The sequence below is a fragment of the Telopea speciosissima genome, chromosome 2, assembly GCF_018873765.1.
Source record: "Telopea speciosissima isolate NSW1024214 ecotype Mountain lineage chromosome 2, Tspe_v1, whole genome shotgun sequence".
In the NCBI taxonomy this organism is placed as follows: domain Eukaryota; kingdom Viridiplantae; phylum Streptophyta; class Magnoliopsida; order Proteales; family Proteaceae; genus Telopea; species Telopea speciosissima.
The window spans coordinates 79907391-80016313 of NC_057917.1; the positions used below are offsets into that span (position 1 = coordinate 79907391).

At 38.6% G+C, this 108923-nt stretch overlaps 6 protein-coding genes, 2 long non-coding RNA genes, 1 other non-coding gene and 1 pseudogene across 14 annotated transcripts; 4 read left to right on the forward strand and 6 right to left on the reverse strand.

The window, feature by feature from the left end:
* The first annotated feature begins 17771 nt into the window (after positions 1 to 17771).
* Positions 17772 to 23610, forward strand: LOC122649477 (protein JASON). Of its 4 annotated transcripts, none has more exons than XM_043842650.1 (9): positions 17772 to 17880; positions 18030 to 18157; positions 18296 to 18344; positions 18570 to 18664; positions 20226 to 20476; positions 20890 to 21694; positions 21842 to 21924; positions 23067 to 23212; positions 23291 to 23610. In XM_043842650.1, exons 1-8 carry the CDS (start codon positions 17817 to 17819, stop codon positions 23173 to 23175), a joined length of 1584 nt encoding a protein of 527 aa, XP_043698585.1. In that variant the 5' UTR covers positions 17772 to 17816; the 3' UTR covers positions 23176 to 23212; positions 23291 to 23610. The 4 variants fall into 4 exon arrangements, with proteins under 4 accessions (XP_043698585.1, XP_043698586.1, XP_043698584.1 ...); XM_043842651.1 differs by having other exon boundaries at positions 23071 to 23212; XM_043842649.1 differs by having other exon boundaries at positions 23067 to 23610.
* An 8661-nt stretch (positions 23611 to 32271) lies between these two features.
* On the reverse strand, positions 32272 to 32730 carry LOC122651192. The gene has a single exon (XM_043844505.1). The coding sequence runs from the start codon at positions 32728 to 32730 to the stop codon at positions 32272 to 32274; it is 459 nt and encodes a 152-aa protein (XP_043700440.1).
* A 2406-nt stretch (positions 32731 to 35136) lies between these two features.
* On the forward strand, positions 35137 to 39682 carry LOC122651193 (annotated as a pseudogene).
* Positions 39683 to 41665: 1983 nt separating this feature from the next.
* LOC122651194 (pentatricopeptide repeat-containing protein At1g62930, chloroplastic-like) lies at positions 41666 to 43357 on the reverse strand. The gene has a single exon (XM_043844506.1). The coding sequence runs from the start codon at positions 43355 to 43357 to the stop codon at positions 41666 to 41668; it is 1692 nt and encodes a 563-aa protein (XP_043700441.1).
* A 2837-nt stretch (positions 43358 to 46194) lies between these two features.
* Positions 46195 to 71938, reverse strand: LOC122649461 (tRNA (guanine(9)-N1)-methyltransferase). 2 transcript variants are annotated; one of them, XM_043842635.1, is made up of 4 exons: positions 71933 to 71938; positions 52826 to 53289; positions 47339 to 47698; positions 46195 to 46477 (listed from the first exon to the last, which is right to left on the reverse strand). In XM_043842635.1, the coding sequence occupies exons 2-4, from the start codon at positions 53231 to 53233 to the stop codon at positions 46265 to 46267; spliced, it is 981 nt and encodes a 326-aa protein (XP_043698570.1). In that variant the 5' UTR covers positions 53234 to 53289; positions 71933 to 71938; the 3' UTR covers positions 46195 to 46264. The 2 variants fall into 2 exon arrangements, with proteins under 2 accessions (XP_043698570.1, XP_043698568.1); XM_043842633.1 differs by lacking the exon at positions 71933 to 71938 and adding an exon at positions 54726 to 54743.
* On the reverse strand, positions 48582 to 48911 carry LOC122649463. The gene is made up of 2 exons (XR_006331293.1): positions 48806 to 48911; positions 48582 to 48639 (listed from the first exon to the last, which is right to left on the reverse strand). It is a non-coding gene; the product is annotated as an uncharacterized LOC122649463 (long non-coding RNA).
* On the forward strand, positions 55525 to 55596 carry TRNAH-GUG. Its single transcript has one exon. It is a non-coding gene; the product is annotated as a tRNA-His (tRNA).
* On the reverse strand, positions 56982 to 89211 carry LOC122649460 (CBBY-like protein). 2 transcript variants are annotated; one of them, XM_043842631.1, is made up of 11 exons: positions 88940 to 89211; positions 75961 to 76010; positions 75759 to 75822; positions 75417 to 75465; positions 75026 to 75094; positions 74225 to 74286; positions 62163 to 62243; positions 59750 to 59904; positions 59562 to 59646; positions 57775 to 57918; positions 56982 to 57162 (listed from the first exon to the last, which is right to left on the reverse strand). In XM_043842631.1, the coding sequence occupies exons 1-11, from the start codon at positions 89173 to 89175 to the stop codon at positions 57060 to 57062; spliced, it is 1098 nt and encodes a 365-aa protein (XP_043698566.1). In that variant the 5' UTR covers positions 89176 to 89211; the 3' UTR covers positions 56982 to 57059. The 2 variants fall into 2 exon arrangements, with proteins under 2 accessions (XP_043698566.1, XP_043698567.1); XM_043842632.1 differs by having other exon boundaries at positions 57027 to 57162; positions 57775 to 57838.
* On the forward strand, positions 58508 to 72867 carry LOC122649464. Its single transcript, XR_006331294.1, has 3 exons — positions 58508 to 58520; positions 69651 to 69656; positions 72751 to 72867. It is a non-coding gene; the product is annotated as an uncharacterized LOC122649464 (long non-coding RNA).
* A 2367-nt stretch (positions 89212 to 91578) lies between the features above and the next one.
* Positions 91579 to 97498, reverse strand: LOC122649462 (phosducin-like protein 3). The gene is made up of 4 exons (XM_043842636.1): positions 97110 to 97498; positions 96825 to 96968; positions 96139 to 96344; positions 91579 to 91927 (listed from the first exon to the last, which is right to left on the reverse strand). The coding sequence occupies exons 1-4, from the start codon at positions 97355 to 97357 to the stop codon at positions 91767 to 91769; spliced, it is 759 nt and encodes a 252-aa protein (XP_043698571.1). The 5' UTR covers positions 97358 to 97498; the 3' UTR covers positions 91579 to 91766.
* Between the last annotated feature and the right edge of the window lie 11425 nt (positions 97499 to 108923).

Sequence of the window (108923 nt, forward strand, 5' to 3'; positions counted from 1 at the left end):
CTTGTGCAACCTAGGTCATCTAAGTACATGATTTCACTTCAGCATGGCGATTTGCATTCCAAGTTTGCACAATTAGCCTAGAACAAAGGATTGGAGATAAAGCATTCCCAGAATTGAAAACACTACAGCCATGGAAGAAGATCCCTTTTTTTTCAAGTTTCTTAGACACATACCAAATTTACCTTTTCCTTGGGTATAAAATCCATCATTCATGTACAAACCACTCATAAGTAATCTATTCATCACTAATTGACATTGTTGAAAGCTGAACGCACAAAATTATATTTCTCCCACAACCCTCAAAACAATGATATTTAAGGCTTTAAAAGTAACAAAATTACAAATGCGCACATATTTAAATAAATCTAAGAAGAAATATCATGTACATGAAGCCTTAATAGTTAATACTCTACTTTCTATATCATATATAAAATGCCTTCTAGAAATTAAACTAGGTAATGCACGTAATAGCAGATTCAGAGGAAAACTAGAGGTAATCCTTATGACCAAACCTTTCAACTTAGGTAAGTATCATTGTAGAGCAAATTACAACATGGGCATCTAGAATGATTTGCATGAAATGAGACTGTTGAAGTGCGGTATAGAATGATCTCTGTTAGCCTTGACAAATGGTGTCTTCACTATCCGTTGCAGTTCGATATCAGCTACATAACAGCAATCAAAGTCCTTAAACTCGTTTACGAATAATATTACTTTTCCATTTCCAAGGCTACCAATTGGTGCAGTCAACTCTAAGTACTTCTTATGACCGAAGATTTTAACTTCAAGGCTGATGCAGTGTCGTCTAACCCATTGGTTCTTATACAAGTCCTCCAGAACCCACACTTCAGCTTGATCATCAAACCCTATCACAAGCAATAAAACCCTCCTAGATCCATTAGGTACTGACTTATGCTTAACGTTAAATCCGGAAGTGTCATCTTATGAGAAGTTTCATTAGAAGTGTCTACGGAAAATAAGAAGTATTGATCATCAACATTAACTATTGAATAAACGAAACTGTTAATAGATATGGGTTCTTCATTATAGTTCAAAAGCAACTGAGGCCCATTGACTCGTCTCCATTCATTAGAACCTAGAGTGATATCATATAAACACAAGACCCAATACTTTCATCGAACATCTGGCACACAATCTTGTATTCTGTTGTTTGATGATTATATGTGAACCCATAAGCATCGGGTAGCCACAAATTACAAGTAGGTAGAGGAATTTTTATCCCTTTTCTAGTGAGAAGGTTTCCTACTGATAAATCTCCAAGTTTTGGCAAGTCTTTCACCAAGACAAGGCCATTGCAGGAAGCACGTACTGGCTTCTGAAAACACACATTCAAATCCCGAAACTTGACCTCTCCTTCTTTCATCTCTATAAAACCCAATCTATAACAATTATAGACTAGGGTTTGGACATGATACCAGGTTCCAAATAAGAGAGGTTGGAATTGGCAAATTGAGAATCAAATATTAGGTTATACCATTGCTTGCATACCACTCTCAAATTGTACAATGTATCAGCTTCTAGTTTCTTGAGGATGTTGGAGAAGATATTATCATCAAAATTTTTAAAATCCAGAGCAGCAGATATCTTTTTCCCACTCTTCCTCTTATTCTTAGTCATCGCAAATGGGTTGAAATCACAAAGTAAGCAGAGATTCTGTCCAGCAAAGCACGTATCGATTACGAACAACGGTTCCAGAATGTCATCCCAAACCAAAAAAAAAAAAAAAAAAAAGACAGAGAGAGAGAGAGAGAGAAAGAAATCTAAAAACAATGCTCCACTTAGAATTCTGAAGTAGAAAATTCTTACCTAGATTTTGGGCTCAACTACTCAAATCGATTGATTAAGCTGAGAGTGAAGACGAAAGCTCCGATCAATCTCTTTCCATGAACTCTGAAATTGCTGGGAAAATCCTAAAGTCGACTTTATAACCTATACATGAACGGGAATCCGCCGCTAGTCCTCAACCGCTGCTCAACGCTTGAGTTACTTTAAAATTTAATGGGTAATTTATACATACCACCCGAAAGGTTTAACGAAAATATAATTATACCCCGTATAATAAATTGACGGAATAAATACATGTGTTGAGCGTTGTACGCAGAATTATCCAAAAAGGGGGGCAAAAGTGTCATATTTGACACGAGTTTGAGCGATCCCAATCCGATTCAACCGATCCGATCCTGATAGTGAGATTACTAACCATGCCTACCAAGAGAGGATCTTAGACACAAGAAGGAACCAAGGATGTGCAAAATCATTTCCCTGATTTAAGTAGTGGACATTTAGACCACATCTTAAGTTTAAAGCTTCTTTGTATGTTATGGAAATGAACATCCTAAAATTGTTTGGCACCTTTTTATATAATTTCATTTCTCAAAAAGAATTTGGGTTGCAGGTTTTTGTCTTTAAGGCTAGTAATAAGAGAATAAATTAATTAAGATTATGACCTTAAAATTATGCTTTTATTTCATTTTACAAAAAATAGCTTGTTATTTGACTAGTATGGTCAAAGCAAATATTAGACTCAACAAGATTAACAAAAAATGAAGAACAATATTTTTGGCACAAAAATGCAACAGCTACTTGTTCATAGAACTATAAGAGGATTAAACATCTAATAATCTCAAAGCTTGAAAAAGACCAATGATCCCTCCAATCGAACGATTAAACATCTAATAATCTTGTTCGTAGCTCCCAAGTATTTATAGAATCAAAAGTAGATAATAATCCAACGATGTCAGTCAAGTCAGAAAAAATCTCTCCCATATCCAACCTTTCCCTTCCACCTCATTGAGAAAGCCACTCCACCATGAGACCATCCCAAAAGGATCTTGTCCAGCACCCTGCCCGGGCTGCATGTGCAGCGCTGGACATTATGAGGCATGAAAAGACCATCTCACCCAGGCTCGGGCAAGGAGCTCGGGCAGGGGTGAGATGGTCTTTTCATGTCTCACTGTGTCCGACGCTGCACGTGCAGCTCGAGAAGAGTGCTGGACAGGAGCCAAGTCCCTGAGCGTCAGCAATCTAAATCTCTATTCGAGTAGATCACTGCTCCCTCATCCTTTTAAGCCTTGCATATTTCCCTTGCTAAGTATCTCTTGGTGGCAATTTGCCTTGTAATTAAGCTTTTTTTTCCCTTTTTTTGGGATTTAATATATTTTTTTAGTCACAAAAAAAAATTGAAAAAAATGAATCATTTCTAAACCTTCATATCAAATAACAAGTTACATTCCGCAATAACAAGCAAGGAATAGTATTTTTTCGGTCCTAGGGATATGTGAAGAAATAACAAAGATTCAGCTTTAGCTACCCAAAAGACTGACCAAATTCAATCAGGATCCTCTACAATACCGGCGGGGTGGCCACATGGCCTCTGCTATACTGTCGGATGTGCACTGCCGCCCCATCGATATTGTAGAGGATTTTTATCCATTCAATACGCAACTCCAATGGTCCTGCTATCCAACGACACGTAACAACTCATATGATAAAAAAGAAGATGTCGTAGAGTTTGTTGTTCCTTATGACACAACACACAAGTGAAACTAATTGATACGACTTTATAATAAAACTTAACAAAAGTCAACAAAACTTTCCAAAAGAAATTTCCAAAAGAAAACTTTTGAACTTTAGATGAAACTTTAGTTTACACAAGGATTTTCATACATTTTTTATTACCATCAACCAAAATAACGCTAAGAAGGTATAACATATATAGGAAGCCTTAGTATCTCTAATTTCAAGTGAAAACCTATCAAATGTCAAGCTAAAGGGTATCCATTCCAAAAATTAAATTAAAACTAGTAAATGTACTTTGTAGTAGATCTTGATCGAGAAAAACTGGTAGCAATCCTTACATGACCAAACCTTATTTCAAACCTTGGTTAAGTATCATCGCAGAGGAAATTACAAAGTGGTACAGTCGTCTTCTTCTTCTTCTTCTTCTACGACAATCTGCTTGAAATGAGGCTTTTTAAGTGCGGTATACAATGACGTCTATCAGTCTTATAAAATGGTAACCTCTTTATTCCCTGCGGTAGATCGACATCAACTACATGACAGGAATAGAAGTCCTCATATTTGTATAGGAACAATAGTACTTTACCATTTCCAAAGCTACCAATTGGTGTATGTAGTTCACCGAAACATTGTGATTCAAAATTGATGCGGTGTCGTCTAATCCACTCTTTGTTACAAAAGTCCTCCAGAACCCATACATCAGTAAGATTAGAATAACAGCCCAAACCAGACAAGGCCCCTCCTAAATCCATTGTGTGATCAACATAGGAAAAAGGTAGTGGAGTCTTGTGAGAAGTTTCATCACTAGTGTCTATGCAAAACAAGAATTCTTCATCATCGGTATTTAGTGAATGTCCGAAACTGTTAATAGATATGGAATCTTCATTATAAAAAAAGGGGAATCGATGAGAAGGCCCCTTAACTTGTCTCCATTCATTAGAACCAAGAGTGAGTATCTTATAGACAATAGAATCAAAATTTTCTTCGAACATCTGGCACACGATCTTATATTCTCCTATTTCCTTAATATATGTGAACCCAAAAACATTGCGTAGAGGTAAATTACAAGTTTCCAAAGGCAATTTTTAACCTTTTCTAGTGAGAAGGTTCCCTATCGATAAATCTCTAAGTTTTGGGAAGTCTTGCATCGAGACAAGACCATTGCAAGAAGCACGTATTGGCATCGGGAAACCCATATTCAAATCCTGAACGTTGACCTTTCCCTCTATCATCTCTATGAAACCCAATCTATAAGAACCATAGAGTAGGGTTTGGAGCAAGATACCAGGTACCGCATAAGAGAGGATGGAATTAGCAAAATGAGGATCATCAAGTATAAGGTTATACCATTGCTTGCATACCACTCTTAAATTGTACAGAGTATCAGCTTCTAATCTCATGAGGATGTGAAGAAGATATTATCATGAGTAAATTACTCCCCCCTCCCCTCGATTGTGCTCAAATGATAAACCCCTCCCCTGGGTATTGCGTAATGACTCTCCCTTCCCCTGCATTAACAAGATTCTATCAACCGTACGTTAAAAATGGCTATTAAGTGATGACATCACCTTAAATATATTCATTTAAACCCACAAATACCCTTATGAATGTGATATCCCAAGATTACCCTCCCTAATGCCCTTCTTCTTCTTCTTCTTCTACCTGCAACGCCATTTGCCCCCAACCCAGATGAACTATATGAATAAGAAACCAGAAAACAAAATGATTTGAACAATCAAACACCAACTGGTTTCCACCCAAGTTTTTGTTTTTTACATCCACACCATACTTGATCGCCACGCCTGTAAGGGTATCAAATTTAGAAACATAATGTTCAATATAATTAACGCCACCGTCGAAGAAGAAGATGACATAGGGAACAAAAGCAAATTATTGGACATTGTGGTCTGATTGTTCTCCCTGCTATCACACATTCGATTTAATGCAAACTGGTGATTTCCATTTTCACTGCCCCCACTTTTATCTAACTACATCACTAATAATTTTCCTCAATCCAAGAAAACCCTAAATCCTTCCAATCCTAAAGAACTCTCATCATACCCTCACCTGTAACCCTTTGAAAACCAAGGATTCTCAAAAGACCCAGAAAATTTTCTCTCGTTTTGCACAGATCAGGAAATGCCGCACCAAAATCTTAACAGAATTCACCAAAAAAAAAAAAAAAACCACTGGTAAAATCATAGGAAATGAAGAATTCACAGTTATTCGTAACCTTTTGGTACGACAAATCATGAGGAAAGGGATTAAAAGAACGAAAACCCATAAAAGAGATGGAGCGAAATGGGTTTCTTAGAACTCGGCACACCGTTATCAGATTTGGATTTAGTCTTGTGTTCCAGTGTAGAATTCTGCTTTGACGATTCTTCCTCTGTTCCAGCCTTTAGGATGCTATTAGGAGGGTCGTTGGCATTTTCTGCATCCAGTAGTAGCCAATTTTGCCGCTATTCATGGTGGTTTTGGGTTTTGAAATCGGGTTGACAAAGGGACAAAGGGATTATTCAGGTTGTTTTTACCGACAACGATGGCTTGCATTTGGATCACCGTCAATAGGCCGTCTTTTGCCAGGGCTGCTTTGATTCATCAAGGGCAATACCGGTCCAAGCCTAGATGAGAGCTGTAGATCCAAGCCGATATGAGTTGCAGGCGGTTTCAACTTCTCATCTTCGAGTTTCTCTTTTCCAATGGTTGAAGACGATAGGGAAAGGAGAAAGAAATAAAATGTTTTAAGATATTAGGGCAATATGGTCTTTTTGTAAGACTTAACTCTCAAAAGGTAATATGGTCTCTTTCTAACACTTAACTTTCAAAGGGTAATATGATCTTTTTATAACATGTAACAGCCATTTTTAACGGAATGGATACGATTGATAGAATCTTATTAATACAAAGGATGAGAGAGTTATTATCCAATACCCAAGGGAGGGATTTGTCATTCGAGCATAATCAAGGGGAGGGAGAGTACTTTATTATCTTTAAAATTGTTCAAATCAAGGGCATGAGAGATATCTTTTCCTCTATCGTACTCTTATTCTCAGTCATCTCAAATGAGTTGAAATCACAAAGTAGGAAGAGATTCTGTCAATCAAAGTAAGAAAAGCCGAACAAGTGTTCCAGAATATCCGTAATTTAATAACACAAAAAAAAAAAAAAAAAAAAAAGTTCCACCGAGATTTCTGAAGTAGAAATTTCTCACCTAGAGAGAATATGGGGACAACTGCTCAACCGATTGATGAAGCTGAGAGTAAAAACGAAAATCCTGAAGTAGAAAGCTTCGATCAGAGAAAAGTCAGAAAACCCTAAAGTCAGCTTTATATGTATATAAGAATGGGAATACGCCACAAACGCTTCCCAAATCCCAACGCTTGAGTTCCAAAATATAGAAAGTCAGAAAGGGTAAATAACTCCTTTGTGTCTATTGTTTTTATTTCTTAAAACAAAGGAGCAAAACTGTCATTTCATACGAGGAGAAGGATTCATGCAAATGCTAGCGTAGGCTATACTCACAAAGTTTTTTTACTCAAAACGGATTACCTTAAAAACAGTTTTGTTTATTTTTTAACGGTAACTCCTTGAAAAAAGGTTTCCGTTTACCAAACTACGCACCAAATCCTTGATTTAATCTAAAGATATGTATTAAAAAAACTATAACAAAAGTCTCCCACGTAGATGTGAGTATGTTACACTGCTTCTATAAAAGGCAACAATTATCATCGCATTAGAAAATAGATTTTGGTTTGCAGAAATTTGAGAGGTTTACGTGGATATAAAACATTGTGTTCTCGTTATAATTAAGAAAATGGAAAAAAAACCGTTATCTGGTTGTGTACGGGTCTTGCGCCTAGACACAAGTCCATGTGAAAATGACCATAACAATAAGTTTGCTAGCCACACTATCGTTTTCAAGGACACAAATATCTGATCACCGCAAGGACATGATGTGAAGAGGGAGGTTTATAAACCCAAATGATCTCTACTACAAATTTATCCATACAAATCTTCTTTTTTTTTTTTTTGGTAAACAATTGATGCATACCCGTCATGAATTATAATTAAGAAAAGAGAAAGAGAATGCTATTTGGTAGCGTGCGATGCACAGCCCTGGTAGAGTTCTTTCTCCCTTGAGAAAATATAAAGAATCTGATTAAGGATCTCATTTTAGACCCCTTAATTACCTGTTTAGGTAAGATATGAGCTCTAAAACAAGATAGTATAATTTAATCGGGCTTGAGTTGAGAGTGGGGGTGTCAATTCCAGGCCCAACCCAGTAGGCCTGACCGATCCTACCCAGTTAAAGCCCAGCCCGACACGATTATAAATGTGTCGAGCTTAAGCCCGACACGTTTAATAATCGGGGGGGGGGGGTTCCGGTGTGGGGTCCTAACTTGTCGGGCACCGTACCAGACCGACCGACTCTAGGCCCGACCTAGCCCGACCCTTTAAACATGTAGTTTTGAATTTGCACTCTATAGTCGGTAACTACCATTCGATTTATGCTTTTGCATGAGGAATTAATAGAAGATAAAATCCTCCAAAAAAAAACATCTTAACCTTAACAACCACTCAGCCTCTCTCACTAATTCAAATTAGATAAATGAAATAAGCCTATAACCGGGCTGCACTGTTTAGAGCCCATTTAAGGCCATTTAGAGTCACACATATCCACAACCCAGTTAAGCTCGGTTAAAGCCCAATTAAAGTACCCGATTATAGCCTGAGACCGACCGAGTCCATCCAGGCCCGGCCCAATTAACTAAACCCAAACTAAACCAAGGGTTAAGGTTTTAGCAAATGGATACCTTAGTGTTTCTAATGACTAAGAGAAATTGTTTGTTAAAATTTGGATATAGTGCTTCTATGCGAATCTTCAATGCTTTTAAGGCCTTACTCTAACATCTTTAGCTTGTTATATTTATGAGTATACCACTGAAAGTAAGATTTGACATAATCACATGTAGACAGAATCTATGCATGATAATTATGGATATTTTAGTGAATCCGAAAAATATGTGGTGCTTAATAATAACATATTTCGACAAACTTGCTTGCATCCATGGAATATTAGATGAGAGATGGTCATGTAATAATTGTTGAGATGACTATAATTAAGAGGATTAAACATCCAATCTCATACCTTAGAAAAAGACCCATGATCCCTCTCATCATTGTTGTGTCAAACCTAATCCGGACCGGTAAAACTGATTTTAAAAAAATGAATCAAACCGGTAAAATTAACCGGAAAAAAATCTGAATCAAACCGAACCAATCCTTATCGGATTAGTTTTCAACTGAGATATGATAGAACTGACTGAAAACCAAACTACCGATATCCAAATAAAAAATCAAACCGAATAAAATCAATAAAAAAAATCGTTGGTATAAGGTTAAGAATAAGTTGTAAGGGGAATTACTACAAATAAAAATTAAGTGGAAACCTCCTGATAAATCAATCAAATTAACTTTGATGGGTTTGCTTTGGGTGCCTTAAGTCCGGATGGTATTGGAGTGGTCTTTAGAAATCATATGGGAGGTTTTTTGCTGGGTTTTTTGATTATGTGGGTTCTAACTTTGAATCCGTGGCAGAGTCCCTTGCTGTTCGTCAAGCCCGGAGAATTACTATTGACATAAGTTATCAAACAAAGAGTGCTTTTTGAAGGAGACAATCTTCTCACCATTGACATCCTCTCCAAGAAGACTACTGTAATTCCTAGGCATATTAAGCATATAATTGCTGACTGCTTCAATCTCCTTGATCAAATTCAAAATATTTATATCCTTCATACTTTAGAAGAAGGAAATTTTGTGTCAAATAGCCTCCCTTCTTTTACTGTAAATATTAAATTTTTTGTTATTTGGAGCATCCCATCGGCTCATCCCCCCGTTTTTTACCAACGTTCTAAATCATGATTGTAGTGGGGTTTTCTTTCCCATTCTGCAAATTCTCCTTAATAAATTGCAATTTATCAAAACCCCCCCCCCCCCTACTGAAACTAATTTTGTAGGAGACTATAGACTTTATAAGTTACATGCTACAAGTACCCTTTTAAGGTAGATTTATCTTCACAGAATCAAAAACATTTTTTTTTTGGTATTTAAGTTTGCACAATTAGCATAAAACAAAACTAAACACATAATAAAAAACATTAGAGCAATGGAAGAAGATCATTTGTTCTTTTTTTCTATGATACATATACACATTTACCTTTTACTTGGGCATAAAATCAAACATTAATAGAAAAAACCATTCATGAGTCATTAGTTCATCACATAATGACATAATTGAAAGCTGAAGTCATAAAATCATATTTCTTGCGCAACCTGCAAAACAATTGATATGTAAGGCTTCAAAAGTGTCAAAATAACAAATCCAAGCCCATTTAAATAAAGCTAAGAGAGTATATCATATATAGGAAGCCTCATTACTCTAATTTCAAGTGAAAAGTGATAACCATCAAATGTAGCTAGCTCTCTCATACGGCTTATCATGCCTTCCAAAATGTACTTTTTAGTAGATCCTGAGAAAAAGTGGTAGCAATCCTTATAACCAAACCATTCAAACCCTGGCTAAGTATCATCACAGAGGAAATTACAAAAATGGTCTTCTCCAACTATGTGCTTGAAACGAGGCTGTTTAAGTGTTGTATACAATGACGTGTATGAAACGTGAAAAATGGTAACTCCTTTATTACTTGTTGCAGATCGACATCAACTATATAACAGGAATCGGTGTCCAGATATACGTCTTCGAATAATACTATTTTACCATTTCCAAGGCTACCAATTGGTACAGGGACCATTGGTATATCGAAACTTCCAAATTTGATGCAATGTCGTCTAATCCACTCTTTTCTTATAAAAGTCCTCCAAGACCCATACAACAACATCACCAACAAAGTACGAAACAGATAAGACCCCTCCTAAATCCATTATGTGAATATATTCTACATTAGAAAACGGTAATGCAGTCTTGTGAGAAGTTTCATCACTAGTGTCTATGGAAAACAAGAATGCTTCATTGAGATAATCAGTAATACATGAATGCACAAAACTGTTAATAGATATTGTTTCTACATCAGATATGGAATCTTCATCTTCATCATAACTCAAACGCAACTGAGGAGGCCCCTTCACTTGTCTCCATTCATTAGAACCAAGAGTGAGTATCTTATAGACAATAGAACCATTATTTTCATCAAACATCTGACACACGATCTTGTATTCTCTTGTTTCCTTAATATATATATGTGAACCCAAAGACATTGCGTAGAGGTAAATTACAAGTAACTAGAGGCAATTTTTTACCTTTTCTAGTGAGAAGGTTCCCTACCGATAAATCTCCAAGTTTTGGGAAGTCTTGCAACAAGACAAGGCCATTGCACGAAACACGTATTGGCTTCGGAAAACCAATATTTAAATCCTGAATCACGATCTCTCCTTCTTTCATCTCCACAAAACCCAATTTATAAGAACCATAGACTTAGGGTTTGGAGCATGATACCAGATACCGCATAAGAAATGTTGGAATTAGCAAAATGAGAATCATCAAGTATAAGGTTATACCATTGCTTGGATACCACCCTTAAATTGTATAGAGTATCAGCTTCTAGTCTCTTAAGGATGTCGAAGAAGATATTATCATTAAAATTGTTCAAGTCAAGACCAGCGGATATTCTTTCCTCTATCGTAATCTTATTCTCAGTCATCTCAAATGGGTTGAAATCACAAAGTAAACCGAGATTCTGTCAATCAAAGTAAGTATCGATTATGTCAAGCCGGACAATGGTTCCAGAATGACCACAATTAAAAAAAAACAAAAAAAAGTAGAGTTCCACCGACAATTCTGAAGTAGAAATTTCTCACCTACACAGAGTTTGGGCAAAGCCGCTCAATCGATTGATGAAGCTGAGAATAAAGACGAAGGCTCTCACAGAGAATCCTGAAGTAGAAAGCTCCGATCATCTCTTTTCGTAAACTCTGGACTGGTGATAAAAATCAGAAAACCCTAAAGTCGGCTTTATATGTATAGAAGAACGGGAATCCGCCTCTACCGCTTCCCAACGCTTGAGTTATGAAATATCCAATATAGAAACCCAAAATGGGTAAATAACGAGGGGTAGATCTCTCTCCTCCTTAAATTAAGGGGGGCAAAACTGTCTTTTTACTCATAATGGATTACCTTAAAAACAAGTTTGTTTTTCTTTTCTTCCAAGTAACTCCTTAAAAAAAGGTTTCCGTTTACCAAACTACGCACCAAATCTTTGATTTAATCTAAAGATATGCATTAAAAAACCTATCCAAAACAGTCTCCCACATAGATGTGAGTATGTATGTGACACTGCTTCTATAAAAGGTCGGGATTATCATCCCATTAGAAAGTAGATTTTGTTTGGGTAATTTACACATACCACCCCTAAGGTTTGATGAAAGGATAATTTTACTCCCCAGTTTCAGAAAATTCTGTGTATCCCCTAAGGTTTGCAAAAGGTAACAAATAAGTCCATTCCGTCAGTGTATGACTAACACCGTTAAAAATATGATGTGACTTGTCAAAATTGCCTTTGCAAGAAACAAAAAAATAAAATAAATACCTACAACTCATCGATTGGGGAAGATGAGTTGCAAGTATCCAAATACTCACAAAGCATACAGTGATCACATTCCCATCTTCAGAAACAATTTGGTTCATCCCAATCAAGGCCATTCGATACACAAGAACTCCATTAAAGTAAAAAATAAAAATAAATTGGAAAACAGCAGGAGAAACAAACAATAAGTATGGTCGATTCAATCTAGAATTCATATTCCAGAGTCTCAAATGGGCTCATTCAAAGAAAGAGCAAAAACCCATATGTCGTTCAATAATCAATTAATTTAGGTCTCATTCTCCAGTTCTTCGTCTCTTCTATAACAAACTCTTTCCAATCTCGAAAGAAAGAAAAGCGTCAAGGCAAGCGTATTGAACTTGATCGTATGTGAGCCACTCTTCTACTCATCGTTACCTTCTTGGGCTTCCCTATTTCTTTTCCAAGTACCTCTCTTGTTAGCTCTTTCAACCCATAACTCCTAAGCTCCGGCATACCCAACCTCTTTGCAGCCAAGAAACGAAGATCCAGATTGTTCAAGACATTCAATTCGTGATCCTCCAATAGCCTCTTGACATCCCCCTCGATTCCTACTCCAACAAACCTCAAATTTGGGTTTTTCAGGAAATCGATGAGAGAATTGGGTATGTGATCCGCGTAAAGGAGTTGAAATACTAGACAAGTGTGTTCCACGCAAAGCTTTAAAATGGCAACCTTGTACTCAACGCTGCGGCTGAAACTTGGACGCCATTCGACATCAAGACCCACGACGAGCTGCTTGTGATCGTTCCAATGTTGAAGTATTCAGTTTGAGTAGCTATTATTCTCCTCGTGATTCCCAAGAAGAAAGCCCAACTCATCTTCCCCTTTTTCAAACCCTAAAAGATTTGGGGAAGATGAGGGGAAATCGAGTTGCAGCCTCTGGAACCGTCTCAAACAGCTTGAAATCTCCGGATTTGGTGTCGCCTAGGTTTGTTGGAACGATCCAAAACACCGCAGCTCTAGAAATCAAGTGGTCTTTGGACTACATATTTTTGAAATTGAAATCAGCGGTAACTGCAAGCTTAGCTTCGGTTCTGGTAGGTTGCAGATGTCGCTAGAAATTGGGTTTCGATTTGGGATTTTTTCCCAATTTGAAACCCTAAATTCCTTAAGGGTTGAAAGGGTTTTGACACCTGCAACTCATGAATTGCAGGTTTTTTTTTTTTCCCCTTTTTTTGCAAGGGTAATTTTGTCAGTTCACTTCTTATTTTTAACACTATTAGTCATGAACTGACGGAATGGGCTTATTTGTTACTGTTTGCAAACCTCAGGGGGGGTACGTAGAATTTTTCAAAACTGGGGGGGGGGTAAAATTATCTTTTCGTCAAACCTCAAGGGTGAAATGTGTAAATTACCCATTTTGTTTTGCAGAAATTTAAGAGGTTTGCGTGGATATAAAAGTATAAAACATTATGTTCTAGTTATAATTAAGAAAATGAAAAGAGAAGGCTACGTGGTCGTGTGTGGATCCTGCATCTAGACACATGTCCATGTGAAATGACCATAACAATAAGTTTACTAGCCACAATATCATTTTCAGGGACATGAACTTCTCATCACCACAAGGACATAATGGGAGGAGGGAGGTTCATAAACTCAAATGATCTCTACCACATTGATACATGCAAATCTTTTTTTTTTGGCAAATAACTGATGCATACCCTTCATGAATTATAATTAAGAACAGGGAAAGAGAATGCAACCTGGTAGCGTACGGTGCACGATCCTAGTATACTTCTTTCCCCCTTGAGAAAATAAAACGGATTTGATTAGGGATCTCATTTTAGACCCCTTAATTACCGGTTTAAGTAAGATATGAGCTCTAGAACAACATAGTATAATTTAATCGGGCTTAGGTTGAGAGTAGGGGTGTCAATTCCAGGCCTGGCCCAGTAGGCCTAATTGAGCCCGCCCCGATTATAAATGTGTCGGGCTTAAGCCTGACACGTTTAATAATCGGGCGGTCCCAGTGTGGGGTCCTAGCTCGTCTGGCACCCGATTGGACCGATCGATTCTAGGCCCAACCTAGCCCGACCCTTTAAACATATGGTTCTGAATTTGCACTCTATAGTTTGTAATTACCATTTGGTTTATGCTTTTGTAGGAGGAATTAATGGAAGATAAAGTCCTAAAAAACATCTTAACAACCACAAAGCCTCTCTCACTAATTCAAATTAGATAAATAAAATAAGCTTATAACCAGACTGCGCCGTTTAGAGCCCAGTTAAGGCCCATTTAGAGTTAAACATGCCCACAACCAAGTTAAGGCCCGATTAAAGTTCTTGATTATAGCCCGAGACTGACTGAGCCCGTCCAGGCCCTGCCCGAATAGCTAAACGGGCGATCACAGTGCAAGGCTTGAGCTTGGTTAAGCTCGATTAGGCCTGATTGAGACCGACCGAGCCCGATCAGTTGACACCCCTAGGTGAGAGTAGTACCATAATGGTAAAAACACCCCTAGATGTTGTTGTGTTGCATCTAGAGGTGTCAAAACCTAGCCCGAACTGGAAAAATTGATCGAAAAATATTTGAATCGAACTAATCCTTATCAGACTAGAGTATGATGGGATTGGCCGAAAATCGGACCGCATCGAACCGACAGATATCCAAACCAAAAATCGAACCCAATGAAACGTTAAAAAAAAAAAAAAAAAGTTAGTATGAGGTATATGAATGAGTGAATTAATTATCCATTTCTAATTGTAAAAGGAATTATTGCTAATCAATGAGCATATGGCTTTAAATAGGGAACGCAATTGATTTGTAACAATGCCTCCACTCCTTGTTTATTATACAAAATTAGTTAGAAGAGTAATTGTTTGTTAAAACTTGGATATAGTGCTTGTATGTGACTCTTCAATGCTTTAAGGCCTTACTCTAACATCTTTAGCTTGTTATATTTATGAGTATACCACTGAAAGTATGATTTGACATAATCACATGTAGACAGAATCTATACATGATATTTAGTAGGGGTGCCAATACCCAACTTGAACCGATGAAACCGGTCTGGACCATATTGGATCGAACTCTTAATGGTTCAAGTTCGATTTGTGGATCCAGAGAGGTAAACGGTTTGGTTTGGTTTAGACTAGCCCGACGGTGCACCGGTAGTCCAAACCGTTAGGCCCGAATCCAAACCGAACCAACCCAACCCGATAAATGTGTAAATCAGTAAATGCCTAATGCCCCATTGCCTCCTAGATGTGTTGTGATAGTTTATCACTTTATCTCATATCATTTGTTAGTGATTACCCAACCAATTGTATTCATAGGCCCTAGGACATAGGACACAAAGATGCATTGTATTTGAAATATTTTATGTATTTAAAAGAGAAAGAAAAGAAAAATTAGCATTAACCGGACCTTACTAGTTATATAAAACCTATACCAAACCGAATCCAAACCGATATCAATCCATTATCATAAACTGAAATCAACACGAAACCAAACCGCACCAAAACCAAACATTTCTTAATGGTTTGGTTTCGATTTCTATAAAAGTCACACCGAAACCAAAAAGCCCAAACCGAAACCCACCCAAACAGGCCCGTTGACACCCCCTAATATTTAGGGATATTTTAATGAATCCGAAAAATATGTGGTGCTTAATGATAACATATTTCGACAAACTTGCTTGCATCCATGGAATATTAGATGAGAGATGGTCATGAAATAATTGTTGAGATGACTATAAGAGGATTAAACATCCAATCTCATACCTTAAAAAAAGACCCATGATCCCTCTCATCATTGTTGTTGATTCATTTTCCTTTATATCAATCCCCACTAATACCGATTTCCCTCTCATAAGCCTCAAATGATTGCATAGAGATAGACATGTGGTGCTTTCATAAAAGCCACAAAAAGAAATCTTCTATAAAACCGAAAGACCCAAATGATGTCATTAAATCCGAAAACCCGAGCTTTAGGGTAAAAAGACAATAAACTCAGTAATCACACGTTACTTGATCCATGGCAAACTAAAACTCTATCCTGATCATGGAACTATACTCAATGTATTGATTCCTCCTAATTTTGGGTCATGAATGATTCATAGACAATCCATTCTGATACTATTTGACGACGTCCAATCCAAAAATCCGAGCTTCATAATGGTAAGACTACTCTTAGGGTAATAACCTAGTAGTCACATACTACCCGCTCAATGTAGGACTAAATCCTCCATTTTTTGCCATATAGCTGCACTCATTACATCACCAACTTAATAGGCTATGTATATCAAGGCGAACAAGCGTCAACCAAGTTAAACGAAGACAAAAATACATATGAAACTGATCATTATCAGCATTATATGGCACAATTTAGTTAATTTTATGTATATATAAAAATTGGACCAAACCTTGGAGATAAGAGTTAAGCTGAGCTCTTCATTAATCAGGTTGAGAAGAGAAAATCTACCCCCCCCCCCCCCCACCAACACACATACACAAAAAAGGAATGAAGAAGAGAAGATCCATATTGTGATATTCATTTTCAAGTTGGTGGATGGTCACTATTTGCTTTTTAGACAAGCTTTTAAAACGTTTCAACCCCAAGATTTAATATGCTCCTTCATTAGGTTTGTCTGTGGTGCAAAGGACATCTACAAGAGTTATTATCCCATGGGGAAGCTTTTGTAATAGGAACACCCTTACATCATAGTTGAATTGGCATAACTGTAAAGACCATTTTCTACAAAGTTTAAGTATTGGGATTAATTTTGTAAAAGTAGAGGGCAAAATTATAAAAATATGGTATGGTATCAATATCTTTGAGGGAAAAACCATTTGATTGGTCGATATGGACCAATATTGATATACCAATGTTTATACTGATACAATATCTATCGGTCTGATACCGATGCCTAAATCATGGACAAGTTTGTGTGGTCAAATGGGTGGATTCTGTGTAGAGTTAGTGGGGCATACCTCTACGGTTCTATTTGGAAAATTTTCACCTCAATTTGCCTGCCCATTAATTTCCTCAATTTCTTCTAATAAAGGGAGGTGGACCTCACCTTAGAAGTGTGTTTGGACAAGGAGTAGGATATGAGAAACTTTTCCATCAACTAAACCAATAATAGACGATCAAACGGTCCAGGATTCTCTTACGTGGACGACTAGTTTATGGCCAGTCCTGTATAGGCTGCCATATGTACTTAAGGACCTACTCAGAAATTCGCCAATTTGGAGTTTTTTCTCATAAAGGGAGATCCATAAATGCTATTTGATCAGTTTCGCCAAAAAGGATTCCAAACACTGGTATTTGATTGGGGATTGCAGAAATGCGTATGGAACCATTTTACCTTAGATACCCGTTAAGATTCTCGTTATGAATCGTTAAGATTTAGGAAGTAGGGATCCGTTCCATCAATTAGGGTCCCACATGAGGTGATATCTTACCTCACGAAAACTGACTACAGAACATCATTATTTACTAAATCAACGTTCAAGATAACTCTATCTGTATGGGTCCTACCGGTCCTATTATTTGTTAAATTACTAGTATCATACCCCAAACAAACTTTCTATATATATATTTAATGGCGTTATTATTTTCCCTCGTTTTTAAAACCAAATTTAAATTTCAAAAACGAAGTAGCAAAAACAAACCCCACACACACATTACACGATGGAAGAAAGAGAAGACTCCGGTCCAACTCGCCCCGTTTCTCTTTCTTGGCCTCGTTCTCCTTGTCCGTACAACACATAAACCCTCTTTCTTTCAGCTCTGCAAGAGAAAAAGGGTTTTTGAACTCTTTAGTTTTTGGATCGAGTTAGGGTTTTTTGATAAAAAGATATAATGTCGTTTCTGTTCTGATTCATGGTAATGTGCTCTAAACAGGGAGTGATTTTGGGTTCGTCCTCGGATTACTGAGGAGGATGGGGTGTTTCTTTGGATGTTTTCGCGTAAAATATGATAACCAGCCTCATGCTCATGTTGTCTCCGACGCAGTTGCATCGAAGAAGAGGGTATGGTTGATTTTTTTTTTCCCTCTCGTTTTCTTGTGATGGATTTTCTTTCATTTTGAATTTTCTGTAATAGGCTTGAACTTTTGGTTTATTTGATTGATGAAGAGAACACTGAATGGATTTCGTCTAATTCAGCAGGATGCTTTGCTATCAGGAAATAAACTAGGATCATTATTTCTGTCTGAAGGTAAATTCAATTGGTTTGACCTTTTAATTTGTTAGGAAATGTGGAGTTGGAGTTGGCTCTTTAGTTTGATGCAATAGTTGCTTTTGAATTTTGGCGGTTTATTGTTATCAGGGTTTTTATTTGAAGTATTTGATCATGTAGAAATTAGTAATCTTTGAGTATTTCACTTTTTCCCATTAGAAATTTACTCAATTGCTGACTATATTTGTGATTTTTTCCCTAAAGAGAGAGAATCGTCTCCTTGCAAAGGCACAGGATGTCATACTCTGGGTTCTGCTCTGCTTGAAAGAGATGGTGAAGTGAGGGAGCTCAGGGACGAGGTGTGTGTTCCATTTTTTTCCCCCCATTTATGTATGTGTATTAATTTTGCATTTCAAGATTGAATTGATGGTTTTTTGACCATATACAAGCTGTGAGAAAATGACAGTTTGTAAATTTTGTTCTTTTTGATTATATTTTGAGTCTATGCTGTATCTTCATTTGCTTCCCTAAATGAGGGCCCTTCTTCTGTTCAAAAAGCTACATTTGGATTTTCAAAGAGGATTATTATTATTATTATTTTTTAATGAAACTCGAATTCTGATGGATTTCCACTCTAATCATGATAATATAGTGCTTATTTTCATAATTTCTATTAATATGCCTTTTGGTGATAGTTATTAGATTTTGAGGAGCAGATCGTGAAGTCTTAATTTATTTAGTATCATGCTGCTTAGTGGATCAAGTTGACAGATTAGTTTGCTTCCATTATTTTTTCTGGATATTCTCTTGTTCCCTAATTTTTGATCTATGGAACAGAAACTAAAAGTTCGTGCACAAACCACATCAATTTATTATCCATGATGTTACAGTGTGTTGACATTTCATGTGGTTTTTTGACAACTTTGGGGTTCTTGATTTCTGTTCTCCATTAGTGTCAGCCAGGTTGTGGAGGCTCACATACATCTGCATTTTCAATTCCCACTAAACCAGTGTATTAACAGAATTTGGTAATATAACTCATCAGAAAAAGAAATAAACGAAATTTGCTAATATTGTTACACATACATCTGCATTTTCAATTCCCACTAAAACAGTGTATTAACAGAATTTGGTAATATAACTCATCAAAAAGAAATAAACGAAATTTGCTAATATTGTTTTTAGTCAGCCATAAAATAGTAGTGAGAGATGCTGATGTCATTAACTATAAAATGAAAGACAAAAGACGCACAGAAAATTGTATTGGAACCAGCATTTGTGGAGTTACATTACCAATGTGAATACATATTATACACTCAATTTCACCAATTGAGTGTGAAGTGTTTGACACTCAGCATCCACATAAGTAGATTCTCATTTTCCGAGTTGCTGCATAGCTTCTGAATACTCTTCAACTCCTATAATTTCCAAGTGAACTTGTATGGTTGAATCATCATCTTGGTTCTGCTTTGATTGTTAATGTGGACAACTTGATCTCCACTCCTGTAACTGAAGTAGAGAGGCTAGAAATGCAAAAACCAAGCCGTTTGAAGGGGTCCTTTTATAACTTAAAACATGCGGTGTATTACCTTTTCTTATAGTAGTTTAAGTTAATATTGATACCATGAGTGGTATAAACCTTCAGATGGATGATGATGGTATATGCCTTATGTTATGGCTGATGATCCCTTTTTTTAACTCTTCTTTTTCCCATGCAAATATAGTTTCATTCACTTTCATGATCATGGATAATCCTCAGATAAGAAGTTGATAAAAGCTTCTGGAACTTCAGTATGCTGTTCCTTAGCCAAAGTTTTCCATACTAGAAGTTTGGCTATTCTTTTGTTTATGCCTTTGCCATTCTTTACTATCGTGCCCCCACATAATGAATTCATGCTTCAATTATAATTCCTTTGACAGGCGAAATTCCTTAAAGCCTGCGGTACACTCCTGGAAACTCCCGCAGAAATTCGAAAAGCATTGGAGAAAGTGAAAGATTCACCAACCAGTGATGGAGACTCACAACCTTCCAGGTTGCATTCATGGCTTTCCAGTTCTTCTGTCAAGAAACTCCACTGGGAGGAGCAACCTGATCAGGTTTCTATTTCCCCTGGTAAACTTCGTGAAGAACTGGGAGGGGAATTGGGTTCTCCTGAGCACGAGCCTAGCAGGTTGAATTTCTCTCTTTTGTAAACTACTGTCTTGTCTTATTTCGCAACTAGTTGCATTGAGGAAATTGTTTGGTAAGCATGGAACTGGCCTATCATAAGGGGTATTTACGATAATGTGAGCATTGCCATCATATGTGTAGGTTGATTTATTTGATTGACTGCTACCATCCAACATCTTTTCTTCCTTTTGAGTGTTCAGGATAGGTAGAGGAAAAATAAAAGAGAAACATAAACCTCTTGGAAAAGATCTGTGAAGTATGGGGTAATGCTTATAGGATGTCTCTAATATGAGATTATCCTTCTGGCAGATTAATCATAGGATGATTTTGTATCATGAGTATAGCTATTTACTGATTTATTTCTCAATTTTGTATAGCTGACTGATATTTGACTTACTCCATTACTTCCCAAAGCTGTATGTCCAAAGGAGACATGGTAGAGCAGAACTTTATCAAAGAAGATAGCAAGGTTTCGGGCCCTGACACAGAAATTACAAATCCTGTTTGCACAATTAATAATGATAAACTCTCCTCAGTTACTCCTGAGCCTTTGACAGAAAATATCCAATCCAGGAACAAGAGTGTACGGTTTGAATGTGAGTATCCATCAGATGGTAAATGTTTTAAGCAATCTGATGTCCCAGGTAGTCATAATGGATCTAATTGTTCTCCTTATCCAACACCATTGAGGCTAACTGATGAGATGCAAACTCCTGGAACCATTTTTCCAGTAAGCCTAGAGAATCATGCAAATGGAAAGAATGCTCGAATCAGGTCCCAGTATGTCTATCCAGTTCTCAATCCTGTTGAGAACTTCTCTCAGTGGAAGGTTCTGACAGAAGAAGACGGTACTTACCAACAAATTGGTCATCAAAGAGAATCTTTTGAGCAGAGTGGACATGCAACTCCTCAGCGTACCTCTATTTCTTTGTCCAGTAGGTCAGAAATGTTTCATGATGGAGCAGCTACAGTTGGCAAAGACGTGAAGCTAGATGCAAGCTTGGCTCAGTGGCTAAAGCCATCTTTGCCAAAGAATGACAAGAATCAAAACAGTGGTGGTGGGTCTTTATCTATTGGGAAATCTCCTAAAATGTCAGACGAGGATAGGCCTATTATTGGGATGGTTGCTGCACACTGGAGCGCTGATGAGATTTCTCATGTCTCACCAAAGTGGTGGGATGGTAATGGAATCCCAAATTCAACTAACAAATACAAGGAGGTAATCTTATAATCTATTATTATGTATATTCATGTTCTTTTTTGTAACATCCATTTCTGGTTACTATTTATTTTTATTTTTGGGTTTTGAGAGTTTTATTGGGAAGGGGGGAATTCTGGTTACTAATATTTGAAATCCTCTATATAGGATCAAAGAGTAAGCTGGCATGCAACCCCATTTGAGGAGAGGTTAGAGAAGGCATTATCAGAAGAGAGTAATGTCTATCAAAGGTTAGTCATCTTTGTTTGCAGTCCAGTTTGATTTTGTGGTTTGGATTTTGTGACCAGGGTGCCCCATAGGATGTCAGTCTTGGTGTTGAGCTATCCTGCTACTAAATCTTTGGGGGTTTTTGATTCCACATTTTATATACATGAAAGTCATATGTTGATGCACTTTTGGGAAATTGATATACGGCGACTCCCTGAACTTATTTTGATAGTTATGAATGTAATGATATTGAATGTAATGATAAATTTTGGGGAAAAGATTTCTAGTTTGACCAACCGTGATTTCTTCCTATTTGTGCCGTGTGGAAGGATGATGTGGCAATTCCTACTTTGGATCTTTAGGGTGGATTGACCACGTGTCAGAATTCAGACCCTAATTCAGTCAGTTACCATCCCATATATGTCCATGCATCCCCTCATTAATCCGTGAACCCTCTTGGCAGTTGAGAACTTTTTAATGCTTTATTTTGCCATGTGGAAACTCTGTCTAGGCTTAAAATTAACAAGTGAACAGGAAACTGTGAGCTCTCCCTGTCCACCAAATTTCAGCCTCATATGACTTGTACATAGTGATTCCCATATAACTCAGGGCCCTGTTGGGTCCAACAATGCACTTTTTTTTTTTTTTTGGACAATGTCAACTATGATATTAGCTGAGAGAACATTTTTTTTTTAAAAAAAAAAAAATTTGACAATATCAACTATGATATTAGGTGAGAGAACATTTTCTTTTAAAAATTGCTTCATCGTTTCAATGAATGCATTTGTTTAAATTTTACAAAAATGTACCCAAAAGGAATTTGTATTAATTCACGATTGAAGATTGCAGGGATTTGGATATGGACAACACAGCTACCTCATGGATTGTGTAGCTTTCATGTTTAGATTCAACTGAAGCAACATGAAATTGAGAAAGATCAATAGAAGGTGTAAAAGAACAAAATATTGACCTGAATAGATTATGAAAACATAAATTTTAATGTAGTTGAAAGTATGAAAACTTGAAGCTGCTATGAATGGAGCCAGTGGTGTTTGGTCTTCCAAACTTGAAGTTTTAATATCTTGTGCCTTTTCGTGTATTTATTTTGACATTGAATTTGATTTAGACCACTCCTTAGTCCTTACAAATGTCTTTTCGATGATAGGAAGCATATCAGTGGGAGGCCTATCATTTTTGAAGAGAATGAAGAGACTGACACTGCTGTATCTCGACTACATACTTCAGCACAACCAGAATCAGTAGTTTCGTTTTGATGATTGTGGCAATTTCAATACTGTTAATAGAATCAGGGTGATTGGTTTATTTTGCATTGCATGTGATGTGAAGGTGGGCAGAGATTTATCTCATGATGTTGCATTTGATCTTTAGGTTACTTGTTTGACTGGAGCTTATCCTGTGGACTGCTCCAGCTGATGTAAAAGATTACATTGACTTTTCTGCATCTGGACGAACAGGTTGGGTTCTCTGGTGTTAATCTCCTTGGTTGACTTCTGCTTGAGAACTCCTTGGGTCATAAGAAAATTTCCTGTTCAATGATGCATAAGAGGGGTGTATTGATTGAATATTGAAGAGTATTATTGAGCTCAATAATACAGCCTTGCAAATGTATTGTATTGATATTTGTGTGAAGTGCTGCTTCAGGCTATCTATATCTCTGGCAATCGCAATACTGCATGTTCAAGGTGGTTTTGCAGAATCTTCTATCAATCTACCTCATAGCCCTCCTGACCCATCTTGTGTTTGAAAAATGGTAATCTATGATCATGATTGCCTGGATTACAAGACAAAACCAATCTCTGCCACAATTCATCTATTTTCTAATGCAATGGTAAATCATATACTACACTTAAAACTAGAGAGCAAGGGTTGTAATTCTTTTCTTTTAATGGAAAGGTTCTTAAATTTTGGAGGGGGATGGGGTAGTTTTTTGGATGGCCTGTGCATTATGGAACCTTGCATAGTGTTAGCTGTTTAAAATTTATATGGAGTTAAAATTTGTGAACAGTGGTAGGCCCTTGGATCTCGTAGGGAGAAAGAATGCTACCTGGGTGTGTGCGGTGTGCTGTCCCTGGTGACCAGACATAGAAGCAGGTGAAATGATAGACGAGCCCCCAAGAATGTAGAAGACTACCATTTTGATATTGCACCATTGAAAATATGCCTACCATTATCAAAATGGTAGTTTTCTCTTTCCCTTATTTAAATGTCAAGTTTAAGATTGAAAGAAATTGATCAAATGGGGAAAAAAGCATTGAAAAAACCAGGAGTATTGATATTGTGTCGGTTAATAAATTTTTACCTAGATAGCTCACCCGGGTTCTAGCATCACTAATATCCAAGTTTCCAACTACTATCTGTTTTCAAATACAATACCATATATGATTTTAAGAATCGGGAAATGGGTCGATGAATCGGCCTATTTGTATCGGAAACAGCAGACTGTTCTCAATTTCCATTGAGCCTAATCGTTAAATTGGAATTGAATCGGGTGATTTGATCTGGATCAGCCCAATTCCATGTCATTTTTGCATATTCCAACTTGAATCGGAGCGATTCTTGAGCCAGTTCCTGTTTCTAAAGCTGATCGTATTTTCACCTCCAAATAGCTTAGAATCGGCATGATGGGACCGTTGCAGACTGATTCCAATCTGATCCAGATCGAAATCGAATTTCAATTTTTAAAATCCTGATCGTATAGGAAAGCTATCAACAATCAACCCGAGCTGGATATCCACAGTTATCAGGTCTGGGCTGCCTGTCTGTGGACAACTCAGTCGGAGATTGGGCTTTATTCCTTTACCTTAAAGCCCAATCTTCTCCAGTTTTGTAGAAAGGAAGGAGGAGACAAGGAATGAATAAGTAAAGGGTTTAAGAACGGCTTACGGTCGCACAGCGGAAGTGGCCTCTGCACGCCGAAGTGATTGTCGGCTGCACCTGTGGTCATTTCCATCTTTATGGGGGTTATGGCGATCATTTCGTGCGCCTGACCTACGCATCCTGTGTCTAGGCGCAGAGGTGGCATGTCCTGCGCGACCGAATGACCTTCTTTCCCCCCATAAGTAAATTAGTGAAAATTGAAGGGGTATCTCAGGGAAATAAAATGGTATACCGTTTTATAAATAGGTAAGAAAGTCACAGTGTGAAATAGGAGAGAAGAGCGAGGGGGCGAAAGAGCAAGAGGGATGGGAAAGGGGAGGGACTCGAAGCGGCAACCCGAAGAGCATGTGGAGAAGAAAACAAAAAGATTCCTGAGTGGATTGTGATGGCAATATTGTAGTTTTCAATCTGAATCGTAAAGCGTCGAATTGCTGCTCGTCTCTTCTTTCTCCCTTTTCTTCCTTCCATTGTTCAACCCTGCCACTTCGCTCTTCTCCGGCCTAGTGATGATTTACTCTTCTGAAGGCTATTCTATCTCTGTGTTCGTATGCGTGTTTAGTTTCATTTATTTATGTTGTGTTTTAGTATCTTGATGAGTCTGTCAAAACCCTAATTGAAATTCCTGTTAGCTGACAAGGGACATCAAGCATTAATCGATATTAGTTTGACCTTTTTTTTTTGTGTAAATTGAATAGTCTTGGAGCCATTAAAGGATTATTTGGATAATAATACCGATCAACGATGGATTGATGGTGTAGAGAATGATATCATTCATATGGGATTTACTTTGTCAGACTAGGGAAGAGAAAATTTTCGCTATCTCTGTCTCATTTGGGTTATTTTTTTTTATCCATGTTAATAATCCTTGCTAAAGAGAATAGATTTTTATGATTATTTTCCCCAATTTTTGCTATCTCTGTCTCATTTGGGATATTTTTTTGTTTTATCCATGTTAATTGTTTAATCTCTGCAGCCATTCGAAGTTATACCTGTTGTACAAGATGAAGATTACCCGATTGATGGGTCATGTTTGATTGCATCTAGAGTCGTGAGCAATCATAAAAGGTAACTAAACCAAGGAGTATAAATCACAAAGGACTGTTTGTTGGGAAGGGCTATGTAAGAGAAAGGAAGTTCCTTTAGAACAATGGCTAGAGGTTGAAGGGCAGACCTAACTACTCAGACATTAGACTAAACTTTATCAAAGAGAAATGTTCCTTTATTTGGAGGACCCCTAACCCCTAGCATTTGAATGGATGCCCTAAGTAAATTTAGTCAACAACTAGACTAGTTTTTTCAAAACAAAAAACCCGGGACTTCCAATTGTGGTAGAGGATCCCACTTAGACTGTACGTTTATAAAACACCTTATTTCTATAGTAAAAAAGAAGAGTTACAAGAGGTTTTTCAAACCAGAAATTATTTTTTTCTTCTTTAAGTATTTCTAACTACGAATTTGCTGGATTTTCATAGATGCATTGCTCATCGCGTCAAAATAAATGAATTCTAGTTGCAATTTCAATTTAATATTGGTTTCTTTCCTTAGGACCTAACCCCAAGTTCCTAACAGTCTGCAATGTAATCAAGTTCAAACTGAAGAAAAGGGGGAAATGTTGTTTGTATTTTGTTGTTGGGTGGACTTAAATAATCTCTAATACCTGCTGGGAAAGCTTCAAAATGGTGGACTGCCCAGCTGGATTACTTTACACAATTTGGTCAAGTTATTCTTTGTCAAAATCAGTGTAAAATTTTAGGTCTCATGTTTTCTGTGCCGCAGCGTAGGCTGCATCTAGACACATGGGCCTGCCACTCAGGGGGGGTAGGGTAGTCATTGCACCCACCCCCATGTGTCTGGGCGCAGCCTACGCCCCCGGCACAGAGAACATTCTCCCAAAATTTTATTGAAGAGGGAAAAGGAGATACATGTGCTTGACATATTGATATCTCTACCATCAAGCATCCTTCACAACTAAAAGGGGAAGGTCATTAGGGAGCTCCTCTAGCAAAATTAGCTAGGGTTTACTTCCTTTGGCATGATCAACTTCAACTATTTGAAGAATTATAGTAACAACCTTAAAGGAAAATCAATGAAACCCAAAAAGATTTTATTAGAACAGGGAAGAAGCAATCGATCGATGATTCTGTTTGTTTTTTTTTTTTTTTTTTTTTTTTGACCCCTATCAAATGTAGGTGAAGTGGCAAACCCAGGTATGGTTCTTATTTTGGAGCTCCAAACATTTATGGAATCACAAAAGTAGTAGTCAACTAAGAGCAGAGTCAATAGGTGAATAACAAAGCCATGTACAGTTCTGGTTATGGGTCAACAACATTTACGAATCCACTTGACCCAAATAACCACAGTATTTTTCTGGTTGAGGCCAGCAGTTTCAACTATAGTTTCAGAAATCAGATTGGAAACATTGAAGCATCAAATACAACTTATATTCTGTCCTTATTTTACTGGTGTGCCTCTAAGAAGAAAATGAGGGTAGATTTAAGTTGGATTTCAACTAGTTAACATGAAAATTGACTCTTTTTTAGTTACCACTTTTTATTAAGGGATGCAACTTCCTACCATCCATCCTCTAATTCTGGAAGTCCAACAAAGTGCAACCCCATCCTCAGGCCACTGAAACCTATTAAATTTCTGAACTTTTGGGAAGCGAAAGCAAGAAAACCTTCCAAGGCTTTCATTCACCAATTAAGTAGACTTTAGGAGTATGACATGTTTCTCCAAGAATGTTTGAGGACCAGAAGACGCCTGTTCTACAATTACACAGTTGACACACACACACAGAACAGGACATACATAACAATGACAACCTTTAAATCTCAAAAGCACACATCTATTGAAAAAAAAAAAGAACCCTCAAAAATTTAGAAAGCCATGAAAGTTCCTTCCTACTCTGAAGAAGAAACTTTTCCCTTGGACAACTAAGTTCACTATCCAAGTGAGACACCATATCCATCAGCACCAAATGTCGAGTCAAAAAGTACCTTCCATTCTACCTATGAAGCCAAATGACCATTCTCAATCATTTCATTTAAGTCCTCCCACACACACTTAGGGATGTAAACGGATTAGATTTGGCTTAGATAGTGCCATATCCGCATCCGCATCTTATTAGTTTTCGGACGAATTTGAATAGTGTGAAACGGATACAGACACGGATATGGTCGGATATTCTATCCTTCCATTTATATGTAAATATAGCTTTTCGGATAGCTATATCCGTATCCGTATCTGTTTAACTTTCGGACAGATTGAGATAATGCTAAACGGATACAAAAATGGATTTTGACTATTCATTTACATCCCTACTCACACTCAGTCCTCTAATAATAACCTCATACAATATCCCATGAGAGAGAGAGGTTAGCAGATGATTCTTGGGTGGGTTTGGGTTGTACTCGGGTTAGGTTACCTTGGATTAAATCTGAATTTCAAACTGTAATCGGCCTAGTTGTATATTGGTTAGGGGCGGCAGCTTTTAACCCAGGTTAAGACTTCACCTCATAGCAAAGGATAGAGTTTTCACTTTTTAACTGAACCGTTGGATGAAGAGCAGGACACGTGTCATCCAGTAGAGGTAGAACTTGATGGGAAATTGAGGTGATAAAAATCAGTTAGGACTTAGGAGTCCAAGAGGGAAATTCACAAGATTCAGTTATTGAAAGATAATTTTCCGCACTTGAAACCGCAATTAAAGAGACCGGGTGGAGTTGGAGTTGGATTTGGATACTGCGGAACTAATGGAACTCCTTGAGTATAAATACACCTAGAGAACTAACCCAAAAGAGAAAACAAAAGCGAGCGCACGACTTAGGGTTTTGAGGTTTTGCCTCTCTCTCTCTCTTTCTTTCTTTCTTTCTTTCATTAGTTCTCTATGTTTCTTTTGTTCTGTGAATGTGTGAGTATCTCAATTCCGTTTCTATTTTTTTAATCCTTTGAATGCATGATCCCCTCTCTCTATTTCTTCTTCTTTGGTTTTATGAATATAGGATGAACATGACTGACCCCAATCCCATTCATCTTACCTTTGACCCAAAGTAAAAAAAAAAAAACCCTTGGCTTTGTGAATGCTTTTTTGGTGAAAGAAATTTATTATCTAAGGAACAAAGTTCCCGTACGGTCAGCATACAAGAGGAGGAGTAAGGTTGGGGGGGGGGGGGGGGGTTGAAAACCAAGAAGAAGCAAGTTGAGAGTCTGCTGCAAGGGAAGCTAAACTATCTACAGGCGCATTAGCCTCTCGTAGAGTATGTACGAAGAGTACTCTTTGGAAAGAAAGAATGAGAACCCCGCAGTCATTAATTATGGTAGCTATTCTCCAAGGAATGATTTGTGTGATGCCAATAAGGATATTTACCAGTCAGATTATCACTTTCGATCACCAGCCTTTGAATTCCTAAAGAGATAGCCATCTTCAATGCTTGTAGAATTGCTGTAGCCTCCACAACCAACGCATACGTTGAGCCTATTCCAATTGAAAAGCCACAGATAAATGAAGCAGCATGATTCCGACATAAACCTCCTATACCTGCTCGTCCTGGGTTACCACTGCTTGCACCATCTGTAATGAATTTGACCCACTGAATGTCGGGAGGATTCCATCTGATCAACCTGTGGGTCTTGACTGATGTGCTTGTGAAGTTGCTGAGCTGATCCTTTGCCTTCGCGATTGCTTTTAGAAGTATACTGCTTGGGGTGAATCTAGAATGCCTGAAAACGCTGTCCCAATAACCCACCCAGATAAACCACATAATAGCACAGAAAAAAGAAATCTTCAGGTTGGTGTCTCTATCATTGGACTTGTTCAGATTGACAGCGTTGATGATGGCAGAGAAAATGTCACGATTTGAGAAGAATTGAATCAAGCCCGCCTGATTCCAGATGTGTTGTACAATCGGACAAGCATAAAGTAGATGGTGGGAGGATTGAAAATGATTGGAACAAAGATAGCAAATGGGATTAAGATTGAATCCCCTCCGGTTAAGAAGGTCAGGGAGGGGGAGTCTGTCATGAACTGTTTCCCAGATAAGGTGTTGTATTTTCGGAGAGGTAGGGAGGTGCCAAATGCGTAGCCAAGGGGTGGAAGGGTGAGGCTGATAACCTGAGATGGCAATGTGGTAGGCTGAGGCTACAGTGAAATGTCCTGATGCAGTTCCTAGCCAAACTAACTTATCTTGGACAGGAAAAATTGGTGGGGGAATTGACAAAATTGCATATGCAGTATCAGGTGGCCACCAATGACAAACTAGGTCTCTATTCCAAGTATTCGTGGAGAGATGAATAAAATCAGCAACTCTATCAGGAGCATGAAGGGGAAGAGGGTATGGGGCGGACAATGGAGGGAAATTAGGAATGCAGTAATCCAGCCAGGGATTGGTGGACATTCCATCTCCAATTTGGGTGAACGCTCCTCTTTGAAGGAGGTCATGTGATGAACAGATGGACTTCCATCCCCAAGAAGAAGTGGATGGGCATTTGGCTAGAAAGAAGGATGTATTGGGGAAATACTTGGATTTCATCAATCTTGCCCACAGAGAAGAAGAGGGTGTTAGTAACTCCCAGCCTTTCTTAGCCAACAATGCTTGATTCATAATGGCAGATTGCTTAATATTCAAACCCCCTAACCTATTGGGTAAACAGATTGTTTTCCAAGAGATAGTAGGAACAAGAGAGTTGGGTCCATTGGACCAGAAGAACTGTCTACTGATGGAATCCAGGGAGTGATGGACAGCTGAAGGGATTCTGAAACAGGACATTGTGTAGAGTGGCATTGCAGATAGAGCGGATTGTATAAGTACTTGCTTACCTGCAGGGCTTAGGAACTGGGTTTTCCAATGTGAAAGCTTCCTTGTCACCCTGGTTATTAGCTCAGTACAGTGATGTTTGGAGAGTCTTCCACTAATAAAAGGGATGCCGAGGTATGTGTCCAGAGATGTAGTTGGGGATATTTGAAAGTGCTCTCTCATATGCCTTTTAACTGCAGAGTCCACATTAGTACTGAATTGTGCTCTGGTTGTGGTGATGTTGAGAGCCTGACTTGAGAGTGTACAATAAGTCGACAAGACCTCCTGCATTGCTCTAGCTTCCCTCATGGATGCTTCCCCAAAGAGGATAAGATCGTCCGCGAAGGCCATGTGAGAAATCCTCTCACCCCCTCTACTAATCTGTGCTCCTTTAATTTTGTGATCTCACTGCGCCTCTGCCAGGTGTGTGGATAGTACCTCAGAACATAGAACGAACAGGTAAGAAGATAGAGGATCGCCCTGCCTTAAACCCCTGGTGGGTTTGATGTGGGGGAGGGGGGAACCATTGAGCAGCACATTGAGCCTGGTGGTCTCCACACAAAACATTACTTTCTTTATCCACTCTGCATCAAAACCCATATTAGTGAGGGTTGCTCTGAGGAATTTCCATCCCACCCGATCATAAGCTTTGCTCATATCAATCTTGAGTGAGAAATGCCCTTTCCTTCCTCTCCTTGTTTTCTTGATTTTATGTAGGAGTTCGTGACAAATGAGAACATTGTCCTGTATATGTCTCCCCTTAATAAACCCATTTTGATTGAAGGAGATGATTTTATTGAGTATGGGTCTAAGTCTGTTTACTAAGATCCTGGAAATGGCTTTGTACAAGAAATTGCATAAACTGATAGGTCTAAACTCAGGAATGGAAGTGGGATGCTCTACCTTGGGGATCAGTGCAATATTGGTAAAGTTGCGAGAAAGGTTAAATTCACTATTGGTGAAGAACCTCTTGATGGTGGAGATTACCTCATCCTTTATGATGGGCCACGCTTTATGATAAAACATTCTGGAGAATCCATCTGGGCCCGGGGCCCTATCAGTAGGCATTGAACGGATAGCTTTGAAGATCTCTTCTTCCTCAACTGGTTTTAAGAGAGCTTGATTGTCGGCCTGAGTCACCCTTCCCCTTATGCAGCCAAAATAATTATCATCCAAAGGGGGATTAGAAGAGGTATAAATATTCTGAAAGTAATTTCTGAAAGCCATTCCCAAATTATTGTTTTCAGTGATTGTGAGCCCATCAACATTTATTGCTCTGACTTTGTTCTTTGGCCTCCTCTTCAGAGTTGTCATGTGAAAAAACTTCGTATTTCGATCCCCATTTTGTAGCCAATTAATTCCTTGATTTCTGTAACCACAAAATTTCTTCCTGGTGTGCTAATTTCTTTAGACAAGCTAATTGATGCTTTTCATATAAAAACCAACTGTCATCCCTTGAACTCAGTGGTGTGCTGTAGAGTATGCTCAGTGTGTCATTGACCCTAGTCGATCATGTTCTGAAAGATATTACCCACATAATTCCGATTCCAATGTTTGAGTGCATGTTGGAGTTTGACCAATTTCCGAGTGATTATGAAGGAGAGAGATCCTTCCAAATTCTGTGAAGACCATGATTGAGCCACAACATCCATAAAACTCGGCTCCACTAACCAAAGTGCCTCAAAAACGAAAAGGCTGAGGTGGTTTGGACCCCATTCTGTCGGTGTTTAGAATGATTGCCCTATGATCCGATGAAGCAACTACCTCTGTAGTAACCATTGCATCCAGGAAGAGATTGAACCATGCTACATTGGAGAAGAACCGATCCAACTTTCCTTCAATTCTACGATGTCCAAATTGGCCATTAGTCCAAGTGAATTGATACCCTGATTGATGAATGGGTGAGATGCAAACTGAATTTGCAAACTCCTTCAAGGGGGTCACGGATGAGTTGGATAAAGGGCGTCCACCATTCTTTTCTTCAGGGTGCAAATATGCATTCCAATCACCCGCTAAGATCCATGGTTTATCGATGAACGAAGCCAAAGATTTGAGAGTCTCTAATTGAGAAGATCTAACTTGTTCCCGACAGCTCATGTAAACAAAGGTGCAAGACCAAATTTGATTAACATCATTCATGTGCAGATCTACATGGAAACACCAATCGCTTCTCCAAATTACATGACATTCTACACTGTCTAGCCACATTAAGATGATACCCCCTGCACCATTACTACCTGGACTGCATACATAATTAGGGAAATTAAGAGAACGACAGAAACCAAGAAGATTGATTAGGATTGGACTGCCTCGATTCAGAAAGAAAACAGACTGACGGTCTATGCTTGTTCAAAATGTTGCGGATTTCCCGCTTTGTCGAGGGGGGACCAATACCTTCATTTCCCTCCTGGTGGCTGTTTCCGGCCAGCCACCGAAGCTTCAGAATCAAAAAACTTCATGGGCGTATCAAACACATCACCTCAGCCTCAAATTCAGGTGGTTCAAAATGAACCAAGTCACACAAGAAAGATACTTCATTTCCACTGATGAACAAATGGATAGCTTGCTGGATGAAAAAAATAGGAGCGGCCATTGAAGGAGAAATCATCTCAGGCAGGCCAAACTTGAGAGAGCACTCAGCCACTAAACGCTCAGGGGTAACCGAAGAGATGAGACCCACCTCAAAGGGGAGGGGAGAGAAGGGGGAGATGTTCGGTAGAGAATCAAATGGGACGGGAGAAGTTTCACACAACTTTGCCACAAGTACAATCGCAGGGAAAGGACTGACACAGGGGTTGAAGAGGGATAGACTACCCTATCTCCAAAACCGAACAAACAAAGCATTAAAAAGAAAGAACAAGATCTATCCCAAAGGCATACCACGAGCAGAAAACAGAGAGTACAGAAAGAAGAGATTAAGTAAAGAGATGTAGATGTACTGGCATGCAAGAGATGATGGATATGAATGGAATCCAACAGCAAGGCTCATTAACTCCAGGTGGAAAAGTTCTTGAAAACTCAAGCATAATAAAGGAAAGCAACAAATAGAGAGTACAAAAAAAGAAGAGAAACAAAGTGAAGAGAAGTAAAGATGATGACATGCAAGAGGTGAACAAGAACTGCACTTACAGTAGCTTAGACATAGAAATATCAACGACAATACCAGATCTTGAAAGAAGGTAAGCGCCAAGGATCCGATGAAAACAATTGCAGACTGATGCTCCCAGGTGAAAGAGGAAATGAAGGAACGAGCATCACTTGGCTTTGTGAATGCATGAGCACGATCCTCATCCCCAAATCATTTTTCTTGATGTTCTTTAAATTTTCATGGTAGCTGAAATATCTGTTGAATCATGATTGATTCAACCCAACCCAATCAAGGTTTTCCATTATAAAATGATGTTATCTCGAGTGGTTGTGGTCCAATCATGGACGAATCAGACTGGGTTCAGTCATGGCCCAGGTTTAGAACGGCTTCGAATCTGGTATTGTGCCGCATGGGAATAGCCAAGCCTAGTGGTCCCAATACAAGTTAAAAGCAATTGGGAAAACTCTAGGGCCATACATTCAGATCCTCTACTGTCGAGACACAGCAAGGCGGGCCTTGCTGTGTCTCAGCAGTAGGGTTCTGCCGGGCAGCTTGGTAGTAGAGGATCCAAATTGATACAGCCCCTTATTGTCGAGAACAATTGGGGTTTCCCTTTTTTGCTAATTCTTTTGAAATTTTTTTTTTCTTTTTGATTTTGCCTAATTAAGGTTGTGTGATGAATGTAAACTATTTGTCCTTAGTTTCCTCCCTTGTATAATTTGGACTGAGCTTAAATTTTGTAGGTAGATAAAGGGCTGGTGTGTCTATGGCTGCCAAGTGTATTTCCACGTAGCAGATATAAAGCAGGCAAAACAGTTATTCTACTACCCCTATACAAAATTTAATTACTAAATTATAAAAATCTGTGTCTTGGTTACGTAGTCATAAAATTTCTATTTTGTTAGTGTTTTATTTTCCCTTCCCTTCCCTTCCAACCAAATGAAGTCTCCTCAATAAAAATAAAACCAAAGAAACATCATATTAAATACCTCTTACTCAATTAGTATAGTATTGATTTGATTCATGCTCTACCCCAATCTTACTGCCGATGTATCTAGGGCATTTAACAATTTTTTGCAGATAAATGATTTGGATTTGGGAGTGTATATTAGAATCTAATCCCTCAAATCCATTTATCAAAATGCAGCCTAAAACAAAAAGTGGAATACTAATACTTTCACAATCATTCTAGTATATCTTTCAGTAACATATTCTGTTCGATTTTTGCAGCTCATCAACTAAAGCTAAGATGTTATTTATTGGTTAAGCCATGTGAGCTATATCTGCAGTTTCCTTAATCCTTAATGTCATCAAACTAGATGAACATAATGTAGAGATAATGGTATAAGCTCCTTCTAGCTTGGACTTATTGATGTGAGAAAATTTTAATTGCTTTTATTTGAGTCTAATAGATAAACTTTATTTGCTTTTCTTTTATCAGAGGGTAGAGACTAATGATGAGGCTACTCCAAGCACACACATCGGAATTGATATTCTTAGATCAAAATTCTGTTACTTCTAGTCCATTCGAGGTGAACCCTAAGGTAATGGATTATAAGCAATTGTTTTGTATGGGTTCTTTGAAAATTATCTATGTTTGTTTTTCTGGGTCTATTGGGAGTATGAGGAATTCATAAAAAAAAAAATATGGAATTAATCTTTTGTAGGAACAGGTGCAGATCCATGAAAACTTAGCACACAAATGTTGTGCCCAATCAAATGCTTTCTTCAATTGTTTTGTAGCATGAGTTGAAATAGAGGACTTGGACTGGAACTTAGTTTCAAGATTGTAGGTTATCCTAGACCCTGCCCAACTCGGTCTAATCCATGCATCTCTACCTTCACTCACTCCATGATTAGGGCCAATCAGGATCAGCCCGGCCGACTCTGAGGGCAGGTCAGGATTGGATTTTCCAGGCCCTGAGCCAGGGTCAGGTTGGGCCTGGGCCCAACTAAGGGGATTCAGGGTTGCGCTAGGGTTTTGAAAAGCTCGGCCCAACCCGACCCTATTGCAGCCCTACTTCTTAGTATCAAATTAGAGTGTATGGAACCAAATTAGCAGATAAAAACACAACCGACAGTATTGTGGGGAATATTAATCCCAAGAATGTACCAATTCAAAGCAGAGAAAGTGACACTGCCGAGTGTTGTTCTAGGAGAAGAAAAATAAAATCCAAAAACTCACCAGAGAAATTGGATCGATTGGGGGGGAGAAAAGCTCACCAAACTTTGACCAAAAAATAGAGTAATCTTCAAGAAGTAATTGCAGACTTTCAATCTTCAATATAATCCACTGACTGGATAAAAAATCTGACGGAAGGAATCGCAGGGATATGTGGTCTTCAAAGAGTACCGTAGCTTGAGAAGGAAATCTGGAATCGTCAATAGGAAAACATAAAAGAAATTAGAGATAGAACTAGAACTAGAACTAGAACTAAAGACTCAAACTAGGACTAGGAAATTGAAACATAAACATAAAAATAGGAGAGATACATGAGGAGAGGAATCTCAATTAGAATTTGGGAATATTCTAATTGAGATATCCTCTTCCACCTTTGCACTCGATATACTTCAACAAAGTTTGAGTCTTCAACAATATACTAATATTGTCTTTCAATTAAGCTTTTTGTATTTTAATATCACCTAACAAGTCATCAAACTTTGGAGTTCATGCGAATCCAAATTATAGTATTCAACTTTATGGCAAGTTGTATAAAAGCATGTGATTTTGGGATTGGTTACACCACAACTTAGTATAGAAAAAAGCTGATTAAAGCATGGAAAATCACAAATGAACACAAAAGCATGTCAGTCAACCACCAAGGCAATATCAAGCAAGATTTTTAACTTAGAATTGGGCGGATCAGTCTCCATCGATTCCAATACAATTCTGATTTGAATTGGTCAGAATCAATTGGATTGGAAGATAATGGAATCAAAGAGGAGTATATTGCATAAGAAGCAGATCCATGCAAAGAACCTTAAGGAAGAAAAGCCTCATGTGACCCTCAAAAGATGAAAATTTTTGTTCTCACGTTTGAAGCCAAAAGGTATCCACTATTTCTCTGGCAACTCAAATGGAAGCGCCAAACATATAGACATAATTTCTATTTATAACCTCACAAGAACCCTAATTTCTTTTTGACCCCAAAAAAAAAAAAAAAAAAAAAGGGGAACTCCTTACGAGAACCCGCAAGTATGTGTTCCATTGTAAAGTTTGATTTAGTTGTCCTAACAGAATAAATCTAGTGTAGATCCTTAAGATTCTAGAACTTAACCGGGGAACTACTAAAGCTTATAAGGATTGGTAGAAAACCAAAAACCACTAAAAATGTGTTGGCATAAAATACACAGAACAATCCAACATTAAAATTACACTTTCTGGAATTCTCCAAAGTATGGGGAAAAATAAGAAAAATTTCTTCTAGTTTTTAATCAATAAGTATTGTATCCACATGATTCTTTGTATTCCTTTATATATTCTGTTATTTGTTCTTTAACAAGTAGTTAACTAATTCAGAGAAGAGTTTGTCATATTTTTTTCAATGTTCAATGTTCTTTGTCATTGAATTTGAAGCTTTAATTCTACTGTGGAGTAGCACTGTTATGGTTGTTCTGGTTATAGTTGCTCCTATACGAGAATTTGGAGTGATAATTATTCTTACTGTCTTCCAACACTACGAATTGGAGTAGATACACTTTTGGTTTGGCCAGAGAAAGGAAGGAGTAGAAGAAGTATATGACTCCTTCATGCATGTTCTATTTTTATCGGGAGGATATAGCTCAGTTGAAGCACTTCTCTTGCAACCAAATTGTAATAATGGGTTGGATAGAAACTTCTGTGAAGAATAGAATCTTCAATTATTGATTGAAATAATTAACGAAGTAGTTTACAGTCCTTGCATAATATCAATTTTTTTCCTCTATCTCAAGTGTTGACTGTTGGACATGAAATGGATGTTCATCAATTTTAAAGACATATAACCATATAGGGCAGGCAGAGCACCTAAAAAGAAAGAGAAAAACTACTTTTGTGCTTTATTGGTAGTTTTCAAATAATCCATTTTCTCTTTACTTAAAGATCACCAACCAAATTATAAAATGATGGAAGTTAGTTTGGGTTTTGGAAAAAAAGTTCATAGGAGTTTCTTTCACTTTATTGTAAACCAAATACAAACCCGAGGTATAAAAAATTTCCAATTTTTAAATGGTTCAAGGAATTGGTACTGGATTGCCTGAATCAGGCGATTTTTGGATTGGAATCCAATCTGGACCGATACAGGCTGATCCAGATCAATATCGACTGTGATAGATCCCATTAATACGGATCTATATCGTCCAAGATCGATTCTGCTACTAATTACTATAAACGTGTTCCTAACTATAATAGTTACCAACAAATTTGCGGATATCTTCAAAAATGTTAAATTTCACAGAATTTTTTTTTAGCATAACAGTCTTATTGCATATCTGAAGAATGGTATCTATTATTTTAGGAGCCATCAGTGGTAGTAAATTTTCCTACACGCCTACTGTAAATGTCAATGACTGTCATGTGAAGATCAATTTTGTCCAAATTTTGTTACATGTGCTCCCTAGGTTTCTTTCTTACATGTCAAGTTTCAATCCTTTCCCTATCTTCAAAAAGAAGCTCTTAGTATTAATAGTCTACAGTCCCCACAGGTTAACAGCATTTCTGTGGGGCTCACGTCCAAGAAATTTCTTCTCCAATGTATGCATGTGTCCAACAAGTTATCCCATTTTACTCTTGTTTCCATTTGGAAATTGAGAGTGACGAAAACCACATTACAAGGATCCAATCAGCCTCAAAAGATTTCCCTCCACTCCCAAGTCCTCTACCCTTAACTCATTTAAGCTTTTGATTCTTTCCAAATGTTCTCCATTCACTTTCAATTTCATCTCACAAAGAAGACAACAGTTGTGAAAATGATTGGCCTTCCCTATGTTTCTTGCTCTCTTCTAGATTCCTAATTGTGGTATCAAACTTGTAATTGACTTAGATTAATTGTTTAATCTCTGCAGCCATTCGAAGTTATACCTGTTGTACAAGATGAAGAGAACAGTTTATATGGTAATCCAATTGACAATTGATATTTCTTGATAATAATTGATGGGGTCATGTTTGATTGGATCTAGAGTCGTGAGCAATCATAAAAGGTAACTAAACCAAGAAGTACAAATCACAAAGGACTGTTTGTCGAGAAAAGTCTCTGTAAGAGATAGTACCTGTAGAACAATGGCTAGAGGTTGAAGGGCAGAACTACTTCCCACCCATTTACAATCTAACACTGCATCTTCTGTTCCATCCCAAGTTTGCCCAGTGGGCGGCAAGAGCAGCGGGCAAGTGCTTGGTAGGTCAACGGCCCAGTGAACCAGGTGGGGCACATAGCAATTGCGCAAGGATGCAAGTGTGAAGGTCCCTTGATCAGAGAAGTAATGAATGGTAAACCTCATATTTCTTAAAAAAGGAAGAAAGAAGAGCCCTATTCAACTCTCTCTCTCTCATGCCTTTCTTCAGCTTGTTACTGTTTGTGCCCCTGTTGATGAGAAGCTTGTAAAAGAGAATGAAGAAAAGCTTGGGAAGGTGTTGGATATCTATGAGGAGAGTCTCCCGAAGAGCAAGCACTTGGCTGGGGACTTCCTTAGCCTTGCTGACATTTCACACCTCTCTTTCACACACTACTTGGTGAATGATATTGGGAAGGACTATATAATGGACAGGAAACATTGAGTACATGGTGGGATGATATTACTACTGGGCAAGTTGGAAGAAGGTCATCCAGATCAAGAGCTCTAGGGTCGCCCTTGTTTCTGTGGGCACTTATAATTTTATTTATTTAATTTTTTGTTGCTGTTGTTGTTTGGTTATCATTTGTAAATTGGGAGAGGGGATTTAGGCATTGTGTTAGTAAGATTGTCAAATCAGTTACTGGTGAACAGGGAATATCCTTAGAAGGTTATATAGGTGCTTTGGAAATTTGATTTACTTAATTCTTAAAACCTGTAAACTGTGAAGCATTGACAATGAGTTATTTAGTTGTATAAATAAAATCAAAATGCCAATTGGATTAGTAGGATTGAGAATGTCATCTTCTTAGTGAAATCTATTGAAAAAACTCTTCAAGCACAGTAGGTCATATGAAACTGGCAATTTTGCCATGTTTCACGAAGCTTTCAAAGTACAGGTTTCGTCACTTTATCAAAAGGGATGCCAGTCAATACAAACATTATACCAAATTTTATCAAAGAGAAATGTTCCTTTATTTGGAGGACCCCTAGCATTTGAATGGATGCCCCAAGTGAATTTAGTCAACAACTAGACTAGATTTCACAGGATTAATTTTTTCAAAAACAAAAAACCCAGGACTTCCAATTGTGGTAGAGGATCCCACTAGACTTTTACGTGTATAAAACACTTTATTTCTGTAGTAAAAAAGAAGAGTAACAAGAGGTTTTTCAAACCAGAAATTGTCTTTATCTTTTAAAAGTATTTCTAACTTCGAATTTTCTGGATTTGCATAGATCATTGCTCTTCTCATCAAAATAAAGGAATTCTAGTTGCAACTTCAATTTAATATTTGTTTCTTTCCTTGGGACCTAACACCCAAGTTCCTAACAGTCTGCAGTGTAATCAAGTTCAAACTGAAGAAAAGAGGGAAATGGTTGTCTGTATTTTGTTGTTAGATGGACTTAAATAATCTCTAATACCTGGGAAAACTTCAAAACTGGTGGACTGCTCAGCTGGATTACTTTACACAACTTGGTCAAGTTATTCTTCGTCGAAATCGGTGTCAAATTGTATTAACTAGGGAAAAGGATATACATGTGCTGGAAATATTGATATCTCTACCCTCAAGCCTCCTCAACTAAAAGGGGAAGGCCACTAGGGAGCTCCTCTTGCAAAAATAGCTAGATTTTACTTCCGTTGGCATGATCAACTTCAACTATTTGAAGAATTATAGTAGCAATCTTAAAGGAAAATCATAGAAAACCAAAAAATTTGAATGGAAGTGGGAAGAAGCACTCGATAGATGATTCTGTTGGTTTTTTTCTGACCCCTATCAAATGTAGGTGAAGTGGCAAACACAGGTATGGTTCTTATTATGAAGCTTCAAGGGAACATAGCTCCAAACATTTATGGTATCACAATGGAAATAGTCAACTAAGAGCAGAGTCAATAGTTGAATAACAAAGCCATGGACAGTTTTGGTTATGGGCCAACATTTACCAATGCACCTGATCCAAATCAACACAGAATTTTCCTGGTTTAGGGCAGCAGTTTCAACCATACTTTCAGAATTCAGATTGGAGGCACTGAAGCATCAAATACAACTTATATTCTGTCCTAATTTTACTGGCGTGCCTCTAAGAAGTAGATGAAGGTAGAACAAGACGGATTAAATTAGATTCCAACCAGTTTATATGAAAATTGACTCTTTTTTCAGTTTCCACTAATTAGGGATGTAACTTCCTATGATTCATCCACTCAATCTGGTTCAACAAAATTTGATCATCGGCTTGGTCTCATCAGGTTTAACAAATTATGCCTCAAACCTCATTTCAAAACATAGGTGTATGAGATTAAGATTGAAGTCCAACAAAGTGCAACCCCCATCCAGAGGCCACTGAAACCTATTGAGTTTCTGAACTTTTGGGAAGGGAAAGCAAGAAAACCTTCCAAGGCTTTCATTTACCAATTAAGTACTGTTGGAGTATGACATTGACATGTATATCCAAGAATGTTTGAGGACCAGATGACACATGTTCTACAATTACACAGTTGACACCTACAGACAGGATATACAAAACAATGACAACCTTTAAATCCCAAAAATTCACATCTATCCAAAAAAAAAATAACCCCAAAATTTCAGAAAGCCAGAAGTTATATCTTAATCCAATGAGATGCACATTCTATAATCCTACTCTGAAGAAGAAAACTTTTCCCTTGGACAGCTAAGTTCACTATCCAAGTGAGATACCATATCCATCGGCACCAAATGTCGAGTCAAAAAGTACCTTCCATTCAACATATGAAGCCAAATGACTATTATCGATCATTTCATTCAAGTACTTGTGTGCTTCCTCAACCCTCCCACACACACTCAGTCCTCTAATAATAACCTCATACAATGTCCCATTAAGTGGCAAATTGTTCTTCAACAATTCTTCAAAAATACAGAGTGCCTTTATAATATTACCCTGTTTGCAGTATCCATCAACCATGACGGTGTATGTTGAGACATCAGGTAATCCTGTGAAACTCCCCTTCTGAATGCTCTCAAATAGACTCTCCGCTTCAGCCAGTCTTCCCACTTTCAAGTAACCACTAAGGATACAATTAACAATGCTTGTTGCTGGAACAAACCGACTGCTGACGATAAACTCATTGAATATCCTCCAAGCATCATTAACATTACCCATTTCACAGAGCTCTGCAACAACAGATGCCCCTATCTCCTCTGCAGCAATAAATCCTCTCTTCTTCTCAACATTAAAGAATCTGATAGCATCTTCTGACCGACCAGCTCGAAAGAGAGCCTTAATGAAAGCCTTGTAAACACAGATCTGAGGCACAGTTCTCTTCTTCAGCATCTCCTTCAGCAAGGTTTCGGCATCATCTAGCCTTCCCACAGCGCACAGGGACCTACAATAACATTCGTAGGCCATTATCTCAGGAACGGCACCATGGCAGTCCAATTGGAAAATGGCTCTCTTCCCCATTTTCAAGTTCCCAACTCCAGAAACTCCGGCGTGATCCTTTCTTATCAATTTCCGGAATAACTTATCCGCTTCTCTCAATTTAGCTGATTTACAAAGCCCATAAATAAAGCTTCCATATATGCATATATCCATACTATACTCTCTCCTAATCAATTTCCTCAAAACCGAATCCGCTTCGACTAAGTCACCCTTTTTACAGAAGCTCTGAAACATTATAAGGTAGGTAAGGTCATCAGGTCTCATCCCTTGATTCTTCATCTCTTGAAGAACCTTCTTCACGAGAAGAGTCTTGTTTTCCCTACATAGAGCCCCAATGAGAGCAATATAGCTCTGCTCCCTTAGAGCCCCACCACCCATTAAAACCCGCTCACTAATTCTCTCAAGCTCAAAACTTTTCCCAAATTTTGAGAGATAAATAACGAAGTCAGATGCGTCAATTCTCCGGTTCCATGACAATTCAGACCCAAAAACCTCATTCCATACAGTATCAGATTCCCCAACTCTACCCTCCTTAACCAAACAAAGGATTACCAAACTATACAGGAAATAATCAGATACTTTCCCACTCTTTCTCAGATTTGATAGAACAGCCATAGCTCTCCCAAGCTTCCTCAATCGAGACAGACCCTCGATTACCAGAACGGAAGTTGCAGAATCTAAGTAATGGGTTTTGGTTAGCATGGAATCCAAAGCACGCAAAGCCCCATAATCTCTATGGTTGGTGGAGAGTTTATTGACTAATGAGCAAAAATGTTTCAAGTAAAGAATACGACTAGTGTCTTTCTTTGTAATGAGAGCAGGGTAGTGATCGGGATTTACCTCTTTGTGCGTGGCGTTGAAACTAAGTGTTGCTTGGGCAGCCGAAACTGAACCTGAGAGAGAGGATCTCGAGAAAAGGCGGGAAAATAGAGCAGTTGAAGAGCAGAATCTCATGTGCGGAGATGAAATGTAAAGCTTCGATGGATGCAACGGCAAATCTCTCTGCAAAGTGGAACAGGAGAACTGGCGCTTTGAACCGTTTTTGGGGCTTTTCTGGCTTCCACCCTTCGGCGAAGGGGAACAGGAGAAGAGTCTTCGCCCTTTTTGTAATTTTTACTTCCGTGCCGAGATGGCCGGCAGGACCGTGCTGTGCAGAGTGCAGACATAGGGAGGGGAGCAATGACCGCCTTACAGGGTGTCAAATCGGTTTGGTTTCGGTTCCATGCCTTGATGGTGTGATGCAAAATCGAACCGAGAATTAACTCAGTTTTGAAAGTGGAAATTGAATCCGAATTTGTTTGGTTCGGTTTGGTTACAAGTCTAATTTGGTTCTTCAATACGGTTCCATTCTACTAGGTTGTCCATCATTGTTGCCTTGGTGTGTTTTCAAGAAACTCCATTTATATAAACAAAATACTCACAAAACCTTAAAGGAATCAAAATATTAATAAATAAATAAGAATCCCAAGTGACTTCTCCACTTTCAGATCTTAACTTATAGTTTACCCATCAATAAAGTAAGAGAAACACATCAAATTTATAGTTCCAAAAGGAAAGGCAACACCATAAAAAAAAAAAATAGGGCTTTGGATTTAAGAGTTGTATTCAGTTTGGTTTCGGTTCAAACCGATGGTTTTTGAAGTGAAATCGAAATCAAATTGAACTGAACCAAATTAAATGTTTATACACCATAACCGAAGCCAAACTGAATTTATTCAGTTCGGTTTTGGTTTGGGTTTGGTTTTGACCACCTTATGTTTTACCCTCACTCAAACAAGATGCTCGAGCAAGGATAAGGTGGTCATTTCTCACCTTGTTGTGTCTGTGCAACACTGTCCTACCGGGCAGCTCGGCAGTAGAGAATCCAAATGGTCTAACACTCTAGTTTTGCCTTTGAACCGTAGTGTCATCTGATCTGACCGAAGTAAGAAAACTTTTTAGAGCAACAATATTGAAAACTGAAAAAGGGTGGGGATTGAAGTCTTGGGTAATCTAAAATAATTTTGAGTTCTTACCTCAAAAAATAAATAATTTTGAGCCATTCACCTGATGAAATGAAACTCAATCGGTTTATATTGAAGAAGAATTAAAACCGTCAAGCATTTAACACTTAAAACACTTGCAACAAATGTCTACTGCTTCTACTACTAACAAATTTTGTCTATTACAAGAATAGGTTATTATTTCATATTTAAGCCTTTAAGGGTCTAATCTACGGATTCCGATCCTTTCCAATTATTTGGGCGTCCAACTTCTCTTCAACCATTTTTCTAATGGTTGGGAATACTTGGACATGCATCCCCCAACACCTGTCAATACCTTGGGATGTGTGTCCAAATCCTCCCCTCCTCCGGATGGGAGGTTGGAGAGGAGTTGAAGTTGGAGTTGAGAGGATCTACTATGTTTTCTTGACAATTTCATGTGACACTTCAATTCTTAGGTTATGTTTGGTATGCATTCTCAGTTGTACACATTTTGACACAATGGAAATGTCACTAGGTAAGCATGCTCATAATGCATCATCGGTTGTACATATTTAGCCCACTCTATGTTCTCGTTTTTAAATCTATCAAGTTCATAGACAGTGGATGATAAAATAGGAGAATCTCTCTCTCTCTCTCCAGTTTTTCCTCTTGAATCACTTCTAAAACCATTTCGTTTCCCGAATCCTTATCCCCTCCAATTCGCTGCCCCCTCCAATTCCTCCAATTCCTCACATGGGGGTGGAAATGATCACCCTACCCCTTGCCCGAAAATACTGCCCAAGATGGGGTCCACTCCCCCCTATTAAAGGAATTGGACGTGCCCACGAATTGGAGGTGATAATTATTCCTCGTTTCCCATCTTCGGTTCTCTCAAAAAATTGAATACAGATACGGTTATTGTTGCTGGGGTTCAATTATAGATTGATTCTTCAATAGCAGAGAAAGAATCTCGATTTAATTGCTTATCGATCTTGTTTGTCAATCTCATCTATGGATGACGATGACCTGCGTGAGTCTACGTTGTGGTGGTGGCGATGGTGAATACCTCTCCCCTTTCAACATTAACACTGATCAGAAGCAGTGACAAATGAACATTGTAGCAGATGAGTGTGAACAAAAGCAGTGACATTTATGTCGTCGACAACTTCCTCAAGCGATGCTCAGGTCTAGCTCTCAATAGCCTCATATCAACACCACAGGGAATACCTGAAACCTTCAGTCTATGCCTCATGTAGTCTATAAGAATCTTAACTTCTGCAAGGAAAAGAGTAGTGATAATGAAAAAGGACAAATCTCTTTATGACACTCGATGTGTGGATGAGCGATTTGGCGAGTGAGATTATGAAGAAAATAGGAGAAGCTCCATTCTTGGTTAATGGAATTGCTTAGTTTGTTGGTTGTATGAAAGGTGTTTGATGAAATGTATTAGACCAGCCTAATGGTGTGTATTAGTGTGATGCACTCACTTTCTTTTTCATCCAAAAATAATAATAAAAAATTGGCTTTGACATATGAGTTGGCAAATTCAAGATACAATGCAATTCCATTTCCTAAAGGGTGCATCTTGTTATCACCAAAATGGTGAAATGAGAATTTTTTTTTTTTTTGATGAAAGTGTAATTACACAAACCACACACCAATCCCAAAAGGTTAATCGGCTTTTAGGACCGTAGAATGGTGAAGTGAGAAGTTGTAACCTTCTTTTGATTGCCACTTATCTTAATCCCAAAAGTTATCTAATACAGGGATAAATTTTTTTTTCAAAAAGCCATATGCAGATAATGAAGAACCACAAGACTCAATCCATTTAGTTACTACTCTTTGTACTAATCAAAATATCCCTCCTATCATTTGGGTCTACTTCTCACACACTATATCAAGTTGATAAATTCCCATCATCAGTGGAGGATTGCTCAATACATTTCTTTTTGCTCTCACCAGAACCATCTTCCTCGCTGTTACCTTCTTCAACTTCTGCTTCAGCTTCATGTCTTTTTCTCTGGGGAATCACCTGAAAGAAGGCAGTCTTCCAATCTCTTGTTTCCAAGAATTTGAGCAGTATCTCAACTACTTGGTTCACAGTCAGTACCTGCTTCACTCAAATTCATCAGTGGTTAGTTATTAAAGGAAATAATGTCCAACAAAAAGTAAAAATTTGATCTCCATTATCCAGCCAACTATCTCAGTTTTTCCAAAGGATATAATTTAACGAAATTGTCAAAATTGATTGGCACACAAGCTCATGTCCATGTGACTTTACTTCTAGTTATCTAAACATATGCTTCCAGTAAAGCTATCCCTCATATCACTAGGGTTTATGCACTTCAAAGCTGCACAAATTGCTGATCTCTATGAGAGCAAAACCTCTGCTAAATGGCTACCGTAGACATGTTCTACATGAAAACTGACCCGATTCAATGAATGAAACCATCCTAACTACAGAAACTGTTTGGCCAACAGAAAAAACCGTGGATGGTCAAAGAAGATCAGAGTCATATTCATCTCATTGAGTCGATTTTAAAATAGGTCAATGGACAGGCACCACAGATCATCTCAATTACTTCAGTCTGATAAGCTTGAACAGAACTTCATGAATTCAATATACCATTTTAAAAAGTTAATGACTATTTTGATTTGATCACCATGGAAGAATAAGTAATCTCTGGATATAGATTTAAAACTAAATTTTGTTCTCTATCAGATATTCTAGATATGGGCCAGTATTATGCAGACACAGAGGATGGACAGTCTAGCATAGGCCTTAAAAATGAGAATGCAGGACAGGATGTGTGTAAAAGATGACAAGATGTTGGGTTTAGGCTCAGTTGAGTGAAGTCTAAATTCCAACATAAGAATACAAAACGTGGCAAAAGAAAAAATCCTAGCCAATAAAATTCCAAGCATTAGGAACATCAAATAACTAAAAAAGTAAAACTATTAGGAACAGCACCTGAGAACTCAACATCTTCAAGTAATTTCCAATAGGAAGCTTCGCAGTTTGGATCCCCTGGTCCTGTGCTTTTTTCCTGGTCAGTCCTTTCCATCTATTCCGATCCACCAAGCCACCAATAATGTATATTTTCTTTGGATCAAGTTCATCAAGCACAGTTTCTGCATCTGCTGTTAGATAGACTAGATTATCCTTCTGATCTTGCAGAGCTTCAACATATGATCTGCTCTCCTTCTCAATCGTCCACTTGCCAAATCCTGGGAGCCTTTGCAATTGAGTCTCTATTTCTCCCCTGCATCCAGTCAACCAGAGATGACCTGGCAAAGGAGATTTCCCATTTACTGCATAACAATACATAATCTGCAAGTTCCATCAGGCAATTAATTTCAAAAGTAAGCAAAGAAAGTAAAAGTTACTCGTGGCATAGTACGATGGAAAATGGTATGTGTCATGATTAATGTTTCATAATTTTGTTGAATTCTTTATGACCAGAAACACATGAGGCAATAAGACGATATTTAAATAAAGGGTTAAATACGCATACCCCCCTAAAATGGACCCAATATTCCTCGTGCACCCCTATGGTTCTGACAATTCCACACGCACCCCTTCAAAATTCCACGTACACCCCCTACTTTTCAACCTAAAGCCATTTAAGTCCACACCATTAATTTTAGGCATTGAATGTTAAAAACTTTATTTTATTGACCAAACTACCCTTTCTACTAACCACCCCTGTAATTTGAAAAGACCATTTTGCCCAACCCTCATCTTCCCCAAATCATCTTCATCATCTTCTTCTTCTTCTTCTTCTTATTCTTTCTTCTTCCTCCAGTAACACCACCCACCTCCACCCCTCTGCAATCCCGCCTCATTGTCGACAACATCGCTGACCTCGCTGCCGAACCCCACATATCCACAGTGGTTTTATCGCTTGCCTTTGCAACTTTGAGGCAATTGAAGTGCAGTAATCTTTTGGGTTGTTTCGCAAGTGAGAACCCAACTCCCATTGGAGATTCCACTAATAACAAATTTGCTTCTACAGCATCAAAAGTAGAAAAGAAAGAATTCCATCCAATTTCAATCTGAAGATTCTAGACTGATAAATCCCCATTACAAAAGAAATACAAAATTTGGAAGAAAAAACCCTAATGCGGGAATCTGTACTTCTGCAAGGACAAAATGAAAGGAACCTTTACTCCAAGCGTATTTATTGATCTCAAGTCCAACTCCGTTTCTTTTAACACGAAGAAGGACCAATTCAACAGCATCACCATATCCTATTGATGAACTACCAGGACCTAATACATAAAAGTGGAAAAACAGAGGAAAGAAAAGGGTATTAAACAGGAGAAAGAAACAGAATGGATGAATTAATGAATTAAGAAGGAAGGAGAAGTAGAAGAAGACGACGAAGAAAAATAAGAGGAAATGGGGGTAGGTGATTGATTGATTGCTAAGGCCTACCTCCATTAAGCCAGAGAAGGAGAGGCCTCTTGGATGGTTGAGATTGAGCTTCAAAAAACCAGTAGAACAGAGCCCTACCTGGATGGACGGTGATGTAGCCTGAGAACCTGACAGAGCAACTCTCTCCAATTTGTGTTGGCTCAAGATTGAAAGGCGCAAATGTGGAATTTTATTTCGTCAATTTGATTTGAAATCGATTGATCTATGGGAAGGAATTTGCTGCAAATTGTTCGGAAGGTACCTCAACCTTCTCTAATCAATTGATATCTTGTGATCCGAGTTTGGTCCTCTACGCCTGGGTTTCCAAAGGAACCACGGTTCTCGCTGAGCTCAGCTCCGGTGACAAGGAAATAGAAACCCTAACCTTGCAATGCCGAGAAAAGACTCCCAGTCTTCACGCCAAGTTTTCTCATCACCCACCAAGGTCCACGCCACGAACACCAGGGAAAGGGAGAAAGGTTGTTTTGGGTTTTTCCTTTTTCAACTTTTCTCATTTTATTGACTACACATGAAAGAATGACCCGAATAGTATTCATTTTTGCAAAAAGAAACAAATGTCTCCTGGTAATCAATCTCATAGGTTTGGGTAAATCCTCTAGCGACAAGCCTGGCTTTGTATTTGTCCACAGTACCGTCCATATTCTGTTTCATTATGAACACCCACTCGCAACTCACAGGTCTCTTATTTGGAAGAAGAGACACCAACTCCCAGGGATCACTTTTTTCAAGTGCCTTCATCTCCTCAAGCATGAGATGTTGAGTACATGTTCTTACCCCTTTTTGAATTGCAATCGGTAAATCAAGCGAAGGATCAGTAATACTAGAAGGAAGAATGTTACCAGATGGAGTAGGACCTAGATCAGGTAATGTAGAGCTAGATCACGAAGGACCTAGCCCCAAGCAGGATCTTCTTGAACAAAGTTTAATTCTGATTTGGCCTTCAAAAAACTGGGCAACAATTGATGAACTTGTAGCAGATCACACAATGAAATCAATTGAAATAGAAACAAAGAAGAAGGATAGGATTGGATCGAGTACCCCACTATCTCACCCAATCATAGGTACAGTCATCTCACCCTTCCCCACTGTATCTCACAGCATAGCATGGTTTAAAAACCAAAACTCTCTTTTTTTCTTCAATTCGTTGGCCACTCAAATCCAGCAGCTTTCCTTTATTTATAATCTTTAATCGATTACAGCAAATTGAATTCTTCCTTGCGTGGAAAGGAATCCCCTCACAAGCTAGACATTATCCTAATTGGAAACTAATTACAAATCAAACCCAATCTATCTAGATAACTGAAATAGAAAGAGTCCTAGGAATAAAATCTACTAATTACACAAACAAATCAATTAAAAAGGAAACAATCTTAAAGCTACTAAGTTCCCCACACAAGGACTAGATAAGCAATACAATTAAAATCCTAAATTATAGGAAACCAACACATCGCTAAGAAGCTGGGCCCCACCAGAAAATCTCTCATGCAATATGGCTTCTGGCAGCATATTTCTCTATTGCAGGCTGGCATGGGTCCCATAAAATCTCCTCAAAATTATCTCCAAATAAATCTGATCGACCTGGAATTAATCCCCCTTCAAATCAGCAAGATAGATAGTTATATCCCCCCCCCCAATAAAGCTGGTCGATGGCTATCTTTGGGAAGAATATAGGCTGGTAAATTGGAATTAAATAATAGCATAATATGGGGGCGGTATGGACCCAGTTTGAAACTCAACCGATGTACCAATTCTACATAATCAGGGGATGGCGTTTGGCTGGGTAGAGTTAGCACTGGTACAGTAGGTGCACTGGTGGTGGTGTCAACATGCTGTTTCCGAGAATAGACCCGCAAGGCCGGTTGATGCTTGTGCTGTGTGGTTGGTCGGTCCTCTGTCCTTGACTCCCCCTGAACTGAAATATCCTCCGTCTCAACCAAGGACTCATCCAAGACTTTACTATCACTATCAAGAGGAATCGATGAAGGCTCAAGCGGAATCAATGAAGGCACATCCTAACCAACTGTACCAAAGTCCCCCTAAAAAGGTGCCGAAGAGGGAGAATAGGCCAAGGACTCGTGGAAAACCACATCTTGTTAGAGTCTATGTAATAAGGGTACTTTAGGAACTAGTTTGTTGTCTAGTTGCCTTATATTGCAATTTTCCTTTTTTACCTTTTACCTCCTTAGGGAGGTGTATGTAATTCCTTTCGTATTATTAGTGAAGTAATATAGGTGTGGTGGAGACAATACTCTAACACACAACATTCCACCGAATTCTCTTCTTCTCCATTTCTCTCTTCTTCTTCTTCTTCTTCTCCTCTCTTCTTCTCTCATCTTCTCCCTTCTTTCTTTCTTACATTCATTACCTTCCAACTCATCCATAGTAATCAACACATGCCAAGTGGGATGATGATAGCATTTATAGCCCTTTTGGATAGCCGAGTATACAATGAAAATGCACTTAAGCCCCTGGGGTTGAAGCTTGCCATGCAAACGATGATTGCGTGCAAAGCAAACACACCCAAATACATTAGGAGGCACAATAAAGGGTATAGAACAGGGAAGAACATCAAGGGGAGACTGAAAGTCCAATACTTGAGTAGGCATGTGGTTAATGAGATAGGCAGAGGTAAGAACAGCGTCACTCCAATGCTGGGAAGGAATACTCATGGCAAACATGAGAGAACGGGCTACCTCCAACAGGTAACGGTTCTTCTGCTCCGCCACACCATTCTGAGTAGGAGTGTCAACACAGCTAATCTGGTGAATGATACCCTGATCAACAAGGTAAGCTTGGAACGGGCCTCCCATATATTCCTTACCATTGTCACTACGAAAAATCTTCACCTTAGCATAAAATTGGGTCTGAATCATGCTATGAAACATTTGAAAGCATCAAAAGACTTCGTTCTTATGGTGCAATAAGTAAACCCAGGTAGTGTGCGTGTGACTATCAATGAAGGTCACAAACCATCAATATCCCAAAATAGAGACCTAGCGGGCAGGACCCAAAACATTAGAGTGAATCAAATGAAATCGTGTGGTGCTTTTATTATTCAAGCTTGAATAAATTGAACGGGTTTGCTTGGCAAAGAGACAAGCATCACAGTAAAAATCATGTGGATTACACTGCTTAAATAAACTAGGGAATACGTTAGCCAAGGTGCCAATGGGGGGATGACCCAATGTGGATCAGCTCTGACACCATGACACAAGTCTGGAATAATATGGCTTGTAATTATGACTATAGCCTCTCTTTATTTATAATAGAAGAAGTCAATACTACTCCAAAGACACAAAATACCAACTATACCCTTTTACACCCGTATTACAACAATTACCCATAACCCCCCCCCCCCCCCCCCAAAAAAAAAAAAAAAAAGATTTCAACACATATGTTGAGAAAGTTAACTTATCGGGGAAATCAAGAACAAGAACTCCATATACTCTGAAATGGAAAAGGAAAACTTCAGGATCTTGAATGTACTAAGGATCCAAAGCATAGTTGTCATGGCAACTAGGCGACCCGAGGCATTTGAGGAGACCTAGATGCTAGGCGACAAAGCATCCAAGGCGCTTGCCTAGGCGACCAAGGTGCCTGGACACCAAGGCGTCGCCTAGGCAGCAACTATGACACAAAGTGTTATTTACAACAGAATTTTGGCAATCTATGATTCCAAATAATCCTATAATCTCAGTGGACACTAATCACACTATAACATAAGTGAAAGTCCATAATTGTACTGTAATTAAATCTGAAACCCTCAGATATGTTGGGATAGCCAACTTACAGAGTAAATCAGGAATGTTGAACCCCTTAAGTATTAAACATTGTATGCATGCCTTTCCCCATATGAACAAATTAGGAAAACATCCCCAAGGCCTGAATACATGTACGACCTCAAGTATGTTCACTGGTATTCATATTTAACACCAAAAAAAGGTCGACTCCCTCTTTTTCGCTCTAGAAGGAGCGAAGAAACCTAAATCATAAATAACATCATGGAAAGCAAAATACTACCTGTTGAACAAGACTGTGAATCTCATTAGGTGTCATAAGATCTGAGAATTCAAGATCAATGATGATCTTCTGACCTTCTTCTTTGGCTCTAGTAAGTCGTTCAATCTTTTTCTCCCTTTCCTCCAATACTTTCTCCATTCTCTCCCTCCTAAGCTCTATTCGGGACTGTATCAGCTTTGCTTTCTCCTCTTCAGAGATGCTTGCTAATTTCTCATCCCATTCGCGACGTTTTTCCTCTAACTTCCTTTGCTTCTGCTCTTTAATGGCAGCTTTCTTCTGTGCCTTATTTGCTTCAAATCTCTGCTGCTTCAGAAGCTTCTTTCGAGCATTTTTTGACAGGACAGGAGGATTTGAGTCATCATTGGTTGAGTTCTCAAGGGTCGTTTGGTCACTTTGGACTGGTTCCATCACTGATAGTGATTGAAAGCGTTTCAATAACCTTTGGTAGAAACCTAAAGCTTCTTCTGCAACACCAGAAAGTAAGTGTAAGGGCTTGGGTAATTTTGCAGTAAGATATTTCATAAGTCAAAAACAATCTTTGCCACCTTGATTGAAAAGTGTTTTCTTTTCCTGAAATGGGTTCAGGATTTGTCATGCTTAAAAAGAAAAAGAGGGGGGGGGGGGGGGGGGTAGGAGGAGAATATAATGTAAATAAGAACCAAATTAGAATTAACTTAGATTCCTTTCTTCAAAATTCAAACACTTAGTTTCTTCCAATATCTTAAACCTTGACTCTTGATATCAAAGACCAAATACCAATCAATATAGGTCGAGTGAATCATAAATCCAAATGGAAAAATAAAGTGAATTAAAAATGTTCTAAGTGACTGTTATTTTTTGATTTTATAAGAAGGTTTGGCATAGTAACCCTAAATAAGAACATAATGTGTCCAAATGGGCCTGCTGTTTCTCATTATCCATCAAAGGAGGTATCTGTAGCTTTTTATCAAATGAGCCCTAAATACAGCTTTGCTTCATCACTTTATTACTTTCACAAGTAACCAGTATAACAGCAGATGTTCATGGAAATAATTAAAAAAAAAAAAAAAAAACAAAAATAAAGGGGTTTTAAACATTGAGAATTAACACATGTATGGAGAGATAATATTGAAATGGTGGTTTTGGGTATTATAAAATTTATGGAAGTTTAAACCCATACTGCATAACATTAGACATTGCATCCTATCACCTAGATTAGCAATAATATTATTTTAGCACTAATTTCAGGAAAAAAGAATGCAGGTCCAGTGGTATAGATGGGGAGTGAAGTTCCTACACTTCTATTTCTGCCATGTAGCATGCCAGCTGGATAAATATGAAGCATTGAAAGGGAAGATGACAACATGCATTGGTCAGGTGTCAAATTTGGCACCTAGTTCAATTGTAGGATCCATCATGTATTGCATATTTGCCTTCTTTACTTAGAACAAATTAAAATCGTTCAATTTTCCCCCCCATCATTGGCCTACATGCCACTAAGGTTTGGGATCCACCTGACTTAACCCTTTAATATTAATAATGTTTTCTTCATATTTAACAAAATTTAATAATAATAGTTATTAAAAAATAAAAAACATGATACTGCTAATGGATGGTGATTTGGTCATAGTCCATCTATTTCAATTTTTTATTAAAACTACTTCCCCAAATTCACGAATAATGAAGAAAAGCAAAGATTTTCTGCATCTCTCTCTCAACGATATAGAGCAGGAGATTACAAGTGGACGGAAATACATATAGCAGTATAACTAACAGTTCATCTTCTCAATCAAATTAACTTAAATTGATAGAATGTTACAACACAATAAAATAACTGGAATAAATGATAATTTAGCCTATGGTGTGGTAAATGCCGAAGAACTCACAAAATGAAATGAGGAATAAGAAAGAAAAAACTTACTCTGAGTTTTGAATCTCTTATTGCAATAAAGAGAGGTATTTGTTGGTGGACGCCAAGATAAATACGATGGATTAAGGATCGTCAGGTTGAACTCAACCACAAAGAATCATACACTATGGAAATCTGCGACCGCGAGCCTTGCGGCCGTCTGAGAAAGTGAGGAAATAACACTTTTTTACACACTTGGGAGAGAGAGAGAGACGGGCGGAGGAAATCCGACAAATGAAGGGAACGGGAGAACTGTGAGACTGTGAAAGCAGTATAATATTTTCAATGCCAAACTACCCTCTTCATGGATGGCAACAAGTTTCCAAACACGGAATCGGATTACGGATATGGATAAAAAACTAGGGTTTCAATACTCGGTATCGGTAATCGAATCGGCCAGTGCTTGATTCTCAATTCGAATTGGTTGAAATCGGTCAGAATCAGTCAGACACTGACAGGAATCAGTAAGAATTGGCTAGATCGGTCAGTGCTGATTCCAATATGGCCTATTCAATAGGTCCGATTCCAGTTTTTGCAACCATGTATTCAAGAATATTTTGGTATAGCACCTACCCCCCCCCCCCCCCCCCCCCCCCCCCCCCCCCCCCCCCCCCCCCCCCCCCCCCCCCCCCCCCCCCCCCCCCCCCCCCCCCCACTCCACTTGCCAGGGTTCAGTCCAGTGGAGCATCGCAAATATGTTCTTGATCATGGAATGAATAAGTCACTACAAGGGATCTACTGTTTGGTTTTCTCTTTTACATCTTTTGGAGATCCTGTTATCATAATAAAAAAAAAACAGAATAAATATCAAGTGGCTGTAGTTTAGTGGTGAGAATTCCACGTTGTGGCCGTGGAGACCTGGGCTCGAATCCCAGCAGCCACACATTTTTGTAAGGCAACCGGAGCGAGCTAGATTTCTCTTCAAATTGTTCATATATACATGAGATTAATTGCTCTACATAGACTTTTTCCTTGGGGTTATTGGATTCTCAAACACAGTTCAAGAAATAGAATTGGCAAGAATCAGCCATGGATGACTTCAGAATTTGGCAAAATGTCCATGGATTGTCCGATTCAAATCAGATCTGATTCTAATTCCATGAACCCTGTTCTCAAGTTCTTTAAATCCTCTTTTGAATTGTTGACAACCTTTCTGTAGAAGTTTTGGTGTCTTGACTTCTGATGATGGATTGCTGGGTGGAGCCTCTTGGGGCCACTGTGTGGAGCTTCCGTGGGCCTCGGTAAATTTCCTGTATAGGATTTCACTATAAATCTATAGTGAGAGTTCTTTCTCTATATTGAAAATCTGAGAGAGGTGTGAAGAACGAGCAACTGTAACCCTATTCTCCATTGATAGTGAAACAGATCTGATCTCACCGTGGATGTAGGCAACATTACCAAACCACGTAAATCTTTGTGTACATTGTGTGATTGTGTTTACAATTTCCATTCTTCTCTACATCATGTTAGGTTTTACAGTTTCTTCTTGAATCTTTTATTTCTCATTCTATGAAAATGAGATTACCACAAAAAGGGAAGAAAAAGTACTTCACAAGTCCTCTGAGCCACGGATCAGAGAATTATTCAAGGAAATATGGGATTAGGCTTTAATAAGACTGGGGCTATGTGTTGTACCCGTGATGGTAAATACAAGGTACTTTAAATTTCCGTTGATATTATCATATATCTTTCTGCCCTCGACAAATACACCTTGTAATGGTGAAATGAATCTGTCCAAGATTAGTTTAAGCCTATTAGCTAGCAAATTGGAAATGATTTTATATGCATTTTGTTGTTTGGGGTCTAAGCTTTGAAGCTCTTGAACTTTATTAAACCATAAAACCTTCAAAACAAAGATGTTTCCAAAAACTTCCCTATTCCATTAACCATGCATTGATGGTTGGCAACCACAACATCATTTGATAACGAGTCTGGATCCTCTCCAATAGGGCACGTGCCCAAAGAGCACCCAATGAGCATCCAATGGTTGGGCTGACTGGATACATGCCGGGATGTGTGCCTGTGTGCACAACCAGCCCAACCGTCAGATGGCTCATTGGACTCTCCAACTCATTGAAGAGGATCCCAACTCTTTGATAACTGGGTCACTGTTTCAGAATAATAAGAATGCAAAGAAGCTGGTGCTTGGTGAGTACATAACTAACAGAAGGGTGTGCAATCGACTAGAGTTTAAGAAATGTGAACAATGGTGTACATGGAACTAGGCAGTAGGAACAAAGAACAACTCTTATTCCTCATAGACATCTTCTTAGGGGATTTGAAATAGCGTTATATTTTACAGCTCAAAAGATCTAACAGTTCAAAAAGGAATTTACAGCATAGAAGTCACAACCATCTCTTATTGCGTAGCTTGGAGATTGTAAGGTCTGCCCCTCCAAAACCATCCATTATAGCATTTGCTGAAGGAAACTCAGCTCTCGAAGTCAAGCTATAAGAACAACATTTAAATTAAACTACAATGTTAGACCAGAATCAAATATGAAATCTTCGAAAAGCACAATAATTGATGATCAAAGAGTTTGAAAAGAACCACATGACGTAATTATGGTGTACACGAGAAGGGATTCTAAGAAAACATGTATAACGAGCAAAATATGTAGCTCATGCTTACAATGGTCCAAAAATCTTAATTACATGGCATATCAGACATGGCAGATCAGACTCATAGGTCCCAAGCTCACGTGTCAAGTTCCAGCCCAATCAAGTTTACCAAGTGCCAAAATGGAGCTTTAGAAATCCAGGACAAAGGGACAGGTCACAGTGGTGGTTGGAGTATCATAGGCATGCATGAGAATACACGACTGGGTATTTGATTGAATTAAGTTCTCAAATTTGACACAATGGCTATCCAAACCATATCATCTCTATCCAACATCAGAATTGCCATGTAATCCATCCATGTGGCAAAAAAGGTGGACCGTTTATGCCCTTCCAGAATGGGACCATTTAAAGGCAAAATTTCCCCATTTTTATACCATAAAGTGGAAGTAAAAAAATCAATATTAGGGCATGATTAAAAGATTCAAGAACAAGGACCAACCTACTGCGAAGAACAACACATGGCATGCCTATTCGCTCAGCTCCCATCACCCCAGATTGACTTCCTGCAATGAGCACACAATTTTGCACAGGCAACCCTGCATTTTCTGCTGCTGCACGCAACGTCGCCATAATATTTTGAATGCTATATAAACCACAAAGACTTAGATTTATCAGTTCACGAAACTCTCTGCTTAAAAAAAAATGAAATCACACAACTTCCCTGGTTAACAAAAATTAAAAGGTTCTGGGTGTTCCTATATCCAACTAATTGACATATTATGGGCAGAAGACATGTCATTCTCTTTATTAATACACTCCATGCTCGTCAAAAGAGAAAAAAAAGTCATATATTATGCCAAAAGTTATGCATGAAAACTATATTACTGAAACAGTGGTATTGCAATCACAATTGTCTCCACCATAAAATTTTCTCCTTTTTCTGTTTATCACCAATAAAAGAGATCTTCCTTGATAAGATATACAGAATAAACAAGTAGCATATTAGAAGAAATTCACAAAAAATACAAAGGCAGTTATCTGTATGTCAGTAACTTAAAGTCTTGGGAGACCCAAAATGTTCCACCAATTGCTTCCAAACTCACCTCTATTTATGCCTTCCAATTTTTCAGTTAAAAATGATACTGGGATAACATGGTGTGCTAACAAGTGTCATATTCTGATATGGGCAAGGTGACAGATACTTCAATTTCTAGATCTAGGAGTGGTTTCAGATAGAATTTATGGGTATGTGTCTAGAAACTGGTACGAGTACAGAGACATGGCTAAAATGTGCCAAATAGTGAATCCTCTGCATTTGGTTGATCCAAAAATATTTGCCATGTGTCATGATGAATGGGGCTAGATTTTGTGAGCAGATAGACCCCAAGGTCCCCTGCTCACTTATCGAGTTTCAGCCAAAATGGAATTAGCCTAATGGCATGACAGAAAGGGTTTTGAAAAATCTAGAACTACCAAGAGGGTGTGTATGCCAATGCCCAGGAGCATATATGATGAAATTTGGCTCCCCAGACCATACTCTATCTATGTATGGACACGGATTTGATCACAGATGTGGGCAGAAGGATCCAAGGAAAGTTTTTTTTTTTTTTTTTTTTTTTTTGGGGGGGGGGTTAAAGATTAAGAGAGCAATAGAGAGGAAAGAGGTTTTAGCCTTTAGGTTTTTTCTGTTTCTTTGTGACCGACGAATGAGGGGAGAAGATTAGGAGAGGAAGAATCATGAATGAGGGAGAAGAGGGACCCACAAGTTTGACTTTTTTAAGTCCTTGAAGATTGTTTAAAGAGAGAAACAGGTGGGAATATTTTTTCAAGAGGGAGATACGGTAGATACAAGAAAAAGTAAACAAACATATACTTTTCTTTCTTTCTTTCTTTCTTTCTTTTTGGGGGGTGGGGGTGGGGGAGTAACAGTTAACTCGAGTTACTTGAGGCAGTTTCCACATATATCCCCCCCCCCCCCAGTTCAGCCCTGCATATTGAAGTGTACATAAATTGGAGAAACCTTGCTTCTTTCTTCACAAGATACTGGCCATGCATATAAGAGATCTGAATGCGATGGACTTCTCTAATAAAACTCAAAACAGCATTAACTCAGTGCCCCAAAAGTGGACTAGTGATGATTTTCCTACCACATCCACTAAAAGACGCTTCTTATGCTTGTCTCAATCATCTAAGATATAGGTAAACTCGGAGACAACAAGAATCAAATATATTTATATTATTTAAAATTAAAAAAACCTTTCAACTCAATGTAAAAATGAACAGGACCTTTCAGTTGAGCTGGTGTCAATCTCAACTTTCAGTTTCAGCACTGATGCAATCTCCTCAGCAATCCTTTGTTTCTCAGCAGAAGCTGCTCCAGAATAACAGGTACAAACCTTTAATACAAAATCCTGCTGTACAGGAAACTTTCCCACTTGAACAAAATGCAAGGGAAACAAGGTTCAAGTACTTACCTGCTTTTATTGCTTCCTTCGCTAGTTGCTCATCCAAACCAGAAGTAACACCTTCACCATATACAAGTTGACCATAAAGACTTTGTTCCACTTCTTCCTTTCCAACAGTCCTTATCTTTGAAACTCTTTCATTACCAAGTTTTTCAATTATGGACCTAACAGTATTAAATAAAATAAGAGGAATTAGCTTTTTCCTTGCTATATATGTAAATCTATAAAACATAATAAGATTCAAAGATTCCTTAGACAACAACTACTGGAAGAAGCCCAAGTGAATAAAGGCCCCAGCGATCGAAGGACGAAGTCAAACAGTGGCTGAAAACTTGATGGGCTCTATGCTTCTCTTTAAATCAAAATGGATGCACAGTGGACAAGGTGCTGACTAGGTCACCTAGGCGACAAGCACCCCAAGGCAACTAGTCACCTTGGAACATAAGGCACCCAGTGATGGGTTTCTAGAAGCCTAAGCGATTAGGTTCAGAAACTCAGTTGAAATCCAGGATCACAGTGAAAGGAAAAGAACAGATTCAAGAGAAATTAAATAACCATCGATCAGAAACTCAGATTGAAGTGAAGGGAAACCTCAGTCAAAGGTCTGAGTTATGGAGGAGGAAAACTCCTCAAAAAATGAACCTGATCTGATGGACTGATCTATAGTTATAAAGATATCCTATTAATAGGATTCTTTAAAAATTAAAACACAATTCCAGAATCGAATCCTGATAACAGATATTAATGGGCTCAAACAGTAATCAAAAGTGCATCATTACACCAATAGGTTTCAGCAACAATACAAGGATACTAATATGAAACAGAAAATCAAATCTGATCTTAAAATAGAGAACTAGGAATCCAACTAGAAGTAGGACTCTAAGAAAACAGCAGCAAGATCAAATTTTGAATCCGTGAGTGTGTTTAGAATACTATCCATCTACCAAATATGAAATCAGATTTGAGTCTCAGATGAAAACAATGGAGAAATTGAAATTCCAGGAAGTAGGGTGCAGAAACAAAACTGAAACAAGGGATGCACAGATACTTTGATGTTTTTTTAGTTTTGATTGAATAAAGAAGAACGTAAAAGAAGAGCTGATATGAATCAGGAATCCCACCTGGTCCTCAGAGCTGACATCCCACCAAGCCTTCCTTAGCATCTCACCAAGGGTCTCACTGCATCTCACAGAATAATGGAGGCAAAAGCCATAATTCATTCATCAAATTTGTCGGTACGGCTGTAGCCCCTTACAAACTTACATAAAAGACTCAAACTAAGCTTAAAACTCCTCCAACCAATAGCTTACCTTGGAGGTCGTCTCTACAACTAAAACTCAGCCTAAAATAAAGGAATAACAGCTTAAAATATTAAAATAAGACTGAACTCATAGAGTCCTAATCCAGCCCAACCAAAACACTAAAATAACAAATAAATAAATAATAGAACCCTATTTAGACTAACTAATAAAATAAATCCCGTATTCCTGCCTCCTACCCATATTAGACCCATTAAAGTGGCCTATTACAGTGAAAACCCATTGGACCAATTGCCCAACACGTGTGTAGCCCAACCCAAGGCTTGTTTCCACTAAAATAAGCCCACATCTGTGATTTATCTGCATCACCCAAACTCAGAATCTGATGATATTTCTCTCCAAATGTTACAAAGTTCAATCATTTCTCGTTTCTCCCCTTAAATCTCTCTACACACTCAATTTTAAACCCCACCCCTTATCCTCTATATTTTAACCTTTACAACCTTGCATTAAACAAATATTAAAATTTATAAGATGAAAAGGACTTGGAAATATGGTTGGGATATAACATAAGGCGCTTGCCTTGGGCACCTTAGCCTCACCAAGGCGTCACCTAGGTGTCAAAGAAGTTGGCCACTGCCTTGGCACCAGGACAACTATGGACAGATCATGGATGTGACATTCTCCCTGTCTCCCCCACCTACTTTTGTTTTTTTTTTCTGTTTACAGACTGTAAATGTAACTGTTGGAACCGCTTCCTCTAAAAGGCCGACCTTGTAGGAAAGGGAGGAAACAATATGTATACCATACAGGAGCTCTAACACAGCGGAACTATCCAAAGGGGGATACGGGTGGATAAATAATTCAACACCTGCCCGCTCCCAAGGGGACTCGATACCGTGAACCCTGCCTGCTCTGATACCATGTTGGAACCGCTTCCTCTAAAAGACCGACTTTAGCGGAAAGGGAGGAAACAATATGTATACCATACAGGAGCTCTAACACAGCGGACTATCCAAAGGGGGATACGGGTGGATAAATAATTCAACAGTAACAAATAGATTGCCTTGTGGATAAAAGCAATCTGCATATGTTTCAATTTGAACTATCAAAACCTACACAATAAAATTTCTGAACTTTGAGTTGCAGTACGGAAAAAAAACCTGGCCATTTTATCATAACTTTTGTTGTAAGCCGTTACAATTACCACAGGTATACCTTCGTGAAGTGCGTCGTCAACAAAGCTACAAATGAAAAATGTCAATTAGCTAAGCATTGGATGGCAATAAATAATTAGACTGACTGAATACAAATAAAACTAATTGGAATTAGATGACCATTTTCTTCCACCATTCAAAAGATTTGTCAGTAGGATTAATTGCACTTATGGCACACACTATCTTCAAAAGATGAATCCATTGTATTGAATCACACAATATCCATCAAACAATAAGGCAAACTGTTTCACCATTGATTAAAGTTTTCAACAAGGTAGTGAAGACTGAAAAAGAAAATGTCAGATAAATGGGGAATCACTGCACTACCTCTATAAGGAACAAATATAGAAATATGTATCAACTGCACTTTCAATATAAACCATGGTATAAAGCTATGTGAGAGAGTAGCAAAGCACACACTAAGATACAAGAGTAGATACAAGAGTATTAGTAGAGTAATATGGTTCATGCCAAAAAGGACAAGTATTGAGGCTATCATCTTACTGGACAATTGATATTTAAGTACAGAGAAGGGGGGAAATTTCACAAAGATCTTTGTTGACCAGGAGCAAACATGTAGCTTTCTATGTTGTGGGGAAGAGTTCTTTCCTTTCTTTCTTTGAGCTTAAAGGCATTGTAATTCCTCCAGATACATTTTATCCCATTAACTTGCTAAGGGGTGGCCTTGAGTGGGGCTTTATTCATATGAACAGAGTGTTCAGCAATGTAGAGGCAATATCTGGAGAGATTTGTTCATGAAAGCAATCAAAGCATCCCCTTTTGTGGTATATTCCTCTTCAGTGATCAGCACATTGATAATTGCAGTAATGTATCTGGAAAACGCCATAAGGAAGAGAAGCTACAGGATAATTGAATAAACAAACAAAATATATTTGGCTTGGGAGTATACCTACATGGATGATGAAGAAACAAAAACTCCAATAACTGAAGTGGACTAAAATGATTACCAAGTCACACACAAACAACAACAAAAAAAAGCAAACCAGACAACACTCTTCCCAAACACAAATTTCTGACCAAGTCATTCTCAGCAACACAATAGAGAACCACCCTTCCTCAGAGTGATAGTGTGACACCCAGCAAAAACACTTGCATCATGTAGATCTGTGCCAGCACTAAACAACTAAATGTTAAACCTTCCTTAAGATGTTGAAGTATAATATATATTCTCACATGGGGTCAACACATATTTGTCATTCTAGCTGTTTTAAGAAAAAGTTGGGAGATCGTCCAGGTGAGTGAGACAACTCCTTTCCCTCAAATGGTTTTAGTAAAACAGTGTTTTCTTTTTCTTCTATTCTTATCACAGATCTGATTTCTTAAATGCTAACAGAGCAGATCCGATCTATGATCAGATATAACCCTTGTTTTTCTTGATTCAACTAAACTCAACTAAGCCTTACCCAACAAAATGGGGTTGCCTACATGGATACTGTTTTGCCACTCCACTCTATTGAAACACATGTTTGTAGCCAACCCAAAGCCGTTCATATCTTTACTCACTACTTCTTTTTCCAAGTAATTCTAGGTTTATCCTTTGGTTTTATGACTCCTCAAATGTGCATAATACGACTCCTGACCGATGCACTCAAATTCCTCTACTATAAATGCCTATACTACACCTTATCTTTTAGTGGAGCCATTCCTAAATCATCTCAAAAAATTTCACTCTAGTCAATTTTTGTTTTTCCACTCATCCATGTCAACATCCACATCTCAGCTACACTTATTTTGTTTATGTGTGATCTCTTTATCACCCAACATTCAGCTTCAAACCACATTGCCAGCCTTATAGCTGTAATTTATTCTTTTATTTTTATTTAGAATACCATCACATAACACAACAAAAGCACCTCCCCACTTGACCCACCCTGCTTTATTTTACTAGTTACATTTTTTTCTGTTCCTCCTTTAATTATGATTTAGACTAAATAGCAGAAACTATCACTTTGATGTATCTCTGTACCCTCTATCCTAACCACTTCGATTTCGCCCTATTTTTACTTTAGTTACACTTCATATATTCTGATTTAGTCCTACTTATTTTACATCCTCTGGACTGCAAATCGTTCCTCAATAATTCCAATTTAGCAATTACCCCTTTATTTGCTTCTGAGAATATAGGCCCTTCCATTGTGATCAAGTGGTCACAGGTTCGAGTCTGGTAACAGCTTCTCTGCGAAAGCAGGGGTAAGGCTGCGTACATTATGACCCTCCCCAGACCCCAAAGTGGTGGGGGCCTCGTGCACTGGGTACGCCTTTTTTTAATATAATTTTAAAACCAAGAAAATTACCAAAAAGAGATGAATGATGATGAAAAGAAGAAACACGAAAATTAGAATCCAACCAAAAATAAAATAACTCCTCAGTAAACTGCCTAAACTAGAGACCAGACATCTTCTGTATTTTGGGTAACTACAATTAGACCCCCAAAAATATGAAAGAAGATCAAACATAAGACACCCTTTTGACTTTTCTCATCAGTGCTTCTGCTCAATCCCAACTAAAAATGCCCCTGTGAATGATAAAAGCACTATTAGAAAAGCCAAAAACATCAACGATACAAGATGATTCATTGCTTCATGACCTCTCGTGCAAAGGTACATAAAGAATTGAAGATGGCAATCACTGGAAGATTTAGATGAAGCCCTCACAAAACCTCTAAGGTGCCTAAATTCCTGGCTCAAGTTCCTTGGAGGCGTTTCATGGAATTTCTATACACAATATTACCAAACATTGGAGTAAATTTGCTTTTCTTCAGGCTACCTTTTTCTGATCCAACTAAGTGGACTCCTCCTCCTCCTAACGTTATTAAGTTGATTCTTATGGCAGTTCTTTAGGCAATCAGGGTCGTACAGGTACTGGAACAGATCTTCAGGACCATGATGGAAATCCCATGCTGGTTTTTTTCTGGTCTGATGTTATATGTGACTCTACTACGGCTTACTTAAAGCACTCAGTTAAGGATTAAAGATCTTCTTCAATCAAGGGTGGAATGATTTGAATACTGAAGGGATTCAGTCTACTCATTAAGTGGTTGTCTTCCAAAGTGTGGACTGTGGCCCATAAAGCTACTTGCATTTCATTAGGAAGGCCAGACCCATCAGCTCTATGGGGAACATCTCTTTTAGATGGAGGATGTGGTTGGCCAATGACTTGGCTGATGTGTTAACCAAGTCCTGGAAAAAATGAAACCCTAACCCTAAATTTTAACTAGGGGTTTGGTCCTACTGTTAATTTAACAGATTATACATTCCGATAACCAAACTAGAATGACAGAATAGGAACACCAGATAAGAAAATACCCAGGAAAATCTAAACAGAGAAGCTCTGACAAGGACTGATTTCTCAATCCCTAAGGCGGTCTACTGGTGGTACAAGTAGACCAGGTTGTATTCTGGTCCGATTTCAAAATTTCAGAAAATAAGTTGTAACAGAAGTATCAAAGTGGAAAAATAAGGCACCAAAAACCAAGGATTTAAGTCTCGGTGCGTATCGTCTCGTCTCGGCCGATACGTCTTGGTATCGGTCGTGGTCGATATGATACAGGCCGAGACGTATCTTTTTTTTTTTTAAATGTAAATGTCTTGACTGTATCGAGACGTATCGACCGAGACGTACCGATACGATACGATACGTATCGATACAGCCGAGAGTTTTTAAAAAAAATTATTTTTTATATTTAAAAAACGATATGTATCGAGACATATCGATACGTCTCGATATGCATCGATATGTATCGACCGATACCTACCGATACATATCGAGACGACTCGATACGTCTCGGTATGTATCGTTAACTTAAAAAACACATGGCCATTTCATCATTTTCACCCAAAACTCGATTTCTAGCAGTCCAGGCGGAAAAAAGGTCTTCCCAGCTTTGAGAAACCCTTCCAAAAACACATTTAAACTTGCTTTTTGGGTAAGATTTCTTGAGGGCTTTCAATTCTTTGCCAAAAACGAACTTAGAGGAGCTGAAATCACATCATTTGGTGGATCTAACAGCCTACATTCGAATTCAAAAGCTGTTCTTGAAGGGTTAGGTAAGTTTTTTGAAAAAAACTTGAATCTTTTGCTTTAATCTTTGATTATTGGTATGTTTTTTGGTATGAATCAAAGAGAATATGTTAAACAAACATAGAAATTGCATTCTTTGTATGCATTTACAAAGATTTGGTTTCAAATCCATGTTTCTTTGACCATTTTTACCCAAAACCGAAAATTCCTTCTTTAAAATGAAATTTTTTTTTTTTTTCTTCTTAACTTTAAAACAAATGGTAATGTTTATAAGATATGGAATACATTATGTATAGATGTATGACATCCCAAGAAGATTATACATTTACCCTAAAATCTGTATTTTTTTTTTTTTTTTGGGTATTTTCTGAATTTATAAAATACTTAAAAAAATGTAAAAAATCTGATTTTTCCATCTATACTCTTTCATTATAGTTTGATAAAATGTATAATTGGCTGAAATAGAATCAAAGACTTAGATTCATATATGTAGTACATTATGTCATTTTTTTTAATTATTTAAAAAATTAAATAATGTGTAACTAGTTGTAGAAAATATAAAAATGTTTAAATATTGTTTATGGCAACTTTGCTAGGTAGTAAATAAAAGAAGATGATGCAATGCATGACATGCATCATAATGTGTGTCTATACTTGTATAGTTGTATAAATAATAAATTATTGATGTGTGGATTTGAATATTGTTTAATATATATCTTATATAGTTATCTACTTTTGTTTGGTATTTAGGACGATGCCACGACAACAAGACATTGGGTGGTCTTATTGTATCAAAATAAACAATAATAGATTGCATACACAGTGCAACTTCTGTGACACCCAACATCTTGGAGGTGGGGTAACTCGGCAAAAAGAGCACATGGCAGGAGGATATGGAAATGTTTCCAAGTGTACACAGTGCCTTGTAGAGTTAAGCAGGGCAATGCAAAAACACCTTAGAGATTCCAAAAAAAAATCCAAGCAAGCACATGATGATGTTGATGCATTGGTGAAAAATTTGATGGAAGATTTTGAAGATTATGAAGGATCGGATATGGAAGCAGAGGAGGACCCAGAGTTGGCATTGGCGATGAAACAATCAAGACATGAAGCAAAAGAGCAACAATGGAGAGCTGAGCAATTGATTAGAAGTCAATCAACTCGACCCAGCCAGGGCCCTGTAGATATTGGTGTTGGCTCCTCTTGTCGTCCATCTCTAAGTAAGGGTAAGCAGCCTGTTGGCCTTAGTAGAGCAACCAGTGTGAAGGGGATGTTTGACCGGTTTACAAAGAGTGGTAAGGGTAAGAGAAAGAAGAGCCCAGATATCAGAGACATGGATCCTAATGTCTATAGAGCAAGGGATGCTAGCCAACAGAGGATTGAAGAAAGCTTTCAACCCAAAACACTTAGTAAAAGGATAGGCAGAGCAATCTCCAGATGGTTCCACAGTTCTATGATTCCACCACATAAGGCCAAAGATCCCCACTTCAAGGCCATGGTAAAGGAGATTCAGCGGTGTGGGAAAAATGTTAAGCCACCCACACCTCATGAGATTGCTGGGCCTTACTTGGATGGTATTGTCCAAGAGGTGCATGAGTATGTAGAGAGGTTCAAGGAGAAGTGGCCACTATATGGAGTGACCATCATGTGTGATGGATGGAGTGGACCAACAAGATTATCCATCATCAATTTTCTTATCTACTGTGATGGAAGGACGATCTTCCACAAGTCGGTCAATGCATCTAGTGAAATCAAAGATGCCAACTACTTGTACAAGTTAATGGATGAAGTTGTGGAGGACATAGGAGAAGAAAATGTTGTCCAAGTAGTAACTGACAATGCAGCAAATTTCAAGAAAGCTGGTCAGTTGCTTATGTTAAAGAGGCAACATTTATTTTGGACACCATGTGCAGCTCATTGCATAGATTTGATGTTTAAGGACATAGGAGAATTGCCTAAGGTCCAAAAGTTGGTTGGTAATGCAAGGAAAATCACCAACTTTATTTACAACCATAGTTGGGTTTTGACATTGATGAGGAGTTATACACAAGGGGATTTAGTGAGGCCTGCAACAACAAGATTTGCAACAAATTACATTGCAATTGATAGCCTCATTTCCCGAAAGCATGGGCTGCTACAGATGTTCACCTCTACTGAGTGGTTGACTAGCAATTATGCAAGGTCTGAAATTGGGAGATTTGTTCAAGATCTTGTTACCTCCTCAAATTTTTGGGCTGCAATGGGCCGACTTTATAATGTTATGATGCCACTCTTTTGTCTGCTTCGAGAGGTTGATGGGGATAAAGAGCAGACCATGGGTAAGATGGTAGATGCCATGGGATGTGTGAAGAGAAAAATACATGAGAATAATCCAACATCAAACAAGAAGTATTTGAAGATTATATCCGATCGATGGGAAAATATGTTGGTTCAAGATGTTCATTGGGCAGGTAATCTTATAAGTATATGACTTTGGTTTCATTTTAAACACTTAGTAGTTAGTAAGTTACTATTTATTTATTTATTATTAGAATTTCTAGGTTTCTAACCATCCATTACAAACCATGTGCAGCATATTATTTGAATCCGGATATCCAATACTCCAATGATATAGGGTGTAGACCGGATCTATTGCGTGCCCTAAGGAATGTTGTGAACAGAATGGAGCCAGATGTAGCGAAGGCCACACTTGCCATGGATGAGGTTAGAACTAAATTAGTTGTATAAATGATTGAAACCAAGAATAGAGTGATTGGTGGAAGTGGAACTAATATATATATTTTTTTAATACCTCTCTAGGCTAAGTATTTTCGGGAGGCCACTCGTGGTTTTGCTGATAGAATGGCTATCCATGCTAGGAGCACACAACGCCCAGGTAAGTTAGGTTTACCTAATTTATTATATCATTTAAAATTTGTTTTAAGGTTTTGTCTATTAATATTTCATTTATTATTGTGCAGCTGATTGGTGGCTCAATTATGGGGGTACTAGTGCTCCACACTTAACCCGAATTGCAATTCGAGTATTATCCCTGACGGCATCCTCTAGTGGTTGCGAACGTAACTGGAGTACATTCGGGTTGATACACACCAAACCCCGGAATCGTCTCAGTTATTCAAAGTTGGAGAAGCTAGTGTATGTCCATTACAACATGAAGCTGAAGCTTAAATACTTAGAAGCTGGAAAGAGAAGGAGATGATGTAGATGTCAACCCAATCGACATCAACCACCTACTTGACGATGAAGATCCAGTTAGAGCATGGATAGAAGATACCGATAAGGTATTGGTGATGGATCAATTAAGTGAGGATCGCCAGACAACCAAACCTGATCCGGTGATAGAGAGCATCATTCAACAGATGGATGAGGATGCAACACAGCCACCATCACAAGATCCTTGTCCTAATTTTGAAGAAAATGAAAGTAGCTCTGAAGAAGGTTTAGTCAGGAGGACGAGGTCAGGTCATCCGTATGGAGGAACTCAACAACATGTTGATGATGAGGATGAAGACGACGATGGTGATGGTGATGGTGATGGTGATGGTGGTGGTGGTTCTGTTGCTGCTGCTGCTGCTGCTGCTGCTGCTGCTGATGATGATGATGATGATGATGATGATGATGACGATGATGATGATGGTAGTGGTGGTGGTGGTGGTGGTGGTGGCCATGGTGCTGGAGGTAGTGGTGGTGGCCATGAGGCTTCACAACATCGTGCTGGGGTTCAGTTCACATGTGAGGCAGGATACACACATACTACCCAAGATATGGATCATGGTGCTGAGCCTGCTGGCCATAAGACTTACTCGCGGAAGCCGCATAAGGGCAAGTCTGCCAAGCGCTCCCACAATCCATATGATAGTGATGTGCTTATGAGTGGCATGGAGTCACTTAGCATTAGTTCTGATTATGCTGGTGCTTCATCAGGCCATGGGCATTATGCATCAGGTTCTTCTTCAGGCTATGGACATGGGGCTTCGTAGGGTATGGAAGTTATGGATACGGAGAGAATCAAGCACAAGCACAACCTAGTTTTGTCGTGACATTAGCCACTCCAGGAAGCGACACGCGATTCTACTATGAGTGGGAGAGTCACTACCATCGTATTTTGATGGGCTCGTGATTGTGCTTATGTTCGGACAAGACACAACATCATCCTAGTCGCTCCTATTGTTAAAGACCCTTATAGACATGACTTTGATCCACCCCGACATTCTTCATGGCAATAGAGTGACTCTATATGTAAAGAATTTCATCATTTAATCTTTTATAACAATTTCAAAGTGCTGCACTTGTCTGGTTATTGATTATTCACAATTCTTAGTATATATGCATGATATATGACACAAATTGCTTGTTTATATTGTTTTTTGTGTCCAAAAGTGTATTTTCATGTGTATTTTGATCATTTTCATGCGTTTCTGCACCGATCGATACGTATCTCCGATACGATACGTCTCTTAAAATCGCCTGACCGATACGATACCCGATACCGAGACTTAAATCCTTGCCAAAAACTCACATTTGATATAAATAAAAACACTACAAGTCTTGAAAAAACAGACATAGACCAGTTCTTAAAGGAAACCTAGGTTTCAGACCACTAGAAATAACAGAATTGTAACGGAGCAACAGATTTAACAAGAAGAGGAGAATTTTGATTTGTGCATTTAATAACAAAGTTGAAAAGATAACTAGATAGATCCACCTGTCCAGCCATGGAGTCCACTTTAGCAGTGTATTAGGAATCCACACAGAAGAGAATCCACTCTTTGACTGATGAAATCCATCCAAGACTTACGAACACTAAAATAAGCTCTTTTCTGCCTGCATCGCTAAGGCTGGCGTGCCATGCATAAATTTGGGGTCTTACCCTCCTATGTAATCTCTTTCATTGCTCTTTCTAGTACAGAGGCCTTTTCGTTGTTGATGTTGTTGTATATATATATATATATATTTATACATATATGGGACTGTCTAAATGACACCTCTATAGTTGTATTTAGAACTTAGACACCTTCTCTTGATTACCCCTTGTCTTATTCCCAAAAGTTCTTTAATTTAAGGGTATAAAAGGGTTCTCAAAATTGGAAGTAACTAATCATTAAGTCATTGAAATGACAGGATTTACCCTCATTTAAAAAAAAGTGTTACACTAGAAGGGCAAAAAAATAAGATTACCAATTATTTGAAACCTTACGGAGTGTCAATAAGAAAATCCCTATATATATATAGGTGTGTGTGTGTGTGTGTGTGTGTGACAAATCCACTCTCTAAGTGCCTTAGTGGTAAAAACCCAATCTGATAAACCCTACACTTCCCATTTTCTTGCGTCTTAGGAACCTACTTGATTAGATGGAAATCCTTCACAATGCTTTCTCCTTCCCACAAACAATCTCCTTGAATGTCCGATCTCCTAGCTAACAAACTGGAATTTTTGGGGTTCACATGTAGAAAATTAAGCGAACAGCAAAATGCACTTTTGGTTTTAAGTTTTCACTCCAAGAGAGAGAAATCTTGCTATTTCCAGTCATTAACATACCTCCCGTTCTTTTCAAACAGATCCCATATAGTAATAGCTCTAGTTCCTAGAACTTAGGGGCCATTCCTTAGAGCATTGGTAAAAGGTCCGTGCTGCTAGGGAAAATGCCTCGGTTTGAGTCTTGAGGGTAGCTAACTTGTGGCTTTGAGAAAAAATGCCAAAGGTTAGGACTGACCCCACATAGGCGGGACCAGAACTAGGTAATGACCCTTCTCTAGAATATAGAACTTGCTCCCAAAAAACAAATCAATTCCTCTAGAAATGCCCCAGTCCACCTATGCTATCCCATTAAGGATGCCTATTTTTCTCTCCCCCCTACCCCACCCCCCCTATTAGCAGAGAACATAAGGGTCTTATAGATGTAAAAGAAAAAATATGCAGTTACAACAGTATACACCACTCCATCCAATTCTGGCCGCAGTCTGAGCAAGAGTTTGACAGATATAAGATCTCTCCTGAAAAGCTATGATTCTTATTCTTTGTTTTTCCAGAATTTTCTGTTACAATATTAAAACTTCACCACTAGCTCTCCTAAAAAGCTAAAATTCTCATTCTCTGTCTTTCCAGATTTTCTAGAATTTCCTGTACCTTAATTTTTAAATTAGAATTAGGTTTGGTGGTCTGCACTAAACGGCAAAGAGAGTTAATTTTTTACTGAATGCCTCCAAAGCACGGAATGCCTTTCCAGGAGAATTATTTGTCAGAACGGAGGAGGTAACAACGTGCAACCCCCTTCCTGCTGGACCCCCCCTTTCTCCTCGGTCCATAGAGACAAAATGTAGGATAGATCACAAACAATCCGTCTGCTGCACATGCCTGAGCGCTAGCTGATCGTAGACCGGTTCAATCGGTTAGAGCACCGCCCTCTCAAGGTGGATGCGGTAGATTCGATTCCCGTCAGTCCCAACCTAGTATCCAACGAATCCATCAATTTCCTCTCCATTTTCTGTGAAGATTTGCAAGAAAGAATTACTTCTACCAAAAAAGGATCCATAACTTTTATTCAAGCAGTTTATGTACCTGTGGACGATTTGACTGACCCTGCTCCTGCCACGACATTTGCACATTTAGGCACTACTACCATACTATCAAAGAGGATTAGCTGCCATTTCAAGTATTGCTCCTATTAGACTTCTTATGTCATGATATGGATCAAATAATAAATATTCTTTTTCAGGTGGTCTACGAGCTGCTGCTCAATCGATCGCCCTCGTGGCAATCTATTTGATTGTATCGAAAGGCCCAATGATTATAAAGGAACCTTGATATGAGCCGACAACATGACTAATTATCTCCATTCATTTTGAAGAAAGAAACTTAAAAATGATTTTCTACTAAACTAGGAATGAGACTGATGGGTCAGAAATCTTTGATGCTCTCCACAGACCCCCCCTCGCCCCCAACAAAAAAAAAAAAAAAAAAAAGAAGATGAAGGTATAATTCAAGTTTCTATCTCATCTAGGTGCTTTACAGAATTCCTTAAAACCCAGAAGCTCTCCTTTCACCATGTTCTAACATCTCTTATAAAATGTAAGACCAGCCATCCAGGCCCAGAGAGATGTCACCTTTCAAAGTTTTATTTTAGCATCACAGATTTCAACCAACTCAAAAAGCCTCTATAAGAAAATGGCCTGAACTGAGGTTACACTACCAGGCCCTAATGAATGCAGCAAAGGCCTGTTCCTTCCAACTGAAACAAAGAGGTTCTCATAATAACAAAAGGCAGCCTATTCCAAATCACCTATGAATGATCCAAGTCAATCATTAGAGAAGCAACAGCTATTCTTCCATACATTAAAAAAAAAACTAAGAATTACAGAGAGGAGTTAAAACTCAAGCTATGACATATGTAGCTAGCACAAAACGATAGAAGTAGTCCACCGGATGAATGATTTTACACTCTCACCGGTAATCTTTTTGACATTATAAAACATAGTGATTACTTATTTGGACTGCTGAAGGAAGTATTAATAACATAGAGGTAACCACACATTCAGCAAATTACACAACAGCTTAAAACCCACAAAAAAATGGAGGGAAGTTTTTCTATATTAGTCATGATTATGTTAATTAACACATAAGCATAAATACAGAAACTAAGAAATGAAAGTTTTCTTTTATGTATGGGAAAAGAACTCTGTCGGGAGTGTGGCCTACGCCAGCACTCCCATGAGTCTATCTCTCTCCTTCCCATATGAAAAGACACCTCTGCCCCCTTGTTTTGAGGAGGAGAGAGATAGACACATGGGAGTGCTAGCGTGACAGAAAACTGCTTCCCCTTATGTATTTATATACAATAGAATTTACAAAAGTATATTTCCAACCAAGATTGCTTCCATAAGCTTTAAGAGAGAGAGAGAGAGAGAGAGAGAGAACTCATAGCCTAGAAGACTAGATACCTTAAGAAAATGATAATATAAAAACTCACTTCTCAATTCCAGGTCGTAAAGGCAAACTTTTCGCCATCACAAACTCTTCCAATGCATTCTTCTGCCACCAAACTAACCAGCAATTCAATAATTGGCACTATTAAATCTATTTCCACAAACATATAAACACAAGCAAACACCACACACACGTGCACACGAACAAGGGAAAATCAAATTCACAACTGTAAAATATAGAACTAACTCATTGATCTCCTCAAAGATTGCAAAAGAAATGCAGAGTGCTCCTTTATCCAATCAAGCAGAACTTCAACATAATAATTATTGGCAGAAGCTAGGAAATCCCAGTTAAATGGTTGAACTATATAGTAACGAAGTTTGTGAATCCATTTTCAAGGACTGGACCAGTTTTAGTATCCGCAAGCACCCATCCTGTCCATCACCACCCACTTACTCCAAATAACTTTTAAAAAAAAAATTTGAAAGAAAGGGAGCTCATTATCTCTTTAAAATGAATTTTCTACCAAATAAAACCAGCAAATAAGGTACATGGTAAAGCATTCCATATGAACTCAAATCTACACCATATAGGGAAAATCATGAAGCGAATTGGAAATCGTTTCCAAGTCCCAATGAGTAGAATTACTTTGATCGAAGCAGCAAAGTTTAAGTTATTCAATTTACTCCATGGCATAAATCTACACTAGGAAGAATAAATATACTCCAGAAGGCACTTTCTGAGAGTGCAAGTCTTGTACACAACAAATGAACCAACTAACTTTTTTCCAGCAGAACAATTTTCATAACTGTTTACTTATTATTAGTAGGTAACAAAGTAGCACCTTTTCCCTCAAAACACTTTTCATAAATGTTTCCTTCTCATTGGTGGGCAACGAAGTAGGCCAACCAATCTGCAAAAAGAATTATAGGAAGAACAAAATATTAAAGAAATCATTCAGAGTGGGTCCAAAGACTGGCATCATTCTTTCTGGACAGAGAGAGAGAGAGAGAGAGCATAGATTGAGATATCGGTATCGGATCATATTGGTATTGGTTGAGGCCGATACCGATACCTGACCGATCCTGGATCAGGTATCGGTATCGGATCAAGGTAAAATCATAAAAAAAAAATCAATTTGTAATGAAAAGTAGGGGTGAATTGACCGATCCAGGCCGATCCGGATCAGTATCGATACCGATATCTCAATCCTTTAGAGAGAGATGACCATTTACCCTGTTAAAATACAAGACCAACATCATTTCCTCTTCACTGCCAGTCTTCCTGCAAATTAATTATGAGCTGGTTAAAAGACACTCAAAATAGAAGGGTAAAAGCAAGGCCCAAAATTCGAAGACTTAAAAAAATTGAACCATTAATGTGACTCCCAACTCATTATGAATCTAACAAGGGTGACTCTGACATGGGGAATATCATATCCAAGACAATCACATTGATTATTACATAATCAGCCAGTAAATAAGTTTGAGCAATTAAGGACTTGAAGTATGGCAGAACCTCCAGCAGACACAAGCAACAATAATACTAAAAAGACCATGAAGCTTGAATCAGCTCACCTTAAGAGGTCTAAGTAAATTGGTTCGGTCCAATTTGCACAGTCCAGCCCAAGTTTTTGAAATGCTGATAACATCAAGAGGAGGAGTAGAAGAGTAATGTTAACAGATCATTGATAAGCACCAAATGACATTTTTTACATGAAATAACAAGAAACTTCTGGTCCTTAGTAAAAATGATCAATTCACTCCATATATGTCGCACCTACATTGAAGGCTTGACGATTGCCCAAGCGATATACATCCATAAGGACACTGAAAAAAAAAAAGGAAATGCATTAGAAAAAAATATGGCACAATGATCTAACAACCATTAGCATTTTGAAATCAAATATAAATTACAACAAAAGAATATTTTGGCATCAAGTCGCTCAGTCATCTATGTCAAAGATTATGTAGGACAGGGGTCAAAGGACATAAAGCAACCCCAGTAAAAGCTATCAAAATATCTATTTTCACTAGTCATATATACCGAACAAGGAGTGCTAAGTTAGGCTGTCTGCTAGTCTGACCTCCATCCTAACCTATCAAACCACAAAGATTATACAAGCATAGTTTTTAAAGTCCTTTTCTTTCTAAGATTAAAATAACAACATAACAATCTGAGCTGTAGAACTGGTTCAACTGTCCAGTGCCTGCAGTTTGTAATAGAACAGGCCATTCTGACCAATTATCAGAATCTCCAGCTTCAAGTTGAGACAAACTGGCAACAGAGCTGATCTGTCCAAGCCCTGTCCAAGTGCAATGTTTTAGCACCATAGTGTAATATGAAAGGTGCAGGATTTAACAGGTCCCAACAAAAAATCTTTGGTCAATAAAGACTTGATTAATATTAACATCCTACCTTTCTTTTTTGGGAGATCAGCAACAATGGAATTGTACTTGAATTATATCTGATGTACTGAAAAGTCCAAGATACGGGAAGAGACTTTCTGTAAGAAGCAGTGAATATTAATGCTTGAATGATCTAAACTGATCATCCAGCCCCTTATTTTATTTATAATAATCTCAAAGTACAATCAAAGTATGAATCCCCCCCAATCCTATTCCTATTAGGAATTCCCACTATAACTAGGAATCCCAAATAGAGATCGGATAGGAGGGAAAAAACAGAAAAGAAGAAAAAACTAAAACATAAAATAACTAAAACAATAAAACTACATTACCCCTATCAGGTATAGTAGCCCATCTCAACACTCCCCCTCAAGTTGGAGCAAAGATGTCGATCATGCCCAACTTAACTAGATTGGGATGAAACAATTTCCCAGACAATCCCTTGGTGAAGATATCAGCAAGTTGATCAGCAAATGTCACAAAAGGAATACAAATCAGCCCATCTTCTAACTTTTCTTTGATGAAATGCCTATCCACTTCAACATGCTTGGTACGATCATGCTGTACTGGGTTGTGTTCTATGCTAATCGCAGCCTTACTGTCGCAGTACAACATCATAGGAAGACGAATAGGAACACCAAGATCTTGTAGCAAACCTTTAAGCCAAAGTAACTCACAAATACCTTGTGTCATAGCCCGAAACTCAGCTTCGGCACTAGAACGAGCAACTACATTTTGCTTCTTACTACGCCATGTCACAAGATTTCCACCTACAAAAGAGCAATACCCAGAAATAGACTTGCGATCAGCAGAGCCAGCCCAATCAGCATCAGTGTATGCTTCAAATAGTGCAAGATACGAAGTACAACCTCCATATGAGAAGAGTAGGGATCATGCATAAACTGGCTCACAGTACTCACGGCGACAGCAATGTCAGGACAAGTGTGTCAGAGATAAATCAGCTTCCCTACAAGTTTTTAGTACCGACCTTTATCAATAGGCTCACCCTCTTTTTCCTTGAGTCGAATAGTAGGATCCATAGGAGTATCTGAAGGATGGCAGCCTAACAACCCGGTTTCAACCAATAAGTCTAGGACATACTTCCTTTGGGAGAGAAAAATGCCTTTAGCAAATCTGGCCACTTCAATCCCAAGAAAGTACCGTAGTTTCCTTAGATCTTTAATCTCAAATTCTTGTCCAAGGAAGGTCTTCAACCGTCTGATCTCATCACCATCATTGCCAATAACCACTATGTCATCAACGTAGACTATAAGAACAGTGAGGTTTTCACCAATCCTCTTTATAAAGAGTGTGTGATCAGCATTACTCTACTTATAGCCCACAGAAATCATAGTCATGTGGAACCGGCCAAACCATGCTCGCGGTGACTGCTTCAACCCATATAGTGCACGCCTCAGCCTACACACTTTTCCTTGATTTCTGTTGCAAGAGAACCCTGGTGGAATGTCCATATACACCTCCTCATCCAGTGCTCTATTTAGGAAGGCATTTTTTACATCTAGCTGCTGCAAATCCCATCCAAGGTTGACTGCACAAGTTAATAACACACGAACAGTATTTAACTTTGCAACATGTGCAAAAGTTTCCTGGTAATCAATGCCGTATGTCTGAGTGAATCCCTTGGCCACGAGTCGTGCCTTATACCTATCCACAATGCCATCCACCTTCTGTTTTACCACAAACACCCATTTACATCCAACGGTTTTCTTCCCAGGTGGAAGAACCACTAGCTCCCATGTGTTATTTTTCTTCAAGGCTTCCATATCTTCCATCATAGCTGTTTTCCATTTTCCATCTGATAGAGCTTCCTGCCAATTGTTAGGAATACGAACAGAAAAAAGAGAGGAAACAAACACACGAAAGGATGGGGAAAGGGAGTTATAAGAAACAACATGAGATATAGGATGCTGAGTGCAAGTCCTGACACCTTTGCAAAGAGCAATAGGTAATTTAGGAGAAGGAACATTACCAGATGGAGAGGCAGGTTCTGGATCCGGGTTTGGCAATTGGATAGGTACTGGAGCAACAGTTGATTGAACCTGCTTATGTTTCCTTGCATAGGTCTTCAGAGTACTATCATCAATCCTCCGTTGAAATTCACTAATAGTCCTCTGGATAGGAGTCTGGACCGGGGTAGATTGCTCCCCCTGAATAGGGATAATCTCCCCCTGTATAGGAACCTCTCCCCCTGAGTCGTACTAGGGGCAGGCCAAACTGGTTCAGACTCGTGGTAAGTAGACTGTAGTGGAGGTGGAGAGTTAATAGTCAGCACATCTTCACTAACACTCTCCCCCTAAAGAGGTGGGGACACATAATATGGAACACTTTCATGAAAGACAACATCCATGCTGATAAAAGTCCGGCGGGATGGAGGGTAATAACATTTGTACCCTTTCTGTGTAGCAGAGTAACCCAAGAAAATGCAGCAGAGACTACGGGGTTCAAGTTTACCAGGGGACCTTGTATCCCTGGCATAACAAACGCAACCAAAAACCTTAGGCGGTACTATAAAGGAAGAAGAACCAAGTAATAGCTCAATAGGAGCTTTAGAATTAAGAACCCGACTGGGCAGCCTATTAATTAAAAAAGTTGTAGTAAGGATCATGGTATAAAATCTCACGAAATATCGGCGATATATCGCCATATTTCGTGAATCTCGATATGTCCGAGATACGAAACACTTCCGAAACATAAAAATACAATATCTCGTCGATATATCGTGATATATCGACGATATATCGTGGATCTCACGATATATCGCGAGATCTCACGATATATCGCGAGATATTGTAAAAGTGACAAATAGTGTCACATTAAGAGCCTTATAATTCCATATTTCGCAGCTCTTGGTCGATATTTCGACCGAGAGCTACTGAAATTCAAATTTTCTCTCTTCTTCCTCCCTTCCAAGCCTCATCCAAGCATTGTTGAAGCTCCTTGTCGCCGGGAAGACGTTGGAGGGTCATCTAAGCTCATCATCCAAGCCTATTTTCATTGTTTAAGGTAAATTCTATTTCTCTAAAACTATTTTTTTTTTAAAAATTTTGTACCAATGTTGTTGGATGTTGATGATATTAATATATGTTAGACACCGGAGGCCGATCTACAGCCTCACGGTGTCGAAATTTTTTTCCCATATGTATTTTTTTTATTTTTTTTCTGATTTTAAAAATTCATTTTCCTACAACTAAAATAGGAAATAATTAGGGGTAATATGACTTAGATGGTAATGAATTAAATATATGTTAGACACCAATGGCCGATCTACGGCTTCATAGTGTCGGATTTATTTTTCTGCTCTTAAATAATTCTTTTAATTTTCAAAAATTAAGAAAAATATATAAAAAATTAAAAAAACAAAAATAAATAAGGAAAAATATGAGTTTTAAGTTTAAAAAATAATGAAAAAATATGAAAGTTATTTCTATATGTTTTGAGATGCATTACATGTATATTATGTTTACTAATTTTTGGTTTTGTTGTGTTAGGTCAATACTTATATTAACATTATATATAAAAAATTGGTTTTAATTATGTGAAAAATATAAGGGTTAGGGGGAAAATATTAAATAACTATACAAGTGTATTAGTAATCTAAAAGTGTCAATTGAAGTGCATTTACATTAAGTTTTTTAATTATTTGTGTTACTTACATTGCAGTAAACAAGTATCATTACGGCGGATCGTGATAGACAACGTGCGAAGGGCAAGCAAAAGGTGGGGGAAAGTAGTCAACAAAGGGGGCGGAGGGAACAAAGAGAACAGAGGGAACAAGAGAGACCAGCCAGCCAGCATAGGGGTGACATTGCATGGTTACATGGTACTCCCATTGATGGGGATAAGAGAAAATCTATATGTAACTATTGTCACATGCAATTTATGGGAGGTGGGTCCAGTAGACTTAAACAACATCTGACTGGAGGATCTAAAGATGTTGTAGGTTGTCATATGGTCCCTACTGAAGTAGCCAGGGAGATTGGTGATAGTTTGAGGGGAAGAAAGAAGAGGAAGGCTGACAAGCAAAGGATAAGAGAACAACTTGAGGATACAATGAGGAGTTTGATGGGAGGAGGAAGACGATACAATGATGATGATGATGATGATGATGACTCCTGATGATGATGACATTGCAGTAGCACTCGATGACATACAAACAAGCGAGAGGAGGCTAGGGATTTTAGGCGGACTGTTTTAAGGAGCGAGTAAGTTTTCAAGATGATCGCAGAGACAAAGAGTAGGGGGTAGTGGAGGAGCGGCAGTTCGGAGGTCCTAGAACTTTGAATCCTTTTAAAAGATCACAGAGTGTGAGGGCAACCCCAACACCTCTACCGATCAGTCCACCATCAACATCCGATCCTAAATTGCATAAGAAGAAAGGAAGCGATCAACCCAGAATCAAAGGAGCATGGAAGGGGATGAAGGGATTGGTTAAAGAATCAATAGCTAAGTGGATGCTATACCATACCATCCCAAAGAACATCGCACAAGACCCCCATTATGATACCATGATAGATACCATTGCGGTAGGCCGCCCAGATTCAAGGGCCCCACCCCATATGAGGTAATGAATGTTTATCTACCTCAACAAAAGAGTGAGATTGATGAGTACATTAGTGAGATGAGGAATATGTGGGAGACATATGGGGTGAGTATAATGGCAGATGGATGGACTGGGCCTACAAGAAAGTCCATCATCAATTTCATGGTTTATTGTGATGGGAGGACAGTGTTCCTCAAATCTGTGGATGCATCCAAAGAGATAAAGGATGCAAAATATATTTACAGATTGTTAAAGGAAGTAGTGGAAAAAGATGTGGGTATTGAGAATGTTGTCCAGATTATAACGGACAATGGAAGTAACTTCAAGCTGGCCGGTGAGAAGATGATGAACAATAGTAAGTACCGGCTCTTCTGGACTCCTTATGCAGCCCATTGCATTGATTTAATGCTAAAAGATATGGGAAAGTTAAAGTTGGTGAAGACTGTGGTTGAAAGTGCAAGACAAGTCACCAACTTTGTATACAACCACTCCTATGCACTCAATCTATTGAGGGAAAAATGTGGGGGTGACTTGGTTAGGCCTGGCATCACAAGATTTGCCACCAACTACATTGCTCTCAAAAGCATTGAGACAAAGAAGGCCGGGCTGAGAAGCATGTTTGCTTCGAGGAGTGGTTTGAATGGAAGGGTTCCAAGACTGCAAATGGGAGGGAAGCACAAACAACGATGTCATCTGAGGACTTCTGGACCAAACTAAGCAAAGTGGTGAAAGTTTTAGAGCCAGTAGTTAAAGTTCTACATGTTGCTGACTCCGCTCTGAAGGGCCCAACCATGCCAGTCCTATATGCTGCAATAGACTTGATGAAAGATAGTGTCTATAGTGTGGCTCCTCGCAGTAGCAAACACTTCTTAGATATCATAAATGCTCACTGGAAGAATCAACTTATGCATCCACTGCATAAGGCTGGTGAGTAAATTTGTTTTATGTTTACTAATTCATAGTATTATTATTTACTAATTACCTATGCATTTGACAATACCTTTATTCTATATGTCGTATTTCAGCATACTACTTGAACCCTAAGTATCAATATAACAATAGGCTTGGGTTGGAAACTCAACTTATTGATGCTGTGAAACAAGTAGTGAAGAAGTTGGAGCCAGATGGTGCACTATAAGCAATTTGCAACAATGAAGTGAGTTCATTTGGAAACTCAACTTATTCATGCTTTCAAATAAGTAGTGAAGAAGTACTTACTAATTTTTCACATGGGTGTAGATCAAGGTATTTAAGGATGCATTGGGAAGTTTTGGAACTGAGGCTGCGATACAAGGCAGAGCACGTGGTGATGCTGGTAATTCTTTTAAGTTTTAAATTACATATGTATTGAAATTTGAAAGTTGAAAGTTGAAACAGCATTTGACATATGTCTTTTTATTGTAAACTTGTAATGCAATTGAATGGTGGGTGTTGTATGGGAATCGGCTGAAAACTTAAGAAGAATAGCAATTAAAGTCCTTGCCCAAACATGTTCGCATCCGGTTGTGAGAGGCTGGAGTACCTTTGCACTCATCCACTCCAAGAGGCGCAAGTTGGGGTCTCAACGTTTATCCGACATGGTGTATGTGACTACAACTGAGGCTGAAACGCAACACATACGCATGGGACATGTGGGACGAGGGGCACCATTGATCTAGCGACATCTTTCAAGTTGACTCGAGACAATGAGGACCCTATTGTGGATTGGTGAGGATAGAGGTGAGCCGTGTTGGATGAGGAGGGGAGGTAGGCCCGACCCCACGATAGCTCCCGAGATTGGTGCCGATGTGGACGAGTATATGGCGACGAGGGTCGATACATGCGAGGAAGCCTCACCCATACCATTCGCCCATGGTGGCAATGTTGCGATGATGAAGACTGGTCTAAGTCCTCAAATGATGATGATGATGATGGTGATCTTGGTGGTGGTGATGGTGATTTGGTGGTGGTAATCTTGGTGGTGGTGATGTTGGTGGTGGTGATCTTGGTGAAGAATTTGCAAGATGCGAGAGCGTTATGTGGTAGGCCAGGAGGCCCAGGATACGGCACCTGTAGAGCCACTCCGATTCACTGGAGAGACACAGTTTGATCATGCCACACAAGATACGAACCACGGAGCACGTGCCCCCGCACCCCCACCCTCGAGAGGCCCCCTACATACATACAACAGGAAGCGTAGGGGTCGACAAACACAGTTGCAACCTGATCACATGGACATTGATAACCTATCTAACTCTGTTGGTGGTTTGAGTATGGGTGATAGGGAGGGAGGATCGACTGGACATTGGCGTGCCCCATCTTTTGACGCACATGCCACTCCATTGGCATCGGATTATGGTGCATCACAACCTTACGGTGGATATGGATATGGATCATCATCATATGGGCAGTTTAGTGGGGTAGGGGACTATGACTACCAGTCCCAGTCCCAGGGACATACTGGATCATCTTTTGTAGATAACATCTTTGCATACCCTAGCGGACCTAGCTACCAACCTTACCAGCCATACATGCAGCCAATGCCATCGCCTCTTGTGCGGCGCCAACATCATATCATAGTGGATCATCTTCTTCACGGACTGGATCGATTGGTAACCCTAGTTTATATCCTAGGATAGGTTACCTACAGTATGTTGATGATTCCATTTACGTGACACTTGTGGATGACTACACTCGTTTCTTCTCCGATTCTATACCGTGGTCCACATATGTTATTCAAACAGAGAGCAATGGACGTCGACTCGGCGAGGCATGAGTGGGATTGATCCAGGAGGCACAAAGAACTACTATTAGCAGTTTAGCACTTGTAATTTGTAACTTAAGTTGTGATTTCATTAATCTATGTGTATTTAACTATTTATACATTAGGGTCGGCGACCGTATGTCAATCAAGGGTGCAAGCCCAAAACACCAATTTGAATCCACATTTTTACAATTTTATGGTTTAAATGTGTTTATTAAGCTTAAATAAGGCTGTCCATGAAGTTTCAGGCCTAGATATGGCCAAATACCCCCCGAGATGGACCCCCGAAATATTGCAGAAAAAATGCAATATCTCGGGCATATTTCGCGATATCTCGGATATTTCGGATATCTCGGTAGGCCCGAGATACCGATATATCATGAGATATAGTACTATGGTAAGGATAGCATCCCCCCAATAAAGGGAAGGGACATGGCGAGCAAATAGAAGAGCTCTAGCCACCTCCAAGAGGTGGCGATTTTTTCTCTCAGCCACACCATTTTGGGCTGGAGTGTCGACACAGCTGGTCTGATGGAGGATGCCATGGGTAGCAAGGTATTTTTGGAACTGACCTTCCATATATTCTGTCCCATTGTCACTCCTCAAAATTTGAAGAGTGGCATTAAATTGGGTCTTAACCAACTGATGAAAGTGCTAAAAACAGGAAAAAACTTCATTTTTTGTGTGCATAAAGTAGACCCAGGTGAACCTAGAATAGCAGTCAATAAAAGTGACATACCACCGATGTCCAGAAAGGGAAGCTTTCCCACTAGGACCCCATAGATCAGTATGAACAACATGAAATAAGGAAGAGGATCTTTTATTAGAAATAGGGTAATTTGAACGTGTCTGTTTAGCCAAGACACAAGGCTCACAAAAAAAGTCTTCCTTATTACAGTCTTTAACTAATGCTAGAAATAAAGTTGATAAAGTACCTAAAGGGGGATCGCCTAGCCTAGAGTGCCATTTGTGTAATCCAAAAGAGAAAGATGCAGAAGGTAAAGCCTGGGTAGGTGTAGGATCTCTATCAAGCAGGTACAATCCACCATGCATTTTACCCGATCCAATCGTCCTCCCTGAGTCCAGTTCCTGAAAAACACAGTGAGTGGGAAAAAAAGTCACTTTACAATTCAGGGATTTGGTGATACTGCTAATGGAAAGGAGGTTAGTTGTAAATTTCGGAATATGCAACACAAATGACAGTGTAAGGGAAGGAGAACAACCAATGGACCTTTCCCTGAGATAGAGGAGAGGGACCCATTAGCAACTTTGACTTTATCCTTACCAGAAGCAGGAGAATATGTATTAAAAAGGTTGGAAGAACCTGTCATGTGATCAGTAGTCCCGGAGTCTATGATCCATGGAGTGGAAACTACTGATGCACAATGACCAGCAAAGGAAATACCTGTACGGGCAAAGAAGGAACCTGAATTGGCAGCAGAAGTAGTAGAGGCAGCGGATGTGTTCAACATACGACGTAGAGCCTGGAGTTCTTCCTGAGAGAAACCGATGTCAGCAGTGGGAGTTGGAGCTACATTTTCAGTGTGATTGGCTTTGTTTTTAGACTTAGCACGACCACATTTGGCCTCAAAATCAGTAGGTTTTCCATGTAATTTATAACACTGAGCCTTAGTGTGATATGGTTTGTGACAATGCTCACACTTCACAGTCTCTTTGGTAGTAGTAGTAGCAGCAACACTGTCAGAAGAAGTAACAGGGGTGGAGCCAGCAGTCTGTAAGGCTGATCTCTCAACTTTGGGAGTAATCATCATGGCAGCCCTTTGTGTCTCTTCACTGTGAACATAAGAAAAGGTCTCCTCTAAAGTGGGGAAAGGAACCTGACCAAGGACTTGCACCCGGATAGGGTCATAATCATCATTGAGGCCAGCCAGAAAATCATAGACCCGAAACTGATCAACATAAGAATGATAGGCAGTAATGTCAGTAGTAGTAGTAGGTTGAAACCTAGCATAATGATCCAATTGCTGCCATAAACACTTGAGGGCAGCATAGTATTTAGTGACAGACATCTTCTGAGCAGTATTTTGGAGTGTCTTCCTGATTTCATAAACCTGAGCACCACTTCCTGATCGACCATAAGTTCTCTTGACAGCAGTCCATATCTAAGTAGCAGTGTCAAGGAGGAGATATTAACTGAAAAGATCAGTGGTCATAGAATTTAAAACAAATGACATCACCATAGCATCGTTGGCAGCCCATTTAGTACAGGCAGCACCTTCTTCAGTAGGCTGTTTGGTGGTGCCAGTAACATGGCCAGTGAGTCCCCTACCAGCCACGGTCAAGGATAGTGATCTGGCCCAAATTAAATAATTCGTACCATCAAGCTTAATGGCAGCAGCATAGGGAAGGAAGTCATTCCTAGTCTGACCATCCCCTCCAGAAGTAGTAGTAGTCATCTCTGAATCACCCATAATTCAGCCAGGCAGAAATCGATCCAAAAATTTGAAAAAAAAACAGATCTTCAAAAACTGAATCAAATCTGAAGTATGGATTTTGAAGTTGCAGTAATTTCAGCCATCAGAATAGGCTGAAAAACAAATCGAGTGCTCCTCTAGTAGTGGGGAAGAAGTCCTCCAAAAATTAGCTCCTTAGGATGAGCTAATAAGAAACCCTAAATTTATCAAAATTTAGGGAAAAAACAAATTTGCAGAAAAATCGCAGGTTTGGAATCTGAATTAGGTTTGATCCAAAGTTGCAGTCTTCTATCAGGGAATGGTGTAGACCAATAATGGCAGGAACCAATCTCCAAAGAACCAGAAGTCAAACAAGTTGAAGAAGTAGCTTGATCTCTAAAGATGGAGGGAATCTGCCGGCAGAATTAGGTCACACCAGTTGTCTTCAATCTTCAGTGAGGTGTCATTGAGGGCAGCAGCTATATCTTCATTGGATTCACCTCAAAGTTGCTGCCCTGAATGAGATAAAGAGTCCGAGAGTGGTGGAGAAAGAGAGAACTAGTAGCCGAGACTGTTGGAGAAGGAGAGAACCAGTAGCCGAGAGAGTTGGAGAAGAAAACCAGAAAATCGAGAGAGCTGCTCTTCAGATCAGAGGTGGCTCTGATACCATGTAAGAAGCAGTGAATATTAATGCTTGAATGACCTAAACTGATCATCCAGCCCCTTATTTATAATAATCTCAAAGTACAATCAAAGTATGAATCCCCCCCAATCCTATTCCTATTAGGAATTCCCACTATAACTAGGAATCCCAAATAGAGATCGGATAGGAGGGAAAAAACAGAAAAGAAATAAAATAACTAAAACAATAAGACTACATTACCCCTATCGGGTAAAGTAGCCCATCTCAACACTTTCCCATCCAAAAAAGCAAAAGGAAATTTACGACCTACATGTATTTTACTTTTGTACAATCAGACAAGATGAATTCCCAACCATATCTAAATATTATCCAATAACTATCATTTATAACTAATCTTTATATCATAAAAAAAAACCAATATATCCTATGAGCAATATATATACTTTTTGTTTCTTTTTTGTCAATTCTTTGCCATGTATAGTGTCTATTTACATCCTTTATCTGATGTAGACAGATTCTTTGGCAAGCAATATGCTAGCTGCAAGCATCACAAGGGGGCTGGTCCATCTCACCAATAGGTGGACCAACCCAATGGGCCATAGGTCCAACCAGCTTAAGCTGGGCAAGCCCACATGGGCTGGGAGTTTTGGGTCTCTCGAACCCAAATTGTGGGGGCAATTTTGTCCAGTTTCCTAGTCACTTCAAGTGGGACGATGGAGACACTCCAAGGAGTGGGGACCACAAGTTTTAACAATCGACTTCAGCAACTTGAAGACTTCTAGAAGACTGAGATTCTAATTAGTTTCTATTTTGGTTATTTTTGTGTTTCTAATTTGTGTTTGAAATTTTATCAAAGCTTATAAGACAGAAAATGAAATCCATAGGAACATAAGTGACAAGAGAAATATAAATTAACCCCATCACACCAATCACTGAATCACATAAGTAGAATAACCCTCTATTGCCACTATATAATGAAAGATATTGAATCTTCATCCTTGTGGAAGAAAATGTAATACAGCAATTTATGCTTTATCACTCGGAAATACAGTGTCATGGTTTACTAATTCACCATAAAATATTTTCATTCACATTCTGATTAGCAACTCCAGTGATTGAACAACATCAATTCATCTCCATCTAAGCAAAGGAGCCTATGAGAAACATACTTTATGAGAATGCAAATGCCCAGTCATGGGAGACTAATGTTGCACCTTACCTTATATTTTGCACATTCTAGAGTCTAGACTAGGTCAATCAACTATAACTCTACTTCAACTGAACTTATTCATTTCTTTAAAGGGTAGGTAATCTGCACTTGAATCAACATTTCCATTCTTGTAGTCAAAGACTCAACAAATCACACAATGTGTTCAGTCAACAACCAATTACTATAGTCTTCTGGCTCGCTGAGTCATTAAGTAGCCACCAGACAATTGTATTCAAGAACACATTAGAGTTATAGCTATGGATTAGATAATTTAGAACTTAGAACTGCCAAATCATTCTAATTTTCTGGTCAACCTCATCCAAGCACGTGAGATACATCTATTTTAAAGTTATAAAATTCAAGTGGATTGTTAACTTGCTAGATACAATAGGTAGCCACGGACTGAATGTATTGGCCAAGATTTAATTACAGATTCTCTAATTGAGATTGACAGGTTCTTATAATTTTTTAGGAAACCTCATATATTAGGAAACTGCCCAACAGTAAGCATTCAGGAATAAGATAAGTACTTGGAAAATTAATTGTGACCAAAATAAAATAAAAAGCAAAACCCAGCATCTCCTCTGAAACAGATTGATTCTTGGAAAATGGGATAAATAGGCCGAAACAGGTAACAGTAACTTAATTGCAGTACCAAAAGAAAACAACCTAAAAGAGAAAGTCTGACACCAGTAACAGTAGAGATGGAAACAAACTAGCAAAACCGTGAATCAAATTGGATATCTCTATTCTATCTAACAAGCCAAACATAAACTCACCCTTCTACTTCAAGAATGACAGCGAGTTGTTGAGATGGGTTCTCATCAAGAGGGTTAGACAATGGGTTCGAAGCAAGAACCCGACTGAACTGCAGGTTTTTGCCAAAATATCTGAAATTCCTCCGGGAAATAGAAGCAACGGACGGAATGGAATGAAGAAAGGTTGTCTTTAGTTTAGGAGTTTGATTGCATGATAAGCTAAGAGTGCATAGAATCGAACACGAAGCTGACTCCATGGATGCAGATAGCAGATAGTTTGAACGAAACAGAAGCTAAAGACGATCCAGCTTCTGTTTGTGTTTACATGAAATGATCAATCTATTCCTAATCTGATTACAGATGAAAGCCCTTCGTACAGAAAGCTCCCTCGAATCTCGATACGCTTGTAGGAATAATTTGGGAGTTGGGACCAATGAACTTTTTCCTTTTTTAGGGGGTAAACGACCAGTGAACCACTTAAGCAAAAACAGTGGTCCACAATCCACAGAAAAAATCTAAAATTATAAATTTTATTTCTTTATTGCATGGGATAGTAATCGGCACTCGACACCATGGATCTGTGCAACATAATCACGAGTTATTCGTAAATAAGGGGAGTAATAGACTAAAGGATCTTTATGCCCTCCAGTTCTCTGTCCGGTCTAGTTTCTCACTAGTCTAGTTTCCCATTGTCAGTAATAAGGGGAGTGTAATGAGCACCTTACCCCTGTTCAAACACTTTGTCCAGGTGGAGTCCACCCCCTTATTATAGGCATTGAGGGAATTGGAGGAGATAATTTTCCTAAACTAATAGGGAATAGGGTTTTAGAATCGTAATTGGGTACAAGATCAGTCTCAATCGATATTGATTCAATATCGATCCAGAATGCCTCGTATCGGTTTGGATCGAATAGTTTCACACCTTTTTTTTATTTACATATGATTTTTCAGTATTTTACCATGTGCCCATACAATTTGGATCCTCTGTTGTCGCCTACTTGTGCAGCCGACATGCAACCTCAAACAGGCAGGGACGAAATGATTGCCCTACCCACTGCCTAAGCACCCTGCCCGGGTGGGGACCGGCGATATTGATATAGATCAGGTGATTCTGCCGGCCCACAACCGATTCCCAAAACCATGATCGGCAATATTGTTTCCATTAATACCCCTCCTCCCCTTGTAAATAATAAAAATGGGATAGGTGGTTACCTCTTACACCGCACGTACATGCAGAGGAACTAGACTCGAGTAATGGGAATAACTTTAATAAAAACTGAAGAGAAAAAAGAACACTGTCTGACAATGTGGCATTTGTGCTCACACACAAAGGGAGGTGAAATGACCGCCCCACTCTACCCTTGTGAATGCGAAAAATTCACCCCAACCGATTTGGATCCTATGAGGAATTAGTCAGAATCGGCCCAAAGTTACCGTAACCCGAGATCCTTCTAGCATTGCTTCCAGTTGAACCAGAATCCTGCTAGCATCGCTCATTTTTCCAAAAATATACATTTCAAGATTGGGATCAAATTGGGCCTATTGATTGGGTTTTAATTTTAGAGTCGGGTAAGACTAATGCCAAATGACTTGCCGACCCACTTCAAAACTCAGTTACAATAGGTCCAAGAACTATGTTTATGCTGAGTTTAAACAAGGGTTTAAAAATCAGGATCAGATCGGCTGACTCCTATGGTTATGCTGAGTTTAGACCAGGGTTTTAAAATTCAGGATTGGATCTAGATGCGATCGATCCGTTCTGCATTTCTAGGGTTAAAGCAGAATCCGGCCGATTCCAACTGATTCGAATCTATCTTGACCAATCCGAATCAGAATCAGTGGGGACATACCCAGATCCCCATTCTGCTATTTAAAACCCTAGTTTAGAGACAAACCCAGTAGAGTTTTGACCAAGTTCACTTGAGATCAAATTGGGATCAAAATTGTTTGAAACGATTCAATCCCCCCCATTTCCAATCTCTAAATCCTTGATCCATTATGGCATCACCACATGTCAAATCTGGATCATAATTGTTTGAAACGAATGACTTGGAACATGAAACTTTTGAAATTGGAAGAAAAACAATTAGACCCTATTATGACCCTTCAATGCTTGTATGCTTCATACACTGCATAGGCTTTATGCCCCTTTCAATCCTGAAGAACCATACCAAATTGAAATGAGAATCTTTTACACAATAACTATTACATATACCTACACAGATCACTGAATGTACCAACCATGGTGTCATGCAGGCATGCAGCCCTAGTGACTTGAACCCAATCTATGATCTATCCCAATGAGAGGCAATTCTTATGCCAATTCATCTAGTGGCAAATGCCGTCACCGTTTTAAAATAACTTGTGCAACTGTTTTTCTGTAATATAGATTTACATGCACCATGAGGCATAACCCAAATAGAGGAAGCATTAAAAAGTACACACAGATCATTCTTGGGCCAAGTAATATCTAATGAGAATATTCCATGAATGTTAAAAATGTTGGATCAACACCTTCATCCCAATGAAATCAATAGGAATAACTTGAGTTATCTTAGTATCATTGACCTGATTCATATGAGGTAGCTTTAGCAACAAAAGACAAAGTAAAGTTGTGGAAGCTAATACCTCAATGAATTCACTCTCACAAAACATAACAATCATCAGCAATCTCAAAACAAATCAAAATACTATGCTCAAAGAACCTCCTCACAGATCTTGATAAAATACACTTGCGTGCTGTAAAAGTATTTAATTAAAACAATCTATAATTACACTGGCCCTATGTCACAAAGCATTGCAGAGAAATGACCCTTCCATCAAATGCGAATGGCGGAGCCCCAAGATTCTAATCGCTCAAAGATCCATCCTCATCATCTTCATGCTGTGTCACGACCTTCTCTATAAACCTCTTGCGGACTCCATCAATGATGGCCTTTCTCGATGAGTCACTTCCACTCTGACCATCATCTAAAACTGGATCTGACTGGCATAGGACTAGAGCAACACCTGATAATTTAAATAGGTAAAAGCTTAGAATGATCAAGCCAACTGAATAGTAAAAATTCTATATCAGGACTAACAAAAGGATTAGAGAAATTGAGGTAATAGCAATGACAAAAAAGCTCCTGGAAAAATAAAAAATTATGCATGAATATAAGCCCGGGTCTGTGGTCGTGACCAAGAAACAAAGAGTTTCTGTTATTAAACACTTGTGAAATCTAAACAGTTGCTAATCCAAAAACTCTCCACATATACACCAGATTATTGTCTTTACGAGTGCAAACTTGAGCTGCAAAATACCATGGCAAGTGCCAAGAACCACCTTCCTATCCCTCTTTATGTGTTTTATTTGAAAAAACGAAATATCTCACTAAAATCTATTATTCATCACAACAGAAGCATAATACAAAGGTTTGGCAAGAGAACTGTCCAAGGGCTATTCCAAACACTTCCCACATGTGACAATCTACTAACTCTATAAACCAGCACCTACAAAGAAGAAGTGGGGTAGGAACAGTGATAGAGATTGAGAAGAGGGAGAGGGAGCTAGAGGATACTGGGAATAAAATAGCCCATAGTTGGTCTAGCCCCTTCCTTATATAACATTAAGTTAATAAGTCACCCAACTCTTTGTAGGAATCCGAGTAAGATTCCAAGTCTAATTGCAATAAAGCGAAACAAGTAGAAAAGGAAATGACAACTAAACAACTAATCTAGCTATAGTTCAAACACTATTCCACAGTACACCATACACCATAATACCATAACACCCGAGATACACTTTAACACCCCATATTTGTGTGGTTGTTTATGTTAGCCCCTCCATGCAGCATGAGAGACCCTGCAATGCAGGCTTAAAAGACCACACAGGTCATATCAGATTTCCTAAAATCAAGAAACATATTTAATATTCCCCTCAAGAATACAAAGAGTGGTATCTTTCTTCTAAATGGGTCTTTGATCACTTGCAAAGTATCATACGCTTACATATGAGTTTCTGTCTACAGACTGATCCCTTTCAAATTAAATTGTAGTGGCATTATTTCCCCAATACCTCAGAAAACAGAAACATTTTTTAAATATTATTAATTAACAGTTGAGTCAATGGGATAGACAACAGAGGCTACAAAAATATATCATCCATTTCCGAAATTTTAAACATAAATAAGTTTTATCATCCGAGTCAATGGGATAGACAACAGAGGCTACAAAAATATATCATCCATTTCCGAAATTTTAAACATAAATAAGTTTTATCATCCGGCTAATCTTTGGAATTTAGTCTTTACCCAGAAAAACCCCTTAATAATCTATTAACCACCCAAACAAGCTATTAAAACCAAATGGAGTATTGAAGCATCAAAAGGACATGAAAGCCACCACATTAGAACAAAAATGTGAAGTTTTGTAGAATTTCATTAAACCAACATGCTCCTATACAACTCAACTCAACTCAGCCTTATCTCAACTAAATGGGGTCAGCTACTTGGATCCTTTCCCTCCAATCAGCTCTATTCAAAGTCATACTCGTTACAAGGCCTAAGCTCTGCACGTCTTTCCTCACTTCTCCTAGAGTCATTTTAGGCCTACTCCTAGCTCTTTTAGCTCGTTCAATCTGAATCAAATCACTCCTCCGTACTGAAGCACCTAAAGGCCTCCGTTGCACATGTCCATACCACCTCAAACGACTTTCTTGCACTTTATCATGCATCAAAGCTACTCCTAAATTAACTGTAAGTTGTTCATTCCTTATTTTATCCTTTTTAGTTTTATCACTCATCCATATCAAAATCCTCATCTCAGCTACACTAAGTTTATCTATATGTTGTTTCTTTACTGTCCAACATTCAGCTGCACACATCATTGTCGGCATATGAGTGTCCAATAAAAATTTCCTTTAGTTTTAAAGAAATTCGTCGATCACACAACACTTTGGACACACCTCGCCACTTCATCCATCCTATTTTAATTATTTGTGCAGCATCATCTTCTATTTCTCCTTTTTTTTTTTATTTTTTATAATTGAGTCCAGATACCTAAAATATTCACTTTGCGTTATCTCTCTATCATCAATTTTCACCACCTCATTATTAGTTCTATTATTGCTAAAGTTACACACCATATTCCCTGTTTTTGTTCTACTTATCTTAAAACCTTTTGATTACAAAGTTGATCTCCATGATTCCAACTTGACATTTATCACTGCTTTTGTTTCATCCACCAAAACAATATCATCAGCAAAAAACATACACCAAAGGATCTGACCTTGAATGTCTATAGTCAATTGAAATTGGGAATTCGCTACCTTGACCCCCCCACAGTTCTTATACTAGTCACCACACCATTATACCTACCTTTAACTATGTCCACAATTCACATATTTACTCGAGACACTTATCTTCTCTAATATTGACCAAATTAACCCTCTACAAACTCTATCAAAAGCTTTTTCTAGGTCAATAAGACCATATGGAGATCCTTCTTACATTCTCTAAATCTTCCCATAAGTCTCCTAAGTAAATAAATAGTTTTTGTAGTTGATCTTCCCGGCATAAAACCAAATTGGTTATCCGTAATATTAGTTTCTTGTCTTAGGCAAGTTTCAATTACTCTTTCCCATAATTTCATAGTATTACTCATAAGTTTTATACCTCTATAGTTGTTACAGCTATGAATATCACCTTTGATTTTATAAAGTGGAACCACAATGCTTCTCCTCCATTCATCTGACATTTTTCTTGTGCTCATAACCTTATTAAACAATTTAGTTAGCCAAGATCATAGTTGTCATGGCGTCTAGCTGACCCAAGGCGTTGGAGAGGGTCCAAATTAAAGGCGACACCAAGGCGCCTGGATGCCTAGGCGACGACAACTATGGCCAAGATAATCCACAGATTCCTAAGTTCTTCCACACCTATATTGGAACCCCATCTGAACCTGTTTTCTTACCTATTTTCATCCTTCTTAAAGCTTTATTTACTTCAGGCACCCTAATCATTTGTATATAACTAAGACTTTTGGTTTCTTGATGGTGACTACAACCTTCTAAAACACTATAACTTGAATTGTCTACATTTAGTAAGTTGTAGAAATAGTTTTTCCATCTATCTTTAATATCCTCATCACTTATTAATACTTTGTCATCTTCACATTTAATGCATCTAACATGGTTGAAACCAACATGATCCTCTAGAACTAAAATTTCATCTGTAGGATGTACCTTGAGACATTAGTGAATGTAATGAGCATAGAAGTGGAGAATGAGTGTAGGAGGTTGGTTTACATTAATGGAGTTTTAGTCAAAAGTTCAGTGTCACTTGGCTGTATACAGAGGAGCATCAGATTTCTTTAGGTTGATATTTTTGATGATGTCATTAATTACTATTTCCTTTGAGAGGGTGTTATGCATGCAGTGCTGTGTGAAAAGACATAAAACAAAGCGATAGAGGGTTGTGTGTATTATGTATTTCTTTTGTCTTGTCAACGTGATGTGAGCGATAGAGGGAAGAAAATAGGGATTTGGGATGAAGAAGGAGAAATTGTGTCATACTTTGTACAAAAGATGGTTTTGACATGGGTAGAGGTGTCCAGGGGCCCCAGGCTCTGAACTGTGCGCCAAATGCTGAAGGCATGCTTCCAGCACAGTTTCGATCACCCAACGGATGTACCAATCAGATAAAATAGAATTAATAAAAGAGAGAGGGAAGGTCCTAATTTTCAATCTCAAGTAAATAATTGATGAAATTCAATTCAGATCAGCTCTAAGAGTCTTCAATTATTAATGAAAAACCACAGCCCATCCACCTCTTTCAGAAAATACAACTAATAAAGACAGAAACTAAACAATCAATCAATACCTACACAACAGATAAGTTCTTGACACTTTTGAGGGCAAATAGAAACAAGTTTTTTTTAATGGCGAAATAGGAATATTTCACAGAAATGGACTTCGAATAATCAAAACCATTCTTATTACCTAAATCAAAATCATATTATTTACAGACTCGATCTCAAAGTCTCATAAGAAAAAACAAATAGAATACAGTGGTGACTGGTCCAGGACAACCCTAAGGCAAAGTCAAGTAAAAATTTCAAACCGTCGGTTAAATAAGTAAAATTTGTCCACCATAAAACCTCAAATAAATTGACAAAACCCAAGAAATGCAATGTAAACAGAATAATGAAACTAAAAAGGAAAACATTGATCAAATAAATACCTTCAGGTGTGCACCTTCGACCAAAATGATGCAAGCCAACATATGTTGCTTTGACAGCACCATTATTGTACACCAGTAGGGTAGGAAGATTACGGTCTGGGTAGTTTGGAATACAATCCGTAGAAATTATCTTAACAAACTTTGTTGCTGGATATCTTGCAGCCAGTTCTTCCAGACAAGGCATAAGTTGACCACATTCTGGAATTCTGCCAGAAATTATGACAAAAATCAATACAAAGGCAGCTGACACAGTAAGCATACATAGACATTAATAATATCTAGAAAGCAGGAAAGAATCAATGGAGTCAATTTGACATGCTTGAGTTGTAACTACTAACTCAAGATGCTCCACCATCATGCTTAAGTATAAGTCTCTCAACGATTTAAAAAAAATGAGTACATATCTGTATAATTGTTCATTATGCAAACTGATTCATAATATGTGTGTGTATATATCATTTATAGATAATTTTCTTGAACAAAGAATAAAAGAAAATAGTAACCTGTACACTCATGATGTTGTACCATTGTAGGCAGCCCACATATGGACCGTTTACATAAAAAACCAACTTTTCCCAACTCAGAAGTCAGAACATAGTATGTAACAAATCATTAAAATTAAGCAGAGAGAGTTTCAATCACACAATAATCAAATGATGAGAAAGATGCAAACTATCAAACATTACCCTTCCTTAAACAGAAATACGACAACCCAAACATCTGGTGGAGCCTGTGAAACCTCCCGAACAAAATCTGATCCTGAAATTGGAATCACTGATCCAAACCTTGAAACTCTACATGTTTCTCTCATCTCTGCCAGCCTCTTCTTCCTTTTAAACACAATCAAAAACTATAATTTTCAAAATGAAAAAAAAAGAAGCAGAAGAAATTCTAAATTGCTTCTTTTTTATTTTGGTTGGGGAGGGGGGGGGGAGGCAAGGGGAGGGAGAGACTGAATTTATAATATGAACCTGTATTCTTCAAGGAACTGGTAGTCATCAAGAGCGGCATCGTCTTCAAGATCTTCAAGCTCTTCTTCAGTTTTCTCATCGATCCAAGCCTTGTCTTTGGGCTTTAAGTCTTCATCTTGAGCGGGAACAAAGATAGGGGGTCTGAAAGGAGCTGGCTTGGGAGGTAGATTACCTAGTTTTCTCTGTATATCGTCCCACTGTGTAGATGCTCCTTCAACATCCTTATAAACAAAATGATAGTCTGCCATTGACAGATAGGTTGAGAGCTTATTTTAAGTTTCTTACTCTCAGTTCAAGAAGGTGTCCACAAATATGCACCACTGCTGAGCACACAGCATCAACACTTTCTTATAACTTTGTTCTGGGTCAAACCTGAACACCTACACCAAAATCCATTGCGATTGAAAATGTTGATATTCTGTTGAATCTCAAACCTGTTATCAGAACCTCAACACAATCCAACAGTTAGATGTTCAGTAATCAGTGACTGAAGTTCGACACATGATGCTGTCAAACAGAGCTATCGCATATACACAAACAGGATGACAAAATTATCAGGATTACTTAAAAAGATTAAAGAGCATAAATTAATAAGCAATAAAACAGTTCTGATATTACCTCATGATCATGAAGAACTGGGGCTGGGTATCGCAGGAACTGGTATGCAATGGGGAAGAAGAAAATAAAGAAAAAAAGAAGAGAAGTAGAAAATATATGTTCAAGTCTGCCACTTGAACTGCAGAGCAGGCCTCCCACCTAACTCCAGTCTAGACTCCCCCTAGGGTTTCTGCGTCCCACTGACCTGCCTCTCTCAGTCACAGCATAATGCAAGAGAAATTCTATGACATATATGACATGCCTCTCTCAATCACAGCATAATGCAAGAAGGATCTCCATATTGTCTTTATTGATCTGGAAAAAGCCTATGACCGAGTCCCTAGAGATTTAATCCGGCAGGTTCTAGTGAAGAAAGGGGTGTCGAGTAAATATGTGGATATAATTAAAGATATGTATGATGGCATGGTGACTAGCGTGAGATCTGTGGGAGGTCAGTGCAAGAAATTTTCAATTACAATTGGGTTACATTAGGGATCACCCTTATGCCCTTATCTATTTGCGCTTATCATGGACGACCTAACCATAAACATTCAAGACGAGGTCCTATGGTGTATGCTCTTCGCCGATGATATCATTTTGGTGGATGAGACAAAAACAGGGATTAACGCTAAACTAAAGCTATAGAGATCAACCTTGGAAACAAGAGGCTTTAAGAATAGTAGAACGAAGACAGAGTATATGATGTGTAATGTTAGTCACACTATGATGGATGCTAACTTGGTGCGAATTGAGGAAAGAGAGTTACCACAAAGTAACTATTTTAGATATCTAGGGTCAATCATCAATAAGGAAGGTGACATAGAGGATGATGTTTCACATAGAATTAAAGTGAGATGGATGAAGTGGAGAGGTGCGTCCGGAGTGCTGTGTGACCAACGTATCCCTTTGAAGCTTAAAGGAAAGCTCTATAGGTCTGTTGTACGGCCGGCTATGATGTATGAGGCAGATTGTTGGGCAGTTAAGAAGTGTCATGTTGAGAAGTTAGGTGTAGCTGAGATGAGGATGTTAAGATGGATGTGCGAAAAAACTAAGAAGGATAAAGTAAGTAATGAACGTATCAGAGCTTACTTGGGAGTTGCCCCAATCAATGACAAGCTTTGTGAGAGTCATTTGATGTGGTATGGTCATGTTCAACGGAGGCCTATGCCCCAGTAAGGAGTGATTTGGTTATGATTGAAGGACCTAAAAGAGCTAGGGGCAGGCCTAAAATGACCATAGAAGAAGTTGTGACGAAGGACATGCATAGTCTAGGCCTTGTACCAAGTATGACCTCGGATAGAGCCTATTGGAGGGCAAGGATCCATGTTACGGACCCCATTTAAATGAGATTTTCCTGACTTGCTGGGTTGTGCCTCTTTCCTATTACGTTCATTTTTCTTTCCTTTTATGGTCCGTCACTCATTTGTCATTTTTCCATTTTTCATTTCTCATCTTATTTCCCATCTCTTCATTCCCCTTTTTTTTTGGTCTAGACCTCAGTTTTCCTTACTTTGTTTTGTTTGGATCCATGTAGCCGACCCCATTAAGTTGGGATAAGGCTGAGTTTGTTGTTGTATATAGTACTCAAACTCGAATTATATTTCATATTCCTATTGAATGTAACTTATAGTCTCCAACGGTAAGGACTTGGATTTTCTACTCCTAGTTGGATTCTGATACTTGCTCTAAATCAATAAACTATTTATATTTCAAAATTTAATTAAAGTAAACCCATAGAACCATGGTATTTGGAGAAAAGTTATCATTATATTTATTGGTCTAGTTGGGCAGAAAAAAAAATTTTGGTTTCATTTCCTCAAACAACCAGCCTGCCATCTACACAAGAATAAATGGGGTTTCCCAAACATAGTTGTCAAGGGTCGCCTAGATGTCCAGGCGCCTTGGGCGCTTTGGTCACCTAGTTGGTGTCACCTTGATTTTGGGCCTTCTACATCGCCTTGTGTCGCCTAGATGCCGTGACAACTATGTTCCCAAAAAGAACCTGCTAGTTCTTAATCATCAAAAGATCATGAGTTGTTCTACTTCTCTTATTTGTCTTTAAATCCTTCTACTTATGGAAATAGATATTAGCAATAAAGAGAATCAAGATAGTTTGGCTACCATAAAATATATCTGGTGCAACTTTGTTGGATGGAATTAAAATCTTGTCTGCATACATGGGAGAGATCTAGGATTAGAGTTTTCCCATAGTACAGTCATGTTTGACTGGATTTGAATCAAATTTAGTCATATCCACCAGTTATCATGTAAAATCCAACAGTGCAACTTAGTGAGTTGGCATCATGTGCAACCAAAAGCCAGTTCTGTAAGTGTAGAAGGACCAAACCAAATCAATCATAAATCTAAACGCCTCAAACAAATCACTGTGAACTCTACAGTAATGTTCATCCAAAACAAACACAAGCTCTTCAAATGCTGGGTCACTAAACCAAGAGGTTGCATTGGGGTCACCGTTGTCCAAGTTGAGCCCTGACTAAGCTAATACTCGAGTCAGATCCAAATCCAAATCCACAACCATTTATACTTTTCTGCCAAAACATTTGAATCAACCAAAAGCAAGACTGAAACGATGATAAATCACGTTGAACATTCCAAACTCAACCTGGGAGATGTGGGCTTGTCAAATTCCTCAGAAAAATTTAACGTAAGCTAAGCTGGATCAGATTTGTTAATTTTCCACTTACAAGATTCGTTCATGCTTGGGCGAACTAGGTAGATCGAGACTAGTTCAATCCCGGTAGAGGTATTTGCAGTTCAAGAGCCTATTGGTTTAGGGAGATCCAATCTTCAACTAAGCCTTTCAATATGGCCACGGATAAATCTATCCTTGCCTAAATTTTCAAAAGTAAATGTACAACAATCAAATTAACTACCACTGTTAGAAGATACATTTAAAACCCAAAAAGATTTCTTTCTGTTCAACAATGGAAGCAACCCCTCGAATTTTCACAAACACAAGCACAGAGATAGCGAGAGGACTTACCAGGTGTTGCGAAAGTGATTTGCAGAATTGTAGAGACAGATGCAGTGGGAGATACGATTAAATGGTAAACAAAGCCGTTAGTGCCGGAAAGGTTCTAGAGACCGCATCGTTCATCGACTAGCAAGGCAGCAACCGACCGAGGTCGGCTCAGGTTCACGTACGAGAACCATCTCGCACGCTCCTGACCCAACATGATGGAATCCACAAAGTGGGTAACCGGGTGCCGGGTCACCGGCTCAAAGGTCCAGATAAAATGCATTTACTTTACAGCCCCATTTAAGAAGGGCTTCCTTCTAAGGGTCTGCATGCTGGTAACCTTTCAAAAAATTATTTCTGGTGTTTTTTCTGTTTCTAGGGTACAAATGAGCAGATCTTGTATATGAGTTTTGGTCTGTATTCTTATTTTTGTTTTTAAACGAACTGAGTAATAAAAATGGTTTTGACACGCTTTTGAGAAACACAACAAATAAACTTTGAAAAAACACAAATACAAATTGAAAGCAAACATGTGCATGATACAGACTCAATATTCACGAATCACCACCGCCACCCACCTCCTCCACTGCCACCGTCGCTGCCACTACCTCCACCTCCATCACCACCACTACCACTACCAACATCTCCACACGATGAAGAGAAGGATTTCCAACTCGGTGGTATGCATCCATCCTCGTCCTCCGAACAGAACCTTAGCCACATGTTGAGCTATGGGGGTGCATCCATCATCTTCTAGCACATCCTTGTGTTGCAAAGGAGCCGTATCCCTATAGTAAGTCGGATTCAACTCATCTCTAGGGAGCCCAGTGCCCAGGGGGTGTCTAGGGGAGCATCCGACAGCATTAGGCCATTGGGGTGCATTGGGATGTGTGTCAACTACACATCCCCACACGCTCAACGGCCCAGTGCCATCGAATGCCTCCCTGGGCAGTCCCTAGGCACTGGGGCCTAGAGAGGAGCTCAATGCCAGCAACCGTTAGACTACTCCCGAATTTGACTCCTCTCCTTGGAGTGCACCAACCCAATGAGGTCCAATGAGCATCCAGCGGCTAGGCTGGCTGGCACACACCCCTGAGTGTGTGACGAGATGTGTGCCAGGCAGCCTAGCCATCGGATGCCTCCAAGGAGAGGAACCCGACACAACTACTCCCTCTCCCTTGGTTCGAAAGGTTTGATACACCTACTCGGCTATTCCCAATTCCCATTCCCTGTTCCGAGCCCGATTCCTCAAAGGGTGATCTAAACGGCTGACATGCACGATGTTAGTGGTGTGCAAACAAGCAGCTTTATTGTGAAACTAGGATTGGGCTCCTCTGCTTGGAGGGCATCGTCCAATGAGGCATCCAACGGCTAGGCTGTGTCGCATATATCCTGATGTTTAACTAGGTACATACAGGGATACGTGTGGTACAACCCAGCCGTCAGATGCCTCATTGGGCGATGTCCTCCAAGCAGAGGAGCCGAATCCCTTACCGGCTAAATGGAACTTTGTCCACTCTAATTAACCTCGGTATCTTAAGCCGGAGAAGAGCAAGACTAATCGAAGGACAGGGCCCGTGGGACGTCGAACCAAAGACTAGTGCAAGTGAGAGGTAAGCGAATCTCAGGTGCGACTCTACTTTCTGTTGGTTTTCTCTGTATATCTCTCTCTTCTGATCGACCCAGAAGAAAACCCACTTCTTTTATTTTCACCTGATCGACATGATTTCCTCTCCTCTACTCCCATCTGAAACTTCCAATAGTTTTGAACTATTTACCTTTAGTTTTGTTCATATTTTTTTTCTTCTGAGTCTACCCAACCTCCTATTTTCTTCTATAAATCATGTTTCCTTGATAACCCTACACCTTTTCTCATATTTTCCGTGGGTACCTTTTCTTTCTTTATGTCTTACTTCTATATCTGAACTTTGTAGCTGCTATGGTTCTCTGTTGTTTCCATAAATTTTTGTTTATTTATTTCGATTTCTTTGGCCTAAGAATAATGCTGGGTACTTTGTAATCTGAATGTGTATTTTGAATGAGAAAAATTGAATTCGTTTCGGGATTTTATCCCTTATGAGTTCTGATGGAATGTCTATCGCTGCTTTTGCTGGGATTTTAGGTGGGGGGGGTGTTTGTTTGGGGTTTTAGGTACTTGAGTGAGTTCAATATTTTTTTTTCTTTCTCCTTTGGTTGGTTTCCTCCCTGATTAGGCAAGGAAGAACAGAAAAGGTTTTTAGTGGGTTGTCCTGTTCCATTTTAAACCAAAGCCCTTTTAATTGTATATAATATAATTTTACTTTCTTGAACCCAATCCATCAAACCGTGCAAACCTGTGGTTTCAAGTGGTTCTGTCACTCACTGGATAGTTTGATTTTCAGAATTGTGATATTGCATAGCTACCATCACCTCAGTAATATGATACTTTACTTTTCCCTTTGTTTGATAGCATTGCAAGTGCTGTTCACATCCTGTTCTAAAGCCTCTTTGAGCATTCTATTTGATTCAACACTACAAATGAACTGATTTCATTTTCCGAACGTCACTCCTCCAAAATGACTCACTTTGGCATCAATCCAAACCCTTTTGGTTGTTAACAGATCTTTTTTTTCGTTCCCTCCTGTATAATTTTTCTTTTGTTTGGCTGTTAATCTGAGTCCTACATGTTGAGCCACCTTATCTAAGTGGAGTACAATTACCTTTCATTTGCCATATGGGTCTCTGAATGCTTCTCATAGGCCCATTTTGCTTAGTTGGGGGGGGGGGGGGGGAGGGAGGGGTTGGGGTGGGAGAGTTTGGGATCTCCCACATTAAGTGGGGGGAAATTTAGCATTTTCGCACCCCATTGCTTGTTTGGATAGCTTGGGAAAATTACAGTATACCACCCATGGCATGTTTGGATATTCAATCTCCTGTCTAAATTCTAGCTTGAAAGGGGCAAATCTCTGTGATTAGCTTGAAGATGGAAAACCCATTCCCATCTCCTTCCCATTATGTGCAGTTTTGAGAGCCTTCTTCACTGGATTCACAGTGCTTTGTATTTGTGTTTTGATCACAATGTGCTGCTCTGAGCTCCTCATGGGCTTGGTGTCTAAAACTGATTTGCAGAAGACAACCTCGTCCCAGAGAAATGATCTTCACCAAACACACCACTTTCCGTTTCTCTCACTGCTTTCAGGAAATCTCTACTGAGAATCCAAATACAGAGAAAAGAAAGAAATGCCAGCAAAATTATGTCAATTGCCGAACAAATGACATGTATGGAAATAATGACAGAAACACATCAGTCTTTATTCAGTGAGGAAAAGAATAGTAATGTAGGGAATCCTGGCCATTATTTTGATTATAAACATTAACATTCCTTTACACTACCCAGAACCCAAACCTAACTTCGTTTGGTGGTCAAAGAACTACCAAAGAACAAGCCAAAAGATACTCAATACCCATAACTTCTTAAATTCATTAGTCAAAAAGTTTCAGTTGGAATTTTTTTTCAAAGGCAGACCAAAGCAAAGTCTTATATCACGATCAACAGACTTGTAGTGATATCTCATCCCTGCAATCCAGGAAATATAATAGCTGAAAATCTGGGACAAAACTAACCAATAGAAAAGGAAAATGGCCAATGCCTCTCTTTACACCAAACAGGCATAAACCCTGTAGGTACTTTACGTTCGTGTAAATGTGGCTATGAATATCCATCATGGTCCGATATCTGAGATTCTCTAACTTCTGTGAAGTGATTCAGAAGTGCATAAAGAATGCGGAAATTCTCCTTGACAACATGAGTCAACCGGGTGCTTAGAATTAGGGTTCCGAAGAGCAGCTTTTGCCATTGAAGTGAGAGAAAGTAAGTGCATGAACAATAACGGTAGGAAGCCCTAAAATCGGGAGTCTCAGAGCTTCATGTAGAGAGGTGGAGATGAAGGAGTTTAGGGTTGCCTTTTCCCACAGAAGGGTTCATAGATAAATGACCCTAGGAGTTTCAATCTTCAGTTCATCACTGCCGAAGTCTCGAGAATAGAGAGGGGATCTGGAGATCACAACACTACTACTGATCTCTCGCTGGAGACTGAGTTGTCTCCGGAGATTGCACTGATCATTGTAGAGAGTGTAACCCGACTGTTGCAGACTTCTCATCTTCTCCGCAATAATCCTACCGAAATTGGTGGTATTTTGAGAGGGGTGGGATGGAGAAGACACGGAAGTACAGTAAAGTCTAACAGTCTAACCACTAATTGGATGTTTCGTGTCAACTTAGTCATTGGAAGACTCCAAATGAAAGGTTTTAATGCTTGGTGATCAACTTTGAACAATCTGTAGCACATAGAAACCACATAAAGCGAAGGAGAATGTGACTAGTGCTTGTATTGACTCACCGTGGGAGGCCAAGGTCAAAATGCGAGGTGTTCCATAACCACTTTGACTAGATTGTAAAATTGATGTTGAGAGACTAGATACAAGTATGGACTTGTATCCCAGTCAAGCTAAATTGTCTAAGGTGACAGTCTGGAGTGGTTAATTAACTTTATAAAATCAATTTAGCTACAACAGAACGGAAAACTGTATTTAAGTTTTTAAACCACATATTTCATTGAGGGAAAATATAAGTTTGTTAAGTTCAGTTCTGGAAATTTGGCATAGTCATAACAATTCTCTTCAGTGAGTCTCTATTCAGTTTTTTCTTGGCCTTCCAGATTTTCAGTGAATAGAATATTAGATGTAAAAGTCATTTGGAAACAAATAGATGAGTAAACTGTTTTTTGTCCCAATCTCTCCATCCTTATTGTTTTGATGTGGATGTTTGAAGTTGGCTATCAAAAGAGAAAGGTTTTGAGACTTTCTTTTCATTTTAGGCGATTTTAAATATTTCTAGAACTATAAATGTAGTCCTAGATTGGTTGGAGACCAACTAGAAGCCAATAACCAGGATCTTGATGGTAAGGTTGGGTCAAGTTAATGTAAGGGAGTCTATCAGTGAAGGTCTTGTTAAGTTTTAATGGTTGGAAATGAGCTGGAATGGAATTGCAGCAATCTAGGGTTAGGGTTTTGGTTTTTTGAAAAGGTAATAATGGTGGAATTTGGGGTTTAGGATAGGAAATTGGGGCAGGGGTTTGGATCGAGTTCTCCTTAGGGTGAGAGGGAAATTCAATCCAAATATGGTGGTATTTTGATGGCTGGTTTGGTCTGGGCAGAATTTGGGTTATGGGAATGATGTTTAGAGATGGAGGGGATGTTAGGGTTTGGTGGTTTAGAGGATTAGAAGAAGAAAGGTTAGGGTTGGGATGAATCAAACTCACTGTTGTTGCAGAATTCCCTTGGCAACAGCTTGTTTGATTGAGAAACTTGAATAAAAATTGAATCTTTAACTAGAACTTGAAGGAAAGCTTCAAAAGAACCACCCGGACTTCACACCGCAAGGTGTGGATTGGAGTTAACACAAGACAAAATTGCAGAGCAGCTTCAAGAGTTGTAAAAATTTCAGAGGTAATGTGCCCTCTCCCACGATTTTATTTGCTTATAAAATGGCCATAGGCCTTACCCTAACTAGCCTAGGAGAAGGAATGGTCCCCCCCCCCCTAGCCGAGCTCTAATTACAATGCTCCCAAGTCATGTGACTAACTTAAGTTGGTCACATGACACTTAAATAAAAACAAAAAATAAGAGACTAATTAAGTTGGACCACTGGTTCAACCAGTTTTGGACCGGTTCAACTTATTACAAGAAAAATAAACTAAGTATGGAAACTACTAACTACTAGTACTGCAATTACTACTAATACTACTTGGACAGCTTCTTGCGGATGTAGTGCTTCAGTTCTGCATCAATAGGTCCACAGCTTATACAAAATGCTCAATTTTGACAAAATGTTGAAGCAATCTCACGATGTTGAAATGTCATTTGAATTTCCAGCTGGAGTGAAATTGGTTCTGAACCAGAGACTCAAAACTGTGAAATTATTAATATCTTTTGGGAAGGGGAACTGTGGCATTGCCTTAAATTCTTAGCCCATGAAAGGAAACATATGCCTTCTAGTGAATATTGTTATCAAATAAATGTTCACTAAGGCCCATTTACATATCATGGAGGTTTAGCTATTTTTCTAGGTCCCATGAAAAAATATCATACAGGAAAATCATTATGGATCTCACCAGGAACTGACTTCTTACTTTCCTTGATTAACTTATTTTTGTTGGCGACAGCTATCGTCTGATTTGAAATGAGTAGTTTTGTCTTGGGGAATAATTGGGGCTCGAAACTAAGCTCAAAGTGAGGATCATTTTAATGTATAGGAGAATCAATTCATTCTTCTGTCATATACATGGAAATTTAGCTTGTGGAGGATGGGTTTCAGTGATCATTTTTAATGAATTTTAGCTTTGATTCCATTAAATTTTCAGTAAAATCATCTGTGGAAGTAGGGTATATGTTCAGATTGTTGTTGCTTAATTGATAAATTGATGTGACTTCTTGAAACTTTATGAAGCGAGAAGGAGATTATGTTCCTTATTATTATTATTTTTTTTGGGTGAAAACAAGTATGTAGCATATTTGGAGCTTCATTCTTATGTGCTATTACCAACTTATACAGAAAATAGTTCACATAAGTTGATAAACAAATGGAGACTGATTAGAAACCTATGAAAGGTGTGAAACCTTTGACCCCCATAGTCCCAACACAGTATTGCATCCTGGAAGAATGCATGATGGACATCCCTCATGCAGGAAAGATTGCAAAGATTCTGTTGAAGTGGTGTGCAGCTCGCCATAGTCCAGGGCACTGGTTTGGGTAAGCTTTTCCCGATCACACATTAGATTGTGCAGAAAAATTGACTATGGGGGATTGGCAAGATTTACACACCCGTATACCAGCACACCACAACTCCTGGTGTCAATGTTTAAATTCCGGAGTGATTATGAGCCTTTAAAAAGTTTGTATGGTTCAACCATTGATCCATTCTGCCCAGATCAATTCTACTTCTGTTTTGAGAGGTATAATAGGTTTCTAACTTGATCAAACCCAGAACCATCTCCAGGTCAACTGGTTAATCTCACACCTAGCACTTTAGCAGGTTGCATATCCTACTGGGATTAAGGAAATGAAATAGTTTCTAGGGTAGTATATGCTTTTATACTCATATATAGTCATATCTGTGTATTTCTAGTCTCTACCTGAGTAGGTATATATGGTGACATGGTGGTTCAAATTAAACCATGTCAAATTATCTCAGATTCCCCTGTATATCTGTAAGACTGTAATTGAATTTTTAAGGACCAGTTTTGGAAGCTTGGTAGACATTCTAAAACCTTCAAAAACATTTCCTGAAAAATGATCTACTGAATTGGTTTCCAAAAGCATTGCCACCTTAACATCTACAACAAAATTAGGTCTAAAAGTGCTGTAAAATGAGTAATTGCTTATGTTAGATGGTACATAATAGCATCCACTATATATATGTGTGTGTGTGTGTGTGGAAGAAACCCTGTACAACTGGCAGATTAAGTATCAACAAAACTAATGAAACTCTAGCTATAGAGGATAGGCTCTTAACCGAGTTGTTTAACTAGCAATTTATATATGTTCTTTAGTTCCAAAATGAAAAAACACGAGGGAATAAGCGGAGTTGATGAACAAGCATGAAGTTCTCCTTTGCAGCTTCTGGTCTAGACATAGTCTTCTCAATCCCAGGAGCATTTCAATTTGTTTGTCAGAAACACAATAAACCATGCTCAATCCTCTGATGTTTTCTTTGAGCATGCAAATGCCCATTTTCCTTTTTCTTCTGCCCACCACCTATATTTTGTTATCTCATCCAGAACCAGTCTTGTAAAATAAAACCTCGTTATGGTTAAATGAGTTAGACCTTAGAGGTAACAGGACAGAGTTGATTGCACTTTGAGATTAAATTATATTCATATAATATGCTTTCTGATTTCCCCAAGTTATAACACTATGAAATATAGAAAAAATTTCTTCATTATTGATATTCTTTGTAACATATCACTTGGTTATATTGAACCAAAATGAGGTTTTTCAATTAATTCAAAGGGAATGTGGCATTTGGGAGGGGTGGTACTGGTTTCAGGAGGTTTTGAAATTGATTGACACGCTGCGTCCGAGGATCGCCTTTATCTACCGTGAAGGGAATAGAGCAGCGGATTTCTTGACAAACTTGGCTTGTGACTTGGCGACAGACAGTACTAATCTTGGGGTCACTCGGCTTTCTACAAACCTG

Excerpts from the sequence above, each read along its gene's own strand:
- LOC122649477 (XM_043842649.1), top strand. The coding sequence starts at position 17,817 with ATGGAAGAAAGAGAAGACTCCGGTCCAACTCGCCCCGTTTCTCTTTCT. Across the intron at positions 18,345-18,569 it reads ATCATTATTTCTGTCTGAAG|AGAGAGAATCGTCTCCTTGC; the intron begins GTAAATTCAATT and ends TTTTCCCTAAAG. Across the intron at positions 18,665-20,225 it reads TGAGGGAGCTCAGGGACGAG|GCGAAATTCCTTAAAGCCTG; the intron begins GTGTGTGTTCCA and ends TTCCTTTGACAG.
- LOC122651192 (XM_043844505.1), bottom strand. The coding sequence starts at position 32,730 with ATGAATGATGTTAATCAAATTTGGTCTTGCACCTTTGTTTACATGAGC.
- LOC122651194 (XM_043844506.1), bottom strand. The coding sequence starts at position 43,357 with ATGAGATTCTGCTCTTCAACTGCTCTATTTTCCCGCCTTTTCTCGAGA.
- LOC122649461 (XM_043842635.1), bottom strand. The coding sequence starts at position 53,233 with ATGGAACCAGTCCAAAGTGACCAAACGACCCTTGAGAACTCAACCAAT. Across the intron at positions 47,699-52,825 it reads TTCACAGTCTTGTTCAACAG|ATTATGTATTGTTATGCAGT; the intron begins GTAGTATTTTGC and ends TGGAACTTGCAG. Across the intron at positions 46,478-47,338 it reads TGAAGATGTTGAGTTCTCAG|GTACTGACTGTGAACCAAGT; the intron begins GTGCTGTTCCTA and ends TGAGTGAAGCAG.
- LOC122649460 (XM_043842631.1), bottom strand. The coding sequence starts at position 89,175 with ATGGAGTCAGCTTCGTGTTCGATTCTATGCACTCTTAGCTTATCATGC. Across the intron at positions 62,244-74,224 it reads TTACGACCTGGAATTGAGAA|CTTTGTTGACGACGCACTTC; the intron begins GTGAGTTTTTAT and ends TTTCATTTGTAG. Across the intron at positions 57,919-59,561 it reads GACACCAGCTCAACTGAAAG|CATTCAAAATATTATGGCGA; the intron begins GTCCTGTTCATT and ends TGGTTTATATAG.
- LOC122649462 (XM_043842636.1), bottom strand. The coding sequence starts at position 97,357 with ATGGCAGACTATCATTTTGTTTATAAGGATGTTGAAGGAGCATCTACA. Across the intron at positions 96,345-96,824 it reads GTATTTCTGTTTAAGGAAGG|AATTCCAGAATGTGGTCAAC; the intron begins GTAATGTTTGAT and ends AATTTCTGGCAG. Across the intron at positions 91,928-96,138 it reads TCGAAGGTGCACACCTGAAG|GTGTTGCTCTAGTCCTATGC; the intron begins GTATTTATTTGA and ends TTAAATTATCAG.